Genomic DNA, 135,323 nt, shown 5'->3' on the forward strand with positions numbered 1-135,323 from the left:
TAATTCTCTACTATTATTCTGACATTTCACATTCTTGAAATAAAATTGTGATCCTAACTGACCTAAGACAGGGAATTTTTACTAGGATGTCAGGAATGTCAGGAATTGTGAAAAACTGAGTTTAAATGTATTTGGCTAAGGTGTATGTAAACTTCCGACTTCAACTGTATTAACTCCAGTCATACTTTATCAAATGCCTTTCAAAGTCAGCTATGAATACCAGGCCTGATTTACCAGATGTTTCATAGTGTTCAATTGTTTCCAGATTGAACTATTTGGCCTGAATGCCAAGCGTCACGTCTGGAGGAAACCTGGAACCATCCCTGCAGTGAAGCATAGTTGTGGCAGCATCATGCTGTAGGGATGTTCTTCAACGACAGAGACTGGAAGACTAGTCAGGATCGAGTGAAAGATGAACGGACCACAGTACAGAGAGATCATTGACGAACACCTGCTCCAAAGTGCTCTGGAGCTCAGACTGGGGCGAAGGTTCACCTTCCAACAAGCACACAGCCAAGACAACGCAGGAGTGGCTTTGGGACAAGTCTCTGAATGTCCTCGAGTGGCCCAGCTAGAGCCCAGACTTAAACCCGATTGAACATCTCTGGAGAGACCTGAAAATAGCTGCGCAGTGACGCTCCCCATTCAACCTGACAGAGCTTGAGAGCATCTGCAGAGAAGAATGGGGAAAACTCCCCAAATATAGGTGTGCCAAGCTTGTAGCATCATACCCAAGAAGACTCGAGGCTGTAACTGCTGCCAAGGGTGCTTCAACAAAGTACTGAGTAAAAGGTCTGAATACTTAGGTAAATGTGATATTAAATTTGTATTTTTTTGTATATATTTGCAAACATTTCTAAAAAACAATTTTTGCTTTGTCATTATGGGGTTTTGTGTGTAGATTGATAAGGGGAAACAACTATTTAATCCATTTAGAAGGCTGTAAAGTAATAACATTTGGAAAAAGTCAAGGGGTCTGAATACTTTCTGAATGCACTGTATATTGTCCCTAATATCATTACCCCATAGTAACACACACACACACACACACTCCCCACCCTTCCCCCACAAACAACCACAAGCTCAGATGTTCAACAATTGTTCCATTCCCGTTTTAGTGTGGTAGTGTGGCCCCAGGCCAGAATCTGAACCAGCTGGCTGAGGGACCACCAATAACCACCCCTATCTGTGTAGAATTTGTCTTCAGGTTAAACCTTTCACTAAAAAATGTTTTTACCAAGTGCTGAAGAGACCTCATAGCATCTGTCTATAATCCATACGCAACCTACATCCACTAACTACCGTATTTCTACTAAAGAAGCTTTAGCGGTGATCCCTAACAACCTTAATTAATTTCCTCTAAACCATAGAAAACCACCATGTTGTAGTAATCCATCAGTCTCCTCTTCATAGTCGTTGGAAGTACTGGGTGCATCACTTAAATGAGATGAGGGTGATTCATTTTTGTCTCTCTCCATCAAGTAAACAAGATGTATATGAGATCAAATGAATGATTAGTGCAAAAGTACCTAGAGGCTAATAAAATAAACGTTATGCTGGCAGCTACTCCAGTTCTCACAGTTAGATGGTTGAGGTAGACCTCGGGAGGTTCTTTCCTCTTTTCAACCTCTTTAAAGAGACCACTAAAATGCCACCAGGGGGAGACAGACTGAAATATAAACGGATTTATTTGTCTATCTATCTCTGTATATACAAATGCAGGCCTTGGTTTTTGGGAGCTCATCAAAGACAACATATTGAACATATTTGAATGAAGCAGGACTGTTGGAGCATGGATACAGCAACTAATATGTGTTTTCCAAAAATAACAAGAGGATTTTGCTAAAAATTATACCATAAAATTTGACCAAAAAAAACATTGCGATGAATCTGTGGTTTGGGTCTGGCACAACTTAAAACCCTGTGGCTCAACATGTAGGTAATGTAGACAGTGCCCTCACATGCCCTCAGCCATTCTCCAATGAAGCTCAATCAAAGGATTTGAAAGAAAACAAATACAAACACTAACACTAACGGCGCCTCTTCAACCTCAGGGGGCGGAAGAAAGACCCTCACAAACTTTTAAAGATGCACAATTGAGAACATCCTGTCAGGATGTATCACCACCTGGTACGGCAACTGCACCGTCCACAACCGCAGGGCTCTCCAGAGGGTGGTGCGATCTCCCCAAAAATGTACAGTATATATTTATTTACCATTCTTTTACTTTTAGATTTGTGTGTATTGTTGTGAATTGTTAGATACTACTGCAGTGTTGGAGCTAGGAACACAAGCATTTCGCTACAACCGCAATAATATCTGCTAAATATGTGTATGTGACCAATAAAATTTGATTTGATTTATTTTAACTTAGGTCTGGCTGCCAGTGCTCTTCAGGTATTCTGCTGTGTCACTCTGCCCATAATTACAATGGTCCAGTTTATGGGGAAATCAATTCAATCAAACTGGTTAGTAAAATGAATTAAAGTCCTAATGAGCCTGTCAGCCAGGCCATCCTACAGCTGTGACATAAAAGCTTGCAATGTGTCATGAGAAGTGGAACTAACAGTTTTATGTTTGGCTTTGGGATAGTTTAAAGGCCAGTGCCAGAGGACCTGAGGGACCTACTGGGTACATAACTTAAAAGCATGTCTGACATGTATTGGGCTGCACAATCATGGATTAATTTAAAAACCAATAGATGAAGCTTAAAAGTAATTATAAAACTCACCAGTGCAGAGACCTTTAAAACCGGTGTAATGTGTGCTCTCAGTCTGGTCTTGGTCAGTACCCATGCTGCAGCATTCTGTATGTTTTGCAGTTGACCAAAGGCTTTCTTGGGTAGACCAGACAGGAGAGCATTACAGGAGTCAAGCCTGCTTGCAATAAAAGCATGGATGAGTCTCTCTGTATCAGCCTGAGAGAGAAACGGCCGCACCATAGCAATGTTCCTCGTGGTAAAAAGCTATTTAGGTCACATTCCTAATGTGTGATTCGAAATTGTGTTCAGAATCTAAAATAACACCTAGGTTTTTTATCTTTATTGCCCATGAATTAAAATGTGCAGCCAGATTCTCTCTTTGTGCTTTGGCTCCAACAATCTCTGTGCTTTTGGCTTCAACAATAAAACATGTTTGATTATTTTTAGAGGTAAATATAAAGTGGGCCTCTTATTTCATGTGTACAACATCATGATACTGGTCGTTTCTTTCCAGTTTCCAGGATATTTCAAGAGCAGTAGGAACCTCTCAGCTGTGCTTAAATAGCGCTGTAGAAATGACACATGTTTATTGATATACAGTAGATATTTGCCTTTGTTTTTTCATATGTGTCCTGAGTGGGATATCTCAGTTTTTTCATCACCTTAATGGGGAATCCGAGGCCTCCTTGGGCAGATGGGGCCTGCTGGACCTCAGGTAATAATACATTGATAAAACTTGCAATTTATCATTTTAGACAATAATCAAGTAGAAGGCAAAGTAGTCGCCATCAATGACTTGGTTGGCTCATCCTCTGTGTCATCATGACCTTGCCTTGCCTGCTGAGATCCATTCTGTGAAAGAGTAACTTAAAACCTTAAAGTGTTTTGAGAACCATGTAAAATGCTATATTTTCTTCTCTCACCCTTTTCATGTTCAGTCTCATTAAAGTTAAATTGTTTATGTGCTGCTCCATAATGCCATATCTGACTTACGCAATGAGGCTTACGCCCAACTATACATAACCACTTTAGAAGAACTGACAGGCCAATGAGGAAATAGCTGCAACTGTATTGTCATGTGATTTCAAATTATTCTCACATTCTCACCATTTTATTCTCCAGTGTTTTCTGTTTATCTTTCAATTTGTCTTTCTCCCTATATCATTTTGTGTGATAAAAGAAGCCTTTTGCCTCAGCTTTTTGATCTATAATAAAGTGTAGTCCTCAGAATTTCACATGATGAAAATCACAGTATTTTCATGAGGTTAATTTTACAATGCCAGATGATTATGCCGTTGTTTAAATGTTTAATCATCATTCAGGGTCATGGTCCGATGGGTCCACCTGGAACTTATGGATGTGAAGGTTCAAAGGTAACCAGTGAGCTCTTGCTCTTACTATAATTCCCCTACCCTAAGTAAGTGTGTGTGTCTGAGCTGCATGTACTGTGTGTGGGCATGTAAGTATGTATTATCGTATGTACACTGAACAAAAATATAAACAGAACATGTAAAGTGTTGGTCCCATGTTTCATGAACTGAAATACAGTGCATTCGGAAAGTATTCAGACACCTTGACTTTTTCCACATTTTGTTACGTTACAGCCTTATTCTAAAATGGATTAAAAGAGTTTTTTCCCCTCATCAATCTACACACAATACCCCATAATGACAAAGCAAAAACATATTTTCGTCATTTCTGCAATTGTATTAAACCCCAAAAAACTGAAATATCACATTTACATAAGTATTCAGACCCTTTACTCTGTACTTTGTTGAAGCACCTTTGGCAGCAATTACAGCCTTGAGTCTTCTTGGGTATGACGCTACAAGCTTGGCACACCTTTATTTGGAGAGTTTCTCCCACTCTTCTCTGCAGATCCTCTCAAGCTCTGTCAGGTTGGATGGGGTGTCAATGCACATCTATTTTCAGGTCTCTGGCTGGGCCACTCAAGGACATTCAGAGACTTGTCCCGAAGCCACTCCTGCATTGTCTTGGCTGTGTGCTTAGGGTCATTGTCATGTTCAAAGGTGAACCTTGACCCCAGTCTGAGGTCCTGAGTGCTCTGGAGCAGGTTTTCATAAAGGATATCTCTGTACTTTGCTCCGTTCACTTTAGCCTCGATCCTGATTAGTCTGCCAGTCCCTGCTGCTGAAAAACATCTCCACAGCATGATGCTTCCACCACCATGCTTCACCGCAGGGATGGTGCCAGGTTTCCTCCAGACGTAACGCTTTCATTCAGGCCAAGCATTCAGGCCAGATAATCTTGTTTCTCATGGTCAGAGTCCTTTAGGTGCCTTTTGGCAAACTCCAAGCTGGCTGTCATGTGCCTTTTACTGAGGAGTGGCTTCCGTCTGGCAACTCTACCATAAAGGCCTGATTGGTGGAGTGCTGCAGAGATGGTTGTCCTTCTGGAAGGTTCTCCCATCTCCACAGAGGAACACTGGTGCTCTGTTAGAGTGACCATCAGATTCTTGTTCACCTTCCTGCCAAGGCCCTTCTCCCCCGATTGCTCAGTTTGACTTGGCAGCCAGCTCTAGGAAGAGTCTTGATGGTTGCAAACGTCTTCCATTTAAGAATGATGGAGGCCACTGTGTTCTTGGGGACCTTCAATGCTGCAGAAATGTTTTGGTACCCTTCCCCATATCTGTGCCTCAACACAATCCTGTCTCCGAGCTCTAGGACAATAATTTTAACCTCATGGCCTGGTTTTTGCTCTGACATGCATTGTCAATTGTGGGACCTTATACAGACATGTGTGTGCCCTTCCAAATCATGTCTACCCAATTGAATTTACCGCAGGTGGACTCCAATCAAGTTGTAGAAACATCTCAAGGATGATCAATGGAAACAGTATTAACCTGAGCTCAATTTTGAGTCTCATAGCAAAAGGTATGAATACTTATGTAAATAAGGTATTTAAGTTTTTTATTTGTAATACATTTGCAAAAATTGTTCAAAACCTGTTTTCGCTTTTTCATTATGGGGTATTCTGTGTAGATTGATGAGAAAAAATATATTTAATTAATTTTAGAAAAAGGCTGTAATGTAAGAAAATTTGGAAAAAGGGAGGGGACTCTGAATACTTTCCGAATGCACTGTAAAAGATCCCAGAAATATTACATACACACAAAAAGCTTATTTCTCTCAAATTTTGGGCACAAATGTGTTTACTTACGCAGTCAGTCAGGAAAGCAAAGGCTAGCTTTTTCAAGCAGAAATTTGCATCCTGTAGCTCTAACTCCAAAAAGTTTTGTGACACTGTAAAGTCCATGGAGAACAAGAGCACCTCCTCCCAGCTGCCCACTGCACTGAGGTTAGGTAACACGGTCACCACCGATAAATCCATGATAATTGAACATTTCAATAAGCCTTTCCCTATGACTGGCCATGCCCTCCTCCTGGCTACTCCAACCCCGGCCAACAGCCCCCCCCCCCCCCCCCCCCCCCCCCCCCCCCCCGCAGCTTCTCGCCTGAGCCTCCCCAGCTTCTCCTTCACCCAAATCCAGATAGCAGATGTTCTGAAAGAGCCGCAAAACCTGGACCCGTACAAATCAGCTGGTTTAGACAATCTGGACCCTCTCTTTCTAAAATTATCCGCCGCCATTGTTGCAACCCCTATTACCAGCCTGTTCAACCGTCTCTTTCGTATCGTCCGAGATCCCTAAAGATTGGAAAGCTGCCGCGGTCATCCCCCTCTTCAAAGGGGGTGACACTCTAGACCCAAACTGCTATAGACCTATATCTATCCTGCCCTGCCTCTCTAAAGTCTTCGAAAGCCAAGTTAACTTCTTATGGCTGCGGGGCAGTATTGAGTAGCTTGGATGAATAAGGTGCCCAGAGTAAACTGCCTGCTACTCAGGCCCGGAAGCGAAGATATGCATATTATTATTAGATTTGGATAGAAAACACTCTGAAGTTTCTAAAACTGTTTGAATGATGTCTGTGAGTATAACAGAACTCATATGGCAGGCAAAAACCTGAGAGAAAATCCAACAAGGAAGTATGTGAACAAGGAAATCGGAAATCCAACAAGGAAATCGGTGAACATACCGTTTTCAAGTAATTGCCTATCCAAGATACAGTGTAAATTTGGTCCGATTGCACTTCCTAAGGCTTCCACTAGATGTCAACAGTCTTTAGAACCTTGTTTCAGGCTTCTACTGTGAAGGGGGAGCGAATAAGAGCTGTTTGACTAAGGGGTCTGGCAGAATGCCATGAGCTAAGTCACGTGCGCAGCCGTGAGAGCGAGCTGCGTTCCCTTTCATTTCTAAAGACAGAAGGAATTGTCCGGTTGGAATATTATTGACGATTTATGATAAAAACATCCTAAAGATTGTTTCTATACATCATTTGACATGTTTCTACGAACTGTAATGGAACTGTTTTGACTTTTCGTCTGGACTAAGTGCCTGCGCCTTGTGAATTTGGATTTGTGAACTAAACACGTGAACAAAAAGGAGGTATTTGGACATAAATGATGGATTTTATCGAACAAAACAAACATTTATTGTGGAACTGGGATTCCTGGGAGTGCATTCCGATGAAGATCATCAAAGGTAAGTGCATATTTATAATGCTATTTCTGAATTCTGTTGACTCCACAACATGGCGGGTATCTGTATGGCTTGTTTTGATGGCTGAGCGCTGTACTCAGATTATTCCATGGTGTGCTTTCGCTGTAAAGCTTTTTTGAAATCTGACACAGCGGTTGCATTAAGGAGAAGTATATCTTTAATTCCATGCATAACACTTGTATTTTCATCAACATTTATGATGAGTATTTCTGTAAATTGTTGTGGCTCTGCAAAATCACCAGATGTTTTGGAAGCAAAACATTACTGAACATAACGCGCCAATATAAACTGAGATTTTTGGATATAAATATGAACTTTATCGAACAAAACATACATGTATTGTGTAACATGAAGTCCTATGAGTACCATGTCATGAAGATCATCAAAGGTTAGTGATTAATTTTATCTCTATTTCTGCTTTTTGTGACTCCTCTCTTTAGCTGGAAAAATGGCTGTGTTTTTTGTGACGAGGCACTGACCTAACATAATGGTATGCTTTCGTCGTAAAGCCTTTATTAAATCGGACACTGTTGTGGGATTAACAACAAGTTTATCTTTAAAATGGTGTATAATACTTGTATGTTTGAGGAATTTTAATTATGAGATTTCTGTTGTTTGAATTTGGCGCCCTGCACTTTCACTGGCTGTTGTCAAATCAATCCCGTTAACGGGATTTCAGCCGTAAGAAGTTAATAAACAGATCACTGACCATTTCGAATCCCACCGTACCTTCTCTGCTGTGCAATTCGGTTTCCGAGCCGGTCACGGGTGCACCTCAGCCACGCTTAAGGTACTAAACGATATCATAACCGACATCGATAAAAGACAGTACTGTGCAGCCGTCTTCATCGACCTGGCCAAGGCTTTCGACTCTGTCAATCACCGTATTCTTATCGGCAGACTCAATAGCCTTGGTTTCTCTAATGACTGCCTCGCCTGGTTCACCAACTACTTTGCAGACAGAGTTCAGTGTGTCAAATCGGAGGGCCTGTTGTCCGGACCTCTGGCAGTCTCTATGGGGGTACCTCAGGGTTCAATTCTCGGGCCGACTCTTTTCTCTGTATATATCAATGATGTTGCTCTTGCTGCGGGTGATTCCCTGATCCACCTCTACGCAGACGACACCATTCTGTATACTTCTGGCCCTTCCTTGGACACTGTGCTAACTAACCTCCAAACGAGCTTCAATGCCATACAACACTCCTTCCGTGGCCTCCAACTGCTCTTAAACGCTAGCAAAACTTTTTTACATGCTTTTCAACCGTTCGCTGCCCACACCCGCCCGCTCGACTAGCATCACCAACCTGGACGGTTCTGACCTAGAATATGTGGACAACTATAAATACCTAGGTGTCTGGCTAGATTGTAAACTCTCCTTCCAGACTCATATTAAACATCTCCAATCCAAAATCAAATCTAGAATCGGCTTTCTATTTCGCAACAAAGCCTCCTTCACTCATGCCGCAAAACTTACCCGAGTAAAACTGACTATCCTACCGATCCTCGACTTCGGCGATGTCATCTACAAAATAGCTTCCAATACTCTACTCAGCAAACTGGATGCAGTCTATCACAGTGCCATCCGTTTTGTTACCAAATCACCTTATACCACCCACCACTGCGACCTGTATGCTCTAGTCGGCTGGCCCTCGCTACATATTCGTCGCCAGACCCACTGGCTCCAAGTCATCTATAAGTCTATGCTGGGTCACTGGCTTACTGGTGCTCTTCCATGCCGTCCCTAGGAGGGGTGCGTCACTTGAGTGGGTTGAGTCACTGACGTGATCTTCCTGTCTGGGTTGGCGCCCCCCTTGGGTTGTGCCGTGGCGGAGATCTTCATGGGCTATACTCGGCCTTGTCTCAGGATGGTAAGTTGGTGGTTGAAGATATCCCTCTAGTGGTGTGGGGGCTGTGCTTTGGCAAAGTGGGTGGGGTTATATCCTGCCTGTTTGGCCCTGTCCGGGGGTATCATCGGATGGGTCCACAGTGTCTCCTGACCCCTCCTGTCTCAGCCTCCAGTATTTGTGCTGCAGTAGTTTATGTGTCGGGGGGCTAGGGTCAGTCTGTTATATCTGGAGTACTTCTCCTGTCTTATCCGGTGTCCTGTGTGAATTTAAGTATGCTCTCTCTAATTCTCTCTTTCTTTCTCTCTCTCGGAGGACCTGAGCCCTAGGACCATGCCTCAGGACTACCTGGCATGATGACTCCTTGCTGTCCCCAGTCCACCTGGCCGTGCTGCTGCTCCAGTTTCAATTGTTCTGCCTGCGGCTATGGAACACTGACCTGTTCACCGGACGTGCTACCTGTCCCAGACCTGCTGTTTTCAACTCTCTAGAGACAGCAGGAGCGGTAGAGATACTCTTAATGATCGGCTATGAAAAGCCAACTGACATTTACTCCTGAGGTGCTGACTTGTTGCACCCTCAACAACTACTGTGATTATTATTATTTGACCATGCTGGTCATTTATGAACATTTGAACATCTTGGCCATGTTCTGTTATAATCTCCACCCGGCACAGCCAGAAGAGAACTGGCCACCCCTCATAGCCTGGTTCCTCTCTAGGTTTCTTCCTAGGTTTTGGCCTTTCTAGGGAGTTTTTTCTAGCCACCGTGCTTCTACACCTGCATTGCTTGCTGTTTGGGGTTTTAGGCTGGGTTTCTGTACAGCACTTTGAGATATCAGCTGATGTAAGAAGGGCTATATAAATACATTTGATTTGATTTGATATGCTAGGTAAAGCTCCGCCTTATCTCAGTTCACTGGTCACGATAACAACACCCACCCGTAGTACACGTTCCAGCAGGTATATCTCACTGATCATCCCCAAAGCCAACACCTCATTTGGCCGCCTTTCCTTCCAGTTCTCTGCTGCCAGTGACTGGAACGAATTGCAAAAATCGCTGAAGCTGGAGACTTATATTTCCCTCACCAACTTTAAACATCAGCTATCTGAGCAGCTAACTGATCGCTGCAGATGTATATAGTCCATCTGTAAATAGCCCACCCAATCTACCTACCTCATCCCCATACTGTTTTTATTTACTTTTCTGCTCTTTTGCACACCAGTATCTCTACTTGCACATCATCATCTGCTCATTTATCACTCCAGTGTTAATCTGCTAAATTGTAATTCTTCGCTCCTATGGCCTGTTTATTGCCTACCAGTGCCTACCATGCATTTTGCACGCACTGTATATAGACTTTCTTTTTTTCTACTGTGTCATTGACTTGTTTATTGTGTTATTGGCTTGTTTATTGTTTATTCTATGTTATTCCATGTGTAACTCTGTGTGGTTGTCTGTGTCACACTGCTTTGCTTTATCTTGGCCAGGTCACAATTGTAAATGAGAACTTGTTCTCAACTAGCCTACCTGGTTAAATAAAGGTGAAATAAAAAATAAATTAAAAAACTTCCCTGTTCATGAGCATTTCTTCTTTGCCAAGATAATCCATCCACCTGACCGGTGTGGCATTTCAAGAAGCTGATTAAACAGCATGCATTACAGAGGTGCACCTTGTGCTGGGGACAATAAAAGGCCCCTCTTAAATGTGGAGTTTTGTCACACAACACAATGCCACAGATGTCTCATATTTTGAGGGAGCATGCAATTGGCATGCTGACTGCAAGAATTTCCACCAGAGCTGTTGCCAGAGAATTTAATGTACATTTCTCTACCATAAACCGCCTCCAATGTTATTTTAGAGAATTTGGCACCAACCAGCCTCACCATCGCAGACCACATGTATAGTGTCGTGTGGGCGAGCGGTTTGCTGATTTCAATGTTGTGAACAGAGTGCCCACTGCTTGCTGTGGGGTTTTGGTATGGGCAGGCATAAGCTACGGACAACGAATACAATTGCATTTTATTGATGGCAATTTGAATGTATTGATGGCAATTTGAATGACGAGATTCTGATGCCCATTTTTATGCAATTCATCTGCCGCCATGACCTCATGTTTCAACATGATAGGCTAATGCTATTACTTTTTAAGATATGACCCAGGTGCAAACAGTGTTGAAGAAACTAAAGTTTAATCTTTAAACAGGGGCATGCAACCGACAGGTCAAGGCAGGCAGGGGTCAATAATCCAGAGAGGGTCTAAGGCCCCGGATCAGCAGGCGGGCTCAGGGTCAGGTCAGGCAGAGGTCGGCAATCCAGAGTAGAGGAAAAGGTACAGGATGGCAGGCAGGCTCAGGGTCAGGGCAGGCAGGAAAGTCAAAACCGGGAAACTAGAAAACAGGGACTATAGGAAAGACAGGAGCAAGGGAAACCACTGGTAGGTATGAACGAACAAAACGATCTCGCACAGACAGACAGGGGATAATGGGGAAGATGGGTGACACCTGGAGGGGGGTGGAGACAAGCACAAGGACAGGTGAAACAGATCAGGGCGTGACAAATGCACTGCCCCATGTTGTAAGGATCTGTACACAATTCCTGGAAGCTGAAAATGTCCTAGTTATTCCATAGCCTGCATACAGTACTCACCAGACATGTCACCTATTGAGCAAGTTTGGGATGCTCTGGATCGATGTGTATGACAGCGCGTTCCAGTTCCCGCCAATGTCCAGCAACTTCGCACAGCCATTGAATAGTAGTGGGATAATATTACCAGGCCACAATCAATAGCCTGGTCAACTCTATGCAAAGGAGATGTGTCACGCTGCAAAAGGCAAATGGTGGTCACACCAGATACTGACTGGTTTTCTGTGACCAACAGATGCATATCTGTATTCCCAGTCATGTGAAATCCATAGATTAGGGCCTAATGCCTTTATGTCAATTGACTGATTTCCTTATATGATCTGTAACTCAGTAAAATCTTTGAAGTTGTTGCATGTTGGGTTTATATTTTTGTTCAGTATACATGTGCATTTCGTCATGTAGTTGGTGTGTGTTCTGGGAGTAATGAGTGTGTTAACATGGGGGGCCCAATGGGTGTGTGGATCAGATGAACATCCTGGGACACCTGGACTGAAAGTAGGTCTTTTTTCACTTGTTTCGGATAGGTAAAAGATGCTATGCGATGTTCTAGTGTTGGGGGTTGTAAGTGGGTCTTTTCCATACAGGATTCACCTCAGGCAGAAAACTTTGCCTTTGGATTTCTCAGCATCATCAACTCACAACACATATCATTATATTTTACTGCTGTAGGCCTATGATTCCTGTGCTTTTGGCCTTGTGCCATTCAATACTAACTGGTAGAAGTCCCCTGAGAATTAAATACAAATTGCAGGACACGGAAAGGAAATAGGTTAGTGTGGCTTCATTTTAATGTCACAAGGAAGGCAGAATCAACTTGCATGTGCATGTATTATTGTTATACAGTATACAGTACTGTAATTGTTAAAGTTTTTCCTGTTGTTTCTCTAGGGAGCAGAGGGATTCAAGGGTTACCTGGTGACCAAGGACTGCCGGGGGTTCAAAGGTAATGAATTGCAAAATGATGCTCTCTTATCAACTATATTACAAAAGTAAGTTAACTCTGTAGAGTATGGCTTTTTTGGTTTATTAATTGTTATTATCATAATATGTCATATTAATAGTCATATGACTGACTGTAGGTAACATGTCTTCCATTGTTTTCAGGGGGAAACTGGAGAGCCTGGTCCCAAAGGAAGCAAGTATAAAACAACACGTGTGTTTAGTCCTTGTGCTTTTTAGATGTGTTCATGACTTATATTTTAAGAAACAGCAGTTAATGGTGTTTTCATTTTTCATCATCAACCTCCCATTCTGTTTCTCTAGGGTGAGAGGGGGAATAATGATGTGACTGAGACCCCTGGGACAAGAGTATTTAACTTTTCCCCTCTCTCGACTCTACTTGAGGGGCATGCATTACTCGTAACTGATATAGATGTTCATACTGCCTTTTAGACTCTGATTTCATGTTTTTCCATGTCATTGCCGCTCTGTAGGGTGAAACTGGGCTCAGAGGAAGCAAAGAAGAGGTACGTTTCATTAGTTTGTAAATATCTCACTTCTCAAATGTAACTTCTTGTTTGTGCCCTGAGAAATTCAGAAATCTACCTATACAGACCTACAGGTCTATTTTGAAGACTGTAACCCATTTCCATCTACAGTTTTCATGCGAGTAAAGTCATACCATATCAACCAAATATCATGATAGGCTAATTTGTTCTTTCGACATCGTGGTATCTTTTTGTGTCAGTAAAATGAATTATGTGAGAAATAACCATCATAACGAAGTAAATTTGGAGTCACGCAATGAAATTGTGTGTCCCACTACAACTCGGGAAACCACGCAGTTTAAATCTGGCAACAAAAAAATGTTGATTAACTTCACAGGGTGGTGAAAGTGCATGGTATGAGCTTGATGCTCCTTTCCAATAAATGTCAAGGGTTTTATTCTGGTGACATGATGATCAATGCTGTTTTGACAAATAAAAACATTTTCGCTCTTATCCATAATCTCATCATGTAGACTAGCCTATCCACAGAGCCTATCTGTACTGTATCTGCGATCTGTTGGCTAGAGCGCATGTGCCAAGACCAGAGTAGGGTACATTTACTATTTAAGCAACAGTTTTTGTGCCGAAACTATCCGTAGAGTTGAAAATGCGATGGAAATACATTGAACATTAGATTTAAGCAAAAAAGTCAATTTTGTGTGCCCTACGTCCTCACCCACTGATTTTTATCTGCAAGTCAGTTTGGTGGAAACACTACTGGTGTGAAAAGCATATATTTTCTTCATGCAGATTTTTGAATATTCGCATGAAAATGTGTCGCCAATTGGATGGAAACCTACGTAGCTATACAACCACATTATTTCACCAACACTGACACAAAAGAACAGAATACAAGTATGATGAAGAGAAGGGAATCTATTTCAGTATATAGTGGTTAGTTCAGTTCCCCATAACCGCCTCCACTGTCTCATGCGAACTTCTTGGTCTGTGACAAGTAGTACATACAGGTAATGTGGTTTGGACATTACCAATTATGCGTCACATCTTGGACAATCTTGGACAATTCCCAAAAATGATGCATGACTTTAGAAGCTTCTGATAGGCTAATTGACATCATTTGAGTCAATTGGAGGTGTACATGTGGATGTATTTCAAGGCCTACCTTCAAACTCTGTGCCTCTTTGCTTGACATCATAGGAAAATCAAAATAAATCAGCCAAGACCTCAGAAAAACAATTGTAGACCTCCACAAGTCTGGTTCATCCTTCGGAGCAATTTCTAAACGCCTGAAGGTACCACGTTCATCTGTACAAACAATAGTACGCAAGTATAAACACCATGGGACCACGCAGCCATCATACCGCTCAGGAAGACGTACTTTGGTGCGATAAGTGCAAATCAATCCCAGGAAGTTAAAGGAAGTTAGAGCTTGGTTGCAAATGGGTCTTCCAAATGGACAATGACCCCAAGCATACTTCCAAAGTTGTGTCAAAATGGCTCCAGGACAACAAAGTCAAGGTATTGGAGTGGCCCTCACAAAGCCCTGACCTCAATCCCATAGAACATTTGTGGGCAGAACTGAAAAAGCCTGTGCGAGCAAGAAGGCCTACAAACCTGACTCTGTTACACCAGCTCTGTCAGGAGGAATGGGCCAAAATTCACCCAACTTATTGTGGGAAGCTTGTGGAAGGCTACCCGAAACGTTTGCCCCAAGTTAAACAATTTAAAGGCAATGCTACCAAATACTAATTGAGTGTATGTAAACTTCTGACCCACTGGGAATGTGATGAAAGAAATAAAATCTGAAATAAGTCATTCTCTCTACTATTATTTTGACATTTCACATTCTTGAAATAAAGTGGTGATCCTAACTGACCTAAGACAGGGAATTTTTACTAGGATTCAATTTTTAGGAATTGTGAAAAACTGAGTTTAAATGTATTTGGCTAAGGTGAAAATAAACTTCCGACTTCAACTGTATGTAAACATACATCAATGCAATCTATAACACCAATTGAATTTGCTGTGATGATGTCCCACACCAGAAAGGTGTATCAGGAGACACTGGAGCCAGAGGGCCAGAGGGAAGGAAGGGGGATGTGGGTCTGATGGGAGCTGCTGGGCCTTGTGCCTCTCCTGGACAAGATGGGTTACCAGGGAAATCAGGAGAGCTTGGATACCCAGGGAAACCTGTACGTGGACCACGAGTAGAAGCGATTTTCCCCAAAATGTCAATAGAGTCATTACCAGCTCATTATCTTCAAGCATACTGATGTGAATGTATTGTCTTTCAGGGGAAGCCACCAACTGATGACCACTTGATGAAGCTTTGCGCTAATGTACTTCTAAGTATGTTCCCTGCTATTTTTTTTATGCATGACTATTATCTGTTGTATGGATTATTGAAGATTTAGACTGTTTCAAATGATAGACTCCAGAATGCTTGCTAGGAATGAAGGCATTAGGCAATCATTGATTGTTTTTATTTTTTCACCAAGTGCACGTATCCAGGGCATTTCGAAATAGTGAGGATGTTCGTAATTGTAGATCTAAGAAAGCATACAGCAGCATCCTGTTGGTCTACACATCATAACAGCGTGTTCACTAAACTACCCCCTGGAAACATCTGGAGCACTAGTGCAGCTTTCATTTCTGCATTTTGGAGAAAAAAACCACAAAATAGCAACAATACAGCTCGTATGGTGTTGCCTGTCTATGCAAACTCTGTGCTCCAGCCAAACGCTACAATACGCCCACGAATGTTAGTTTCTTCTCCGCAATGGTTCTAGATCTGACTACCTTCCCAACGATTTCTAGAAGGCAAACACATTCTAACCGTTCTGATTGGTCCCATAAATCGATGGTTTGGTTTGTCGGCCACAAATAATCCTATCCTTGTTATCCTTTTTCTATAAATGGCACACAATTCTTAGTCTGACAACTAAAATTATTTTGCTGCTCTATGTTCTCTACATACTTCAATCTGAGATTGCCATCATTGAAATATTAAAAATATTATTCTAATAGTGCTGATCATGATGACAGATATTATTGGCAAAATCACAAAGTTACATTATGACACATACCAACTTGTCAACTGTTATATCTTTTTTTGTTTTGTTTATTTATGTAATTTGTATTATTTGTTAAAAAGAATTGGAGGGTAGATCAGCTTTAATAGTGCAGATATATTGTAGATTCTATCAATGTAATTGTCTGCATAATTTCCAATCCCCCATACATTTTGGGGGTGTTTATATACACTGCTCAAAAAAATAAAGGGAACACTTAAACAACACAATGTAACTCGGCTGGTCGGCTGGCCCTCGCTACATGTTCGTCGTCAGACCCACTGGCTCCAGGTCATCTACAAGGCTATGCTAGGTAAAGTGCCGCCTTATCTCAGTTCACTGGTCACGATGGCTACACCCACCCGCAGCACGCGCTCCAGCAGGTGTATCTCACTGATCATCCCTAAAGCTAAAACCTCATTTGGACGCCTTTCCTTCCAGTTCTCTGCTGCCTGCGACTGGAACGAATTGCAAAAATCTCTGAAGTTGGAGACTTTTATCTCCCTCAACAACTTTAAAAATCTGCTATCCGAGCAGCTAACCGATCACTGCAGCTGTACATAGTCCATCTGTAAACTACCCACCCAATTTACCTACCTCACCCCCCATACTGCTTTTATTTATTTACTTTTCTGCTCTTTTGCACACCAGTATCTCTTCTTGCACATGTTCATCTGATGATTTATCACTCCAGTGTTAATCTGCTAAATTGTAATTATTCGATTTTTTGCCTACCTCATGCCTTTTGCACACATTGTATATAGATTCTCTTTTTTCTACCATGTTATTGACTTGTTTATTGTTTACTCCATGTGTAACTCTGTGTTGTCTGTTCACACTGCTATGCTTTATCTTGGCCAGGTCGCAGTTGCAAATGAGAACTTGTTCTCAACTAGCCTACCTGGTTAAATAAAGGTGAAATAAAAATAAAAATAAAAACTCCAAGTCAATCACACTTCTGTGAAATCAAACTGTCCACTTAGGAAGCAACACTGATTGACAATCAATTTCACATGCTGTTGTGCAAATGGAATAAACAAAAGGTGGAAATTATAGGCAATTAGCAAGACACCCCCCAAAACAGGAGTGATTCTGCAGGTGGTGACCACAGACCACTTCTCAGTTCCTATGCTTCCTGGCTGATGTTTTGGTCACTTTTGAATGCTGGCGGTGCTCTCACTCTAGTGGTAGCATGAGACGGAGTCTACAACCCACACAAGTGGCTCAGGTAGTGCAGTTCATCCAGGATGGCACATCAATGCGAACTGTGGCAAAAAGGTTTGCTGTGTCTGTCAGCGTAGTGTCCAGAGCATGCAGGCGCTACCAGGAGACAGGCCAGTACATCGGGAGACGTGGAGGAGGCCGTAGGAGGGCAACAACCCAGCAGCAGGACAGCTACCTCCGCCTTTGTGCAAGGAGGTGCACTGCCAGAGCCCTGCAAAATGACCTCCAGCAGGCCACAAATGTGCATCATCAGCTGGTTGCTATATGGTTGAATCATCAGCATACATGGCACACATGCTTTGTTTAATGCCAGTGTCAGGTCATTGGTAAAAATAGAAAAGAGTAGAGGGCCTAGAGAGCTGCCCTGCGGTGCATCACACTTTACATGTTTGACATTAGAGAAGCTTACATTAAAGACAACCCTTTGAGTTCTATTAGATAGATAGCTCTGAATCCACAATATGGCAGAGGTTGAAAAGCCATAACACAGGTTATGGTCAATAATGTCAAAGGCTGCATGGAAAATCTAACAGTACAGCTCCCACAATCTTCTTTTTATCATTTTCTTTCAACCAATCATCAGTCATTTCTGTCAGTGCAGTACATGTTGAGTGCCTTCTCTATAAGCATGCTGAAAGTCTCTTGTTAATTTCTTTACAGAGAAATAGCATTGTATTTGGTCAAACACCATTTTTTCCAACAGTTTACTAAGAGTTGGCAGCAAGCTTATAGGTCTACTGTTAGAACCAGTAAAGGCCGCTTTACCGCTCTTGGGTAGTGGAATTACTTTGGCTTCCCTCCAGGCCTGAGGACAAAGACTTTCCTCTAGGCTCAGATTAAAGGTATGACAGAAAGGAGTGGCTATAGAGTCAGCTACCATCCTCAGTAGCTTTCCATCTAAGTTGTCAATGCCAGGATGTTTATTGATCGATAACAAGAATTTTTCCACCTCACCCACACTAACTTTACAAAATTCGAACTTGCAATGCTTTTCTTTCATTATTAGATTTTTATGCATGAGTACAATTGCTCACTGTTTGTTGTTGGCATTTCCTGCCTAAGTTTGCCCACTTTGCCAATGAAGTAATCATTAAAATGATTGACAACATCAAATGGTTTGGTGATGAATAAGCCATCTGATTTGATGAAAGATGGAGTTGAATTTGTCTTTCTGCCCATAATTTAATTTAAAGTACTCCAAAGTCTTTATATCATTGATCTTGGCTTCATAATACAATTTCTTCTTCTTTTGTTGAGTTTACTCACATCATTTCTCAATTTGCAGTAAGTAAGCCAGTCAGATGTGCAGCCAGATTTATTAGCCATTCCTATTGCCCCATCTCTTTCAACCATACAGTTTTTCAATTCCTCATCAATCCATGGAGCCTTAACAGTTCTAACAGTCAGTTTCTTAACAGGTGCATGTTTATCAATAATTGGAAGAAGCAATTTCATAAATTCATCAAGTGCAGTCTGGATGCTCCTCATAAATCACATCAGACCAACAAATATTTTTAGAGTCACAGCATGATGATCTCTTATACACTATTTTAGGCTTAGCTGTTGGAACTTTGGCTTTCATGGATATAGCCACTACATTGTGATCACTGCATCCAATGGGTATGGATACAGCTTTAGATCAAAGTTCAACAGCATTAGTAAAAATGTGATCGATACATGTGGATGATCTTGTTCCTGTAGTGTTTGTAAACACCCTGGTAGGTTGATTAATAACCTGAACAAGATTACAGGCACTGGTTACAGTGAGAAGCTTCCTCTTGAGCGGACAGCTTGATGAAAACCAGTCAATATTCAGGTCCCCAAGAAAGTAGACCTCTCTGTTTACATCACATACATTATCAAGCATTTCACACAGTATATTTAGATACTGACTGTTAGTACTTGGTGGCCTATAGCAACACCCCAAAAAGAAAAGGCTTTAGATGTGCCAAGTGAAGCTACAAACTCATAGGCTTGGCTCTCTCATCCCTTCCAGGCTTCTGGGAGGCAGGGTGGACAATGAGCCTGTCATGGCAGATGTAAGCAATGTCCCCACGCGCTCTGGCAGCTTTCATGGCTGGGATCAGTTCTTTCCTCTTCTGGCGCACAGCTTCAGGATAGACCTTGTTGAGGAATATATAAGTTCCTCTCAAGTTCTTGGCTCTTTCCAGAACAGCTACCTTGTCCTTGAACCTCAGGAACTTGACCACTATTGGCCTGGGCCTGTCACCTGGGCCGGTGGTGGGTTTTCACCTATTTCACCTTTATTTAACCAGGTAGGCCAGTTGAGAACAAGTTCTCATTTACAACTGCGACCTGGCCAAGATAAAGCAAAGCAGTGCGACAAAATCAAACAACACAGAGTTGCATAAACAGACATACAGTCAATAACATAATAGAAAATATCTATGTATAGTTTGTGCAAATGTAGAAGAGTAGGGAGGTAGGCAATAAATAGGCCATAGAGGCGAAATAACTACAATTCAGCATTAACACTGGAGTGATGTGATGTGCAGATGATGACGTTCAAGTAGAGATACCCTCTTTCTCTTTTGCACCAGGTAAGTAATAATATAGGGGTGAGGTAGTTGGGTGTGCAATTTACAGGTGGGCTATGTACAGGTACAGTGATCGGTAAGCTGCTCTGACAGATGATGCTTAAAGTTAGAGAGGGTGATATAAGACTCCAGTTTCAGTGATTTTTGCAATTCGTTCCAGTCATTGGCAGCATAGAACTGGAAGGAAAGGCGGCCTCCCACCGGCTTACTCCCACCGGCTTTCGTCTTTGTCATGGTAGCTAGCAACGTAGGTTACGCTGTTACTCCTCGCAGTTCCAGACAGGCTGGTCACATGGAAGATTGAAAATAACAAACAGCAGGGATCTAGACAGCCACAAACCTGGGACAATCCGCGGTCCCAGCCACAATGGCTAACCACGTTGCGGGCTGCGTTCATGAAAACCCTGCTGGCTTGATATGCAGCTAGCTGCGACGCCAAATAGCTCCTCAGACCTGTCCTTGGTCGGCAGGATCACTGGAAAGAGACAAGCAGTCCCAGCAACTGATGCCTACTGAGTCGCGGGATCCAAACTGAGAAGCTAGCTAGCAACCAAGAACTTTCCAATACATTTTCAAACAACAAACTTTCCAAACAAACAAAACCTAGCTCTTCCTCGTTCCGCATTCAACAGGAAGTGATGGGAAGTTAACTATGATGGGATGGATTATCGCTGCAGAATGCTGTGGTAGCCATGTGTGCCCTGATTTCAAAATAAATAACAGACAGTGTCATCAGCAAAGCATCCCCACACCATAACACCACTTCCTCCATGCTTTACGGTGGGAAATACACATGCAGAGATCATCTGTTCACCCACACTGCGTCTCACAAAGACACCGCGGTTGGAACCAAAAATCTTCAATTTGGACTCCAGACCAAAGGACAAATTTCCACCGGTCTAATGTCCATTGCTCGTGTTTCTTGGCCTAAGGAACTCTCTTCTTATTATTGATGTCCTTTAGTTGTGGTTTCTTTGAAGCAATATGACCATGAAGGCCTGATTCAAACAGTCTCCTCTGAACAGTTGATGTTGAGAGGTGTCTGTTACTTGAACTCTGTGAAACATTTATGGCCATGAGAGGTAAAAGTTTCCCTAGTGCAGGTTTAAATGAACACAACCTTAAGTAAGCAAATCAAATGGGCATGTAAAAGCAACACAAGTAAAGCAATGTGCATGTAAGAACAATAACAATATGTAAACAAATCCAATGTGCAGGTGTTGACATTAAAATAACAACACAAAATATGTAAACAAATCAAATGAACAGCACTGATTGTATGGCCTAACATCCTGTATGTATGCATCTTTGTTCACTTGAGATTGAAATGTAAAAATGTCAGCATATTTACTTTGTCCGGTTTAAGTAGTGATCTGAGAGGAGAGACAATGTGCCTGCTGGCACTGAACACTCTCTCTGATGGCACGCTGGTTGCTGGGATGCACAAAAGCTTCCTGGCAACCCAGGCAAGGTGAGGTAGCTCTGATGCATGGCCCCTCTACCACACCAGTGGATCCTTTTCTGTTGGAATGGGTGGCAGAGACGGGTAGACCTTGATCTCTTCTTTCACTCTGCCTTCTGGGGAGGTCGGAATCTGACCCTCTTCACCTCTCTGCTGCCTTGTTGAGGTAATATTTCTCAGCAACCCAGCCAGGCCTTTCCCCTCCGATACCGCTGTGGGGGTGTTGGTGGTGGAGGTGCTGCTAGTGCTTTGTGGTTCTTCCTTGACTTGTGCAGCTGCCAGCTTCAAGGCCTCCTGGACACAGCTGCCAGTGTAAACCTTTGCAGCCTCAGGCTCATCTAACAAGCTCCTTTTGAAGCGGTGGTCAATGAAACAAGCCATGTGCATGACTCTCTTTGCATCTGTTGTTAAGGTCTTCTCTCATTACCCTTTTCATCTCCTTGGTCAGGGATGGCTTCGTATCCTTTTCCACCAGAACATCATGGGTGATGTGGTCCAGGACAGGCTTGCTGGCTGACAGTGTCACTCGTGTCTCTGAGGCAAGTGCATCTGTAAACTTGCTGAGAGCTTCAAGGAGCTGTCACATTTGCTCCATGACACTTATGTTGGCATCCTTAGGCATCAGATGCCATGTTCCTCTTTCTCTAGCCAGTGTCACACAGACTGGCTGCTGTTGACTGAGGAAACGCTCAAGCATCTTGTGTGTAGATCCCCATCGGGTCACCACATCATGTATCAAAGCCTTCAGTGGCATATTGAGGGCAGCTTGCTTTTCTCTCAGTTCTCAGTCCTTCCAGCTCCGTGAGAAGCCTTGGGCCAGATGATGGCAGGCCTTGACTGAGATGGCCAAATTCAAATTATGGCCAAAGCACCCAAGCCACAGATCTGGGAACTCTTCAAAAGCCTTGATCATGTTTGTGGCGTTGTTTGTGGTTATGCAGACCAGGTCTTTCTTGTTGATCCCCCACTCTTCCAGCATATTCTCAAAAAACTCTCTGATGTTGTGTGCCGTGTGATCTCCTGGGAAGAACGGTTTCCAGCCAGTTTGATTCCAGTTGCCAGTCTGGGGTGAGGTAATCGATAGTAAAGCTAATGTAGGGTTGACCACCCCCGCTTTCACTGGTCTAGAGATCAGTAGTTGCAGGAAACCCTGTGGCTTGAGCCAAATTTTTTCCAACATCAGCTTTAACCTGGTTGTACAGGTTAGGGATTTCAGTCTTGGAAAATAATGTTTGTGGTGACACTTTGTAGTGAGACACGGAAACCTTCATTAGCCTCAGAAAGCCAGGCCTCTCAACAATTTGAAATGGCATCATGTCCTTTGCAATGTAATATGAAAGGGCTACAGTGAGGTCTTGAACATGTTTTGATGTGGTTGCATAAGCTGCCTGCCTTTTAAATGCTTGCTCGAGTGTCTGTGTCACAACTGTAGATGAGGAGGGACCAGTAGCATCACTGGGTTTTCCTGTTGCACGCCCACTATGTAAACAAGGGAATAGCAAATGTATTATTATTATTATTATTGGTGTTGTTACATTATAATTATTATTATTCACTCCTCTAGGTCACCAGGCTGCTCGTTATGGCGCACACCTGTCACCATTGTTACGCGCACCTGCACGTCATCAGACTCACTTGGACTCCATCACTTCCTTGATTACCTGCCATATATATGTCACTCCATTTTGTTCCTTTCCCAGATGTCACTGTTTCTGTTTCATGTCTGTGTGCTGTTCGAGGTTCTTGTTTTGTATTATGTTCTGTTTATTTTATTAAAACACTCACTCTCTGAACGTGCTTCCCAACTCTCAGCGCACATCGTTACAGAATGACGCCTCACCTAAGGGAAGCATCAGGGAGAGCTTCTTTTTTTTTTTGGTCAGGCTCTCATGCCTCAGCCGGATCGACAGGCTCCCCTGCCTCAGCCAGCTCGTCGGGCTTTCATGTCTTTGCAAGACTCCCCTGCTTCCACTGGCTCGTCAGGCTCCTCTGCTTCAGCCGGTCTGTCAGGTTCCCGCGTCCCAGCCGGCGACAGGTTTCCGCGCATCAGCGGGGGTGATCGGTCCGAACCCGATCTCCGGGATCGTCCCTTGGGTTGGCATCCTGCGGCTGGAGCCGAACGCGCCGGGGAGGGGGTACCGTCAGTTATGCTCTCTCTCCGGCGCTCTAGGTCACCATGCTCCTGCGTCTCAGCCAGATAGAGTTTCCTGTGCCTCTGCAGAGGTGACCGGTCCACTCCTGTTCTCCGGGATCGTCATTTTGGTCGGCGTTCTGCGGCAGGAGCCGCGCGTCGGGGAGGGGGTACTGTCACGTGTGCTCCCTCTCCGAACTCTAGGCCACCAGGCTGCTCGCTATGGCACACACCTTTCACACGTGCGTGCGCATCGTCAGACTCACCTGGACTCCATCACTTCGATGATTACCTGCCCTATATATGTCACTCCCTTTGGTTCTTTCTCCAGATGTCACTGTTTCTGTTTCGTGTTTGTGTGCTGTTCGAGGTTCTTGTTTTGTATTATGTTCTGTTTATTTTATTAAAACACTCACTCCCTGAACTTGCTTCCCAACTCTCAGCGCACATCGTTACTCACTCACTTACTCACACACACACAGTATCTTCTGTTTTGCATTTGAGTATATGCAATGACCCCATGCACAATTGACATAAATACAAATGAGTCTTAAGAAGACAGTGATAGTAATTGCGATGAGTCCAACAATTGACATAAATACATGAGTCTTGTATAGGAGAATATAGTGTTTCTCCTGTTGGAACACTTTTAAAACCAAGTCGATGACTGACGGATTTTAAATGAACAAAATTATGTTGGTTGGGTGACTAAACTACATAACGTGTTATCGTGTGCAATGGGAGAATAGAGTCTGCAGACACACGACGCATACAGCAGCAGAACAACGTGTAGTGTTTTTACAAGCTTCAGTTTACATTAATGAGAAGCTATTAGCAAGTTAGACAGACAAACCATGACATTTTTCCCCATTCCAAAGTCCCCACAGCTAAAAGTTAACTTACCTTGCATTCACTATAAAGTAGTGGGTGGTGGTCACGAAGATGACTCAAGAGATTTGAAGTGTTGCCCCCTTTCACAGCGATTTTTTTTGGGCATGTTATGCAGACAGGGTGACCATCTTCGATTAAGTTTCCCTCAGCACTCTTGTAAAACACAAAATACGATCACTCTGAAAAATCTCCAGAGCGCTGTCACTGCCTTCCGCCATGTTTTCACACAAAACAAAACAAAACCCACATTGCATGCTACGCCTGCGTCAGACTGTTGCTTATTTTGGTTGATGCTGGACAGTATTTTCCGTGAGTTTTTCAAACCGTGTTTTAATGAAACGGTAATACTAACCGTCGGAAATGTTACCATGGTTTAACGTGAAACCAGTAACCGTTTCATCCCTAGTCCAAACACACCAAGACAGTCGTGAAGAGGGAATGACAACGCCTATTCTCCCTCAGGAGACTGAAAAGATTTGTCATGGGTCCTCAGATCCTCAAAAAGTTCTACAGCTGCCCCATCGAGAGCATCCTGACTGGTTGCATCACCGCCTGGTATGGCAACTGCTACAGAGGGTAGTGTGTATGGCCCAGTACATCACTGGGGCCAAGCTTCCTGCCATCCAGTACCTCTAAACCAGGCGGTGTCAGAGAAAGGCCCTAAACATTGGCAAAGACTCCAGCCACACTAGTCATAGACTGTACTCTCTGCTACCGCACAGCAAGCGGTACCAGAGCGCCAAGTCTAGGTCCAAAAGGCTTCTTAACAGCTTCTACCCCCAAGCCATAAGACTCCCGAACAGTTAATTAAAATGGCCACCCAGACTATTTGCATTCTCCCCCCACCCACATTTTTACACTGCTGCTATTCTCTGTTTGTTATCCATGCATAGTCACTTTACCTCTACCTACATGTACATATTACCTCAATTACCTCGACTAACCTGTCACGCCCTAACCTTAGAGATCCTTTTTATGTCTCTATTTTGGTTTGGTCAGGGTGTGAGTTGGGGTGGGTATTCTATGTTCTATTATTTGTATTTCTATGTTTTGGCCGGGTAGGGTTCTCAATCAGGGACAGCTGTCTATCGTTGTCTCTGATTGAGAATCATACTTAGGTAGCCCTTTTTCCCACCTGTCTTTGTGGGAAGTTGACTTTGTTTATGGCACATAGCCTTTAGCTTCATGGTTTGTTTTGTACTGTTTATTGTTTTATCGGCGTATTCACTTAAATAAAGGAATATGTACGCTCACCACACTGCACTTTGGTCCTCTTCCTTCAACAGCCGTGACATAACCTGTGCCCCCACACGTCGACTCTGTACCGGTACCCCCTGTATATAGCCACACTACTGTTATTTTATTATTGCTCCTTAATTCTTTTTTTTTCTTTCTTTGTATTTTTTACTTTAGTTTATTTTGGTAAATACTTTGACACATATTTTTCATAAAACTGCATTGTTGGTTAAGGACTTGTAAGTAAGCACCAGCTGTCAGAGCAGCTTACCGATCACTGTACCTGTACACAGCCAATCTGTAAATAGCACAACCAATTACCTCATCCCCATAATGTTACTTATCCTCTTGCTCTGTTGCACCACAGTATCTCTACTTGCACATCATCATCTGCACATCTATCACTCCAGTGTTAATGCTAAATTGTAATTATTTGCCCTATTTATTTCCTTACCTCCTTACACTTCTACATTTTTACACACTGTACATAGATGTTTCTATTGTGTTATTGACTGTATGTCTGTATATGTGTAACTCTGTGTTGTTGTTTTTGTCGCACTGCTTTGCTTTATCTTGGCCAGGTCGCAGTTGTAAATGAGAGCTTGTTCTCAACTGGCCTACCTTGTTAAATAAAGGTGAAATATATATTTTTAAAGCATTTCACTGTAAGGTCTACCTACCCCTGTTTTGGTGCATGTGACAAATATAATTTGATTTGATTTGACAAAGCAAAAAAAGTATTTTGGAAATTTTTGTGACCAGCTCTGGGAAGAGTCTTGGTGGTTCCAAACTTCTTGTATTTAAGAATGATGGAGGCCACTGTGTTCTTGGGGACTTTCAAAGCTGCAGACATTTTTTGGTACCCTTCCTTAGATCTGTGATTCAACACAATCCTATCTTGGAGATCTATGTACAACTCCTTCAACCTCATGGCTTGGTTTTTGCTCTGACATACACTGTCAACCGTGGGACCTTATATAGACAGGTGTGCGCCTTTCCAAATCATGTCCAATTATTGAATTTACTACGTTTGGACTCCAGTCCAAAGAGACATCTGAAGGATGAGAGAGATGATCTATCTGATCATCCTTCAGATAGAGACCTCTGAAGGATGATCAATGGAAACATGATGCACCTGAGCTCAATTTTGAGTCTCATAGCAAAGGGTCTGAATACTGATGTAAATCAGTCCAGAGTATTCTTCCTCACTATGAGCTCTTTCCAATCAAAAAGCAGCCGGTGCTTTTAAATGCAAACATTTACACTACCATTCAAAAGTTTGCGGTCACTTAGCTTTTCTTTCAAAAACAAGGACATTTCTAATTTTTTGTCCATTAAAATAACATCAAATTGATCCGAAATACAGTGTAGACATTGTTAATGTTGTAAATGACTATTGTAGCTGGAAACGGCCATTTTTTTATGGAATATCTACATAGGCGTACAGAGGCCTATTATCAGCAACCATCACTCCTGTGTTCCAATGGCACGTTGTGTTAGCTAATCCAAGTTTACCATTTTAAAAGGCCAATTGATCATTAGAAAACCCTTTAGCAATTATGTTAGCACAGCTGAAAACTGTTGTTCTGATTAAAGAAACAATACAAGTGGCCTTCTTTAGACTAGTTGAGTATCTGGAGCATCAGCATTTTGTGGGTTCGATTACAGGCTCAAAATGGCCAGAAACAAAGAACTTTCTTCTGAAACTCGTCAGTCTATTCTTGTTCGGAGAAATGAAGGCTATTCTATGCGAGGAATTGCCAAGAAACTGAAGATCTCACACAACGCTGTGTACTACTCCCTTCACAGAACTGCACAAACTGTCTCTAACCAGAATAGAAAGAGTGGGAGGCCCCGGTGCACAATTGAGCAAGAGAACAAGTACATTAGTGTCTAGTTTGAGAAACAGATGCCTCACAAGTCCTCAACTGGCAGCTTCATTAAATAGTATCCGCTAAACACCAGTCTCAACATCAACATCAGTGAAGAAGCTGGGGCTGCGCTTTGGGTCATTGTCCTGTTGATTAGCCGTTGAAGGGGAGAATGGCTCAAAATAATTTCTGAAACGGAGCAAATGGACTGGCATAAAACCCAAGGAAACCATGTGTTTGATGTACAATGCCGTCAGAAAGTATTTATACCCCTTGACTTATTCCACATTTTGTTGTGTTACAGCCTGAATTCTAAAAAATATCTCACCAATCTAGATACAATACCCCATAATGATAAAGGGAAAACATGTTTTTAGAAATGTTTGCAAATTTACAGAAAATGTAAAACAGAAATATCTAATTTATATAGGTATTTTACTTTGTAGAAGCACCTTTGGCGATGATTACATCTGTGAGTATTTTTTGGTAAGTCTAAGAGCTTGCACACATGGATTGTACAATATTTGCCCAATATCCTTTTTTAAATTCTTCAAGCTCTGTCAAGTTGATTGTTGATCATTGCTAGACAGCCATTTTCAAGTCTTGTCATAGATTTTCAAGTCGATTTAAGTGAATTATGCCACTCAGGAACATTCAATGCCGTCTTGGTAAGCAACTCCAGTGTAGATTTGACCTTATATTTTAGGTTATTGTTTTTCTGAAAGGTGAATTTGTCTCCCAGTGTCTGTTGGAAAGCAGACTGAACCAGGTTTTGCTCTAGGATTTTGCCTGTGCTTATAGCTGTATTACGTTTCTTTTTATTAAACAAAAACTCCCTAGTCCTTTCCCGATGACAAGCACACCGATAACATGATGCAGCCACCACAATGCCTGAAAATATGAAGGGTGGTACTCAGTGATGTGTTGTGTTGGATTTGCCCCAAACATAATGCTTCGTGTTCAAGACAAAAAATGATTTCCGTTGCCAAATTCTTTGCAGCATTACTTATGTGCCTTGTTGCAAACAGAATGCATGTTTTGCAATATTTCTATTCTGTACAGGTTTCTTTCTTTACGCTCTGTCATTTAGCTTAGTATTGTGGAGTAACTACAATATTGTTGATCAATCCTCAGTTTTCTCATATCACAACCATTAAACTCTGTAACTGTTTTAAACTCCCCATTGCTCTTATGGTGAAATCCCTGAGCAGTTTCCTTCCTCTCCAGCAACTGAGTTAAGAAGAACTTCAGTACTCGATTGAGGGACCTTACAGATAATTGTATGTGTGGGGTACAGAGATGGGGTAGTCATGTTAACCACAATTATTGAACACGGAATGAGTCCATGCAATTTATTATGCGATTTCTTAAGCACATTTGTACTCCTGAACATATTTAGGCTTTCCATAACAAAGGGGTTGAATACTTATTGACTCAAGACATTCCATCTTAATTTTTTAAAATAAAATGTAAAAAGTTTTTACAAACAAAATTCCACTTTGACATTATGGGGTATTGTGTGTAGATCAGTGACACACAATCTCAATTTAATCAATTTTCAATTCAGGCTGTAACACAACAAAATGTGGAAAAAGTAAAGCAGTGTGAATGCTTTCTGAAGGCACTGTATTTGATACCATTCCACAAATTCAGCTCCAGCCATTACCACGAGCTCATCCTCCCCAATTAAGGTGCCACCAACATCCTGTGATTGCAGATGAGATTACATTAAAAGTACATAGTGCAAGTGATCAGTGCTGTTTGAGATTTTGCACAGATTATTATAGCAATTGTGAAGATCTCCACAAACCTGTGACCTTTCCATGCTGTCTTGAACATGCACTCTTTCTATGACAACATAAGCAGACATGTATAGTTACAGTAGGCTAACCTCAAAATGTGCTCATGAATGTGTTACTCATTTTAAGGTTGAATAAATACGGTTGCATTAGTTTGTAAGATAGCCTTAACTTTAGGCTACTTACTCTATTACAAAAGTAATATTGCATTGTGTTTGGTAAACAATGCAACCAAATATCAACATTTAAAGGATCTCTAATGATTGGATAGTTTCATCTGAGCCACTGGCTTAATCCTATTCTTTAATGTTTACAATATTGATTCAACCAGTTTGTGCCCAGTGGGTAGTGTTCAGTGACCCTCCTGCTGGATGGAAATGAACATGTTTTCTCTCAGTATGTATCCTCTGTCTGTTGTACCCATAAATAGTGTGACCTGGTTAACTTTCATCCATCTTATTTTGAAAAACATTTGATCAGATGAGCTATTTGGATGCAGTTTGTTGTATACTTAATGTATTTTGGACGAGTTCATACAATTGTCTTTCTCTTTTTGTTTTCTGCATTTCAAAACAATTGTATACATTTCTCCGTGTATTTTCTTGTCAGAGAAAGAGCACTGTTGACTGTAAAGTATTTTTTGAATAAACCTTCTGTTATAATTTTGTTGATAAATTGAATCCCATGTTACAACCCTTTATGGTTATAATGATGAATAATGTTCCAGAAATTCCTGTATTGAACAGTGTAAAGACAGCCCTTTGTAAGGGAGGCTATTAGGGAGGAGTTAATCACATATCACATATCTCAAGCAGTAGCAACAACTCTCACACACAAAGCTTCAACCTACTAGGGCTGACACATGAACAGAAAAACTACTTCCTTTCTGACAATCACATCAGCACACAGAAAGGTCACATTGGTAAGTTGTTAAAGTATCACTTCATTTTCCAGTCCACTTGCAGCTTGTAGGCTATTTACCTATACGTTATGTAGTAACAATGAGTACTTTCTAGTATTTACTTAAAATAATTTTAAGCAATTAAAGAAATGAAAGCATAATCCCTAGGCATTTTCTACATTTATACTGCATATACTTACCATTTAACTTGCAATTTGTAAATATATAGGAGGTAATAGCAGACCATAAAATCAAATGAAAACACTATATTTACACCCTCTTAACAGGTTACGAGACTGACAACCATGGGGGCTTATGAAGACTTCTTGGCTTTAGAGAATGAGGACAATTACACAGATTATAACAACTCTGTAGACCCCAGCTATGTTGTGGATGAAATAGTGAATCTGTGTGTCAAAACTGTGGTAAACAGATTTGGAGCCAAATTCATCCCAACATTCTACACTATCAATTTCCTGTTGAGTGTGGTTGGGAATGGGCTGGTTCTATGCATTATCTACAAATACGAGAAGCTTACTTCCGTCACCAACATCTTCCTACTCAACCTGGTCATCTCTGACCTGCTGTTTGCGTCCAGTTTGCCCTTCTGGGCGATTTACCACTCCTCTGAGTGGATCTTTGGTCCGTCCATGTGCAAGCTGGTGGGCAGCGTGTACTTAATCGGATTCAACAGCTCCATCCTCTTCCTCACTCTCATGACCTTTGACCGATACCTGGCTGTGGTCCATGCCATTAACGCTGCCAAACGGAGGAGGAAGTTCTATGCCTGCGTCTCCTCGGCAGTTGTGTGGTGTATCAGCCTTCTGGCCAGCGTCAAGGAGTTAGTTCTGTACAACGTCTGGAAGGATTCTCAGTCCGGACACCTTTGTGAGGAGACAGGCTTCTCCGATGAAATCATGGACAAATGGGTGCTGGTGGGTTACTATCAGCAGTTTGTTATCTTCTTTCTGCTTCCTTTGGCCATGGTCATGTACTGCTATGTTAGAATCACAGTCCGAATCATGTCAACCCGGATGAGAGAGAAGTGTAGGGCAGTCAAGCTGATTTTCGTGATTGTATTTTCATTTTTTGTGTGCTGGACCCCATACAATATTGTGATACTGCTGAGAGCCCTCCAGATCTCCACCGGTCATAGTTCTGAGCCGTGCTCTGATGTGCTTGACTACGCTCTGTATGTAACTAGGAATATAGCATACCTCTACTGTTGTGTAAGCCCTGTCTTCTACACGTTTGTTGGGAAAAAGTTTCAAAGACACTTTAGGAAACTACTTGCAAAGCGTATCCCATGTCTGAAGAGTCATAACCTCACTAGCCAAAGTAGCCAAAGTAGAACAACTTCTCAGAAAAGCCCACATACCATGTGTGAATACTAAAGAGGAACTGGTCTTTAAACCAGAGATTATTGATGTGAATTGGGAATAATGTATATACTTTTGAGCGTTTTATGTTTACTATCTCAAAGAATTTCTCAAATCATAGCAATACAATTTGAACATGCAATTTCTATTCTGTGTAATTTTGCTTCGGACATTGTGTACTCAACATTTTCTGCTAAACTGTAAATTACAAAATGATGTTTGAAAAATTTGAATCAATGTTTGCACGCAGGACTCGCTTTGGATAAAAGCGTCTGCTAAATGGCTTATATTATAATTATTTTTACAAGAAAGTGTACATTTTATTTGCTTCAGGAGCTTGAGCTGTTTCTTTTCTTGTTTTTTTAACAACAATTTTTATTGGATCACATTAAAGCAAAACAATCGATAAATACGAATAAAAAAAGTCCCCTTTTTGAACAACTCCCTCTACTATTACGCATCTTGAATCTTTGCATCTTTGCATAAAATAAATGAATAAAGAGTTGTGAAATAATGTATTTACTCATGGCATGTGGTTCTGAATGTCGACTGACTTAATTTAGGTCTACCTGTTTTGAGAGATGCATATTCTATGCTCTATCATACTATCTAGGCCTCTACCATTTTCTTGCTGTCATAACTATCTGAAAGAAAAAATATTTCTCCACTCTAGCTATTTTCAGAGCAGGCTGTTCTTGACATTACTCAGAACTCCCCTTCTCACACTTCCTTTAACATAAACACATTGGAGAACATCCTGTTAGTCATCCTTTTTTTCATATCTCACTTTGCTTAACATTTTGAGCAGGTTGCCTGGTGTTCTCCACAAGTGTCTTGGGACTTGTCTGAAGTCGGTACAGCCGATCTGCCAACTTCCGTCTGTAGCGTAAACTGTGTAACAGTTTGGGCTGCACACCTGAGTGCTAGAGTACTAGAGTAAAACAATGCCCAACAAGACTTGTCTGAATGTTTTTTTATTTAACTAGGAAAGTCAGTTAAGAACAAATTCCTATTTACAATGATGGTGTCACGCTCGTTGAAAAGAGTAGACCAAGGCGCAACGCGCTTAGAGTCCGACATAATTTTAATAAACTAAAACTCACTGAACAAAAACAACAAACAACCAACCAAACGAACAAACCGTGAAGCTATACAACTAGCGCTGACAAGCAACTAAACATAGACAAGATCCCACAAACACAAATGAGGAAATGGCTACCTAAATATGATCCCCAATCAGAGACAACGATAAACAGCTGCCTCTGATTGGGAACCATATCAGGCCACCATAGAAATACAAAAACACCTAGATGACCCACCCAAGTCACTATCATGCCCCAACCAACACAGAGAAAAGACAGCTTAATATGGTCAGGGCGTGACAGTACCCCCCCCCCCCCCCCAAAAAAAAATGCGGACCGCAAAACCTGACTTAATAGGGGAGGGTCCGGGTGGGCATCTATGGATGACGCAGGGCGTCGCCGGAGGCTCCGGACTCGGGCCCTGTCGCCGGAGGCTCCGGACTCGGGCCCTGTCGCCGGAGGCTCCGGACTCGGGCCCTGTCACCGGAGGCTCCGGACTCGGGCCCTGTCGCCGGAGGCTCCGGACTCGGGCCCTGTCGCCGGAGGCTCCGGACTCGGGCCCTGTCGCCGGAGGCTCCGGACTCGGGCCCTTCGCCGAAGGCTCCGGACTGGGGCCCGTCGCCGAAGGTTCCGGACTGTGGACCGTCTCAGGAGGTTCCGGACTATGGACCGTCTCAGGGGGTTCCGGACTGTAGACCGTCTCAGGGGGTTCCGGACTGTAGACCGTCTCAGGGGGTTCCGGACTGTGGCCCGTCGTTGGAGGTTCCGGGCTGTGGCCCGTCGTTGGAGGTTCCAGACTGGGAACTGTCGCCGGAAGCTCTGGACTGGGAACTGTCGCCGAACGCTCTGGACTGGGAACTGTCGCCGGAAGCTCTGGACTGGGAACTGTCGCCGGAAGCTCTGGACTGGGAACTGTCGCTGGAAGCTCTGGACTGTGGAGGCAGGTAGCACCAGGCTGATGACACGCACCTCAGGGCGAGTGCGGGAAAGAGGCACAGGACGTACTGGACTGTGGAGGCGCACTGGAGACCTGATGCGTGGGACCGGTACAGGTGGCACCGGGCTGATGACACACACCTCAGGGCGAGTGCGGAGAGGAGGCACAGGACGTACTGGACTGTGGAGGCGCACTGGAGACCTGATGCGTGGGACCGGTACAGGTGGCACCGGGCTGATGACACGCACCTCAGCACGCCCGCTCTGCAGCGCTCTCAACGCCAGCACCTCTCTCCGGAATCTTGCGTCAAGCTCCTCACTCGACTCCCTGACTAGCTCTGGTGCACTCCTCGGCTCCGCCGACTGCTCTATATGCCCCCCCAAAAAACATTCTTGGGGTTTCTGTGGCCTTCCTCCCTGACCTCGTTGCTGTCCTATCATGCTCCTAGGCGACTCCCGCCAAGGAAGGCGATCCTGTCCTGCCAGGATTTCCTCCCAAGTCTAGGATCCCTTCCCATCCAGGATCTCTTCCCAAGTCCAGGATACTTCCTCCTCCTGCGCACGCTGCTTGGTCCTTTGTTGGTGGGATCGTCTGTCACGCTCGTTTAAATGAGTAGACCAAGGCGCTGCGTGCTTAGAGTTCCACATAATTATAATAAACTGAAACTCACTGAACAAAAACAACAAACTAAACGTGAAGCTATACAACTAGCGCTGACAGGCAACTAAACATAGACAAGATCCCACAAACACAAATGAGGAAATGGCTACCTAAATATCATCCCCAATCAAAGATAACGATAAACAGCTGCCTCTGATTGGGAACCATATCAGGCCACTATAGAAATACAAAAACACCTAGATGACCCACCCAAGTCACTATCACGCCCAAACCAACACAGAGAAAAAACAGTTTAATATGGTCAGGGCGTGACAGACGGCCTACACCGGCCAAACCCGGACGACACTGGGCCAATTGTGAGCCGCCCTTTGGGACTCCCAATCACGGCCGGTTGTGATACAGCCTGGATCTAACCAGGGTGTGTGTAGTGACGCCTCAAGTACTGAGATGCAGTGCCTTAGACCACTGCGCCACTCGGGCTAATAGCAGTAAGGCTAAATAAACGTTTTCAGCAAATATATACAGTACCAGTCAAAAGTTTGGACACACCTACTCATTCAAGGGTTTTTCATAATTTTTTACAATTTTCTACATTGTAGAATAATAGTGAAGACATCAAAACTACGAAATAACACATTTGGAATCATGTAGTGACCAAAAAGAGTGTTAAACAAATCAAAACACATTTTATATTTGAGATTATTCAATGTAGCCACCCTTTGCCTCGATGACAGCTTTGCACACTCTTGGCATTCTCTCAACCTGGAATGCTTTTCCAACAGTCTTGAAGTAGTTTCCACATATGCTGAGCACTTGTTGGCTGCTTTTCCTTCACTCTGTGGTCCAACTCATCCCAAACCATCTTAATTGGGTTGAGGTCCGGTGATTGTGGAGGACAGGTCATCTGATGCAGCACTCCATCACTCTCATTATTGGTCAAATAGCCCTTACACAGCCTGGAGGTGTGTTGGGTCATTGTCCTGTTGAAAAACAAATGATATTCCCACTAAGAGCAAACCGGATGGGATGGCGTATCACTGAAGAATGCTATGGTAGCAATACTAGTTAAGTGTGCCTCGAATTCTAAATAAATCAGTGTCACCAGCAAAGCACCCCCACACCATCAAACCTCCTCCTCCATGCTTCACAGTGGGAACCACACATGCAGAGATCATCCATTCACCTACTCTGCGTCTCACAAAGACACGGCTGTTGGAAACAAAAATCAAAAATTTGGACTCATCAGACCTAAGGACAGATTTCCACCGTTCTAATGTCCATTGCTCATGTTTCTTGGCCCAGGCAAGTCTCTTCTTCTTATTGGTGTCCTTTAGTAGTGGTTTCTTTGCAGCAATTCAACTATGAAGGCCCGATTCACACAATTTCCTCAGAACAGTTGATGTTGAGATGTCTCGGTTACTTGAACTCTGTGAAGCATTTATTTGGGCTGCAATCTGAGGTGCAGTTAACTCTAATGAACGTATCCTCTGCACCAGAAGTAACTCTGGGTCTTCTTTTCCTGTGGCAGTCCTCATGAGAGCTGAAACTTTAAAAGTTCTTGAAATTTTCCGGATTGACTGACCTTCATGTCTTAAAGTAATGATGGACTGTCGTTTCTCTTTGCTTATTTGAGCTGTTCTTGCCATAATATGGACTTGGTATTTTACCAAATAGTGCTATCTTCTGTATACCACCCCTACCTTGTCAAAACACAACTGATTGGATCAAACGCATTAAGAAGGAAAGAAATTCTACAAATTAACTTTTAGGAAGGCACACCTGTTAATTGAAATGCATTCCAGGTGACTACCTCATGAAGCTGGCTGAGATAATTCCAAGAGTGTGCAAAGCTGTCAAAGGCAAAGGGTGGCTACTTTAAAGAATATAAAATATAAAATCTATTTAGATTTGTTTAACACTTTTTTGGTTTCTACACGTTTTATTTCAAAGCATTGATGTCTTCAATATTATGCTACAGTGAAGAAAATAGTAAAAATAAAGGAAAACCCTTGAATTAGTAAGTGTGTCCAAACTTTTGACTGGTACTGTATATACTGTCTATATTTTTTATACGTCAAGGGGTCTTAAAATTCAAAATCAAATAGCTAAATGATCCTTGGTATGACCTGGTTCTCTGGTAAGAGATTACGCCTAGCCCTGGAATAAAAAGCATGCTCATTGGAGGTTCTCCTAGGCTTAATATGTGTCCGAGAAGCCAGCCCGAAAAATCTTACAAACATCATTCTTCAGTGGAATTGTACATCAGTTGTTTACCAGATGGTTATGCTGACTTACAATAAGCGTTTCAATTTACAGAGGTGAGAAAGCCACATACAAACTTTACAAGAAGGACTTCCTTTGTTTTGGTGTGAATGTACGAGTCACACCACAAGTAAGATTCAAAGTACCATATTCAAAAGTACAAAGTTCAAAAGTACAAAGTAAGTCCTTTTTAGACAAATAAATAAATGATATGCCTTGATAGGAGTCAGGTAGCCAATCCTAGTTACCATAGAGGAAGAAAATGTTAGGGAAAACAGTATAAGACAGAAATTCTGCATGCAAATATCTTATGTAAATAGTCTGTTACGTTTAGAAGCAATTACTTTGTCTCAGGGAAGGTGATGCAACACGTAATGGGCACATGGTGGCACTATTCATCACATAATGCAGTGGTTCCCAAACTTTTTATAGTCCCGTACCCCTTCAAACATTCAACCTCCAGCTGCGTACAAAAAATTGTGAGCACAAAAATTGTGAATAACTCACCACAGGTTAATGAGAAGGGTGTGCTTGAAAGGATGCACATAACTCTGCAATGAAGGGTTGTATTGGAGAGAGTCTCCACTCTTTTACAAATAAAAAACTTTTTTTTTTAAATCACACGAATGTATTCCAGAACACACACACACATTCCTAATGAGAGGTGTGTGGCTGGTGGAAGTTTTCAACAAGCATGTCTATTCTGGGCTCTGTTTTTGACAGTGCAACACTAAGGTCATGCTCAGCATTGAGAATGTTTCTGTACTTGTTTTTAAGTAATCCAGAGTTGAGAACCCTGACTGACATAGGTATGTGGTGCCAAACTGGACCAGAACATCTACTGCTTTCTCAGTCAGGCAGGAGACAGCTTCCTGCTGCAGATGAGCATCCCAGAACAGTGTGTGTGCTTGCCCCAAAAAGTATCTTGCTTCAATCAGTTTATTCCAGTTCAGAATAAAAATGACTTGTATTTTAACAGCAACGGTTCCAACCTAGACTTGTTTTCAACAATAATTTCTACAGTAAGATGTACAGTAGGCCTGATCATTTTTCCTCATCTGTACTGTTATTTAGGATTGCACTATCAGTAGCTAGCTAGCTTTGGCTAACGTTAGCTATTAGCTTTGTACAAGGCCAGGGGATTGTTTGAAAGAGAAACTCACATATACTACTGCAATGAAACAGCTGGGAGCAGGTCTCGAACCCTCGACCTTCTAGCCCGAGGTCCGGCGCGCTATCGACTGTGCCGCAAAAGTATGTTCATGCGGCAGAGTCGATTTCCGCGCATATAAAGCCAGGGTCGTTACACTACTATGAGACAGTACTCCCTTATTTCTGCTTATCATCACCTTTTATAAAATGACAACAATGCCCTGCTAGCTGACTTACTTTTCAGCTGTCGAAGCACTGTTTCCTGAAGCACTCTGCCCTGTTCTGAAATAATTCCATGGGTAACGTTATACCGTAATGCTGTGGATGTTGGGTCAGGACGTGGCGTTATATGAATTTGTTCGTTTTGATTGACTCATTACTAAACACTTCCCCGCACAAAACACATTGAGGAAGCTCCTCGTTAATTCTCAAAGTTTATATGAAAGAGAGAAACTCACCGGTGTATTGGCTTTTCGTGACTATTGAGCTCAGTCAGAACTTGTTGCTAGCATGAGTCCATTAGGCGAGTGGGAATGACAAATCAGTGGCTGACAGCGCATCATCTGCTGTCGAAAGACAGCGCTGCAGCGTGTCGCGGAATGATTTTCAAGATAACGCCAGAAAAAAAATCTGGTAAACCGCGAAGCACACGGTAATCTCCCTCTCGCGCAGCTGCCAAACTAAACAGAGACCGCTGCAAAGCAGAGCGCACTGAACAGAGACCGCAGTTGCACTTGGCCAAATCAATTCCCTAAATAATTATACATTTACTCTGACACGTCGCAACCCACCATTAACAGGTCCGCGACTCATACTTTAAGAAAGGCTGCAATAGGGATATCCAAAGTGTAAGAAATTGAAATAGAGACTGGAAACTAGCAATAACTACACTTCAACATAAGCCATATATTATACAAAAACACACATACTCCTCATTTCTCTTGGACATATGCTGGACTTAAGACACCAACTATAGACACACATGATTCCCCTCCCCCATAATAACCACAGACACACCCAACCCATGGTTGGACCTCAGGACAAAGAACTCTCAGGAACCAATGGAACGTGGACACCAGGCCTGATCAGGACTACCCAAGACCCAGATCGACCAATCGGAAGGCCGGACTCGCAGATCTACCTACTTTGCTTGTTGTCTGTATAGTACTGAACAATTCTGAAAACTCTCTCTTTTCCTGACGACCCCATACGGATCAGATAGAAGGAGCCGTGCTGCACGCTTTGCATAATATTTTTACACTTGAATAAACCTGCCTTATTATAAAATTATCCACCTCGTCCTATGTCTCCACTTGGTCTCCTGTCTCAAGTAAAACGAATTATTAACAGACTTGGTAAGCAGAGGATGGTCAAAACATATTTTAATTCGGCCCAATAGAAAATTCATAGGACAGGTGTTAGAGCTGTCGCTTTCCTCATCCTCAGATGAGGTGAGGAGAGAAGGATCTTCAGACCAATATGCGGAGTCAGGGAAATATGCCATCTTTATTATTAATACGATGGTCACGAAACAAAACACTTTAACAAACTACAAAATAAGAAAACGACGTACAACGGAACCTGAACATAAACTTACATGGACAAACGTAAACTCATGAACAGGAACGGACATCAAAACGAACGAACAGCCACACAGCTCCAAAAGTGAATATATCGAACATAACGAAGACATCACAGGAGACAATCACCCACAAACAAACAGTGAGAATGCCCTACCTAAATATGACTCTTGATTAGAGGAAAATGCAAACCACCTGCCTCTAATCAAGAGCCATACCAGGCAAACCGAAACCAACATAGAAACAGATAACATAGACTGCCCACCCAAAACACATGCCCTGACCATAAACACATAAAAACTAACATAAATAGGTCAGGACTGTTACAGTACCCCCCCCCCAAGGTGCGAACGCCGGGCGCACCAGCACAAAGTCCAGGGGAGGGTCCGGGTGGGCAGTTGACCACGGTGGTGGTTCCGGTTCAGGACGCTGTCCCCGCACCACCATAGTCACTCCCCTCTTCTTTCTACCCCTTCCACTGACCACCCAAACATTACCTTCCCCTAAATAAACAGCTAGCACCGGAACAAGGGGCAGCACCGGGACAAGGGGTAGCACCGGGACAAGGGGCAGCACAAAAACAAGGGGCAGCACCAGGATAAGGACCATCACCGGAATAAGGGGCAGCACCGGGACAAAGGGCAGCACCGGGACAAGGGGCATCACCGGAATAAGGGGCAGCACCGGGACAAGGGGCAGCACCGGGACAAGGGGCAGCACCGGGACAAGGGGCAGCACCGGGACAAGGGGCAGCACCGGGACAAGGGGCAGCACCGGGACAAGGGGCAGCACCGGGACAAGGGGCAGCACCGGGACAAGGGGCAGCACCGGGACAAGGGGCAGCACCGGGACAAGGGGCAGATCCCGGCTGAAGGACTCTGGCAGGTCCTGTTTGGACGGCTCTGGCAGGTCCATGCAGGCTGACGGCTCTCGACGCTCATGGCAGACTGACGGCTCTCGACGCTCATGGCAGGCTGACGGCTCTCGACGCTCATGGCAGACTGACGGCTCTCGACGCTCATGGCAGGCTGACGGCTCTCGACGCTCATGGCAGGCTGACGGCTCTCGACGCTCATGGCAGGCTGACGGCTCTCGACGCTCATGGCTCTCTGACGGCTCTGGCTGCTCATGGCTCTCTGACGGCTCTGGCTGCTCATGGCTCTCTGACGGCTCTGGCTGCTCATGGCTCTCTGACGGCTCTGGCTGCTCATGGCTCTCTGGCGGCTCTGGCAGATCCTGTCTGGTTGGCGGCTCTGGCAGATCCTGTCTGGTTGGCGGCTCTGGCAGATCCTGTCTGGTTGGCGGCTCTGGCAGATCCTGTCTGGCGGGCGGCTCTAGCGGCTCCTGTCTGGCTGACGGCTCTAGCGGCTCCTGTCTGGCGGATGGCTCTGTAGGCTCATGGCAGACGGGCGGCTTTGCAGGCTCATGGCAGACGGGCGGCTTTGCAGGCTCCTGGCAGACGGATGGCTCAGATGGCGCTGGGGAGACGGATGGCTCAGATGGCGCTGGGGAGACGGATGGCTCAGATGGCGCTGGAAAGACGGATGGCTCAGATGGCGCTGGGGAGACGGATGGCTCTGGCCGTATACGGCGCACTGTAGACCTGGTGCGTGGTGCCGGAACTGGAGGCACCGGGCTAATGATAAGCACCTTCCTACTAGTGCGTGGAGCAGGGACAGGGCACACTGAACTCTCAAAGCGTACTCTATACCTGGTGCGTGGTACCGGCACTGGTGGCACCTGGCTGAGGGCACGCACCTCAGGACTAGTACGGGGAGAAGTGACAGTGTGTACAGGACTTAGGAGACGCACAGGTGGCTTAGTGCGTGGGGCCGGAACTGGAAGCACTGAACTGGATACACGCACTATAGGGAGAGTGCGTGGAGGAGGAACAGGGCTCTGGAAATGCACTGGTAGCCTAGTGCGTAGGGTAGGCACTGTAGGTACTAGGCTGGGGCGGGGAGGTGGCGCCGGAAATACCGGACCGTGCAGGCGTACTGGCTCTCTTGAGCATTGAGCCTGCCCAACCTTACCTGGTTGAATGCTCCCGGTCGCCCACCCAGTACGGGGAGGTGGAATAACCCGCACCGGGCTGTGTAGGCGAACCGGGGAAACCATGCGTAAGGCAGGTGCCATGTATGCCGGCCCGAGGAGACGCACTGGAGACCAGACGCGTTGAGCCGGCCTCATGACACCTGGCTCAATGCCCAATCTCGCCCTACCAGTGCGGGGAGGTGGAATAACCCGCACCGGCCTATGCACACGTACAGGAGACACCGTGCGCTCTACTGCGTAACACGGTGTCTGCCCGTACTCCCGCTCTCCACGGTTAGCCTGGGAAGTGGGCGCAGGTCTCCTACCTGCCCTTGGCCCACTACCCTTTAGCCCCCCCCCCAAGAAATTTTTGGGAGTTACTCACGGGCTTTTCGGGCTTCCGTGCAAGACGTGTCCCCTCATAATTCCGGTTCCTCTTTCCGGTAGCCTCCGCTCTCCTCAGTGCCTCCAGCTGTTCCCATGGGAGGCGATCTCTACCTGCTAGGATCTCCTCCCATGTGTAGACACCTTTTCCATTCAATACATCGTCCCATGTCCATTGCTCCTTCTTCTGTCCCTTACTCCGTTTAGCATTCCCATACCGCTTGGTCTCTGTATTTTGGTGGGTGATTCTGTTAGAGCTGTCGCTTTCCTCATCCTCAGATGAGGTGAGGAGAGAAGGATCTTCAGACCAATATGCGGAGTCAGGGAAATATGCCATCTTTATTATTAATACGATGGTCACGAAACAAAACACTTTAACAAACTACAAAATAAGAAAACGACGTACAACGGAACCTGAACATAAACTTACATGGACAAACGTAAACTCACGAACAGGAACGGACATCAAAACGAACGAACAGCCACACAGCTCCAAAAGTGAATATATCGAACATAACGAAGACATCACAGGAGACAATCACCCACAAACAAACAGTGAGAATGCCCTACCTAAATATGACTCTTGATTAGAGGAAAATGCAAACCACCTGCCTCTAATCAAGAGCCATACCAGGCAAACCGAAACCAACATAGAAACAGATAACATAGACTGCCCACCCAAAACACATGCCCTGACCATAAACACATAAAAACTAACATAAATAGGTCAGGACTGTTACAACAGGAGACGAGAGGGAGAAAGATTCAAGAAGGAGAGGTGACCCGCTCGAGGGAGACGTCGGCGATTCAACTCACCCAGGAAACTGATCAAAGAGCTCGAAAATATTAAGGTAAGCAGAGCCGGTTTAATCAAAATCTGCATATTGTATTATAGCCAATATCTAAATTCAATGATCAGAAGTACTGAGGTGAGTGAATTGTTGCTAAATTTATGTGGAATTGTTTAGAATCTAAGGCATTGTGTAAAGATATTTGCGAAGTATAAAATCAAGTCGCATTAGTAATCTGGGACTAGTTGAAACATTTTTCAACTAGGAGCATCAGTGATAAATCTAAGCTTGAAATAGGAGTAATGGTATTAAACTTGAAACTCAAATGTATTTGAAATGTAATGTGATCTGTTCAAGTCGTATTAGTAATCTGGGACTAGTTGAAACATTTTTCAACTAGGAGCATCAGTGATAAATCTAAGCTTGAAATAGGAGTAATGGTATTAAACTTGAAACTCAAATGTATTTGAAATGTAATGTGATCTGTTCAAGTCGTATTAGTAATCTGGGACTAGTGGAAATGGCACCCCTCTAGGAGCATCAGTGAGAAATCTAAGCTTGGCGTATTGGGATTCAAGTCGCATTAGTAATCTGGGACTAGTTGAAACATTTTTCAACTAGGAGCATCAGTGATAAATCTAAGCTTGAAATAGGAGCAAGGGTATTAAACCTGAAACTCTCCAAATTAATGCTGTTCAAGTCGCATTAGTAATCTGGGACTAGTTGAAACATTTTTCAACTAGGAGCATCAGTGATAAATCTAAGCTTGAAATAGGAGCAAGGGTATTAAACCTGAAACTCTCCAAATTAATGTGCGTGATTGAGCGTTCCACGAGATCTATTGCTACTAATTAGCTATAAGCTAAGTTCAGGCTCCGTTAGTGGTGACCGCCGAGTCGGAATCTGTGTGCCACGGTGAAGCAGCCATTTACGGTTGATGAGTTGACCTGGTTTTCCCCTCTTATACTGTTGGTAAATCCTTAAGGGATAGAATTCATTTGAAAATTATTATAGAAGCGCGTGAATTACTAGTATATTGTCCCCAAAGGAAAATTTCTGAAATATTTTGGCAAAGTATTTAATTAATCGGAAAAAGTTTAAATTAACCGGGAAAGTTAAAAGAAATAATATCTCTCGAGTTAAAGGTCTTATAATTGCCATTCCAATTATATCAGGAGCGCCTGAATTCATTAGTATATTGTCCCCAAAGGAAACTTCTGAAATATTTTGCCAAAGTATTTAATTAATTAATTTAGCGAAAAGCAATAATATTTTTTATTATAAATACCCAAAACTGTCATTCCAATTATAACAGGAGCGCATGAATACATTCGTATATTGTTTCAAAAAGATATAGCTGAAATATTGTTGGAAAACGAAAATAATTCATCGAATACACGGCAATAAAATCCTTTGTCCACGCGAGTCGGACACCAGACTGGGGGAGGTTAGAGGAAGAAAAATACATCGCTGGTTTCGATCAGTGACGGGCTAAAGTATACAAAGATAATAATAGACCCAGACATAGCTTAACGACAAAATGACCACGACTATCGTCCCCAAACACAAATTCAACGAATATTTAGATCAGAGAATGAAAGACAGAGCAGGCGGGAAATTACACTACAAACCCGTTAAAAAAATTTGGGAGGAAGTGAGGCTAAGATGGACTCAAACAGGTTTCCTTAGTGGAGTCGCCCCATCAAAAGGGCAACTCCTCATTATGGAGAAAGAATTGGAGGAAGCAGTGAAGCAAGGGATAGAATGTGAAGTTGATAAGAATAAGAGTCACTTATTTAAAAAAGAAGGGACAAAGCAGAGGGAGAAGGCAGAGGCTGAGATGAAAATAGGATTATGGGCAATTGAGGAAATTAGAAAAGCTCTCCCTTACCGGAAACCTGATACGATGGGAGTGGTCACTGGAGCACCAACTGACACCAAAGAGGGCAGGCCCAACAATAATGACGCCCCACCTACCACCACAGCAGCCCCATCGGCCCCAACCCATCTCAGGGGCACTGTGGGGTTAATGGCAATTCCCCAGGCTCAGTTCAACTCCCATGTGCATCACCACATTACCCAATACAATAAGGGTAAGGGAGGGGCTGAAACACAAATCCAGTCCCTACAGGTACAACTTTTGAAACTACAATTGAAAGAGGCCCAGAAAGGAGAGAAACCCAAGAAACAGATGGTGGCTGAAGACCAACAAGAAATCTCACAAATCATTGAAAAAACTGTTTCCCGAATGATACAGCAACAACAACTACCCATCTTCACCCAGCAGGGACCACCTATACACCCACCCCAGGAGCAGCCATTCCAACTGCCGTATGCCTACCCGTTTCAGCCATACCCTTCATCGGAACCACCACTACAACCCTACTACCCACTACCACAATCAAACTATTCACCCACATGGGGACAGCCCCAGAGGTACTCTGGATCTTATGGAAGCTGTCATAATTGTAAACAAGCTGGGCATATGGTGCGACAGTGTCCGCACCCAATAACCCCGGCCCAAAGCCAGTTTCTGGCCAAAAGGGGACGAGGATACGCCCCTAGACTAAGGGGGAGTCAGGCCAATGATGTATCAACCACGTGCGGCCCTTCAACCCGCATACAATCACCCCAATCCAGACCCGAATCAGCAATCACCTCCCCCTTTTCAGGGCATGGCTGACGAATATGCCCCATGGCCCTGAAGCTGCTCACCACTAACCTACACTCATCATTGACCTGAACTACTGAAGCATCAAAGGCTTTTGCACTCTTGAAAACAGATCTCTAAGTGGCAGTAGCCCTAACAGCACCTGACTAAAAAAAAAACAAGTTCCATCTGGATGTTTCTGAAAAAGAAGGATTTACATCATCCATCCTTTTCCAGAACCTAGAGGGGGAGAGAAGAGTGTTGAGGTATCACTCCTCCAAACTGGACCACATTGAAGCAGGACAAACCACATGCTCCAGGTATGTGGCTGCAGTGGCAAAAAGCTATTGGGAAAACAGCCCACATGATAATGTGCCATCCATTGGAAATCCACACCCACCATGGGGTTGCAGCATATCTGATGAGCAAAGAATTCACGTTCAGCGCTGAAAGGAAAACGAAAATCCAGAATAAATGCACACAATCACACATCACATTTGTCAACACTGACAAAAACACGGCAGACGCACTCAATGCTAAAGGTCTACCCCACTCCTGTGCAGAAAGAGCTGCACAGGAACTGAAACGGAGACCTGACCTGGGGAACGAACCACTCACCAACACACACAGATATGGGGAAAGACAATGTGACAAATGAAAAAAGGTACCTGTTAGTTATGGTAGACAGGTTCTCTAAATGGGTTGAGGCAATACCAACAGCAGGGGAGGATGCAAAATAGGTCATTAAGTGGCTGCAAACCGAACTCATGTGTGTTGTTTAATGACAAACGCTCCATGTACCAATAGGGTCGGATGTGTAAATGTCAACTGATTAATGGATGTGGTTTAATGATGGGGTTAGTGTACAGGCCACAATCTCATAAGTCTCGTGGAACGCGCCAATCAAATGTATGTGCAGGTTTGAAGTTGATTTGGGTTAAAGTCCTGCCCCTGGCGTTGCTGGCCATGATAGCCTCTCCAGGTGCAGGCACCCATCTCTCTCCTCATGAGACAATGGCTGGAGGAGTCATGCTGGGTTCACCAAGGAAGGGAGGTCATATGCCCGCCCTTGATGTACAACAAATTGTAATGTTTGATAATTGACGGAACTTTCTGCAGCTCTCTCCACACAGATTCACAAGGTCCAACGGGGAAGCAGAAGGGAGATCTGGCACACGGAAGGTAAAAATTGGTGACTGGGTGGGGTTAATGTCCACAAGAGAAAGTGGCTAGAACCCAGGTGGACTGGACAGTACGAAGTGAGGGAGGTTACTTCACACTCAGTCCAGGTCAAAGGTAAATCAGGCGCACCTTGGCACCACCTCACACATTGCACTCCAGCCCCAATCCCTTCTAGAACACGGACAGAAGTCAGAGCTGATTTAAACAGCTTAAATTCGATTCCAAATGAAGACATTCCTGACTCAGGTGATGCGGTATCAAACTCCGCCTCCCCTGATAAAGGAACCTCGCCCAGTTAGAGGGATATTTCTCCCTCCCTGGGCAAGGCTAGGGATATCTGGCCCCTTATTTGACATTTGGGGTGTCCCTGGGCACTTTCACATGGTTAATAGAATAACTATAACCGGATCCCCATGGATGTATGTCACGGACACTCTAGTCTAACTAGGTAATAATAGATTAAAAAATTAAAAAAATCAAAAATTTAGAAAACAATAGTTAAAATAAGAAACTAATATGGCTCAAATTGAGAAGGTTGAATGAGAGTGGGTGGAGAGCTATGCAGAGAATGGACAGAAGATGGCAGTATTGCAGCACCCAAATGGTCTCCCAGCCGACTGGTTGAATGCTGGTGACATAATTTTGTTTTTTGGAGTAAACATTAAGGTTAAGGGTTTCCGTGTACCCAGAGATAAGATATCTTAAAAGAATACACTCATATGGGAAAAGGAGTTTTACTTTCTGAGTTTTATTTAGGCAAGGGACTTTGAGAAGATAAAGGGTTCTTTTGGTATGTTTAGATATGGAACACGAATGTAGGTGTAACATTTTGACCTGTTTTCTGTTTCCATTGCATTTTCCGGCGACTTGATCACTCGCGGGGAAATGTGGTGAGAATAATGAGATTGTGTCATTTGGGATACTAGTTTTGAGGTAAATTGATTATAATAGAGTTTATAACTCTTGACCATAAGGTAAGCATTTGTATTGGCCATTAGAAGATAGAGATAGGTTAATTAAGGTTATGTTAGGACTTTAAAGGTTGACACTATAAGACCTGTGGTTATTTTTAAATCCATGCAGATAAAGTCAAAACAGTGAGACACTTAGTTAATATTGTAAAGGAACACACAGTTGTTATTGACTATTATTACAAAAAGGCAGACAGATGGGTCTACCCCGCACTGTTCAGACCTTGAAGGTTTGAGAGCAGAGTGGGGAGGGTGGACCAGGAAATGAGCAAGGTAGGCTGTGAAATAAGATAGGAGAGAAAGGGGTTAACATATTTAAGCAGCACAGATACATTTCAAAGTAGATAAGTCACTTGACAGAGAATTAGAAAAGAATAGATATGAATGTACGCCGAAGGGAGAATTGGATATGCGGGGAATAAAAGGGACGTTCCTAGAATATGATGTACTAAGTTATTATTTAGAGTAGGTAAGGTTGATACCTGGCCAGAGCCAGGTATCAAACGAAGGAGGGTACATTGTGGACTAGGAAAGGATGGGGCCTATTGGATAATAAACTTATTTAAAATTAAACATTTATAGCTAAAAAAAAATAATAATAATAATTAGGCATAGAAGTTAAATATATAATCAGAAAGAACAAATGAGGAACTGTTTGCTAACCAAACCTGTATGTCTAAGAGTTTATACATTGCAGGTGAATTAAGGGAGAAGGTGAATCACTCGACCTGGGGGCATATCGCACTTGGAGGGTGAGACACACTGACACTGCCGAATGATCACAGAGTTAAGGAGAAGAACTGCTGCTAATAGAGCTCGGGGATCAACTCCTTAATGAAGAATTCCCTGCCCCTGACCTTTCCTCACTGTGTTCGTTCATAGAAGTGAAAGTGTTGCTTGATTTCTGGCTGATGATGTGTTCTCTGGGAGAGGGTGGGGTTTTACAGGACTGCCTGTAGTCCTGAGCTGTCTGATAAGGATATGATGGGGAGGTTACCATCGCAGTGCTGCCAGAACCACCACCAGTTCCAACGGACCAGGGTTCAGCCGGCCTCCTCCACCACTTCAAGACCAAGTCCCACGCCATCACCTAAGCTCTCCAATCTGGTACAGATAATAAATATAAAAGACATCTCAGATAGTGAACATTTGGGGACTGAAACTGTTTATGAGGAAAGGGAGAATATGTGTTTGGCCTACAAAACACTTAATAGAAAGGACTGTGTCGTATGTGGACATGCCAGACCTATTCTGGCTGCTCACCCATTTGTCCTAAGTAATGGGGAAGGTTGGATGTGCATCCAAATTTAACCCTGTGCAAAACTCTGAGTCTTGTGTTCCCAGAAGTCCCTCCCCAGAAGGACCGTGGGGAGTTAAGGCATATGGGGGACATAACAGCTGTAACACTGGTACAGGTAGAGGTATAGACTATGGAAGGCTCCCTGCTACTACCTGCATCACTAATACCACTATTAACTAGAGGTGTTGCTGATGTATGGTGGATGTGTGGACCTGCCAGGCGGTTGACCCCATTTTTGAAAGGAAATTGTCGTTGCTCATGTGTTTTGGCCAGTCTGATACCACCGTTGCCTATTATGATAGCTAATCAACTTCTGGGAAGCTACACAGGACACAGAGGCTTGGGACCAACCCAGGAGACGGCAGAAACGTGACGCTCCTTGGTCCGAGGGTACAGATAACATGCACACCAACCTGTTGGGGGTCCCAATAGGGGTCCCCCACGAATTCCAGACATTAACCAGGAATGATGGCCTGTGGCATCTGATGCCCATCCTTGGCCCAGCTATTGTTGATGTTAAAACAAAAGGTCTGGATCAATTATAAACACACCCACACAGGACTTACAGGGATGGCTGAACAATTGGATGCTGCCTCACAAACCAGTAGACACAATAGACTAACACTGGACATAAGTCTGGCCAACAAGGGAGGTGTAACAGTGTTGCACGTTTGTTCCTAACAATACTAGTCCGGATGGGAGCATTTCAAAAGCTCTGAGTGGGTTGGCAAGGTTATCAGTGGAGATGAAGGGTCTTGCAGGTGTGGAGGAGAGTGGACTGTTCCCCTGGCTGGGTGGTTGTTTTGGTAAGTACACTGCAAGGACGATTACTGGATTTCTGACACTAGTTGTGGTTTTTCATTTCTGTGTTGCCTGTATCATACCTTGTTTGAAGAAGTTTGTTACAGATGTGCAAGGGGCCTCTGGTTGATGCTCCAGTTGGAGAGGCTGATACGAAAACGAGCTTCCGCAGGAGGATGGGCTGACAGAGGAGGACCCTTGGTTTGCTGTAGATGATGTTGTTGAATGAATAAAAAGTGATGTTTGTCCTCCCTGTTGTGAAGGTTTGAAGTTCCCGGGTGGCGACGAGCCCACCTGGTACAGGTTGTATAGAGGGATGGACCGGAGGGTTTAACATATTCTCGTTTTTTGGTTTACTAATGTGTGGTTGGCCACTCCAGGGGTAGTTATTGGAGTGGTCTCCTTTTTGGTCCTTGCTCATTTACGACTCAACTTACATTGATGCTATTGGTGTCCCTAGGGGGTGCCAGATGAATATAAACTGGCGGACCAAGTGACAGCTGGGTTTGAATCATCATTTTGTTGGTGGTGTACAGTTAATAAAAATGTGGACAGAATTAACTACATTCATTTTAATGTCCAGAAACTGGGCAATTGGACTCAACAAGGCTTTGAGGCGGTCCATGGACAATTGGCAGCTACGTCCCTGATGGCATTTCAAAATAGAATCGCGGTTGATATGTTATTGGCTGAACGGGGGGGGGTCTGTGCAAATGTTTGGTGAACAGTGTTGTACTTTTATTCCCAATAACACAGCTACGGATGGGAGTCTGACTGTAGCATTGGAGGGACTTCGTACCCTTAATGGTAAGATGAAACAGCATTCTGGAGTGGACACTACTATGTGGGACTCATGGATGGATGCTTTTGGTAAATATAAGACGCTGGTTTCCTCCATCCTAGTATCAATTTCTGTTTTTGCGGCCATTCTTGTACTTTGTGGATGCTGTTGCATTCCATGTGCGCGCACGCTTGCTAGCCGTGTTATAACTGCAGCCATAGACCCTAACCAGGAAAGGGCCCAAATGTTCCCATTGCTTGAGGATGGGGAAGCTGGACCTGTCTATCTATTTGAGGACTAAGATACTTTTATGTCACGTCTCTTCTGAGACGTGAAGAGAGGGAATCAAAAATTTGTCTTCTGACAAATTTTATCCCTTAGCTTTGTCTTTTTATATACTTTTATGTCACGTCTCTTGTGAGACGTGAAGAGAGGGAATCAAAAATTTGTCTTCTGACAAATTTTATCCCTTAGCTTTGTCTTTTTATATACTTTTATGTCACGTCTCTTGTGAGACGTGAAGAGAGGGAATCAAAAATTTGTCTTCTGACAAATTTTATCCCTTAGCTTTGTCTTTTTATATACTTTTATGTCACGTCTCTTGTGAGACGTGAAGAGAGGGAACCAAAAATTTGTCTTCTGACAAATTTTATCCTTTAGTTTTGTCTTTTTATATACCTTATGTCACGTCTCTTGTGAGACGTGAAGAGAGGGATTTGTAAGAAATTGAAATAGAGACTGGAAACTAGCAATAACTACACTTCAACATAAGCCATATATTATACAAAAACACACATACTCCTCATTTCTCTTGGACATATGCTGGACTTAAGACACCAACTATAGACACACATGATTCCCCTCCCCCATAATAACCACAGACACACCCAACCCATGGTTGGACCTCAGGACAAAGAACTCTCAGGAACCAATGGAACGTGGACACCAGGCCTGATCAGGACTACCCAAGACCCAGATCGACCAATCGGAAGGCCGGACTCGCAGATCTACCTACTTTGCTTGTTGTCTGTATAGTACTGAACAATTCTGAAAACTCTCTCTTTTCCTGACGACCCCATACGGATCAGATAGAAGGAGCCGTGCTGCACGCTTTGCATAATATTTTTACACTTGAATAAACCTGCCTTATTATAAAATTATCCACCTCGTCCTATGTCTCCACTTGGTCTCCTGTCTCAAGTAAAACGAATTATTAACAAAAGTCAACCTAAATTTACCACAGGCGATCGAGTCACGTGCAGCTGCACTCCGAATGTATGATTATTTGTGTGCTGCCAGCTGTGGGCAGGATTAAAACAAACCCAACCTTAATTTACATTGTGATGGTCACAGCCACAAATCTCGCCAAACTCCGTTTTGGACAAAACTGACTTCATGACCAAAATTATCCTACTTACACTTTGTAGTCAATTTTGATAGTAGAATAAATGTTTCTAACACATATGATGCCACATAGGCTGTTTTATAAATGAGAAGTTGTCTTTAGGGGTAGTTGTTGTTAAAAGTTACTGTATACTGAAACAACAAGGGCAACTCAACATGAAAGAAAAGTGTCCACATAATAGCGCAACACAATTCCAAACATGACAGATAAGAAGATACATAGCCCCTAGGCTATATGAATATAAAGATTTGATTTGTTATATTATTTTACCTTTATTTAACTAGGCAAGTCAGTTTTAAGAACAAATTCTTATTTACAATGACAGCCTACCAAAAGGCCTCCTGTGGGGATGGGGGCTGGGATTAAAAATTTAAAATATATAAATATAGGACAAAACACACATCATGACAGAGACAACACAAAACCACATGAAGATAGACCTAAGACAACAACATAGCAAGGCAGCAACACATGACAACACAGCCTGGTAGCTACACAACATGACAACAACAAGGTAGCAACACAACATGGTAGGAGAACAAAACATGGCACAAACATTATTGGGCAGACAACAGCACAAAGGGCAAGAAGGTAGAGACAACAATACATCACGAAGAGCAGCCACAACTGTCAGTAAGAGTGTCCATGATGGAGTCTCTGAATGAAGAGATTGAGATAAAACTGTTCACTGAGTGTTTGTTGAAGCTCGTTTCAGTCGCTAGCTGCAGCAAACTGAAAAGACGAGCGACCCAGGGACATGTGTGCTTTGGGGACCTTTAACAGAACGTGACTGGCAGAACAGGTGTTGTATGTGGAGGATGAGGGCTGCAGTAGATATCTCAGATATGGGGGAGTGAGGCCTAAGAGGGTTTGTAAATAAGCATAAATTAGTGGGTCTTTTGACGGGTATACAGAGATGACCAGTTTAGAGACGAGTATAGAGTGCAGTGATGTGTCCTATAAGGAGCATTAGTGGCAAATCTTATGGCCGAATGATAAAGAACATCTAGCCGCTCGAGAGCACCCTTACCTGCCAATCTATAAATTATGCCTCCATAATCTAGCATGGGTAGGATGGTCATCTGAATCAGGGTTAGTTTGGCAGGTAGGGTGAAAGAGCAATTACGATAGAGGAAACCAAGTCTAGATTTAACTTTAGCCTGCAGCTTTGATAGGTGCTGATAGAAGGACAGTGTACCATCTATCCATAATCCAAAGTACTTGTATGAGGTGACTACCTCAAGCTAGAGGTAGTAATCACACCAGTTGGGAGAGGGGCATTCTTCTTACCAAACCACAAGACATTTGTTTTGGAGGTGTTCAGAACAAGGTTAAGGATAGAGAAAGCTTGTTGGACACTAAGAAAGCTTTGTTGTAGAGCATTTAACTCAAAATCCAGGGAGGGGCCAGCTGAGTATAAGACTGTATCATCTGCATATACATGGATGAGAGAGCTTCTCCTACTGCCTGAGCTATGTTGTTGATGTAAATTGAAAAGAACGTGGACCCTAGGATTGAGCCTTGGGGTACTCCGTTGGTGAAAGGCAGTGGCTGACACAGCAGATGTTCTGACTTTATACACTGCACTCTTTGAGAGGTAGTTAGCAAACCAGGCCAAAGACCCCTCAGAGACACCAATACTCCTTAGCCGGCCCACAAGAATGGAATGGTGTACCATATCAAAAGCTTTCTCCAAGTCAATAAAAATAGCAGCACAACATTGCTTAGAATCAAGGGCAATGGTGACATCATTGAGGACCTTTAAGGTTGCAGTGACACATCCATAACCTGAGTGGAAACCAGATTGCATACCTGAGAGAATACTATAGACCAGGGGCTTAACCTGTTTTTAATTCTCATTTTCTTTATGGGGGCGTGTTTGTTTACAATATCACTGAAGACGCTGGAGATGAGAAGCAGGTACAGGGAGTACACATTTAATGAACGGACAAGTGACAGAACAGGAACAGCGACAGAGCAGGGAGAACAAAACGACATGACGACAACAATGCTGAAGCGGGAAACAACCTCGGGAACAGACAGATATACGGGAGGTAATGAAAGCAGGTGATTGAGTCCAGGTGAGTCCAATGAATCGCTGATGCGCGTGACGAGGGAAACAGGTGTGCATAATGATGGTGGCAGGTGTGCGTAGTGCTGGGCAGCCTGGGAGAGCGGGAGCAGGCGTGACAGTACCCCCCCCCCCCCTAGGGGCGCCACTCGGCGTCCCACCTGAGCGAGGGTGATGGGCCGGCTGAGGCATGGGCGTAGAAGCCCGACGAATCGGCTGCAGCGTGGGAGCCTGGCAAACCGGCTGCGGCGTGGGAGCCTGATGATCCGGCTTAGGTGTAAAACCCTGACGATCCGGCTGAGGCATGACATGGGATGGGAGTCTGCCGAGCCAACCGGGGCAAGGAAACCTCTCGAGCCAGCTAGGACGTGGAAGCATGACGAGCCAGCCAAGGCACCCCCCTGGTTCCAAAGGTGGCGGCCACCATGACCAAAAAGCCAGCACTCCCTGATGCTTCAAATGGTGGCTTCAGCATTCTGTAAGAACCGACGCTAAAGAAGCAGGTACAGAGAGTACACATTTAATGAACGGACAAGTGACATTACAACGTTAGAGCAGGGAGAACAAAATGACATGACGACAATAATGCTGAAGCGGGGAACAACCTCGGGAACAGACCGATATAAGGGAGGTAATGAAAGCAGGTGATTGAGTAAGCGCCAGGGAGGGAGAGAGCAGGACAAGGCATGACACAAAATAAAATAAAAGCTCAATTAAATTATTTCACCAATTTAATAATGGGCAGTTTTTCACAAATACAGTGACTATACAAAACATTAGGAACACCTTTCCATTACATAGACTGACCAGATGAATTAATGTAGAAGCTATGATTCCTTATTTATGTCACTTGTTAAATCCACTTCAATCAGTATAGATTAATGGGAAGAGTCAGGTTAAAAAAGGATATTTAAGCCTTGAGAGCCTTTTAACAGGGTATGGTTGTAGGTGCCAGGCGCACCGGTTTGAGTGTCAAGAACTTCAACGCTGCTGGGTTTTCACACTCAACATTTTCCCATGTGTATCAAGAATGGTCCACCACCAAAAGGACATCCAGCCAACTAGACACAACTGTGGGAAGCAGTGGAGTTAACATGGGCCAGCATCCCTTTGGAATGCTTGACACCTTGTAGAGTCCATGCCCCGACGAATTGAGGCTGTTCTGAAGGCAAAAGTGGGTGCAACTCAATATTAGGAAGGTGTTCCCAGTACACACAGTGTAGTTACATAGCCTATATGGAAATAAAAAACATGAGCCAAGCATTTTTACCTGTAGAGGTTATAAGACCTCTATGATTAATTTCCTTTGGTCAGTTCTACCACCTCAACTTTGCTAATTTTAAACAGAGTTAAATATGTTGTCGAAAAGTTCAGCTTCAGTCCACAGGGGGGCACAGTGTCACTGTCAGAAGATAAGTGCTTCAGTCAGAAAAAATGTATCTCATCCCTTTGGTCTCAGCTAGTTAGCCAGCCAGTAGCTACCAAAGTGGCTAACCAGCCAAGCTAGCTAAAGAAACAAAACCTATCAAATACACTCGCTGGAAATAAACACTTTTCCTAATATCATGACTCATATCAACATCCTTAGCTTGCCCATTCACTAAATATACTGTTAAATAACCCTGATTGACACCTAATAGCTTAAGGATGCTGAGCACTAATCCTAGTTTATTAGCATTAGCAAACCCTCATGCTGAAGGAGACTAGCTAAACAGCTACCACCAACCCTGCACAAACCTGTGTGGCTAACTCTGCCACTGCTGCACTTTGACTTTCTGCCTGATCTACCCTCTCTACCTTATTCAACACTGCCTGAACCTGCTCACTTTTTTTGCCACTCTTTCAGAAGAAGAACCGAATATCCAGACTCTGTCCCAGACTCTGACTGAGTGACAGGAGTTTTGCTAAGCGATGACATTGACATCTAACTGGTGCTGTACAGGTGGGAAAAGGTCAAGGGACATGAGCGGTCCACTGCGTTGTGAAATCTCGACCAATCACAGCAGACACCGCTTCACTCCAGGGGCTTCTTGCATTTCCCACTGAATAGCGCAGTATATTGCATTGTTTATTTTTGTCATTCAGTAAAACATTTATTTTTGTTCTGCATAGCGCAATTCATGGAAACTTATATCAGACTGAAATGTACAAAATATAGATATTGTTATTATTAATATTTATTTATTGACCATCAAATGTTTTGGGGCTGGAAAATGCATAATGATGCCATTGCAATCAATCCAAGTTGTGCAGCAGCCATTTGATCAGTGGTGGAATAATTACCCAATTGTCATACTTGAGTCAAAGTAAAGATACCTTAATAAAAAATGTCACACAGTAAAATACTACTTGAGTAAAAGTTTGAATGTATTTCGTTTTAAATATACTTAAGTATCAAAAGTTAATGTAGAAATCATTTCACATTCCTTATATTAGGCAAAAAAAGATAACACAATTTTCTTGCTATTTTAATTTACGGATAATCAGGGGCACTCTCCAACACTTAATTTACAAATAAAACATTTGTGTTTAGTGAGTCCACAAGATCAGAGGCAGTAGGGATGACCAGGGATGTTCTTTTGATAAGTGCGGGAATTGGAACGTTTTCCTGTCCTGCTAAGCATTTGAAATGTAGTACTTTTAGGTGTCAGGGAAAATGTATGAAGTAAAAAGTACATTATTTTCTTTAGGAATGTCGTGGAATAAAAGTAAACATGTTCAAAATATAAATAGTAAAGTACAGATACCCCAAAAAACGACTTAATTAGTACTTTAAAGTAATTGACTTAAGTGCTTTACACCTGACTTTGATTAATGGAAAGAGACATCTGTTACAAAACACAAAAAAGTTTAATTACGTGCAGAGATTACCAAGCCTTGGTGGGTAGGCCTGCACGGTAGGGAGGGATATATTTTCTCTTTGTCGAGATTTATGTATTCTATTTATTGTAAACACAAATCATTAAGTGCCCGAAGTCAGTATGCTTTGTTTATTGGTTGTGTGGTGCAATGGAACAGAAACCTGTTGGTGGAAAATGTATTCAATAATTTTATATAATTATAAATATGGCATTCAAATGTTGAAAATCTGATTTCCCCCTAGCTGATCATTGTCTGCAGCCGGCTCTGATCTTAGTGCAATGAAACAGGCAGGGAGAGTGAGGCCCCCCCACAGTAAACTGTCCATAATAATTAAGCAGCTCCATTAAAAACATTACACATAGCCTAGGCCTACTTAAGAATTATTCGATTTTTTCAGTATCCTAGACTTCACAATCTCTTGTAAACCATGGTCTTTAATTGATACTGAAGGGACATACATTTGTGAAATAATAATAATTTAGATATGCCTTTATGAGCATGTCCTCAGGTAGTGTAACTTTTCTAATTTAGACCATTTCTGCATCATTATTTAAAAAAATACTTATGTGTAGGACACTGACACTATGGAGCATCAACAAAGGCACGTCAGTGATCTTTAGGTCTGAGTCGGAGGTCTAGAAAGAGGTTTCGTCTTGATGGTAAATATGTTTTACTTTTGTTTTATGATAAGGACTAGGATCAGACAAAGTATATAGAGATTTTTTTTTCCCCGGATTCCTAGTTGAACGCACTTAATTCGGAAGTCGGAGATGTCCGAGTTCACAGTTTTTCTGAAAGCCGCAAGAGAGAGATTGCGTGCCTTGCGTAGAGTAGAAACCTATAATTTGTGCGTGGTGCGTGCATGGGCGGGGGCAGCAAAACGGAGACTGAATTGATGCAAAATGGTCTGCAATTGGTCGAAGCTTTGTGGTACCCAGGAGAAAGACTGTATCGCACAGCAGCATCATTGTAAGAATGCTCCGAAAACCGACTGACAAACCTGGAACATGGCCCAGCGGAGGATATAGAATATCATATTTTTAGAACATCAGAACATGACAAATGCCATAAGCATTTAGACGGTTCATCTATAATAGGCTATGATTCAAAGGCAGGTGACACTGACCCAGGTACGTTTGAATTAATGTAGGCATATTTGTCCAGCTGTCAATAAGATAGGCATGGCTAAATTGATACGTGCCAGTGTCCGAATCGATCTCTAGTTTAGATTGATGTATGTAATCACGATATCTATGCACTAGAACATAATATAGTTGACGCCTCATATGTGTTCTCAAACAAAGACATTTCTAGCATTTTTCGTGTGTTGTGATTGTTCCACTGATGCTGCATGCTATGTCATTGGATGCAGTAGAGTACGGCCTCTATATTGATGACCAGGCCAAAAAATTCGCCCCTGTAGCCAGGTTGGCTATGTAATGTCTCGTAGTGTTTGATATTGTTATTATTAGGAAATTAGTATCGATTTCGCCATTCGGAGAGTGTTTTGATCGAGTCCGTATATCCTAGTCAGAGTAGGTAAATCCTTTTGGGATGCGCCACCATAGTCGGGGAAGGGACCTCTGCCAATCTTGTCATCATAGCACGCAAATTGGCCTACTCTTTTTGGTTGTTAGAGAGAGGGAGCGGAAGGGATGAACAGTGTGTGTGTGTGTGTGTGTGAATTTAAAATGCAACACTACATAGGATGGAGCAGAGAGAGGTGAGAATAGGAGGAAGGCAACATTTGTAGTTTACTAGTACTACTATACTATATTAATACTACTACTGTTCCGGATGTTGATTAAGGCAGCCCACCACACCTCTGATTCTGAGAGGTTGGGTTAAATGCGGAAGACACATTTCAGTTCAATATATTCAGTTGTACAACTGACTAGGTATCCCCTTTTCCTTTACCGTTGTACTACTATACCATAGTAGGCCACCTAGAATACACAAGCTGTTCCAGACAATTCAACACTGCACATGGAGATAGAGACTCTTTCCATCAAAAGATGCAGTCAGTGCTCACAAGTAGCCAATCTCTCTGCTAATGGTCAGATTACTATTGATTCACCAGTGACCCTCAACGACTCAAACTACCATGTAGAAGGAGAACATGCTGTCTATTGATCCATGTTAAAATCACCACTGTGGAGGAGATAGCTTGTTCAAACTGAAAGCTATCTGAATATAGGAAATCTCCCTGCCTCATAAAAGTTGGAGAAGGATTCTATTTACCTGCCTGCCAACTGTCTGCAGCCATTATTCTCATTTTAAAAAATGTGGAATGGATTTAATGGCCTGAGAGATCATCGCTGACACTTCTTAGTGGTTGGAAAATATTAGACCTACTTTGATTTTTGAGGGAGATTTGAGAGAGAATTTATGTATTTAATACACCTTACTGAGCACATCTAAATGTATATATTTTCTTCCTAAAAATCGTTGGGCATGCTAAGTGTGGCATAGTTAGGTAACAATAGAGCTCCTCAGTGGATAAGATACAGAGGAGAGCACTTTTATAAAATCCTGAGAAAATTCCTCCCTGCTGGAGCCCTGCTTGGTTTAGTCTGGTGGGAGCTAAATGAGCAGGAAGGAGAATGTTGAGCCACCACTCAGTAGATAGTAAAAAAAAATGCATTGAGTGAGTCATCAGCCAAGAACCCCAGTGCAGAGGTGCATGAGGAGGACTGAACACTGCTCCTTTGACTGGGAGGATATCTATGATGTTGCTGCTAATCCAGTGCAGCGAAGAAGAAACTCAGTATCTGGATGCAACAGAATGCGATCTGTTGTCCTAGCTGCTTTCCCATGGTTGAAAACTGCATGCTATGATCAGCTACGTGGTTTGTTTAGCGCCACGCTGCTGATTCGCTGTAGTGTAATTTGTGATGCCGTGATGATAATTTGTGATGCCGTGATGATAAGAAGATCCTCTTCTTCAGATTAGTCTCAGTGAGTAAATCCAATGAGATTAAAATCATGAGCTTTATGTGGAGGTAGGTAGCCTACAGTATGGGATTAACTACAGTGTGGCATATTCATGCATCATGCTGGCAACCATCCAACCTTTCAAGAAAAGAGGTTTCTTTTCTTTTTGCATCTTTTCTCCACAAAACGTTTCGTATTTCACTATACCTTTTTACTGTACCTTAATCACAAGGGATTTACAACTGTCCTTCATTTTACTAATGTTGTTGTAATGAAATGGCAGCCTTTAAAATATGATAAGGATTGTATTATTTAACACTTTTGGCCTACTCAATTATACTGTCTGCATCCCTGCTTTTATTAATCGGTTGGGAGCTCCTGTGAGAGAAGAAATATGCAGACCTACTGTGTTATGTAAGTGCACTGAGATGTCCTCAGTAGCTGCACAGTCAATATAGTACTGGGATGGTGATTAGCAATGAGCCAAGTTATCTCATATGGTTAAGTAATAGTCCCATTCAGAGAGAAACATAAACGACTGCACTGTCGACTGGCGTTTTAATGTGAAGCCTTTAAACTCACTTACAGTAACTTTTCCTCTAACTCCTCTTTTGATTTAGCTTAGTGACCATTTCAGTATTTTATCTACTCAATTATTATACTTTGCACACAGCAGAGAATACCAAGTGAAATTTTCACATTCTTCCCTGCTCTTCTCATTCTCTTACACAGTGTGTGTTGTATATGGTGGCATTCCATCCATACTGTACACAGGTTGTATGGAGGCAGGCAGAAGACAAGTGACCTTGTTGTTGAAGAACAGTGGCAGAGTTGTTGAAGATGATGCTTGGCATCTGGATGCACTTCCACACTGGAGGGCCAGAGTGGCTCTAATAAGACACGTCACTGAGGGGTCTGTGCTGGTGGATTGTTCTCAGAGGGGAGTAGGTGACTTGTCTATTGTGTTGGTCTGCTGCCCAGGCAGACTGACTGACAGAGAGAGAGACATTTATCCTCTATCACTGAGCCAGCAGTGTTTGTATGCGTGCGTCTGCGTGTGTGTGTTTAAGAGAGAGAGCGAGAGAGAGATTTAATTGAACAGAGAGCGAGAGAGAGAGAGAGGCAGCACACTCAATCACTTTTGAACAGTCCATTTCACACCCTGAGCAGGACAGGGCCCTGGAGTGTTCCTTACTGTTAGCACTGTGCTGTATTGTTGTCTCTCCTCCCACTGAGAAGCTACTACAAGATAGTGGAGAAACCTCCCAAAGCTCATGGGATTTCCTGTTGGTAATCTTCCCAATGGAGCTCCACTTACTCTGCAGGACTGTAGAAATCGCTACCTCTAAAGTCTGCTCAGAGATAACCAACAGAATAACACATCTGCAGTGTTCTTAAAGATGGAGATAAAGGTTTTGATTGGACTTTATCTACTGTATCTCAAAAACAGGGATAGGAATGCTAAATGTGGGGCCTCCTTAACCTCTCTCCAGTAAAAGCTCTTCATCCTCCCCATTCACAGTTTCTCTTCTCTGCTTTTCTTCCCTCTCCTCCAGAACTTGTACCAGAACAGGTTTCTCGGACTCAGACTTGCAGCCATGGCCTCCCCGTGTCGTTCATCCCAGAACCGTCGGCGCTGTAAGCACCCCATCCGCCACAGCTACAACCCCGAGCAATTCTGCAACGTTAATTTCCAGAATGGGGTGCCGGAGGATGTGGCGGCCATGTACCGCTCCACAAGCGACACGGACCTGGTGACATCGCACAGCCGCTCCACGCTTACCGTCAGCACCTCGCTCTACGCCATTGGACAGACCCAGGACATCCTCATCTGCTGGGACATAAAGGAGGAGGTGGACGCTGGGGACTGGATCGGCATGTACCTCATTGGTGAGCACTAACATAACTTTTAGGAGAATATTTTTACTATTTAATTTTACCATTGATTTTCATAGAAGGGACCAAATGAATAATTAGTAGATGATAGAACCAGATAGAGATGGTGAGATGAAGAACAGTTTATTTCCAATCTTGTGAAGTTGTTACACATCGGGTAGATTAAGGACAGGAACAAGAATGTGTTATTTCAAGTCTATTTGAAAGGTACTGTATGTAAGGTACATGGAGCGCTATGTGATGACTCAGGTCAGGTCTGCTTTCCCATATCTTTGAAGGTAATCTTAAGGTGTTCTGGTTTTCTGATAAGGTTCTCAGACTCATATCCACAAGTAACTGACAATGCTTGTGTGATAATGTAGTGCAACTTTTGGTTGGATTCAATCCATATCTCCAAAGTTCAGTACTCTAGTGCGCTTGAAATGTAAAGGTGATTTCCGATTGAGCCGACATATGCAGCGTTTACTATGAATGCAGTCTCTGCGAATGCGGGAACATTGCCTTTAAACTTAAATTGCACTGTAGTGCTGAACTTCCGCGATACAGATAGAATCGAGCCTTAAGTCTCACACCTTTCCTCTCTGTCTTACCTCTCTCTCAGAAGAGGTGTCGTCTGAGAACTTTCTAGACTACAAGAGCCGCGGAGTGAATGGTTCCCACAAGGGCCAGATAGTGTGGAAGATTGAGGGCAACTCCTATTTTGTGGAGCGTAAGTGCATTTCTGGAAATACATCCAAAACCACCTACATTATAATATGCTACTTCTCCCACACACTAAGAGAGCTGTTTCATAACGGATGTAGCATCTAGCTCTCAGAACAGGACACTGCTTCGTCAGTGCATATTGTAGATCTTTACGTAACACTGAAACAATCTCATATCCATTTTGTTTCTCATAACAGTTGTGCCCATACATTTGTGTCAATACATATGTTTCTTGACAATGCATATCTTTAGACTTCCATACTGTAACTATCAGGATTTCCCAGTACAAATCCGTCTTACCCTGCACTGATTAAAGCAAGTCTTTTAGGCAAGATTCACAGAAATAAAATAATTTACACAGCCAAAGGATCCCATTAGATCCACTAGACTAGAGAACCCACACTGACTGTACAGTACAGTAGGCCCCGGTGTGGACAGCTCTGCATACACACAAGGGAAGTGGAACTAATAATAACTAACTACCATTGCCATCTTCCTCTCATATGGTCCTGCTAATGTAATGATTTGTCAGCTGTGAGTGATTTTGTTATTTAGCTAGCTCTGCTTATTTTTTATTTACCTACAGTAAGACTCATCCTTCAAAGAGCTCATCCCACCTCATTAGTACAGACAGGACATTCGCTAAAATCAGTGCCTCTCTATAGGCCAGGCCAGTCCATGGTGTTTACTCCAAAGCATCTCTTTTTAGCTACCACTGTAGATTAGCAGGATGGATAGAAGCCACTGAGATTGAGACTGAGACTCTGTGTAATGAAAGTGATAGTATTATCTGTCTGTCTGACTCTCAGGTCCTAATAACCCTGTAGCTGAGGACAGCCCCCCCCCCCCCCCCAGTTTATTGGCATGCTGCTCAGAACATCTTTCTAAAGGCGTCAGCATGCTTCAGTTCGGCTGGAGGCTAGCCAAAGTTGACTAGGTGAACTGAACAAGTGTGCTCGCATAGTCCCTTAAAATACCTTCTCTTGGAAAACGCGACAATAGCAGTTTGTCCATTTTGAGACACCATAGCCAGTATAAACTTCTTCAAAATAGTCAGAATTAACCTAAGATAACAAGAAATCTGTCATTAATTTAGACATTTTTGCAGAGGAGATCTTAGTTGCGCATATTTCTATCTAACTAAGATGTTTGATGCAGTATTTCTCAATGAAAAAATTTGCACGAAAACAAGTTGTCTCTTTATTGAAGGATCCCTACTGCTGATCAATCACCGATGAAGGGGCATAGATTTCGGCTACCGACTTCGGCTTGCCTCCAGAAAAAATGTTGTGTGCCCAAACAGCCCAAGTCCAAAACGAACAAAAACGTTACAAAATGTCTTCATAATATATGCACAAACTCTTCCGAACTGTTTAGGCTGGGAAGCATGCGGACGCCTTTAGGCCATACTGTTGTGGCTCTGGCCTGTTTTTGAAAGCTATCCAACTGTGAAATGTGGTAAAGGTGCCAATAAACTGAGAAATCATGTATAAAACAAACAGTAGCTCATGCTAAAAAGATAGGACAACATGTTCTTAAACTCATTTCTGTTCTCTCTCCTCTGTCCTCTTTCTTCTGTCCTCTTCTTTCTTCTCAGCGGAGACCAAGATCTGCTTTAAATACTACCATGGTGTGAGCGGGGCCTTGCGAGCCACTTCCCCCAGTTTGACTGTGAAGAACCCCTCAGTTCCGGTGAGTGTGTGGGACGACTACTTTGTCCAAACCTGATAGTGCTACACAGGCTCTATGTGTTCATTAGTGCTCCTCTAGGGACACTGATGATAAGAGGTAGCGTGTGAATTATGGATCTACTGTATGTCTTTCAATCTGAAGGATATATCTTTGCATTGTCTGGGTTTGAGCTTATTACTAGAGGCCAAAAAAACTCCTGACAGTTCCAGAAAGGGATCAGCAATCCCTCTGGTATCTCATCTATTGTCCAGCTCCGTCCATTATAACTGCCTGGATTACTTGGGGTTATCAAACGCCATTTAAAGTGCCTATATGTTAGGTTTAGAAATCCATATATTAGATTGGTTACCCTTCCTTTCTCATTGACTGGAGAAGCAAACAATGGCATTTATTACAAGCTTATTGGCAGGATAAAATGTGTCTGTCAGAGGAAAAGATAACATCTGCAAATCTGTGTATGCAACCAATACATTTTGATTTGATTTGATTTAAGACCCACTGGAGGGACAGACAGAGTGCTGAGAGAGAGAGAGATCACGCACAGACAGACAGACAGCACGTACAGTCAGAGATAAACAGACAGATAAGCCACAGCCAGAGATGAACAGAGAGTGGAAGGGAATTACAGAATTTCCTTCTGTTGTCCTTGTGCTGGCCCTGTTGTGGAGTAAACTGTAGCACAGGTCTTGTGGGCACTTAAGGTTACTACAAGCTCCATGCGTACATGTGGGTGGAGTGGGATCTTTGGAGTAGCGGACACCTTTTGTTAACATGATATCCTCGCAGGTTCCATTCACAATGGGGCGATGGCAAAGTTTTTTATTTTTGTGTTTTCATTGCTAGTAGTAGCCAGCCAGTAGATAGCTGGCTTTAGCCTGGCTAAAAAGAAAGCTAGCTAGCCTTTTTAGCTTCCCACATCTCAATGTGAAACAATCAGATTTATAATGAAATAATATGCCCTGGCAAATATTCTTATCCTTCCAGTGTACCTCAAATATTATACCAGTTTGATATGCTGCTTGTGTATTCATTCCCCTATCAGCTAAAAAGAGAACATAAAGTTTTGGTGTGGAGAAAAAGTCACATAGCTAGCTAGTTGGCTTCAGTAGGTTATAGCATTTCACAATAGCCTGTAATCACTAGTTATTACTTTTAAACAAAATACCTTTTTAGTGGATTCTTGAGTTTTCTTGTTATCTTCTCATATGTGGTGAAAGCAAAATAAGAATATCTTGTCTTGTCGTACCTTGCTAACAAGTTGGCTAGCCTTTTAGCTTCCCTCATCTCCATTTGAAATAATCTGATTTATAATTAAATAATATGCCCTGGTAAATATTATTATACTTGCCAGTGTAACATTATCCTAATTTGATATGATGCTTCAATGTATTCGCTTCCAGAATAACGTTATCACTTCTAAACAAAATACATTTGGGGGGGATTCTATAAGGCTACAATGTTGTCTGGTTTACTGTTTAAACAGTCGCTGAGATTATATTTAGTTATCAATGCAAAATAGGCTACTTTAATGAATAGTCTATATAGCCCAGCACTGCAGTGGAAACAACTCAATTCGTTGAGTCTCAATCTCCAGGTAGAAGAAAACTGCGTCAAATGCCGGAGTGTACGGTATTACAAGGAGCCGCCTCTTTTGTGACGAATGTAATTGCAACACTACGCTACACTCTGTCACCCCCTCTACGTATTCTCTGTAGGTGCCTTTAAGTTCCAGCTGTCTGCTGTCGGCCCCCACAGCCGACACACCACCACACTGCTATGATCACTGGTCCACCTAGAGAGGCTCACACGATACTCCTACAGGAATGTGCACACGCGTGTGTGTATTTGCATCTGACCCTTACCCCTCACCCCCCATCTCTCAGTGGCTGTTTTCCCTTAACTGAATCTTTCCCTGGGTAGTAATGGGAAGAGAAAGCTAACCCGCCTGCCTGCTGTAAAGACCCCTAGATAGGCTTACACCTGTGGAGGCGGAGCAAGGAGGGGAGATGCTGTAAAGGCTGGCACTGATGTCCCTCTCTCATTCTCTTTATTCTTTGTCTCTATCACTCCCTTTAACCCTTTCTCTTTTTCACTCAATCTCTTTTTTCTTCACTCCCTCCCTCCCTCCCTCCCTTCCCTATTTCTCCCTCCCTCCCTCCCTCCCTCCCTTCCCTATTTCTCCCTCATGCAGGTATTTAAGCCCGTCACCAATGAAGAAGTCCCCCAGAGCACAGGCAGTAGAAGACTCATCAGCTTCTCCCTCTCAGGTGAACAGTCTATTGTGCCAAGTGTTTCTGACAGGCCTGAGTTGAGTTAGATTCCTAACAGTGAGGGATGTAGCAGCAGCAGCAGTAGAGGTGGTATGATCCAGTTCCATCTGATTCACAGTGAGGTAACACACACTGATGTGATGTTAGATGAAAGGTGGGTGTGACAGCTCGGGAAGTTGTGTATCTAAATAGTTCTCTCCCCCCACCACTGCATGGGAGATGACAGGAGGCAAATGTGATTTTTAGGCAGCAGCTCTTCCCCCTTCATATTTAGCTTTGATCAACACAGGCTGAACAAACAGGCGGACTGTAGCAGTCCCTGTCTAGTCCCAGATCACTGGAAGGTTATGCTACTGTATGACATGGCTGTCACAATTGTTAGAGAGCAGAGTTGGAGAAAGTTAAATGCCCCACTATTCAAAATAATAATTCTGTCTAGACATATTTTTCAGGATGAGTTATTTTCTCTCTGCTCTCCTGTAGCAGAATTTATTACTACTACTATTGTAGAAGTACAATATACTGTTGTATTTGGCGAGATATTGAACTGAATTATTTTGCAGAGCTTCAAGGATATTTTTGCTGCCTGCACTCTACTCCACTTTGTCAGAAGAATGTGATGTCCTTAACCCCGTAGAGGTGACATTTCAAAGCCTTTCCTTCTCTCTATACTCTTATCATTTCTGGCAGATTTCCATGCCACAGGGCTGAAGAAGGGGATGTTCTTCAACCCTGACCCCTACCTTAAGATCGCCATCCACCCCGGCAGGAACAGCATCTTCCCGGCACTGCCACACCACGGCCAGGAGAAACGCTCAGGCATCGTCTGTAACACCATCAACCCCCACTGGCAGAGAGAGGTGAGTGGAGAGCTGTGTTAGTGATTCATATAGTGTAAACGTTCTGTGCAATACTGGTAATGATTATTTCAATGTTCTGACTGGTTTTATACAGGTAGGCCCTCTACATGTACACACACCCAACATTATAATGGGTTATATTTACTCAAGAGAAAAAATGCTGAACATGTGTTGCAAAAACTTGTATTTGGATGTAATGATTTGGTACCAGAATATCATCTCCCACAACATCTATTGAAGATATTGATCTCTGCATAATACAGGCAAGCAGAGCATATTGACATTTGACTTGGTTAGGCAGGGATATTCCCCTCCCCTGCCTGTATCTCCTCCTGAACACAGCAGTACTCCCGCCCTGCCTGTGTCTCCTCCTCCTCCTGAGCACATATAGTTTAGAGGAGGTTTGAGACCTGCGGTGATGATTCCTGCATGCTTCATGTTGGATCTGACTGTATAGTCAAGAGCTTAGCGCTGGAGGTACAGTATGATGATAGCTAAAAAGCTAGGTGCCTCCCTCCATCTTTGTGTCTCCCTCTTGTACCTTGAATTGATTGAGGGCTTCTGTGAGAGAGGCGATGTACAGGCAGAAGAAAAGTGCAGCCTACTCCCTCCCACGTTTTGATATTCAGATCAGGTGCAGCATTCCTTCACTCCCTCGTGACTCCCTGGTTATACAGTACAGTAGGCCACAGCCATAGGGGTCAGTTTATGTAGAGATAAAGCTATATCTGAAGGAATGCCAATGCTTAACTCATCTGTCATAGAGATCGCAGGGTCAATAAGAAACAGTTTTCGATTTCCTAAATATTCTTACAGGGGTTTCGTTTTTTCTTTACCTCTACATTTTCTAATGGCCTCCAATTGCTCTTAAATACAAGTAAAACTAAATGCATGCTCTTCAACCGATCGCTGCCTGCACCTGCCCGCCTGTCCAGCATCACTACTCTGGACGGCTCTGACTTAGAATATGTGGACAACTACAAATACCTAGGTGTCTGGTTAGACTGTAAACTCTCCTTCCAGACTCACATCAAGCATCTCCAATCCAAAGTTAAATCTAGAATCGGCTTCCTATTCCGCAACAAAGCATCCTTCACTCATGCTGCCAAACATACCCTTGTAAAACTGACCATCCTACCAATCCTCGACTTCGGTGATGTCATTTACAAAATAGCCTCCAAAACCCTACTCAATAAATTGGATGCAGTATATCACAGTGCCATCCGTTTTGTCACCAAAGCCCCATATACTACCCACCACTGCGACCTGTACGCTCTCGTTGGCTGGCCCTCGCTTCACACTCGTCGCCAAACCCACTGGCTCCAGGTCATCTACAAGACCCTGCTAGGTAAAGTCCCCCCTTATCTCAGCTCGCTGGTCACCATAGCAACGCCCACCCGTAGCACGTGCTCCAGCAGGTATATCTCTCTGGTCACCCCCAAAACCAATTCTTCCTTTGGCCGCCTCTCCTTCCAGTTCTCTGCTGCCAATGACTGGAACGAACTACAAAAATCTCTGAAACTGGAAACACTTATCTCCCTCACTAGCTTTAAGCACCAGCTGTCAGAGCAGCTCATAGATTACTGCACCTGTACATAGCCCATCTATAATTTAGCCCAAACAACTACCTCTTTACCTACTGTATTTATTTATTTTGCTCCTTTGCACCCCATTATTTCTATCTCTACTTTGCACCTTCTTCCACTGCAAACCAACCATTCCAGTGTTATTTTTTTTACTTGCTATATTGTATTTACTTCGCCACCATGGCCTTTTTATATATTTATTTATTTATTTATATATATATTTTGTTTGCCTTCACCTCCCTTATCTCACCTCACTTGCTCATATTGTATATATACTTATTTTCACTGTATTATTGACTGTATGTTTGTTTTACACCATGTGTAACTATGTGTTGTTGTATGTGTCGAACTGCTTTGCTTTATCTTGGCCAGGTCGCAATTGTAAATGAGAACGTGTTCTCAATTTGCCTACCTGGTTAAATAAAGGTGAAAAAAAAAAAAAAATTGGCATCACTGTCATTGAAGATCACACAAGGTTAGGTAATGCATTGTTTCAAATGTATTGTTCCCTCCATTCCAAAGTCTTACTTTGAGTGCAAAGGAACTGAGCACCATTGACAGCTCCCTCTGTTTCCTACAGCTGCAAGTATTTTCAGCACTATTAACAGCTACACACAGGGATATGCAGCTGTATAAGGCTATACACACACACTTACACACGGCACCTTTACAGGCATTTTAAATAGATACTATGTCTTTCTCTCCCTCCTCAGCGCTTCAACTTTGTGTCTCTGCCCACGGATGTTCTGGAGATCGAGGTAAAAGACAAGTTTGCCAAGAGCCGTCCTATCATCAAACGTTTCCTGGGCAAGCAGTCCATGCCAGTGCAGAGGCTACTGGAGAAGCATGCTATTGGGTACGGCTCAGGAATACACAGAATGCTCATACATTTATCAGGATAATCAAATTATTATTAATAGATATTTGGGGAGCTCTTGACAAGAGTCCTCTAAAGAATGTTTAAATCATAAAGTAACGTGTCTCTCTCTTTTGAACTCCAACCCCCACTCCCTCTCCTTCCACCCTTTCCCCCCTCTTCTCTCCCTCTGGCCACCTCCCCATCTTTCTCTCAATTTGTCCCACTCTCCTGCACTTTTTTCCCTCTCCCCCACTTTTCTCTCTCCCTCCCTCCCCTCTCTACCCCCCTACACAGTGACCGTGTGGTCAGCTACACGCTGGGCCGAAGGGTGCCGACAGAACATGTCAGTGGACAGCTGCAGTTCAGATTTGAGATCACTTCCTCTATTCATCCAGGTTCCTCTTCCTCTCACACATCATCTCACAATAATCCAGATCTGCCTTCAAATAGTTTTGCTGCACTTGATCAAACTGTCCAGATGTAATGGAACTAATGAAATAGTTCCAAAAGTACAAAACCCACCCAGCTGGGTCGCTTAACAGGCTCAATCAAACGCTCAAAGTATTTGAACAAAAACTCATGCTAATTGAACCCAGGTTTGTATAGGAAAGGCACTTAGTGTTTTTCAATACAGAGGTGGGAAGATAAGAATATATAATATGTACTGTAAGTCTTTCTGTAAATATCAACTTTCAAATCTAGGTTTAGACTGGCAGATATTAAACATTGCTTTTGCTGTTGAGTTGACACTTTTTTTTTTACAATAGGTTACGTTATTATAATTTGCCATATTGTCATACTCGATGTATACAGGATTTTCCATTAATTGACATACCAAAGCAGAAACAGAGTGGTCTATTAACTAATGAATGAGTTCATGTTGATATGACCCACTTTGTGTCAGGCAGCCTGGGAGGTAATGAGCTCTGTTCTCCTCCTGCAGATGATGAAGACATGTCTCTCAGCACAGTGCCTGAGTGTGCCGCTGTGCAGGAGACCAGTAACCAGGGGGAGGGCCAGTCTTCCCAGGCCCAGGGCCAGGACGAGGACACCATGAGCCTGGGTCCGGGGGCTCCCGAACTCCCCATGGACGAGGAGGAAGACGCTGGAGTTCCAGAACTTCCAATTGGAGGAGATACAGTTACAGACACGCCCATGGAGGGGCATCCATCAGGGCCTTTGGGTTCAGAGCAGTCCATGGATGGAGATGGAGACTCAGGGCCTTGCTGTTCCAGAGCCAAGGCCCTAAAAACAGAACCAAGCCAACCAGAGGTCAATGGGGCTCAGGAGGAGGTGGATGTGGCTGTAGCTGTGGCTGCAGAGAAGCTGCCCAAGGTAGAGGATAACAGTGAGGAAGGGGGGCAGCAAACCCCCTCCAGTCCTCAGCTTGCTGACCCAGAGCAGGGGGTGGACAGTACCCCATCAGAGGGTCAGGTCATACCTGCTGTATTGGAAGACATGGAGAGTGGAGCGCCTGGGGAACCAGCAGAACAGGTGGTGGGTCAGGAGGAAGGAGACGAGGAATGCTGCTCCCTGCGCATCAGGACCACCCCTAGGCGTAAGAACCGGCCCTGCTCCCTGCCCGTGTCGGAGCTGGAGACAGTCATTGCCTCGGCCTGTGGGGAGCCTGAGACCCCTCGCTCCCACTACATCCGCATCCACCACCTCCTCCACGGTCTGCCCTCCTCCCAGCCAAGCACCCAGGAGGACGGGGAGGGAGAGGGGTCTGAGGCTGAAACAGAGCCCGATCCAGACCCAGGCCCTGACCAGCTCAGCCCCAGGGTCCAGGATGGCTCAAAAGAGGATGAAAAGGCAGAACCCCTGACCCCAGGGCCCAGGAGGACCCTGCCTCGCAGCTTGTCCATCGAGCGTCTGTCCGACCTGGCCCTGCTACTGGACAGCGAGGGCCGCCACCCCCAGGGCCAGGTCAGGGGTCACCAGAGAGTGTCTAATGACGACATGGAGCCCTGCTGCAGTGATTCCTGCTATGAGGGCCGAGGAGGCAGTCATAACCAGGCCCCTCTAGTGGCTGCAGCCAGGATGTCTGTGGAGAGCAGTGATTTTCCCTCCCAGGAGGATGATGACATGGAGGTGAATGGAGCGGAGAGCAGGGAGCCAGGAGATGGGATGCCCCAGTGGCAGGTGGATCCGTCCACGCAGGTCCAGAGCCCCCAGAGCTTCATAGAAAACGGAGAGTCACCCGTGGCCGGGCCCAGTGGAAAGATAGGACGTGAGTTGGGTTCCTCACTGAATACTAACTAGCAAAATATAGATGTGAGTTGGGTAAGTTAGGATATACTGACCTGTTTTTGTCGTCCCATAGGAGATTGTCCCTTACCGTCCAGTCATCCTCCAATCAGCCAGCTTCCTGCTCTGCGTCATGATCCTCATCATTACCCCACTATAGATGAACCACTACCCCCAAGTGAGCGTTGTATATAACTTTGTCTGAGACTCTGAGTCATATCATTCATATTCCTTGTTGATGAACAATACATACCAGGACAAACCTAATGATACTAAGAAATAATTGTCTCCACTGTGTGTTTGTGTATAGAATGGGAGGCGCGTGTGGACAGCCACGGTCGTGTGTTCTACGTGGACCACATCAATAGGACCACCACGTGGCAGAGACCCACCTCAGCAGCCACGCCCGATTGCATGAGGAGGTCCGGATCCGTTCAGCAGATGGAACAGCTCAATAGAAGGTGAGTGAATGGGAGAGACGGGAAGAAAGAAGAGAGGTAGATCATACTTTTGTAGCCACTTTTCATTGTATGTTAAAAGAAAACAAGTGAAAACGTACACTATACAGGGCCATCTGGTGGTTGTAAGAAGAACCTAAAGCTTATTTGTTTCTTGGATGATTTTCTTAGAATTGGTTCAGTTCTTTCCGAGAATGGGGGAGTTTTGTATTAAATCCCCTAAAGTTGATGTCGGTGCTCCGCGGAAATGAATTTGCATAATACAAAAATCCCCATCAAAATATGTCACTTTAAGATAGAGATTTTTTTGCATTCGATGCATCTCAATCTACCACATCTGTCTAATGTATGTAGCACTTCCTCATCTGCGGTGAAAGGTAGCAGAGCTAGAGTGGTGTTTGTCAGATTTAGACATCCTGAAAATCGGTCTTCTCACAAAATCGTATGTAGCGTTTGGAACGGTTTGGCCTACAAACTAATACGCCTCTGTGGAAAGATGAGTCTAACGGACACGATGGTGTTCTCCGTTTTGCTCTACGGACCCCACAAGCGTATTGGTACTTGTTTGAATGCGGTACAGCCGATCTGCCCACTTCTGTCTGTAGCGCCCGAACAGTTTGGGCTACCCACTAATATGACACCGTGGAAAGGTGACTCTCACAAACATGTCATGTCGGTTATTTTGCTCTAGGACGCCCACAGATCTCACAAGACTCATCTGAAGGTCTTCCAGTACCAGTTGAAAAAAACATTGGAAGTACAGTATATATGGAGACTGTTAAGTGCCAAAAATAAGGGGTTAAATACATGTTTAAAAAATCCTGATCATTCTTGTACATTATCTCTCACACATAGGGCAGACACTTCAGAACCCCGCACCCCATTGATACCTATTGCTTGGATTTTGTTTCAAAAGCATTTGCTGCCGTGTGTTGAACATTTGGTTAGGGCTGTGTAGCTCCCTCCAGTAACCACGAGAACAACCGTTCCTTGATTTTAACTGCCGGCTTTATTCTGTAGATTTAGTCAGAATTATCACCTTCCGTGAGAACTATAAAGTAAATGAAAAATACAGTTAAGCACACTCTTACAACCTTATCTTACGAGTGACTTATTAGCCTGGTATAACTCTGAAGTGCTTACATAAATAAACAGTTTTAGCCGGCGCTATAACAGTATCAGATTAAACACATGAATAAAGGAAAAATACCTCATTGGCTGCTTATTACTGAAGGGAAGAAATCAAACTTCACACTTATTATTCCTGGCATGAATTCACGCTTCATCCTTAATTATTATAATGTTACCATCCTAACATACACGCTTCAACCTTTATGAACTACACCCAATGACATGAAAACTTAGCTAACACAGCGCGGGATTGCCTTCCCTCAAAGTGTGTTGCTACAATAAGGATCCCCGTTACAACAGCATTAGCTACGTAGTTCCGCTTGTCTTATCATTTCCCCCGCACAGAGGACACGTAAACAATTCAAACACAAAACAACGACATAAGACTTACAGGTTAACTGTCAGTTACACTCCCACCAATCACCGGTGATTTCTGAGAAAGGGGTCTGCAGGTTTCTTGATCGGCTTCCAGGAGGGTGACTGTCTTATGGATGGGCCTCTCCAGATAGGTGGGTTTGGTGATGCGTTTCCTCTCTCATCCAGGGTTGAGTCGCTGATCAGTAACTTGAATCTTCTCACCCGGCCATCCTGTCCCGGGTACACTTCTGTAACCTTTGCCAATTTCCACTGGTTGCGTGGTGCAGTATCATCTTGCAAGATGACAATGTCATTAATCCTTGCGTTTCTTCTGTCTTTATTCCATTTCTGTCTGTGTTGGAGGTTTAGGAGGTACTCTTTCTTCCACCTTGTCCAGAATTCATTGGCTAAGAATTGTACTCTGCGCCATCTCTTGCGGAGATAAATATCTTCCTTGATGAACTGTCCAGGTGGCGGTAAGATAACTGTGGGATTCATTATCAAGATGTGATTTGGCGTGAGAGGTTCTGGACCTAATCGATCATTCAGATATTCCGTAGTTAGGGGCCTACTATTTAAAATCGCCATGACTTCATAGAGAAAGGTACGCAGAGAAGCGCTGTCGAGTCTTCCGTCTGACTGATCAAGAATGGATGAACTTCTTCTTAATAGGGGGCGATATTTTCACTTTGGGAAAAAATAGTGCCCAAATTAAACGGCCTCGTACTCTGTTCTAGATCATATGATATGCATATTATTATTACTATTGGATAGAAAACACTCTGAAGTTTCTAAAACTGTTTGAATTATATCTGTGAGTAAAACAGAACTCATTTGGCAGGCAAACTTCCAAATAAGAAGTGAAAATTCTGAAATGGGTCGCTGTGAAAGGCATCGCCTATTCAATTGCCTTATATTTATGGATCTGTATGCACTTCATACGCCTTCCACTAGATGTCAACAGGCATTACAACGTGGAATGAAACGTCTAGCCTGATGTGGGACCGAATGAAAGCCTTTGGAGTGACTGGTCAGGCATATTGCCAGTTCTTGGCCACGCACACTACGCATGTGATGTCCTTGTCTGCAATGCGTTAGATAGACATGAAGAAATGTTCCGTCTGGGACGTTATTGGATATACAGTTCCACAATAAATCGTTTTTTTGTTTTATAATGTCCATTACTTCTGTCGAATTAGCAACTTTGGCTAGCATGTGTCATTCACGTGTACATAGAACTTTACGCTAATGAACGAAAACTTCAAAAGGTGATATTACAAATCGAATAAATTGGTCAAACTCAGTTGAGAATCAATCTTCAGGATGTTTTTCTCATATACAGTGGGGCAAAAAAGTATTTAGTCAGCCACCAAATGTGCAAGTTCTCCCACTTAAAAAGATGAGAAAGGCCTGTAATTTTCATCATAGGTACACTTCAACTATGGTAAGGGAATATTTATGATGTAATTTCGTATTTCTGTTGACTCCAACATGGCGGAGAATGGCTGAGCGCTGTCTCAGATTATTGCATGCTGTGCTTTTTACTAAAGTTATTTTTTAAATCTAACACAGCGGTTGCATTAAGAACCAGTGTATCTTTAATTATATGTTAAGCATGTATCTTTCATCAAAGTTTATGATGAGTATTTCTGTATTTCACGTGACTATCTGTAATTACTTTGGCTATTTTGGAGCCATATCTGAACATGGCGCCAATGTAAAACCATGATTTGTGGCTATAAATATGCACATAATCGAACAAAACATAAATGTATTGTATAGCACCATGTCATATGACTGTCATCTGATGAAGTTGTTCAAAGGTTAGTGATTAATTTTATCTCTATTTGTGGTTTTTGTGAAAGCTATCTTTTCTGTGAAAAAATGGCGGTGTGTTTTTGCATATTGTGGTGAGCTAACATAAATATATGTTGTGTTTTCGCTGTAAAACATTTTAAAAATCGGACATGTTGGCTGGATTCACAATATGTTTATCTTTCATTTGCTGTATTGGACTTGTGATTTCATGAAATTATATTATATTATATCCCTGTGGCGCTAGGCCAGGCTATGCTAGTCAGCGTTTCTGGTGACAAGGATCCCAGATCCGGGATGGGTAGTCCAGAAAGGCCTGAGATATTCTGAATGGAGGAAAAGTCACTAAGTCTTGACAGTAATAATCAGATGAGAAATGTGCACAACAGTATGTCAAGAATCGCATAAGTGTTATTATACATCTGCAGTGCATGAAATCTCTTAAAGGAATTGGAGACCTAGAGAGCGAGGGAGGAAAATTAATTGAAATGCTTATTGAAGGCGAGGACAGGGCTTGCCCTCACTGGGCTGGTGGAATTCCCTTTGTGTGTCTGGAATGAGAAGTGTGTCCAACTGGAGACATGAGCAGTGGGCTGTGTCAGGGCTGTGTCATAGATCCTTCTCTCTGTCAGGATAACCCCTGCACAGACCTCACATGTATTGAAGGCTATTATAGTAGTGGAATCCATTGATCAATGGTCGCAAATTCAATTTCTTTCTCTCGGGGGATTAACTCTAAGCAAGCCTACATTTCTTGTACAGTATTGAGTGATAATTCAATTAAAATGTGTTGTTGAATTACATTTTTTCTTACCAAGATAAATTATCTAACATCATTAGCAGATAATTTTTTGCTTATTTAAAAAAAGGCTTAATACAAACAAGTAATGTATATTGCAGCATTACCACAAAAATGGAAGAGGCAAGTAGAAGGGGGAAAAGTAAGGAACTTCTATGTCGGCCCTGTATTAAAGAACATAAATGGTTAAAGAAAAGTGTGATAAATAAAAACATATGCCAATTTCATTTAAGGACCAAAAAACTGACAGCTGTGCCATATAAATTGCAAAATAGTTGGGAAGAGATTTGATGTACACATTCCATGGCACATGGGTTATGAATTGATATGCAAAATAACGCCGGATTCAAAACTTCACATTTTTCAATTTAAATTATTATACAAAATTCTTGCAACAAATATAATGTTATATATTTGGAGGATACCATCTTCCCAGCTCTGCAGATTTTGCTGTGCGGAGGCAGAGTCATTAGATAATTTATTTTGGTATTGTCCATATGTAGCTTGTTTTTGGTCACAGGTCCAGGAATGGTTGAAGAATTGCAACATTTGCCTAGAACTAACGCTGCAGATAGCAATACTGTGTGATTTTAAAAAGCTATAGTCAATCAATCAATAATATCATTTTTTGCTAAAATAATTATTATATTTTTAATTTACAATCTGTAGAAGCTATGAGAATAGAAATGTTCAGTACTTTTGTGAAGCATCACAGCAGTTGAAAAATATATAGCAAATAGAAATCCAAAATGGATGGTGTTGAGAGATAGATGGGAGGGGTTGAATGGAGCTGAAGGGTGGGACTAATAACAAGATAACCAATGTAAAATATACGGTGTCTGTAAAATGTATATAGGTTCAGAAATCTTGTGAAATAGCACAGTTACAAATAGAAATCAAACTGGATGGACATCAGAAATAGAGGAAGGACTAAAAACAAACTAAATATAACTATTGTAAAATAGATTGTATCTGTAAAATGGGTATAAGATGTATAAACTGAAGGTAGAAGCCTAAGTGTTTATTTGTTTACTCCAATTGGGGGAAGGATGGTAGGGTTTGTGGGGAATAATAAAGGTATATTCTTTAAAAAGTATGTACTGTATATCTATATAGGTATGTGTATGTATATGGATATATATATTTACCCCAAAAATATATGGGGGATTGGAAATGATGCAGACAATTACATTGATGGAAGCAACAATCTTTCCGCAATATTAAGCTGATTCACCTCTTAAAAAATAAAAGTAATGTATAATATTTCAAAATATTTGTACGATATTTTACCTTAATCATCTTATAAACAAGCCGTTTCTTGCACATTTAAAGGAATGGTCTAGATTGAGACACCGTTGCGCTGACTTAAGGATGTTTAGTAAATGTGTGCTGATGTGTTTGTCAGGTACCAGAGCATCCAGAGGACCATGGCCACAGACAGGAGTGAGAATGAAGGAAGCAGAAGCAGGAGTGAGAGAACAAGCCTCAACAATAACAGCAGTGAGACAGACTCTCCTTCGATGGCTAATGGTAAGTGGGACCACACCACAATGTCACAATTACAGAATGCAATAAACTAAAGTGTAATCTTCCTTTGTAAAAAGTCATGTCATTGGTATACAAAAGAGTTTTCAAAGTTTTACACACAATCTAGTACTCGACTGTTACCATTCAGTTAATGTTCCTTTGTTCTCTCCTGGTGTCTGTGTGTAGAGCTGAGAAGAGACAGCTCCTCTTCCTCCGCCTCCTCGTCATCATCTCCAGTCAACAGTCAGAAGATCACAGCTCTGTTACAGAGCCCAGCGGTGAAGTTCATCACACACCCAGAGTTTTTCACTGTCCTCCATGCCAACTATGTGAGTACCTATCTCCCTAGTGGACAATTCTAACTATACACAGTGGACAATTATAACAAACAATTTCCTTTTGAACACCAATACCAATGCTCAGTAACATATTCTAGTCTTCAGTAACAGATGCTGAATATTCTTCCATTGTGGTTCAGATTGGTTGCGTATGGTGTTTCCAGGGTCATGCTGTTATGTTTTTCTCTTCTCAGGGTGCCTACCGCATGTTCACCAGCAGCACGTGCCTGAAGCACATGATCCTGAAGATTCGTAGAGACGCTCGTAACCTTGAGAGGTACCAGCACAACAGAGACCTGGTCACCTTCCTCAACCGCTTCTCTGACGCCCAGCTGGAACTGCCCCGGGGCTGGGAGATCAAGACTGACCCTCAGGGCAAGGTGCAGAGACATCAACCCTTAGTTCAACCACAGCTAACTCCCCCACTTATTCACATAAGAGTTTATTTTACCTTGGTTGAGAAGATGGAAAATATGTGAAAAAATGAATAAGTTTACCAATGATTCTGATTTGGTCTTTGCCTTCAGATCTAGCAGTGTTTAGATTTGTGTTTCTAACTTTGGTACGCTTTTTCCTGTAACATCTTTTCTTTGGTCCAGAACTTCTTTGTGGACCACAACAGCCGAGCGACCACATTCATCGACCCGAGAATCCCTCTTCAGAACGGTTGTCTGCCCAACCACCTGACCCACAGGCAGCACCTGCAGCGATTACGCAGCTACAGTGCTGGAGAGGTCAGAAGTCAAACAGTACTATAGAGAATACATGTCCTTGTTATTAAGTGTTGTAACTGTATGATTGATGAACATAATGTATTCGAATTATGGAAATATGGAATTTAATTTATGTATTTGCTTGTTTATAGCTGTACCTTTTGTCATATGTATTCTGTCAGGCCTCGGAGGTGTCCCGTAGTCGAGGTGCGGCCTTGTTGTCACGGCCTGGGAACAGTGTGGTGGCCGCGATGCGGAGCCAGCATCATCCTGATCCAGTGCCACAAGGTGTGTTCTGTACATACAATACACAAAGCACACAAACCACGTGTTATAGTTTCTGCTGTGTGATACAGTTTCTGTACTTAGTCTGTGTGAGTCAATTTCTGCTGTGTGAGTCAGTCTAACTGTCTTCTGAATTCAATGTCTTTGTTCCATTCACAGCTTATAATGAGAAGATAGTGGCCTTCCTCCGTCAGCCTGGAATACTAGAAGTTCTAACAGAGCGCCAGCCAGCCCTGTCCAGGAACCATTCCCTGAGGTAGATATACACACTGGAGGATGAATTTGATTTATTTTTTATATGAGGGCTTTGTAGATTCAGGGAATGTGAATATCTCAATCACTGCTGTATTGGTTCCATACTTCCATAACTGAAGTTCCCACTCTGAAAAATAAAGGCTAACACTTTACATTACAGTGCCCTTAATGTGTAACTACTTATGAAATTACAGTGTAACAAGTATTGTAATTATGCATTATTACACTGTACTTAGCAGTAACCATAACCATCCTGGTTCAACCCTAACCTCAACCCTAGCTTCATGTCCACATCTTGGTTCAACCCTAACCCTAACCTCAACCACAACCCTAACCCTAGCTTCATGTCCACATGCCAGTTCAACCCTTGCCTCAACCACAACTCTAGCCCTAGCTTAATGTCCAAATCCTGGTTAAACCCTAACCCTCAACTACAACCCCTCACATTGGGAACCTAAGTTGGAGTCAGTGTCAGAACCTATACACATACAAAGGGATGTGGATTCCTTTTCAGAATTCAGACCCAGACCTGTACATAAGTTTAACCTTACAAAGCAACAGAATCAAGCTCTAAAAACATTGAGCAGCAATCAGAATATTGTGATTACACCAGCAAATAACGGGTCTCAGATTGTTATAATGGATAAAATGCAATATCTTCTTGAAGCTAATAGACAATTAGATAATGTCAAACTATGTCCCATTGCTCCACTCAACACAACTGGAAACACAAAGACTAATCCGGGAGATAATAAGTATATTACAGATAAACAGATGGTCTACCTTTTTGGGCCAGATTCTCCAAAACCTATGCAGTTTTACTTACTACCTAAAATATATAGATCTCTTTAGACGTGGACGGTTCTCCCCCAAGTTCCCTGCGGTAGACCAATAGCAAGTGATTGTGGCTCAGAGTCTTATTGTACAGTGGCTTGCGAAAGTATTCACCCCCCTTGGCATTTTTCCTATTTTGTTGCCTTACAACCTGGAATTCAAATGGATTTTGGGGGATTTGTATCATTTGATTCACACAACATGCCTACCACTTTGAAGATGCAAAATATTTTTTTGTGAAACAAGAAATAAGACCAAAAAATTTAAAACTTGAGCGTGCATAACCATTCACCCCCCAAAGTCAATACTTTGTAGAGCCACCTTTTGCAGCAATTACAGCTGAAAGTCTCTTGGTGTATGTCTCTATAAGCTTGGCACATCTAGCCACTGGGATTTTTGCCCATTCTTCAAGGCAAAACTGCTCCAGCTCCTTCAAGTTGGATGTGTTCCGCTGGTGTACAGCAATCTAAGTCATACCACAGATTCTCAATTGGATTGAGGTCTGGGCTTTGACTAGGCCATTCCAAGACATTTAAATGTTTCCCCTTAACGCACTCGAGTGTTGCTTTAGCAGTATGCTTAGGGTCATTGTCCTGCTGAACCTCTGTCCCAGTCTCAAATCTCTGGAAGACAAACAGGTTTCCCTCAAGAATTTAGCGCCATCCATCATTCCTTCAATTCTGACCAGTTTCCCAGTCCATGCTCATGAAAAACATCCCCACAGCATGATGCTGACACCACCATGCTTCACTGTGGGAATGGCGTTCTCAGGGTGATGAGAAGTGTTGGGTTTGCAACCAGACATAGTGTTTTCCTTGATGGCCAAAAAGCAACATTTTTGTCTCATCTGACTAGAGTATCTTCTTCCATATGTTTGGGGAGTCTCCCACATGCCTTTTGGCAAACATCAAACATGTTTGCTTATTTTTTTCTGGCCACTCTTCAGATAAAGCCCAGTTCTGTGGAGTGTACAGCTTAAAGTGGTCCTATGGACAGATACTCCAATCTCCGCTGTGGAGCTTTGCAGCTCCTTCAGGGTTATCTTTGGTCTCTTTGTTGCCTCTCTGATTAATGCCCTCCTTGCCTGGTCCCTGAAATTTGGTGGGCAGCCCTCTCTTGGCAGGTTTGTTGTGGTGCCATATTCTTTCAATTTTTTTTTTAAATAATGGATTTAATGGTGCTCTGTGGGATGTTCAAAGTCTCGAATATTTTTTTATAACCCTTTTTTTTACAACCCTGACCTGTTCTTTTTCACAACTTTGTCTCGGACCGGTTTCGAGAGCGCCTTGGTCTTCATAGTGCCGCTTGCTTGGTGGTGCCCCTTGCTTGGTGGTGTTGCAGACTCTGGGGCCTTTCAGAACAGGTGTATATATACTGAGATCATGTGACAGATCATGTGACACTTAGATTGCACACAGGTGGACTTTATTTAACTAATTGTGTGACTTCTGAAGGTATTTGGTTGCACCACATCTTATTTACTGGCTTCATAGCAAAGGGGGTGAATACATATGCACGCACCACTTTTCCATTTTTTATTTTATTTTTTTAAACAAGTAATTTTTTTATTTTCACCTCACCAATTTGGACTATTTTGTGTATGTCCATTACATGAAATCCAAATAAACTGTATTGCCTTGGGCAGCAGGTAGCCTAGTGGTCAGAGCGCTGGGCTAGTAACCGAAAGTTTGCAAGATTGAATCCCCGAGCCGACAAGGTAAAACTCTGTCAGTCTGCCCCTGAACAAGGCAGTTAACCCACTGTTCCTAGACCGTAATTTAAAATAACAATTTGTTCTTAACTGACTTGCCTAGTTAAATTAAGGTAAAATAAATAAAATAATAGCTATGTTAAGGATACTTGTGAATTTGTCAACAGGCAAAGATACCAATAAATGTTTTTTATTCTCCATTGATATTAATTCTCTTTACACAAACATTGATACCAAATTAGATCTACAGGCAGTTGCAAATGCCTTGCAGAGGTATCCTGACCCCAGTAGACCGGATAGGGTTATCTTGGATTTGTTGGAGATGGGCCTCACCAGAAATGACTTTCAATGGGAAGTACTACCTCCAGATACATGGTACAGACATGGGAAAGACATTCTCCCCAAGTTTTGCAAATTCGTTTTTGGGAAGAAACTGCTTTCCTTAAATGTAAGACCTTACCATTGCTGCACCTTAGGTATCTGGATGGTATTTTTGGACTGTGAGGAGGCTCCATCTCTGAATTCATGGAATTCTTAAACCTTTTGAATTCACATCACTTAGCAATCACCATTACACATAATTTGCAATACAATTTTTTTTGAATTTCTAGATCCACAGGTATTTTTCATTCAAAAGGGGGGAGAAACCAAACAATTGTCAACTAAAGTTTTCTTTAAGGAAACAAATAGACATGCCCTCCTTCACAAATGTAGTTTCCATGCAAAACACACAAAGTGGGTTTATCAAATCACAACTTATACCTTTCCACAGAATTTGTAGTTTCCCTGGGGAAATAGAGGAGGCCACAAGAATACTCTTCTCAGCCTTAAGGCCCATGGGCTACTCTAGGCAGTTCATAAGAGAGGTTAAGACTGAGGTAAATCAGATCTTCCAGACCCATGGAGCATATAAGGTAGAGAAGGATAACCTCCCCGTGGTTCCATTTGTGGGGACTTATTCTCAGGCTCTGGAGGGGTTCCACTTTGAACTTAAATCTAATTTTCAACAGGACCAGAATGATTGTGAGGCCTTGAAATATTTCAGGGTAATCTCAGCCTATAGGAGGAATAAGAACTCGAAGGACATCTAGTCCATTCAAGCCTGTCTAAGAAGAAACTGGTACAGAATAAGCATTTTACCCCAAAAAAGTTGCTGTCCAATAGGCCTTCGGGTTTGGGGGCCCCAATCAGGCATGTACATTTACATTACATTTAAGTCATTTAGCAGACGCTCTTATCCAGAGCGACTTACAAATTGGTGCATTCACCTTATGACATCCAGTGGAACAGCCACTTTACAATAGTGCATCTAAATCTTTTAGGGGGGGGGGGGGGGCAGAAGGATTGCTTTATCCTATCCTAGGTATTCCTTGAAGAGGTGGGGTTTCAGGTGTCTCCGGAAGGTGGTGATTGACTCCGCTGTCCTGGCGTCGTGAGGGAGTTTGTTCCACCATTGGGGTGCCAGAGCAGCGAACAGTTTTGACTGGGCTGAGCGGGAACTGTACTTCCTCAGTGGTAGGGAGGCGAGCAGGCCAGAGGTGGATGAACGCAGTGCCCTTGTTTGGGTGTAGGGCCTGATCAGAGCCTGAAGGTACTGAGGTGCCGTTCCCCTCACAGCTCCGTAGGCAAGCACCATGGTCTTGTAGCGGATGCGAGCTTCAACTGGAAGCCAGTGGAGAAAGCGGAGGAGCGGGGTGACGTGAGAGAACTTGGGAAGGTTGAACACCAGACGGGCTGCGGCGTTCTGGATGAGTTGTAGGGGTTTAATGGCACAGGCAGGGAGCCCAGCCAACAGCGAGTTGCAGTAATCCAGACGGGAGATGACAAGTGCCTGGATTAGGACCTGCGCCGCTTCCTGTGTGAGGCAGGGTCGTACTCTGCGGATGTTGTAGAGCATGAACCTACAGGAACGGGCCACCGCCTTGATGTTAGTTGAGAACGACAGGGTGTTGTCCAGGATCACGCCAAGGTTCTTAGCGCTCTGGGAGGAGGACACAATGGAGTTGTCAACCGTGATGGCGAGATCATGGAACGGGCAGTCCTTCCCCGGGAGGAAGAGCAGCTCCGTCTTGCCGAGGTTCAGCTTGAGGTGGTGATCCGTCATCCACACTGATATGTCTGCCAGACATGCAGAGATGCGATTCGCCACCTGGTCATCAGAAGGGGGAAAGGAGAAGATTAATTGTGTGTCGTCTGCATAGCAATGATAGGAGAGACCATGTGAGGTTATGACAGAGCCAAGTGACTTGGTGTATAGCGAGAATAGGAGAGGGCCTAGAACAGAGCCCTGGGGGACACCAGTGGTGAGAGCGCGTGGTGAGGAGACAGATTCTCGCCACGCCACCTGGTAGGAGCGACCTGTCAGGTAGGACGCAATCCAAGCGTGGGCCGCGCCGGAGATGCCCAACTCGGAGAGGGTGGAGAGGAGGATCTGATGGTTCACAGTATCGAAGGCAGCCGATAGGTCTAGAAGGATGAGAGCAGAGGAGAGAGAGTTAGCTTTAGCAGTGCGGAGCGCCTCCGTGATACAGAGAAGAGCAGTCTCAGTTGAGTGACTAGTCTTGAAACCTGACTGATTTGGATCAAGAAGGTCATTCTGAGAGAGATAGCAGGAGAGCTGGCCAAGGACGGCACGTTCAAGAGTTTTGGAGAGAAAAGAAAGAAGGGATACTGGTCTGTAGTTGTTGACATCAGAGGGATCGAGTGTAGGTTTTTTCAGAAGGGGTGCAACTCTCGCTCTCTTGAAGACGGAAGGGACGTAGCCAGCGGTCAAGGATGAGTTGATGAGCGAGGTGAGGTAAGGGAGAAGGTCTCCGGAAATGGTCTGGAGAAGAGAGGAGGGGATAGGGTCAAGCGGGCAGGTTGTTGGGCGGCCGGCCGTCACAAGACGCGAGATTTCATCTGGAGAGAGAGGGGAGAAAGAGGTCAGAGCACAGGGTAGGGCAGTGTGAGCAGAACCAGCGGTGGTGTTTGACTTAGCAAACGAGGATCGGATGTCGTCGACCTTCTTTTCGAAATGGTTGACGAAGTCGTCTGCAGAGAGGGAGGAGGGGGGGGGGGGGGGGGAGGAGGATTCAGGAGGGAAGAGAAGGTGGCAAAGAGCTTCCTAGGGTTAGAGGCAGATGCTTGGAATTTAGAGTGGTAGAAAGTGGCTTTAGCAGCAGAGACAGAAGAGGAAAATGTAGAGAGGAGGGAGTGAAAGGATGCCAGGTCCGCAGGGAGGCGAGTTTTCCTCCATTTCCGCTCGGCTGCCCGGAGCCCTGTTCTGTGAGCTCGCAATGAGTCGTCGAGCCACGGAGCGGGAGGGGAGGACCGAGCCGGCCTGGAGGATAGGGGACATAGAGAGTCAAAGGATGCAGAAAGGGAGGAGAGGAGGGTTGAGGAGGCAGAATCAGGAGATAGGTTGGAGAAGGTTTGGGCAGAGGGAAGAGATGATAGGATGGAAGAGGAGAGAGTAGCGGGGGAGAGAGAGCGAAGGTTGGGACGGCGCGATACCATCCGAGTAGGGGCAGTGTGGGAAGTGTTGGATGAGAGCGAGAGGGAAAAGGATACAAGGTAGTGGTCGGAGACTTGGAGGGGAGTTGCAATGAGGTTAGTGGAAGAACAGCATCTAGTAAAGATGAGGTCAAGCGTATTGCCTGCCTTGTGAGTAGGGGGAGAAGGTGAGAGGGTGAGGTCAAAAGAGGAGAGGAGTGGAAAGAAGGAGGCAGAGAGGAATGAGAAAGGTAGACGTGGGGAGGTTAAAGTCACCCAGAACTGTGAGAGGTGAGCCGTCCTCAGGAAAGGAGCTTATCAAGGCATCAAGCTCATTGATGAACTCTCCGAGGGAACCTGGAGGGCGATAAATGATAAGGATGTTAAGCTTGAAAGGGCTGGTAACTGTGACAGCATGGAATTCAAAGGAGGCGATAGACAGATGGGTAAGGGGAGAAAGAGAGAATGACCACTTGGGAGAGAAGAGGATCCCGGTGCCACCACCCCGCTGACCAGAAGCTCTCGGGGTGTGCGAGAACACGTGGGCAGACGAAGAGAGAGCAGTAGGAGTAGCAGTGTTATCTGTGGTGAGCCATGTTTCCGTCAGTGCCAAGAAGTCGAGGGACTGGAGGGACGCATAGGCTGAGATGAGCTCTGCCTTGTTGGCCGCAGATCGGCAGTTCCAGAGGCTACCGGAGACCTGGAACTCCACGTGGGTCGTGCGGGCTGGGACCACCAGGTTAGGGTGGCCGCGGCCACGGGGTGTGAAGCGTTTGTATGGTCTGTGCAGAGAGGAGAGAACAGGGATAGACAGACACATAGTTGACAGGCTACAGAAGAGGCTACGCTAATGCAAAGGAGATTAGAATGACAAGTGGACTACACGTCTCGAATGTTCAGAAAGTTAAGCTTACGTTGCAAAAAAATAAAATAAAAGATCTTATTGACTAAAAATGATATAGTACTGCTGGCTGGTGAAGTAGGCTGGCTAGCAGTGGCTGTGTTGTTGAAAGTGAAGCTGGCTAGTTAACCTCGACAATTTCTCTAAATTTCTCTAAACTACACAATTATCTTGGATACAAGGACAGCAAAGACAACTAGCTAACACTACGCTAATCAAGTCGTTCCGTTGTAATGTAAGTTTCTACAGTGCTGCTATTCGGTAGAAGTTGGCTAGCTAGCAGTGTTAGCTAGCAGTGTTGGCTAGGTAGGAGGACGGCAGCGCGGCAGGCGAAAATAGCTGGCTAGCTAACCGATAATTACTCAAAGCTACACAATTATCTTAGATACAAAGATAGCAAAGACAACTATGTAGCTAGCTAACACTACACTAATCAAGTCGTTCCGTTGTAATGTAATCGTTTCTACAGTGCTGCTAATCGGTGGCTAGTTGGCTAGCTAGCAGGGTTGACTACGTTACGTTACGTTACATTACGTTAGGACGAGAATACCTGGCTAGCGAACCTCAGCGAACCTCAATAACTACACAATTATCTTTGATACAAAGACGGCTATGTAGCCAGCTAAGTAGCTAGCTAAGATCAAACAATCAAAGATAGCAAAGACAACTATGTAGCCAGCCAACACTACACTAATCAAGTCGTTCCGTTGTAATGCACTCGTTTCTACAATGCTGCTATTCGGTGGCTAGCTGGCTAGCTAGCAATGTTGGCTACGTTGCGTTACGTTAGGACGAAAATAGCTGGCTAGCGAACCTCAATAACTACACAATTATGTTTGATACAAAGACGGCTATGTAGCTAGCTAAGATCAAACAAATCAAACCGTTGTACTGTAATGAAAATGAAAATGAAAATGAAATGGTAATACTACCTGTGGAGCGAAGCGGAATGCGACTACTCCCTCCAACCCGGAAGTCACTTGTACAGTCTTGGCCAAAAGTTGAGAATGACACAAATATTAATTTTCAAAGTCTGCTGCCTCAGTTTGTATGATGGCAATTTGCATATACTCCAGAATGTTATGAAGAGTGATCAGATGAATTGCAATTAATTGCAAAGTCCCTATTTGCCATGCAAATGATCTGAATACCCAACAAAACATTTTCACTGCATTTCTGCCCTGCCACAAAAGGACCAGCTGACATCATGTCAGTGATTCTCTCGTTAACACAGGTGTGAGTGTTGACAAGGACAAGACTGGAGATCAATCTGTCATGCTGATTGAGTTCGAATAACAGACTGGAAGCTTCAAAAGGAGGGTGGTGCTTGGAATCATTGTTCCTCCTCTGTCAATCATGCAAGGAAACACGTGCCGTCATCATTGCTTTGCACAAAAAGGGCTTCACAGGCAAGGATATTGCTGCCAGTAAGATTGCACCTAAATCAACCATTTATCGGATCATCAAGAATTTCAAGGAGAGCGGTTCAATTGTTGTGAAGAAGGCTTCACGACGCCCTAGAAAGTTCAGCAAGCGCCAGGACCGTCTACTAAAGTTGATTCAGCTGCGAGATTGGGGCACCACCAGTACAGAGCTTGCTCAGGAATGACAGCAGGCAGGTGTGAGTGCATCTGCACGCACACTGAGTCAACGACTTTGAGGATGGCCTGGTGTAAAAAACGGCCTGGTGTGTCAATCCTCAAGAGGCGGGTGGATAAACAAAAACCCACAAATTCTGACAAACTCCAAGCATTGATTATGCAAGAATGGGCTGTCATCAGTCAGGATGTGGCCCAGAAGTTAATTGACAGCATGCCAGGGCAGATTGCAGAGGTCTTGAAAAAGAATGGTCAACACTGCAAATATTGACTCTTTGCATCAACTTCATGTAATTGTCAATAAAAGCCTTTGACACTTATGAAATGCTTGTAATTATACTTCATTATTCCATAGTAACATCTGACAAAATATCTAAAGACACTGAAGCAGCAAACTTTGTGGAAATGACTATGTGTCATTCTCAAAACTTTTGGCCACGACTGTAGTCCCATTAGATACTGGGTTTTGAGTCCAACCCTAATTTAACACACCTGATTCTACTAATTAGCTGCTCAACAAGACCATAACTAGCTGAATCAGATACTCTAAATTAGGGTTGGACTGAAAACCTACTGGACAGTAGATCTTCAGGAAGAGGGTTAGGAAGCCCGGCTCTAGGCCTCAATGAGAAGTAAAAAGCCACACAGTAATTTGTCTCCATCCTGTGGCTGCTTTAGACTTGAAGTCTCCACTGGGATATCTGAATTGGTTTAGGATAAAGCTACAGATCTATTGTACTTGTCATAATCATTATTATTTATTGTCTGGATTCCTGTAGAATTCTCTTTACTTTTGTGTGGGTTTGTTAGAAATTGTGTGATGGAAATAATTCCTCATAGGCTTACTTTAGTTTCAATTTGAATGAATATTTATAGGAATTTATTTGTTTCTCCCTATTTTGGGAATTTTACTTATGATTTGCACTTATTCCCCATCTCACATATTCCCTCAATTTGAGAGCCCTTCGGATTCATTATTCTTATTTCATATATGTTGGTGTGTTTCTAAATATACAGTTGAAGTTGGAAGTTTACATACATCTTAGCCAAATACATTTATACTCAGTTTTTCACAATTCCTGACATTTAATCCAAGTAAAAATGCCCTGTTTTAGGTCAGTTAGGATCACCACTTTATTTTAAGAATGTGAAATGTCGGAATAATAGTAGAGAGAATTATTTCAGCTTTTATTTCTTTCATTACATTCCCAGTGGGTCAGAAGTTTACATACACTCAATTAGTATTTGGTAGCATTGCCTTTAAAATTGTTTAACTTGGGTCAAACGTCTTGGGTAGCCTTCCACAAGCTTCCCACAATAAGTTGGGTGAATTTTGGCCCATTCCTCCTGACAGAGCTGGTGTAACTGAGTCAAGTTTGTAGGCCTCCTTGCTCGCTTTTTCAGTTCTGCCCACAAATGTTCTATGGGATTGAGGTCAGGGCTTTGTGATGGCCACTCCAACACCTTGACTTTGTTGTCCTTAAGCCATTTTGTCACAACTTTGGAAGTATGCTTGGGGTCATTATCCATTTGGAAGACCCATTTGCGACCAAGCTTTAACTTCCTGACTGATGCCTTGATGTTGTTTCAATATATCTACATAATTTTCCTTCCTCATGATGCCATCTATTTTGTGAAGTGCACCAGTCCCTCCTGCAGCAAAGCACAACATGATGCTGCCACTTCCGTGTTTCACAGTTGGGATGGTGTTCTTCGGCTTGCAAGCATCCCCCTTTTTCCTCCAAACATAGCGATGGCCATTATGGCTAAACAGTTCTATTTTTGTTTCATCCGACCAGAGGACATTACTCCAAAAAGTACGATCTTTGTCCCCATGTGCAGTTGCAAACTGTAGTCTGGCTTTTTTATGGCGGTTTTGGAGCAATGGCTTCTTCCTTGCTGAGCGGCCTTTCGGGTTATGACGATATAGGACTCGTTTTACTGTGGATATAGATACTTTTGTACCCGTTTCCTCCAGTATCTTCACAAGGTCTTCTGCTGTTGTTCTGGAATTGATTTGCACTTTTCGCACTAAAGAACGTTCATCTCTAGGAGACAGAACGAGTCTCCTACCTGAGCGGTATGACAGCTGCGTGGTCCCATGGTGTTTATACTTGCGTACTATCGTTTGTACAGATGAATGTGGTAAATTCAGGCGTTTGGAAATTGCTCCCAAGGATGAACCAGACTTGTGGAGGTCTACAAATTTGTTTCTGAGGTGTTGGCTGATTTCTTTTGATTTTCCCCATGATGTCAAGCAAAGAGGCACTGAGTTTGAAGGTAGGCCTTGAAATACATCCACAGGTACACCTTCAATTGACTCAAATGATGTCAATTAGCCTATCAGAAGCTTCTAAAGCCATGACACCATTTTCTGGAATTTTCCAAGCTGTTTAAAGGCACAGTCAACTCAGTGTATGTAAGCTTCTAACTCACTGGAATTGTGATAGAGTGAAATAATCTGTCTGTAAACAATTGTTGGAAAAATGACTTGTGTCTTGCACAAAGTAGATGTCCTAACCGACTTGCCAAAGCCATAGTTTGTTCACAAGATTTTTGTGGAGTGGTTGAAAAAGGAGACTCCAACCTAAGTTTATGTAAACTTCCGACTTCAACTATACATGTAGGTCTTGTAGCTATCATCATTTTTTACTCCATGTGTAACTATGTGTTGTTGTATGTGTCGAACTGCTTTGCTTTATCTTGGCCAGGTCGCAATTGTAAATGAGAACGTGTTCTCAATTTGCCTACCTGGTTAAATAAAGGTTAAAAAAAAAAAAAAAAAAAAAAAAAAAAAAAAGCCAGTCTTTCCTTTTGAAAGGAAAGTTGTCTGGAACTATTCTAACCCGAACCACTCCAGAGACCTTAATCCTAACCTTAACCTCTCTGGCACCCTAACCTTAACCATTCCTGAGGCCTGAGTCCTACCCTAAACCAAGGAGTCCTACCCCTTGGTTCCCATGCCGAACCCCTTGAGAGATCCAGATGCTTTTACCTACAACTATAACCAAAATGTGTCTACAAATTATTTTGAATATACTCCCCTATTTTCCTATGGTTAAATACCCCCCATCAAACAAAACCGTACCTCTAGCGTCAACCAAAACCCTAACACTAACCCTAGCGTCAACCAAAACCCTAACACTAACCCTAGCCTCAACCAAAACCATAACACTAACCCTAGCTTCTACCGAAACCCTAACCATACCCTGAAGTAACCGTAAGTACAGTGTAAATAGTGTAATAGGGAGTCATTTGTTACACTATAATTACACAGTAGTAAAGGCACTAATGTAAAGTGTAACCAAATAAAGTTATTTTATTCTGTCAGGTTTGATAGAACACACCCAGTCTAGTCCAGATTATAGTGTATGTTTAGAATGTCATGTGTCATGTGTGCTTGCAGGGAAAAGATCCACTACATCAGAACAGAGGGCACCCAAAGACTGGAGAAACTAGCATGCGATGCAGACCTGGTGATACTGTTGAGGTAGGTGGCAACTGTTAATATTACCCCCTGAATGTTTCATTGTAGTATTGTCATTATTTCCATGTTTGTCACTTGTTGGATGTCCCTACAGCTTGTTTGAAGAGGAGATCATGTCCTATATTCCGCCCTCCTTCCATCCTGGCTTCAGCTTCTCTCCACGTTGTTCACCAGGGTCTTCACCGCAGAACTCTCCAGGTGGGTTGGCACTAATGGCAAACGGAGCCGTAGTGTGTTGAAAATGTATTCACAAGAATTGGTCAGAAACCATGTCACATATGGTTATACCTGTGTTATATCAATGTCTCATGTCATTGGAGGACTGCTTGTCACGGTGTTGAATGTGCTTGTCAACAGGAATGTCGAGAGCGAGAGCACCTGCCCCGTACCGGAGAGACTTTGAGGCCAAACTACGCAACTTCTACAGGAAACTGGAGGCTAAAGGCTATGGCCAGGGCCCAGGAAAGATCAAGTAAGGAAAGCAGTCTAAAATGTCCATTAACATGAGTACGCACACCTTTTTCAAATACAGTTACAGAATAGAACCCTACTGTTTAAGAAACGGTAGTGTTGTGTATGCAAATTAGCACTATACTGGATATCCATATCTGTGTTGCTGAGCATCCTATGATGTTGTTGTGTTCCAGGCTTATCGTCCGGAGAGACCACCTGTTGGAGGGTACCTTTAACCAGGTCATGGCCTACTCACGCAAGGAACTACAGAGGAATAAGCTCTACATCACCTTCATAGGAGAGGAGGGGTACACCAAAGCTTCTTCTGTTGACCTGAACACATGAAATAACATGTTTTTAGGATTACTGAATGCAATTCAGTTACTTTGAAAAAGTAATGAACGTGTCAAGACAGAACCCCCTCTCGTCTTTTAAAGAACAAACTGCTCATTTTTGGGCGATAGAGAGGTTAACAAATGTTTGTTTTATTTGTCTGCTACTGTCATAACTCAGGTCTCTTCTTTTCCCACACCATCAGGCTGGACTACAGTGGGCCATCCAGAGAGTTCTTCTTCCTGCTGTCTCAGGAGCTGTTCAATCCCTACTATGGCCTGTTTGAGTACTCAGCCAACGACACATACACCGTCCAGATCAGCCCCATGTCCGCCTTCGTAGAGAACCATCTGGAATGGTGAGGAGGGCATCTGCTTGTCCTGTGTTTAAGCTTCCTTCAAACTCATAAAACCTGGGGTGTGTTCATTAGGCCCCAAAGGGAAGAAAACTGACTGAAACCAGTCACTACCTTGACTTGTCTAATAAGAAACACAATTAATTGTTTTCGGTTGCAGAACATTTTCAAATGTTTTCCATGTCCTAATGATCATGACCCTGGGCTTGTTCTTGTTTGGAGGAAAAAAGTAATGGGTTTCATGAAATCTCATGTCAAGAGACCTAAACACTTTAATTGGATTTGTATTTTATATTAACCCATCTACCAACCCCCCTCTTCGGAGGACACATATCTTGTTTATTTTTTACAGCTTTTCTGCTACATATACATACATGGTACTTTTATATTAAGCAGTCACATAACAATACATTACTAAACATAAGCTCTTTAATCCCACCCCTCAGCCACTCTCAGACCATCGCACCTATCACCATAGACCACCTTTGTTTGGTTTCCATGTGTCATATATTTTTCAATTGAGCTGTGATGTTTTACATGCATTTTTAACCTTTCTAAATTGTATATTATCCACAGATTGTGAGCTAAAGATGAAAACCTTTCCTACGAGTATTATTATTTGGCTTTCCAAATCACCCAACACTGTTATTTGTAAGGTTCATTTTAAGTCAATGTTGTGATTTTTTAACTATTCCTGAACCTATGACCAGAAACATGCTATAGAATAAATTATATAGTGATTCTGTCTCTTCGCAGCAAAATCTACAGAGCTGAGATTGTTTGTTGTATGCCCCATATATATAACATTGTGTTAGTGGCAATAATTTTGTATAATAATTTACATTGAAAAACTTGAAGTGTTGAATTAAGTGTAGTTTTTTGTACCAGTTCATAAACCATGTGCCATGGAATCGATACATCGAAAATCTCTTCCCATTTATTTTGCAACATGTATGGCGCAGCGGTCAACTTTTTGGTCCTCAAATGAAACGGGTAATTTTTATTTATTTATACCAATTCCTTTCAGACAATTTGTATCTTTAATATATTGCAGGCAAACAAGTTAAATAGGCACGTTTGTCTGGCTTAGCATTCCAAAGAAAATTTTATATTTTTGCTCATGATTTAAAAAACGAGTCGTCTGGAGTAGGCAGCGCCATTAGTAAGTAAGTAAACTGTGATGGGACCAAAGAGTTAATCAATGTGATTTTTAAATACTTGTCTATTTACCTCTCCATGGTTACAGAATCGTATCTATTTTTGCTAACTTTCTATTGAAAATGATGTCAGTTCTTTTATCTTTTTTGAGATGTGAATAGCAAGTATGTCTACTTCACCATCTGCCCATTTTATTGGTAACATACAAGGTAGCGTAAACACTGTTTTTTAATGATCCAATACGTAATATGGACACTTGTCATAATTAGGTTTTAATCCAGAGAGACTAGAAAAGTGATCAAGATCTTCAATGAGACCGTGCAGAGATCCACAATGCAGACTTAAGAAAAAAACTTGAGTCATCGGCATACATTGACACTTGGTTTTATGCCCTGGATTTCTAACCCCTGGATGTTCTTGTTGGATCTACTTTCAATGGCCACAATAAATAGATATGGAAACAACGGACAGCCTTGTTTTACTCCTCTTAAATGCTCAATACTTTCTGAGAAACTATTTTACATCTGGGGTGCTGTACATAACTTTAACCCATTATATAAGAGATTCACCGAAAATGTATATATAAATTCTAGTCATACTTTATCAAACGCCTTTTCAAAATCTGCTCTGAAGACCAGGCCTGGTATCTTTGATGTTTCATAATGTTCAATTGGTTCAAGTAATTGTTGGACAATATATTGGAGATAATATACATGTAGAAAACCTGTCTGATCAGGATGAACAATATCTGGTAAAACCTTTTTTATTCATTGTGCTATGCATTTTGCCAGGATTTTCACATCACAACATTGAAGTGTAAGAGGCCTCCAGTTTTATTAAATGGACTAGATCTTTATACTTACCACCTGGGTCCTGTTTTAGTAGTAATGAAATCAGTCATTGTTGAGTACCTGAAAGTCTACAATTTTTATAGAAGTAATTTAAACACGCTAATAATGTATATTTGAGTATGTCAAAAAAGGTCTGATATACCTCTACTGGTATACCATCAAGCCCTGGTGTTTTTTCAGACTGAAAAGTTTTAATTGCCTCTTCTGTAAGTTGGCCTTCACACAGGTCTTTCTGTAAATTTGTTAATTTTACATTACTATTAGAAATCCTGACCGTTAACATCATTCAGTGTAAATGGAGGAGAATGAAAAGAAAACATATGCTTAAAAAATGTTGCTTCTTTCAAAAATGTAATTTGGTGAATCATGGATGACTTTATTTGTAACGAGTTTCTGTAAATTATTTTTGGTAGCATTTCTATATTGAAGATTTTGAACTTGTGTGCGAGACCTGTCTGTGTGTGTTTGTGTGCAGGTTCCGGTTTAGTGGGCGTATTTTGGGACTGGTGTTGATCCACCAGTATCTCCTGGATGCCTTCTTCACACGGCCCTTCTACAAGGCTCTCCTCAGACTGTGAGTGTCTCTGTCTCTCGACATTGGCCTTTACAATTCTTCTGTACAGAAAAATGTCTCTGCCACGTTAACAACAAAGAAAAATTATCCATATTGGATTAGTGTGCAGTCTGGCATAAATGTCCAAAGAAGTTTGAGGCTTAACACAGTCTAACCCAGATTGAGTGACTTTCTAGCGTGAGCACTAATGACAAGTCTCCTCAGATATGATGATAATGGGCTACAACAACTGACACAATCAGCATTCTTTATAATTAAACACAAAGAAAATGCACCTCAGGCTAGTGAGTGAGTTACTCCCCTTGATTGACTTTAAGGCAGTGGGTTGCTTTGTGCAGTAATACATAGTGAACCCCAAAGCAGTTAATGTGTGAGATAAATATGTTTACCTGTGCAGAGCCACTGACCTGAGTGATCTGGAATACCTAGATGAGGAGTTCCATCAGAGTCTACAGTGGATGAAAGACAATGACATCACAGACATGCTGGACCTTACCTTCACTGTGAATGAGGAAGTCTTCGGACAGGTATGTGTGTGTCCTCCACAGGAGGTTGATGGCACCTTCATTGGGGGGGACGGGCTTGTCGTAATGGCTGGAGCGGAATGAGTGGAATGGTATCAAATACATCAAACATGGTTTCCATGCGTTTGATGCCATTCCATTCGCTCCATTCAAGCTATTATTATGAGCCGTCCTCCCCTCAGCAACCTCCGGTGGTGTCCTCAATGATAAGAAATGCGTAGTATCTAAACATAAACCCAAAGCAAGCTAAGGTATAAGATGTTATTTTACTACGAAATGATCTTCATGATCAGTGTATATCTTCAGTATATACACTATATATAAAGTATGTGGACACTACTTCAAATGAGTTGATTCAGCTATTTCCGCCACACCCGTTGCTGACAGGTGTATAAAATCGAGCACAGTCATGCAATCTCCATAGACAAACATTGACAGTAGAATGGCCATCCTGAAGAGCTCAGTGAATTTCAACATGGCCACATTTTCAATAAGTCAGTTCGTCAAATTTCTGCCCTGCTAGAGCTGCCCCGGTCAACTGTAAGGGCTGTTATTGTGAAGTGGAAAGGTCTAGGAGCAACAACGGATCAGCCGCTATGTGGTAGGCCACACAAGCTCACAGAACGGGACAGCCCAGTCACGCTTTTTCAGTTCTGCCCACAAGTTTTCTATAGGATTGAGGTCAGGGCTTTGTGATTGCCACTCCAATACCTCGACTTTGTTGTCCTTAAGCCATTTTGCTATAACTTTGGAAGTATACTTGGGGTCATTGTCCATTTGGAAGACCCATTTGCGACCAAGCTTTAACTTCCTGACTGATGTCTTGAGATATTGCTTCAATATATCCACATACTTTTCCTTCCTCATGTGCCATCTATTTCGTGAAGTGCACCAGTCCCTCCTTCAGCAAAGCACCCCCACAACATGATGCTGCCACCCCCGTGCTTCACAGTTGGGATGGTGTTCTTCAGCTTGCAAGCCTCCCCCTTTTTCCTCCAAACATAATGATGGTCATTATGGCCAAACAGTTCTATTTTTGTTTCATCAGACCAAAGGACATTTCTTCAAAAAGTACAATCTTTGTCCCTATGTGCAGTTGCAAACTGTAGTCTGGGTTTTTTATAGCGGTTTTGGAGCAGTGGCTTCTTCTTTGCTGAGCGGCCTTTAGGTTATGTCAATATAGGACTCATTTTACTGTGTACGTTGATACTTTTGTACCTGTTTCCGCCAGAATCTTCACAAGGTCCTTTGCTGTTGTTCTGGGATTGATTTGCACGTTTCGCACCAAAGTACATTCATCTCTAGGAGACAGAACCCGTCTCCTTCCTGAGCGGTATGACAGCTGCGTGGTCCCATGGTGTTTATACTTGCGTACTATTGTTTGTACAAATGAACATGGTAACTTCAGGCGTTTGGAAATTGCTCCCAAGGATGAACCAGACTTGTGGAGGTCTACAAATTTGTTTCTGAGGTGTTGGCTGATTTCTTTTGATTTTCCCCATGATGTCAAGCAAAGAGGCACTGAGTTTGAAGGTAGGCCTTGAAATACATCCACAGGTACACCTTCAATTGACTCAAATGATGTCAATTAGCCTATCAGAAGCTTCTAAAGACATGACATCATTTTCTGGAATTTTCTAAGCTGTTTAAAGGCACAGTCAACTTAGTATGTAAACTTCTGACCCACTGGAATTCTGATAGAGTGAAATAATCTGTCTGTAAACAATTGTTGGAAAAATGACTTGTGTCATGCACAAAGTAGATGTCCTAACTGACTTCCCAAAACTATAGTTTGTTCACAAGAAATGTGTGGAGTGGTTGAAAAACGAGTTTTAATGACTCCAACCGAAGTGTATGTAAACTTCCGACTTCAACTGTATATCCCTGCCGAAAAATCCAAGTTTATTTAACTCTAAATCTATATATTTTTTAAAAACATGCTGAAAAATGGAGGAGCTCATCTGCTCATGACCTCTCCCTATCTCTCTAATGCCTGAATGGAAGTCCCCGCAGCAATGTTCCCACATCTAGTGGAAAGCCTTCCCAGAAGAGTGGAGGCAGTTATAGCAGCAAAGGGGGACCAACTCCATAGTAATGCCCATGATTTTGGAATGAGATGATCAACAAGTAGGTGTCCACATACATTTGGTTATGTAGTGTGCTTTCATTGGGACTTTTGCATTGTAAGGTATGTCTGTATTGTAACATTGATATTGCTCTATTTGCGGGCAGGTAACAGAGAGAGAGCTGAAGTCTGGAGGGGCTAACATTAATGTGACAGAGAAGAATAAGAAGGAGTACATTGACCGCATGGTGAAATGGAGGGTGGAGAGAGGAGTGGTCAAGCAGACAGAGGCACTGGTCAGGGGCTTCTATGAGGTACAGTAAACGCTCTCAGGGCAACAGTCAATGGCCATGGCATGATTTCCCCCAATATGTCTAATTAGTTTTTTCCCAGCCTGTCTATGCTTTCAGAGGGCTTTCACTTTGCACTTCAAATATGATTTCTTCAAGTTTCTTAGAATGCAATAGAACCTGACTATCAAATGAAGTCACCAAGTGATTGACAGGAGCAATGTGTCTAAATATGTACACTCCTACATCGTTTTTAATGTTCTATGTTTCGGATATGTTTCTCCAGGTGGTGGATTCCCGGCTGGTGTCAGTGTTCGATGCCAGAGAGTTGGAGCTGGTCATCGCTGGGACAGCTGAGATAGACCTCAACGACTGGAGGAACAACACAGAGTATAGAGGAGGTGAGCAGAATTCAAGGGAGCATATTACCTAATGGAAAATCTACAAACTTGCATTTTAGTCTAGGACTACGGTTAATGTGTGTCCCAACATGTTTTTAAAAGGCAATGTATCCACTACCATGGCACCCATGTGCAGGGGTGGACTGAAACAATAATTCAGGCCGGAAATTTGACTCCATCCCAGGCCACCCTGTTCACGCAAACCACCAGACCGCTAATTTTGTAGGCTAACCCTATTAGTTGATGTAACGGTACCAAACTAGTTATACATTTGGTCACTATATTCATCTGGGAAGAAGTTATCCACATTACAAAATACAAACATTTGGGACTGACCAACAATTAGCCTATCTGAACACTGAGTTTAAGGTATGCTATAGCTATGGGTGCACCCTCAAAAACTCACTAGGAATACACCAATCATACTGTAGCACATACAAATGTACAAGGCTGGACACACAAAACAATTAGCCTACACTTTTAAATGGAGGATGAGATATACAGAGCTAGCTCAAATGATTATCTTTATATTCAAGCATCAAGCGTATCAAAACTTCACACACATTCACTGAACTTGAACATAAGCTACAAAAATGTAAGTAAGTATAATACAAAAGTCAAAAAAACACTCCTCTACAAAAACATGTAGATTACAATGTTCACTCACTGGTGTCCATAAAACAAACAGCACAAAAATAAACATCTATACACTGAGTCAATGAAATTGAACATTGGCTACAGAACTGCAAGTATAATACGAAAGTCCAAAAAACATGCCTCTGTACAAAAGCTTTAACTCACCGGAAAATGTTCTTTCACCCTTGTCAGCCTGTTAAGGAAGAGTCATAGCATAGCTACTTCAGAGAAACCAGTGAGTAATTACCACTAGTAAACCAGAAGGAGGCGCAGTAACTCACTGCTCTCTGCCATCTTGTCAATGATGTCATCTTTGTCAAGTCCCATAAGAATCTCTTTCTCTGTTGCCATCAAAACGAACGCTTCAAGGTTCTCTTGAGTGAGGGAGGTTCTTAGGCAGTTCTTCATGAATTTCAGGGTGGAGAAGGTCCTCTCACTAGCCACCTGAGTGATGGATAGGGTGAGGAGGGACTTGTAGCCCAAATCAATGATATGATACGCATCCGTGAGCAGATTGTAGAGACAGGGGAAGATAGCAGTGTACCGGGCAGTTTTTACATGTGGAACAAATTCTGCTCACCAACTTCACACTTTCATCAGGATCCTCAAAGCCTTCCCCTGATTCATCACTGGCAGCGGCAGCCCTGGTGTTGTACTCCTCCAATGCTGACTGTTTCAGTCTTTCCCACTGTTGTGCAAGGCTGATCAGTTCAGCTTGCAATTTTTTTTGTTCTCTTCTCTGGGAGAGCAGTCTGAGCTTCGGAATCACAGTCCTGCTGCTCCTCCAGAATGGCTCTCCCCCCCCAGGTTGCTCTGCAGAATGAGATTAACTTCTAGTTCCTCCCAAACCCGGATCCGGGAGCACCCCCATCAGTAAAAAAGCTGACTAGCATAGCCTAGCATAGCGTCACAAGTAAATACTAGCATCTAAATATCATTAAATCACAAGTCCAAGACACCAGATGAAAGATACACATCTTGTGAATCCAGCCATCATTTCTGATTTTTAAAATGTTTTACAGGGAAGACACAATATGTAAATCTATTAGCTAACCACGTTAGCAAAAGACACCACTTTTTTTACTCCACCATTTTTTACTGCATCAGTAGCTATCACAAATTCGACCAAATAAAGATATAAATAGCCACTAACCAAGAAACAACTTCATCAGATGACAGTCTGATAACATATTTATTGTATAGCATATGTTTTGTTAGAAAAATGTGCATATTTCAGGTATAAATCATAGTTTACCATTGCAGCCACCATCACAACTCTCACCAAAGCAACTAGAATAACTACAGAGACCATCGTGTATTACCTAATTACTCATCATAAAACATTTCTTAAATACACAGTGTACAGCAAATGAAAGACACAGATCTTGTGAATCCAGCCAATATTTCAGATTTTCTAAGTGTTTTACAGCGAAAACACAATATAGCATTATACACTGCTCAAAAAAATAAAGGGAACACTTAAAAAACACAATGTAACTCCAAGTCAATCACACTTCTGTGAAATCAAACTGTCCACTTAGGAAGCAACACTGATTGACAATAAATTTCACATGCTATTGTGCAAATGGAATAGACAAAAGGTGGAAATTATAGGCAATTAGCAAGACACCCCCCAAAACAGGAGTGATTCTGCAGGTGGTGACCACAGACCACTTCTCAGTTCCTATGCTTCCTGGCTGATGTTTTGGTCACTTTTGAATGCTGGCGGTGCTCTCACTCTAGTGGTAGCATGAGACGGAGTCTACAACCCACACAAGTGGCTCAGGTAGTGCAGTTCATCCAGGATGGCACATCAATGCGAACTGTGGCAAAAAGGTTTGCTGTGTCTGTCAGCGTAGTGTCCAGAGCATGCAGGCGCTACCAGGAGACAGGCCAGTACATCAGGAGACGTGGAGGAGGCCGTAGGAGGGCAACAACCCAGCAGCAGGACCGCTACCTCCGCCTTAGTGCAAGGAGGTGCACTGCCAGAGCCCTGCAAAATGACCTCCAGCAGGCCACAAATGTGCATGTGTCAGCATATGGTCTCACAAGGGGTCTGAGGATCTCATCTCGGTACCTAATGGCAGTCAGGCTACCTCTGGCGAGCACATGGAGGGCTGTGCGGCCCCACAAAGAAATGCCACCCCACACCATGACTGACCCATCGCCAAACCGGTCATGCTGGGGGATGTTGCAGGCAGCAGAACGTTCTCCACGGCATCTCCAGACTCTGTCACGTCTGTCACATGTGCTCATGTGCTCAGTGTGAACCTGCTTTCATCTGTGAAGTGCACAGGGCGCCAGTGGCGAAATTGCCAATCTTGGTGTTCTCTGGCAAATGCCAAACGTCCTGCACGGTGTTGGGCTGTAAGCACAACCACCACCTGTGGACGTCGGGCCCTCATACCACCCTCATGGAGTCTGTTTCTGACCGTTTGAGCAGACACATGCACATTTGTGGCCTGCTGGAGGTCATTTTGCAGGGCGCTGGCAGTGCACCTCCTTGCACAAAGGCAGAGGTAGCGGTCCTGCTGCTGGGTTGTTGCCCTCCTACGGCCTCCTCCACGTCTCCTGATGTACTGGCCTGTCTCCTGGTAGCGCCTGCATGCTCTGGACACTACGCTGACAGACACAGCAAACCTTTTTGCCACAGTTCGCATTGATGTGCCATCCTGGATGGACTGCACTACCTGAGCCACTTGTGTGGGTTGTAGACTCCGTCTCATGCTACCACTAGAGTGAGAGCACCGCCAGCATTCAAAAGTGACCAAAACATCAGCCAGGAAGCATAGGAACTGAGAAGTGGTCTGTGGTCACCACCTGCAGAATCACTCCTGTTTTGGGGGGTGTCTTGCTAATTGCCTATAATTTCCACCTTTTGTCTATTCCATTTGCACAACAGCATGTGAAATTTATTGTCAATCAGTGTTGCTTCCTAAGTGGATTTCACAGAAGTGTGATTGACTTGGAGTTACATTGTGTTGTTTAAGTGTTCCCTTTATTTTTTTGAGCAGTGTATTAGCTTACCACAATAGCCAGAAACACAACACCATTTACCAGCAGCAAAGGTTAGCGATCGTAACAAACAGGCAAAAGATATATACTTTTTTACTAACCTTGATATTCTTCATCAGATGACAGTCCTGTAACATCATATTACACAATGCATATAGGCTTTGTTCGAAAATGTGCATATTTAGCGGCACAAATCGTGGTTATACAATGTGATTAGTGGCCAAAACTTCAAGCAATCTGTCCGGCGCCATCTTGGAGAGGCACCTATTCTAATCGATAAGTAATCATAAACTTGACTAAAAAAATACAGGTTGGACAGCAAATTAAAGATACATTAGTTCTTAATGCAACCGCTGTGTTAGATTTTTAAAATTAACGTTACTGCGCAATACAGCGTGCGCTAAAGCGAGACCGCACCGAAATTCATGGCAGAATTATTATTTGACATTTGTCAACATAAATACGAATTAACAGCATAAAGACTGCTTACTATTTGCTGAGCTTCCATCAGAATCTTGGGCAAGGTGTCCTTTCTCCAGAACAATCGTCTTTTGGTTGAAAGATGTCCTCTTCTCCTGTAGAAATAGCAGCTAACGCTAGCCATCCACTGGAGAGGTGTCCAACTCGTGATAGCGCGTCACAAAGAAATCCCAGAAAATCGCAATAAACTGATATAAACTGCTATAAGTCGGTTTAAATTAACTACCTTATGAAGTTAAGACAAAAATCTAATTAAATCAGAGCCGGAGATATAGAACTGCTAAAACGAAAGCTTTTCAGGACGCCATTGTGATGTCCCTCTTGCGCCAGGCGCCCCGTTGAAAAGAACGGTACTTCCGTTCCATGAGCTTTTATAGTGCACTAGGTGGTGCAATCCACTCCATTCAAATTCTCACCGCTTACTGACATATAGAGGAAGGCGTATGCAGTGCACGTAGCCCCATAGCTTACATGGGGACTTATAAACTGACCCTAGAACAGGGACCTCGATTTCAGAAATCTCACTTCCTGACAGGAAATGTGCTGCAGAATGAGTTCTATTTCACTCAGAGAAATAATTCAAACGGTTTTAGAAACTAGAGTGTTTTCTATCCAATGGTAATAATAATATGCATATTGTACGAGCAAGAATTGAGTAAGAGGCAGTTTAATTTGGGAACGAATTTTTACAAAGTTGAAATGGCGCCCCCCTATTGACAAAAATCGTAAATAACTTGTATTGTATTACTTGTGCAGTCATCGATTGTATTCCCCCCGCAATTACAGTCCTACTGATAATCTCATAAATAAAGCACATATTAATCTAAAATCATAGCCTACATGTTTAGGTTTGTGCTCTTAAGTTGTACCTGAAGGTTCCTGCTCTGAATTTGACTCTGAACTGACCACTATCTCCAGTTCTGCAGTTGCACCTGAAGCTCTAGTGCTGCTGCTTCCTTCTCCACCTCTGCAAAGAAAATACTCTTAGCATACTCACTATCATTAGTGTATCAGTAGGCTACATTAATACAGAGCTGGGAATTTGGGAAGGAAAGAGGGAGGTGTTTTATTTAAACGTGTTATCGTTAAAAATTAAAATAAAACAATTTTTTGGCATCCATTTACAAATCATTTGCGCTCGCATTTTAAAGTTAATTCCTTGTTAACATGTGAACTGTAAATTGAATACATGTGAAAATATGATTTCATGTGATGAAAACAACAATTTCACATTGTGAAACTGCAATTTGTTTACATTACTTGATGGGGGGGGTCCATACAGCTACATATCAGAATATTATTTTTGGACGATATTATATCGATACTTTGACTCAAGTATCGATCAAAAATAAAGAAAATGGTATCATGTTTTTTTCGCTAGGTAGCGTCAGCGCTGTGAGCCATGTTTTCAGAACTGTTTTATTTCCATGACTGATAAAAGCAATGTTCTCATGGTCGCTCTTCTCTCTGCAGCAGAGATAGTGAGCAATATGTAAAATTGCAATAAAATCAAAGTATCGAATCGCAATACAAATAGTATCGTGATAATCATGCGAATCACAAAAAATATTGTTTCAGCACCTAAGTATCATGCTAAGATTGTATTATGAGGTCCCTGGCAATTCCCAGACATATTTGACATGTTGTTTTTGTAAGGGACACCACAGTCCCTTGTTGAACCATCATCCCTGTTGCCTGATTTCTATACTGTATATGCTGTAGCCAACTCTTCTATGGCATGTCAACAATAAAGGAGTTGGCTACCGCACATCACATCTGATATGGGACCAAGCTACCAACCTCTGTACCCAGTCTTTGACATGCCCTATTGTCCTTCTGCATCGCAGGCTACCATGACAGCCACATAGTGATCCGGTGGTTCTGGGGGGCCGTGGAGCGCTTCAACAATGAGCAGAGGCTGCGTCTGCTGCAGTTTGTGACTGGCACCTCCAGTGTTCCCTACGAGGGCTTCACTGCGCTACGGGGCAGTAACGGCCTGCGACGCTTCTGTATCGAGAAGTGGGGCAAAATCACCGCTCTTCCAAGGTAATATAAGCGCTCTACCCAAAGTAGAGTGGACCTAGACAATCATTTCTACCATTACCTCCTGCTATTACAGGTATAGATTCAGACTGTCCTATGCTGTTATCCTCCAAACCACTGCATAACAATGTATAGTATTTGTAAGAACTCTATTCTGTTGAATTGGTTGTCTGCTCTGATGCATGGTCTATATCTTCCAGGGCACACACATGCTTCAACCGGCTGGATCTCCCTCCATACCCCTCCTACACCATGCTCTATGAGAAACTGCTGATTGCTGTGGAGGAGACCAGCACTTTTGGCCTTGAGTGAAGGAGAGAGAAGGCGTGCATCCCAAATGGCACCTTATTTCCTATATAGTGCACTACTTTTGACCAGGGACCATAGAACTCTGGTCAAATGTACTGCATTATGTAGGGAATAGGGTGCCATTTGCGAAGCAATCGAGAACTTAAATAGGATCCTGTGCCTCAGGACTGTGGACTCTACTGTACACAACACTCCCTTTATACTGTACATTTCAATACAACAGCCAGAGGACTGTACATTTCTCTTTTTTAACAATCTTATGTACAGTATACAAGCAAAAGGAAAAGCCAAGCACCACCACATGCATTAGTCACATGTTACAATGTACCTTTGTTTGCATAAAGGCACATAGCTCTTATTTGCTCAGCCTATAACAGTACTCAGGGCCTTGACTCAACACATCACACATGCCAATGAATAGTCTAGTCCCTCTCTCACAGTGCACCAACAGCCTCAGCAAGCATCATCACATCACCAACCACAACCAACATTATCACTAGAAGAAATGCCTCAACTCGCATTATCAGAGGGAGAGAAATGCCTCAAATACTGTCACGTGAACCACTAAAACCAACATTATCTCATGACGTTGTGTTCCAACTTTGGCAATTCCACTTCAAATACTGCTGCCACTGGTCATATCCTGGGATAATCCATCAGCAAAGGACTGGGTCTTCAACATCTCTCAAGTTCTTAATTGCTCTAAGTTTTTACCAAGATTTTGTGAACATTGTGATGTATCAGGAGAGATTCAATAGTGTCGCAAGATCCTACCGCAATTGCAAAACGACTGTTCGAGGATTCTAATGATATTGAAGTTGTTATATTTTAATTGAAGTCAAAACTATGTTTTATCACTAAAAGCATGTGTGGAATTGACGTAAACCTTGAAGCTGATTGGGAAACGAACACAAACCAGTTTTACTGTAGGTAATTAGAGTGAAGTGATGTGAAGAAACCCCCTTAAACAACGTCAGATCACAATTTCTTTTCCGATGTGCTCCATGGGAAAACAACACTTCTTTTCCCCCTCTTGACCTTGAAAAGCATTTGATGTTTACATGAGGTGTGTCATCTCTTGTTTTAACACACTTGAGTCAGGATATTATGAACGTTTCATTGTCACAAGATTGTTGTGTTTCATTTGTACATGGTAGACAGATTATTTTGGAAGGAAGTGTTTAAATATTTTGCCAGGTTTTTATATAATTTTTTCAAGCATGGAACACAGAACTGGACATATTGCATTGTTTAAATATATATTCAAACACTGAGGCAAACCAAGAGAGAACAATTAAAGTAAATTTGCGGGTATTGTGTTTAGATAGTACTGGATCTTATTCTTCCTGAATATTTGTTGCACTTCTGAGGAGTTGACACTAAGTTCACCTTAAATATATGTATACAACTATTTGAACAGAAATCTATTATATTTTTTAATGTTTTTAAATGTAACACTACTTGCAATTATTATACACTATAGTTCTGGCTGAACAAATCAAAAAAACAGTAGATTACAATGCTGTTGACTTGTTACCGCACTTCTGTTATAGCAGCAGGTTAACATGTTTGATTTTGTTTCAGTGTATGCCTGTATGTCTACTCTTGGCCACAGTCATACGTGCTGTGACATGAACATGTAATGGACTTAAAATTAACGTCACGTTGGTGGGTCTTTTGTCAGTTCTAGGTTACCATGCTAAATCCATTTAGGACAGACCCCACAGGGTTGCTTTATTAATTTCCCCTCATGTTGTCATTTAATGCACATATCCTATAGCGACTTTATCATTATAGGATAGGACAGCTGTTGTGGTCTGCAAATGCCATGCCTTAACATGAAAACACTGTATATGACAAAATGCCACTGTCAGGCATACGTAGGCCTATAACTAAGTTGATTGCAGACCAATTGAATAATTGTGTATGTGCTATCATGTTCATTGTTATATTAGTTTGATATTAGAAGAGAGACACCAGAAACTGATATTGAACACTACTACTGTACTTACATGACCTATGTTTTTGTTAAAATCTTTTCACTTTCTCTCGTGTTCCATTCCTTGAACAATTAAGATTTTGAAATGTACAGTGAGTGCATTTATAGTTGCTATTATGAAATTGGAAGGCTGTAAGATCAAGTTTATACAGGAAATGTATTTTCAAAGCATTTTGAAATGATAAAATGTCATATGCAGTACAAGATTGGTGTTATTCATGTATTTTCTATGTATTGTCTATGTTGTTGTTCAGTATGTACAGTATAAGAATCATAATGTTTTAAGTTACTGTTGAAAATGTGTCTAATGCTATGCACATTTCCTATGGCGAAGAACAAGCAATGTAATTTTCAAACAATAATCTGTTGCTCATTTTAAAAATCTTACATTATATTTTTCCTTAAAGAGATTGTTTGCAGCTAGTGAACGTTTTATGACCATTCTTTAGGTCTCAGAACCCCTCTCACAGGTCTACATGTTTCACTGTCCGTCCCCACTATTTCCTGTCTGATGAGCTCACATGCAGTAATTCTCAGGCTGCGCTTTCAATTCGAGCATAGTACTGTTAACGAATGTCAATAAACAATCACTTCATAAAGCACCTTTCTTCTACTAGTTTTATGAGTGGGAAGGTGGTAATTTCCAGTTGTGAAGTAGTAAATACGAGTTGGATGCATTCACATGTTTTGAACTCATTTGAGAAACACTGGATTGGCTAATGGCAAACAAGATTCATCAACCATAAACTAAAAGTACAGCTATCATGTTTGCAAACAATTTATAGTCTTAAAAAAAACAGTAATTAGATTGCTTTTTATAAATAATATTTGGTGAACCAAAAATGCTGTTTACCCTGGCCTGACGTTTTGATAACCATGTAACTCTCTCTCGGACAAGGTGACTTATCAATATATTTGGCTCTATTTACTCTCTGATTCAAAAATGCTAATTAGCATCAATGTAGACATGCAAGACTACAAATCCCTGCACTTCATATCTAGCTGACACCTTTGCTAACAGGTATTGTGTCAATTTAAAACTTGCACAAGCCAGTTAACAGAATTGCCAATTTATTAATTACTAAATTTAGCTAACATTAGATTGTTAATCCAGAGATTCTTACCTTTGCTTCAATTCAGCAGTCTCGTCCAGATCAAGGCATTTGTAGTTCTTTATGAACTACTCATTAGTAGCTAATTAGCATTTCTTTTTTGGGGGGTAAATGGAGGAAAATATATTGATAAAAGTCACCTTGTCCTAGAGAGATTTACACAGTTATCAAAACGTCACACCAGGGTAAGTTTACATGAAACACAGCCCTTACTTTAAGTGTTTCTAAAATCCCCTATGGGAAAAATGAACTGTGGAAAACAATTGGAACCATATCCTTGTTTGACCGCTAGGTTTTATGGGTATTATAACTCATACTGTGGTACTCTGTTGCTACATACATTGTTGGACTTATAAATGAATACCTATTGATTCTTGAAGAATATATATCTTAAAAAATTACCAAAACAGTATTAAGCTTTTAAAAGGATTGCCCCTTTAACTCTTCAACATTACCGAAGTGCGGTCTGGTGAAATCATAGCGATAGATAGAGAACTCTAGTGCCCAAAACCTTGATTTACCACAGGAAGCACCATTGAGCACTTTCACCATTTTCAAGTAGTCAATTGGGTGGAACTTCCTATGGTTTGAGGAAGGATCACATGATTCCATCCGGGTCATCAGGAGGGATCAGCCAATTAATTATACTTGTGAGCAAACATTCCAACTGCAGGTGGCAGTAAATTGCCATCCGTGGCTTTATACCTGTTTAAACAGCACCCTGCAGGTGGCAGTATGGACCCTTTCAGTTTGTTTGCCAACTCATAGAAGTAGAAGAAGAAAAAAATTGACTACTTCAAAATGGAGAGCGCTGCTCTCACAGACGCCTTAATAGAATAGATACAATGATGCGGTGTCTATCTAAGTTGATGGGTGCGATATATCAGTCACTGAGTTAAATTGACTTTTGCGAAGAGCGTTATCAGAGCAGCCAGTCAAACAAGTGTCTATGCCTGACTGCATCACAACTGCGGCTAACGTTCAAGAATCTCATTAGACACATAGTGGTTGACAAGAATAAAACATTCTAGTCCCCGTACTTGGAAGCTTCTCCAATACGCAAAAGAAAGGTAATTTTGTGTTATTCTCAACAACGCGTGTTTTCCTGAAAGAATATTCAACAAGTGAACCAATAATGATTCCACCACCCAGTCCACGGGTCACCGACACAAGAAGCTGCACAAGATGCCAGACCGAGACGAACCGAGGAGCCACTGCGCTTCTTCTGGACAACATCAAAACCCCAATCAGGACCGAGTCATTTAAGGAACTATACAACGTTATACCTGGCAAAGAGCTAGGCAGGTGAGTTGAACATTGTAGGTAGTAGGTTAACCGGTTGGACCTTAAAAACATAGTAGGCCAACAAAAATAAGCTATTCTCTACCTGGGTGTATAAATGCTCATGTTCCAACGTGGGATACTTTGTAGATCATAGTGCTTGGTTGTCCTTTTCAATCAATTTTCAATGTGGTAACCTCAGGCACCATCCATTGGATGTATGAATATGTTTTCATTTATTTATCAAGGATGTGCATGTTGTTTTTAACATGCATTTGACATTGCACCAGATGGCAAACCAAATTTTCATCTGTAATCCCTGGTTTCAAAAGAAGACCATCTGGATGGTAAATATATTTGTATTAAAGATACAGTAGATACCCAATGACCAGTCCCTTTCCCCAGCTGTGAGTGCAAGACTGGCAAGTGAGTCTAGCCTTTCACATACAAAACATTAAGTGAACTGAAGCAAGTTATAGTAAGTAGTGACACAGGAGATTTGTCTATGCAAAAGTATGGACAAAAGCCTTTCATCTAACCTATTCCAAAACCATGGGCACTCATAGATAGGTGTACTGTTATGTATTTATCATTTGTTCATTGTTTTATCTGGATATCTGAGACAAGATATAGTAGCACAATATTTGCCCATGTGTAGGGTTGCACGTTTTGGGGAATATTCAGAGGTGGAAACTTTCCATGGTAATTAATATTAATACCACTTTAAATATAGATGTTTTTTGCATTGGATATATTTACCATATCATATGGAGACAGATATATAAACATTTTACATTGTCATAAGTATACATAATTGCAAATGATTAAATCCTTACAATAGAAATAAAAAAACTAGTTACGAATTGAACTTTTAATTAAATGAGTTTACTCTTCACATGGGATGATTTCACTGAACAACAAAAGAAAGGGAATATTGAATGATCCCAAATGATCCATCGCATCTCCCAAAAATGTTTTCAACATACATCTGTAAAATGATAGTCTAGAAACTAAAGCTTTGGTTGTCTTCCTCTCAGGCTTCCATGTCTTGTCCCTGTACCTCCTCAATGTCCACATCTTGAACATCAGACTTTGAGGCCTCATCTTCGCTGTCACTTTCCAACCTTGTTGAGGATGGCTCATTTTGAGGCTTTTTGAGCCTGACATTTGCCCGGATGGCCACCCATTTTTCAACCACTGTATTGGTCGGCCTGTTGCGTGCTTTGGTGTGTGTGTTCCCAGACAAGGACCAGTTGCGCTCTGAGGCGGCTGATGTTGGTGGGATTTGGAGGATGATGGAGGCAACATTGGAAAGAGTCTCACATCCACAAAGTCCCTTCCACCAGGTGGCCGATGAGATATGTTGGCACAACTGCCAATTTGCATCTCCATCCCAAAGCCCTTGCTTGGAAGTGTACTTTGCCAGACTGCCAAGAACCTTGCCCTCATCCAGGCCAAGGTGGTGAGACACAGTAGTGATGACACCATAGGCCTTGTTGATCTCTGCATCAGACAGGATGCTCTTGCCAGCATAGTTGGGGTCCCACATGTACGCTGTGGCGTGTATGGGCTTCAGGCAGAAGTCTTCACACTTTTTGATTTCAGAACTGCAGTTTCCTCTGCTTGGAGCAACATTGAAGTGGGCAGGGCAGTACGGATTTCTTCTCTTACATCTGCAAGAAGAGTCTGAACATCAGACATGATGGCATTGTCACCCTCAACCCGTGTAATGGCTACTGCGATAGGTTTCAGGAGTTTTAGGCTGCTTACCACTCTCCCAAAATACATCACCCAGGAGGATCCTCTTAATGGGGCTTTCCATATCGGCAGACTGTGATATGGCCATTTCTTGGAGAGACTCCTTCCCCTCCAGGAGACTGTCAAACATGATGACAACACCACCCCAATGGGTGTTGCTGGGCAGCTTCAACGTGGTGTTCTTATTCTTCTCACTTTGCTTGGTGAGGTAGATTGCTGCTATAACTTGATGAGCCTTCACATACCTAACCATTTCCTTGGCTCTTGTAGAGTGTATCCATTGTTTTCAGTGAAATTATGTCCTTGAGGAGCAAGTTCAATGCATGAGCAGCACAGCCAATGTGAGGGTAGGACTTCTTCCCTTTAGACCAAGCAGCCATCATGTTTGCAGCATTGTCTGTCACCAGTGCAAATACCTAATGTGGTCCAAGGTCATTGATGACTGCCTTTAGCACATTTGCAATGTAGAGACCAGTGTGTCTATTGTCCCTTGTGTCTGTGCTCTTGTAGAATACTGGTTGAGGGGGGAAGATGTAGTTAATTATTCCTTGCCCACGAACATTCAACCACTCATCAGAGATGATTGCAATACAGTCTGCTTTCTCAATGATTTGCTTGACATTCACTAGAAACTCTGTAGAACTCTGCATCCAGCAAATGAGTAGATAAAGCATGTCTGGTTGGAGGGGTGTATGCTGGGCGAAGAACATTCAGTAATCTCTTCCAATACACATTGCCTGTGAGCATCAGAGGTGAACCAGTTGCATACACAGCTCGAGCAAGACATTCATCAGCATTTCTCTGACTACGTTCCTCTATTGAGTAAAAAGAAATGTCTGATTCCAGGAGGACCATGAGCTGTTGCTATTGATAAGATGTCTTTTCATCATAATTTTCACCTCTAATAGAAGTAGAGGGACTTATGTCAGAGGTTGTTTGTTTGTTGTGCGCGCTGAGGGAACTTTATGCACTTGGCCAGATGACTCTGCATCTTTGTTGCATTCTTCACATATGATTTTGCACATGTTCACAGCTTTTCCTTCTACATTAGTTGCAGTGAAATGTCTCCATACATCAGATAGTGTCCGTGGCATTTTCCTGTAAAGATTAGAAGAAAATAAATGGGAAAAAAATTACACATACAATTCCATGTACAGATAAATAGTTAAGCAGTTTGATTAAACAACTACTTTGTAAGATACATTTTTTTTTATGAAACATGTATGGAAACGTGAATTAACACTCAGTTAGCAGGCTCAAGCAAGCTAAACCCCACATCGTAGCAAAAACTAACTAGAAGAAATTAACAAGTTAAATGATTTAAACACACTTTGCTGTAGGCTATATGTACTAGTTAACAAAAAATCTTACATGTTCTATATTCACCCCACCCAGTATTGTAATCAAAACTTACCAGAAAGCATGTAGTTCTTGGCTCAGACAGTGTAGTAGTGTGGGCTTAATAGCATCTCATTAGTGTGAGATCTTGAGAATCGGCTGTGATGGAAGAATGCACTGTGCATGCAGAGTGTTGCAATTCCATTGAATTGGGGATAGTTTAACCAAAATATGCCACAAAACCTAGAATTGCCTTGCGTATCCCACCAAAAAAAGGTTAACTGTTAAAAGCTAACATTTTTGATGAATTTAAGCAACATTCCCCAAATTCCCAGGCTTAACTTCCCATGGATAATTTCCAGAAAATGTCTGACCCTTTGCAAACCTACCCATGTGTAACTTGTTCAGTTGTAAACTAGTTGGCCAAGTCCAATACTACTGTAAGTGAATTCCCTTATGTGCACTATGCAGAAAATTGGTCTGCCAATTCGTGGTTGCTAAAATTCTAATAGTATGCCTAATTTCAGTTTGTGACAAAACAAGTAAGTGTAGTGTGGAGAATCATTATATCATCTAAACCTTTGTGACATCTTTTCCATAACCAAAAATATATTATTTTCAGCTACACACGAGCCAAAGTATGTGGACACCCCTTCAAATTAGTGGATTTGGCTATTTCAGCCACACCCATTGCTGACAGGTGTATACAATTGAGCACACAGCCATGCAATCTCCATAGCCAAACATTGGCAGTAGAATGGCCTTACTGAGTGACTTTAACGTGGCACCATCATAGGATGCCACCTTTCCAACAAATGTCTGCCCTGCTAAAGCTGCCCTGGTCAACTGTTAGTGATGTTATTGTGAAGTGGAAAGGTCTAGGAGTAACAACCGGCTCAGCCGCGAAGTGGTAGGCCAAACAAGCTCACAGAACGGGACCACCGAGTGCTGAAGCGTGTAAAAAATCGTCTGTCCTCGGTTGCAACACTCACTACAGAGTTCCAAACTACCTCTGGAAGCAATGTCAGCACAATAACTGTTTGCCGGGAGCTTCATGAAATGGGTTTCCATGGCCAAGCAAGCAGCCACACACAAGCCAAAGATCACCATGCGCAATACTAAGCATTACAATGACATTCTAGACGATTCTGTGCTTCCAACTTTGTGGCAACAGATCACATACTTTTGGTCATGTAGTGTATTTGAAGGTGTACAAAAGTAAAAGACACAAACAAAACTTAAAAATGTGAAGCATAGAAATAGCACACATAAATAGATCTACCACCACTTTGACTAATCTCTCTCATTGAACACAAGTCTATCTCACATTTCCCTGCTAAACTGTCTGAGATATAGGTAATGTAGTTGGAGCCAGACCTCCTGAGGCTGCATGGTCATTCCTTTTTTACTTGGAGATGTTGGGCAAACACACGGGTGACTTTTATAATTAGAGCTCTTCTGTGATCATTTTGATCAAAGTTGTCTATTAGGTAATAGCTAGCAGCAATTTAATATTCATAAATTACAAGTCAAACAGACATTATGACTAGGGCCAGGAGTTTGGGGTCACTCTTTGAGGCACTGCTTTTACTGGTATTTCCAGCTTGATCTGCTAGGTTTGCTGCAGGTAGAAAATCCTAGGAAATTTTATTAATTGACACAAGTAGTCTCAAATGAACAGTGGTGGAAAAAGTACCCAATTGTCCTACTTGAGTAAAAGTAAATATATCTTAATAGAAAATGACTCAAGTGAAAGTCACCCAGTAAAATTCTACTTGAGTAAAAGTATTTGGTTTTGAATATACTTAAGTATCAAAAGTAAAAATGTGAATCCATTTCAAATTCCTTATATTAAGCAAACCAGACAGCACAATTTTCTTGTTTTTTAAATATACAGATAGCCAGGGGCACACCAATACTCAGACATATTTTACAAACAAAGCATTTGTGTTTAGTGAGTCTCCCAGATCAGAGGTAGTGTCCAGAGCATGGAGGCCCTACCGGGAGACAGGCCAGTACATCAGGAGACGTGGAGGAGGCCGTAGGAGGGCAACAACCCAGCAGCAGGACCGGTACCTCCGCCTTAGTGCAAGGAGGTGCACTGCCAGAGCCCTGCAAAATGACCTCCAGCAGGCCACAAATTTGCATCTCCTGGTAGCGCCTGCATGCTCTGGACACTACGCTGACAGACACAGCAAACCTTTTTGCCACAGTTCGCATTGATGTGCCATCCTGGATGAACTGCACTACCTGAGCCACTTGTGTGGGTTGTAGACTCCGTCTCATGCTACCACTAGAGTGAGAGCACCGCCAGCATTCAAAAGTGACCAAAACATCAGCCAGGAAGCATAGGAACTGAGAAGTGGTCTGTGGTCACCACCTGCAGAATCACTCCTGTTTTGGGGGGTGTCTTGCTAATTGCCTATAATTTCCACCTTTTGTCTATTCCATTTGCACAACAGCATGTGAAATTTATTGTCAATCAGTGTTGCTTCCTAAGTGGACAGTTTGATTTCACAGAAGTGTGATTGACTTGGAGTTACATTGTCTTGTTTAAATGTTCCCTTTATTTTTTTGAGCAGTGTATATTCACTTCACCAAATAATAAATTAAAACACATTTTTGCAATGGTCTACAGTAGCCTCAACAGCACTCTCTGGGATAACACCATGGTGTAGCCGGAGGACAACTAGTTTCTGTCCTCCTCTGGGTACATTGACTGACTTCAATACAAAACCTACGAGGCTCGTGGTTCTCACCCCCTTCCATAGACTTACACAATAATTATGACAACTTCCGGAGGACATCCTCCAACCTATCAGAGCTCTTGCAGCATGAACTGACGTTGTCCACTCAATCAAATGATTAGAGAATGAAGCTAGTACTGAAGCATATGCTATAGCTAGCTAACACTGCAGTGCATACAATGTGGTGAGTAGTTGATCAGATACATTTCTTCAAAAATGGAGATGAGAGAGCTGTGTGTGTGTGTGCCAAGTCAAGGTAAGCTTTTATTAATTTATTGCCACTGGGTTTCCTAACGCATTAGTTCTAGTAGCTATGTTGACTATGATGTAGGCTGTGAGTAGCGGTTACCAGTTATGATAAGAAAGTTTTGCTTTAGACCGCTGATGTGTTGTGCACTGTAGCGAAGAGGAGAGCGATCAAAGGCTGCTATGAACTGTGTTTGAATGTGATCAGGTGTGTATTCATTCCGCAGATTCTGTTACAACATTTCTGAAATGGAATGACACTGAGATAAACATACCTGAATTTGACCAATAGAAACTCTTGTTTGCAACTGTTGGACTAATGATTACACCCTAGATCATCTAGATCAGGCAAGACTGTGCAAGGTGATATTGAATGTGTCAATGTCTGTCAACTTGATTACTCAAATGTTCTCTACCTGTGCTCCTTCGTTGTAATCTTTCATTCATAGGCTAGGCTGTACCAACCTCATGATGGGTATAGGAAAAATGTGTGTATCACGTAGTAGCCTAAACCTATCAATGTTACATTGAGCTGGGTGAATGTAATATGAATGACAGACATCCAATATGCTGTCATATAAATAAGGCCTTGCTCATATTAAACACAGCTGGGTTTGTTTCCTCACAGGAAAATCAAGTTTTTGACTGCACTGGAACTTTTGAGATTCACAAAGCTATGCCTCCCCTGACTTTGGCAATCCCCCTCGCCAAACACACACGCACAACCAGATTAAATGGAGACACCTGTTCCCTACTAAAGACATGAATGGGTTTATCAGCAGCAGCCAGGGTTAACAACGTCAGCCTGGGTTAAAGACTAAAGACACTCCGCTTTGAATAACTGGATTGAGGCATGCATGGCACTACTCTGAACCTGCTACCATATTATTATGTATTGAGGTTATAGTATTGGGCATGGTTGATAGCGACTTCCTTGTCTGATACAGTCCTTGACGTGTTATATTTAACTAGGCAAGTCGGTTAAGAACAAATTATTATTTACAATGACTGCCTACCTCAGCTAAACCTGGACAACGCTGGTTCAATTGTGCACTGTGATGTTGGACTTCCAATCATGGCCGGTATAATACAGCCTTGAATCGAACCAGGGTCTGTTGTGATGCTTCTAGCACTTAGAACAGTGCGTTAGACCGCTGCGCCACTCGGGAGCCCTAAAGTGTAGGTCTATGTTTGAAGGCATAGTTTGCTGAATCTCACTGCATGTGAGGGTAGAGGTATGCAATGGAGCATCAAGCCCAGAGCCAAAACATGACCGCTAGCCAGCCAATAATACTGTATGAGGTCATTGATTAACACAGCATGGCTCTCTGTCTGGGCACTGAAGTGGGTCATTTAAAATCAATGGTTGGTAAGCTTGAAGGTCATCTTTGTTTACTAATGATTTAAAAAAAGATAGAAATGCAGTGACCAAGACAACAATTGATGGCTGTTTCACCCTATTGCCCATTTCCCAATCATTTATTTTCACTCTACGGCTACCTGCATTCAGGTGTAAGGATTCTAGTAAAGGGAGGACAAAGCAGTGTGATGTAAATTACTATCTTGATTATCCACCAAGATGCGTAATCACCATCAACAATCACTATCGTATCACTGTAGTTGGCGTTCTCAAACGTATTCATTACTATTTAGTCACACTGCAGTCCTGTTTTTTAATCCTTATATCGTAGGGGGAAGTTTGATCATCATTAAGGCCTGTACTTCAATATTTTTAACGTGAAGTTCCCCATCTGTCTCCAGGGGAAAGTTTGCCATAGTGAAGAGGTGCATGGAGAAGAGCACAGGGACAGAGTATGCAGCCAAGTTCCTGAAGAAGCGAAGGAAGGGTCAGGACTGCAGAGTGGAGGTGCTCCATGAGATCGCTGTGCTGGAGCTCACCAACACTAGCCACAGAATGATCAACCTGCACCAAGTCTACGAGACCCTGACAGAGATGGTCCTGGTGCTCGAGTAGTAAGTATTACTACAAACAGCTGTTGTTAATGTGTGTACATCTACATGAACACCTATTCACTGTTAACGTTGTCTGTGTGCGCACCTGCCGGCATGACATCTTCAAGCTCACTAGCAACGTCAAGCTCTAGGTCCGATCTCCTCCAGCTTTACTCTGCTAAGAAGAGCAGCTTGCAGAAAGTCGTCACTCGCATTTCTAACGATGAATACCACAATCCCCACTGCAGGGAATCGGCGAGTCAGTTGGAAAAACTGTGCAGTGAGTTGGAAAGACCACCAGTCTCCCTCTGCCTGAGTAGGAGGGTAATCCAGCTAACACTAACCCCTGCTGTAGCGTCTGTCACGCTCCGCTGACTAGAGTAGAGCAGGCTAGAGGGATGTCAGAACCCTGCTGCTCCTTACTACCATTGGGACCAGCTGCTCATCTAACTTTGCACTAGAGTGACTCGTTTTTTCTATTAGACTTATGACAACATTGTGTTGAAGGCATTCCAGACATTGAATAGTTTGATGGGTTATTGTTTTGTAACTTAAAAAAAAAAATCTCCAAATTAACAGGGAACTTTGCCTTGAACTTCCCTATCGAATAGAAAGTGCATGTTCAATGATGCCGTATCTGTTCACTGGCCCATGGTGGCACTCCAATGACTAATTCATGACCAGTCAAATCAATGAATGCACAAATCTAAAGGGAGATATTTGAAATACTCATGAGAATTGAATACCATCAGACATGGAATTGTGGCTAAATAGGATAAATATCAGGGTGAGTGTACTGTGAGTTGTTTTGGGGCTGCTGCATGTGTTTTCTGTGCTTCAGATTCAACTGAGTAGGTCAAATATCTCACTCTGAGATATTTATAGTTCTGACCAGATTACATTTTGTTTGTTGTATTCATGTTTTAATCTTCTCTTTTGAAGGTGCCCAGTGAGTGAAAGCTTGGCTCTCTGCCCTATTGAGTGGTCTGCCAGTATGAGAAAAACAGAAATGCTCTGAGAAAGGGTAATTGTGAGTTGAGATCTCATACTATTTGGCTTGGTCAGAGACTTCTACATTACAATAAATAATGGGGCATTTTCCACTGGTAGGAAATGGAGCGGAACTGCTGTTTTTGTTTGGTTTTGATGATTATCTATGATCTGAATGGGGCTAGAGGTGTCATTTGCAAATGACACTTGGTTGTTTTTGTAGATATTCTGGGGTCATATCAGTCAGATAAATGAGGAAGTGGGCAGGTTGGGATAGCGGAGCTCTATTCAGGCACCAAGGGGCTGCAGAGGGAGGGAGCGACCCAGAGCGGAGTGGGATCTCTTTAGTTCTGTCAGATGACACATGAGGAGCTGGAGGGTGGCTGCTGTGCAATAGGGAGTTAATCACCTTGGCTGCCTGGACCAGAGGAAAAACACACACCTCTCTGCGAACACGCATCAACCGCAGTACACACAATCACGCTTGTGTGCATGCACTGACCTCTATACGCCTACATACGCGTGTGCACACACACACACACACACACACACACCTACCTCACTACTCATACGCCACCCTCAATTTTAATTCCGTTGAGGCTCTTTTTCTGTCCTTGGAACTAGTAAACAAATGAGAAATTCAACCGCTTTGAACTGGGATACCAGAGTGAAAATCAGGTCACTGGCTGAGCTCTGTTCGTCTCACTGGAGTTGGAGACCAAATACTGGTCATCCTGTCACATGGCATATTGTCTATAAACCGGGGCAAAGAGGACAACTAAGGACACTGTTTTGTCTAAATTTGCAATTTGTTCCTCATTAATTTCGGAAACACTGTTTTGAGTGTTTTATTTTACTTAGACCATATTGTTGAATGAACTCTATTCTTCAGTTTGAATTATGGATCGTCGAATAGGTGTTGATTATGTAGAGAGACTGTTAGTATCCTGTTCGTCCTTTCCACTAGTGTCCTCAGGGACATTTTCCATCATTCCAATAAACCACTCTCACTCGGCTGTGTGTCTGTGTCCATAGTGTGGCGGGAGGGGAGATCTTTAACCATTGTGTTGCCGAGAGAGACGAGGCCTTCACCCAGGAAGAGGTAAAATGGTTAATGAGACAGATCCTGGAGGGTGTGGCCTTCCTACACAGGAACAACATTGTTCACCTGGACCTCAAGGTGCATAGTATGAGGCTGTATTTGTGACATCTGACTGAGTTTTGTTCTCCATTTAGCATTATGTTTAAACATTTTGGAAAGAAAGGTCAGATTAAACGGTTTTCCATAACATCATGACAGAATGAACAGAGGAAACGCTGAACGATTCAATGGTCCTCATCCACTGTACCATTGAATGGTCTTGTCCCTCTCAGCCTCAGAATATCCTGCTGACCAGTGCCTGTCCTCTGGGGGATATAAAGATAGTGGACTTTGGCCTTTCCAGAAGGCTGTGTCAGAACCAGGAGTTCAGGGAGATCATGGGCACACCAGAGTATGTCGGTGAGTGAAAACCCTTTTGATTGTATTTTTATTGAACTTACAAATACATTGACTCAAAAACAACTTGGTTGATCACATGTCTTACTTAAGCAAAAATATTCACTGTTTCTCTTGTTTGCAGCCCCAGAGATTCTAAATTATGAACCAATCAGCACAGCAACTGACATGTGGTAAGATGAGTAAAATCTCAACCTATATGTGTGTGACTTAGCGATGACGGAGGTTCCATTTCTTTCAGTGGCAACAGATAATTCAGTATGCTATGTCTTGCGAACCAAGGAGCATAGGGGTGTTGGCCTACATGATGTTGACGGGGACTTCACCATTTCTTGGAGAAGACAAGCAGGAGACTTTCCTCAACATCTCCCAGATCAACATTGACTACACAGAGAATGAACTCCAGGACCTCTCAGCCATCCACTTCATCCAGTCACTCCTCATCAAAGAGCCCAAGTGAGATTTCATCCCAAACCAATATTGTTATTATTCACAAATTATTTGTTTTAGCGATTTTGGTAGTTCCTAGGTAGATGTTCCACCTCAATTGAAGACCTTGTTAAAAGCATAACAGTGAATTTCATACTCTTGATTTTATTGAAAATGTAACAGAAAACAACGTGGGATACTGATCCATCCCTCTCTATCCTGTATAAAGGTCTCGTGCCACTGCTGAAGAGTGCCTGAGGCATCATTGGCTCCAGGAGCAAGCCCAGAAGAAGACGGAAGAGAATATCACCAGTGAGATCTGCCAACGGGAACACGCCAAGCCTGCCCCCCCTTCCTCATATTGCTCATCATCCTCAGAGGAGGAAGGTCCTGTGGTAGAGGAGCTGATGGTAGTAGCAGCCTACACCATAGGTCCGTGCCGGCCAACTGTGCCAAACCCAGAGACTCTGTTTCCGGATGCGAAGGCCGTCTCCAAGCGGTTCACGTTCGAGGAGCCACTCTGCTCCCTACAGAAGACTATCTTCTGATAGAAGGGTAGGCCTATAAGCACTAACCAACTGTTAATGGGATCTTTACTGATTGATTGTAAATTGTTTACCACACACCACACTGTCTCCACTCACAAGCCAAACTTTGTCTCTGTCTGCATCACATTTTTATTAATTTTAATACAATTTTAATGAACGACTGATGTTTTGTATGGTGCCATTCGGTCAATGTCGTTCATGTTCTGCTTGTTTACCATTCTTTTCCTAATATTCATGCAGTATGTTCAGCTTTCATGAGTACAATTGTTCATCATAACTTCAATTAATCTATATCACTGATTATTTCCATGTCTTACATATTTCATTTTCACTGTGAATAAATAGTAATGTCCTAATTAATCAATCATACATCATAGTGCAATAGAACACTATCGGAGACATTTTCTGGTCACACAGATTCTGTATAGTACAACTGGAACCATTGACTAAATTATTATTATTTTTTCAAAGTGCCGGCTATAAAGATATGATGGCTTTGTACTAAGCAATTACATTGTTAATTTGCTCTTTACAGTACCTTCATTCTCCTAAGGCATGTACATTTTGCTCAGGACAGCACTGTTTATAATGAATATGCATGACATGTAATGCATAAATGGCACTTATTTCCTTGTACAATGTATGTAAATGTCTTAAGGATGTACAAAGCATCAATAAACATTGGTCAAAGCAATTATATTTCTGTGGTGATTTTAAACCAGGAGGCATCTTGTGTATGCTCTTTGTCAAAACAAGGTCCTGAAAGAATGCATGTCAAAGTGCTTTGAAAAAATATATGTTTAACTATGGCTACAAGTCTGCGACTGACATGAGACGGACGAGTGCAGCAGTTATACCTTCATCACACTAGTTCTGGTGAGCAGATCAGGAAGACCAGTTTGGCTGTGTCAAGTCCTGTCTTATCTGACAGTGGTGTGGTCTGCGCTGACCCTCTACAGCACTGCCTGTTAAATTCCGCCTAGCGCTGCCAGGGAGAAGACAAAGGTACTGTATGTATTAAATTGTATTGGGTCAAACGACCTTCATGTACTTTGAAGGTCAGTGTGGACTTTCTTTCTATGTATCAATCAATTTCCTCAGTGTCTTTCTATAGAATAATATTGAAGTATACCTGCCTAAGTGTTTGGGGTCTAACAGAGGATGTGTAGAGGTAGCCACTAGAATTTTGATCTGCAGCATGAATATCTATAGCAAACAGTGATGGATAACGGCGATGCCGCTAGTTGGTTCCCATGTAGGATGAATGACCCCCAGTGAGCAGTAAAGTTCCACATAGTTATGCCGGTCAGACAGGTGGATGTTGTGGACCATCTGGGGTGGTGCTCCCAGAATGTCCATGGCTGTCTGGTTGGCTTCCAGCTGCTCCAGGATTAAACGGTGGTAGTCCGACCTGGAGAAGATCTCTAGAAAATAAAACGAGTGCAGGCAGAAATACAATGTATGAGAATTAGGTAATTCCTTTGAAGTCTAAGGTGAGGACGTCTTGATTTAACACATTTATTATGATCCATGTTGTTGCCTCTTTCTAAGGTCATGATATGAAGATAAACATGACAAGACCTAAGTGATACTTAACTTGTGTAACGGATGTGAAATGGCTAGCTAGTTAGCGGGGTACGCGCTACTAGCATTTCAATCAGTTACGTCACTTGCTCTGAAACCTAGAAGTAGGGTTGCCCCTTGCTCTGCAAGGGCCGCGGCCTTTGTGGCGCGATGGGTAACGATGCTGCGTGGGCGACCGTTGTTGATGTGTGCAGAAGGTCCCTGGTTCGCGCCTGTGTCGGGGCGAGGGGACGGTTTAAAAGTTATACTGTTACATTGATGCTGTTGACCCGGATCACTGGTTGCTGCGGAAAAGGAGGAGGTTGAAAGGGGGGTGAGTGTAACGGATGTGAAATGGCTAGCTAGTTAGCGGGTACGCGCTACTAGCATTTCAATCACTTATGTCACTTGCTCTGAAACCTAGAAGTAGGGTTGCCCCTTGCTCTGCAAGGGCCGCGGCTTTTGTGGAGCGATGGGTAACGACGCTTCGTGGGTGTCAGTTGTGTGCAGAGGGTCCCTGGTTCGCGCCCGTGTCGGGGCGAGGGGACGGTACTGAAGTTATACTGTTACACTTGCAGAAGGTAATGCATCGTCCAGCAGCCAACACCAAGGTGGTGTAGATGGCCATCTGCTGGAGTTTGCTTGGTGAGACCCTAATGATTGTTGCTCAGAGTAGCAAGAAGACCCTGGAGAGTAGACTGTTCAATGACAGATAAACAATGTTAGAAAGATGTTCTAATCTATTTGAAATCTCAAATTGACAAATTTTCTTGGATTAGTTGCTTTCCATAAAAACTTTGTATTTTTGCCAAAAAAGGTCAGACCCCAATTCTTTGAACTGAATCATCCCACATTTCATCAGGACCTGTGCATCAAAAGGAGACCACATTCAGATAATTTGAATCAAGTCATGAAATAATTATATTTATTTTGCTTCTGTTAATGTTTGTCATCTTTATCATATACTTTGTTAAAGGGATAGTTCACACAAATTACATGTTGGTTTCCTGTAAGATGTTTATTGACAGCAATCTGTGCTTTGGTTTTGTTGACCTATACACTGTTTTAAAACACAAACTTTTTTGTTTGGCACAAATCCAATGCAAGTCAATGGTGCCTATTAGCATTTCATGTCCAAATCATTTATAGTTTCAAAATATTTTTTTAGATACTTTAGGATGATTTGGACATGAAGCCCAGATGGAATCCAAAGCATGGATTGCTGTCATACCTTGTCCATAGACTGCTTAGAAAACCAACATGTCACTTTAATTTGGATGAACTAGTTTCACTTTCTAGTTTTATTAGTCATATGTACAGGATACACATGGTATACATCGTCCAACTAAAGGCTTACCTGCAGATTCCTTTTCAACAATAAGAAATAGTACAAAAATAATAATACGAACGTAAAGTCAATGGAAATAAAATAATACAGTATTTATTTTGCATAAGTATAATACAGGAAGGCACAATTTATAGTACAATATTTACATGTGTATTGGGGATGGGGGGCAAGTGTTTATATTGAGCAGTATAATAAGTCTGGTAGCAGCAGTTATGATGTGTGCTAAGGTGCGGAGGAGGTGGTCAGTCCAGTTCAAGTGTTCAGCAGTTGGATGGCTGTAGATCAGGGATGGAGTCTCAATTTACTGTTGCGAGTTAGAATAGTAGAATACACAAGGTGAAATTTGGTTGTGCATCAGCAGTTTCTCTTATGTACAGTGGCAAGAAAAAGTATGTGAACCCTTTGGAATTACCTGGATTTCTTCATAAATTGGTCCTCAAATGTTATCTGATCTTCATCTAAGTCACAACAATAGACAAACTGTGTGCTTCAACTAATAACACACAAATTGTCTATATTGAATACATAATTTAAACATTCACAGTGTAGGTTGGAAAAAGTATGTGAACCCCTAGCTAATGACTTCTCCAAAAGCTAATTGGAGTCAGCTTACCTAGAGTTCAATCAATGAGACGAAATTGGAGATGTTGGTTAGAGCTGCCTTGCCTCACAAAATTTTTGTTTGCTATTCACAAGAAGCATTGCCTGAGATGAACCATGCCTCGAACAAAAGAGATCTCAGAAGACCTAAGATTAAGAATTGTTGACTGAAAACGGTTACAAAAGTTTCTCTAAAAGCCTTGTTCATCAGTCAAAATTGTCTATAAATGAAGGAAAAGTTCAGCTCTCTAGCTAATCTCCCTAGAAGTGGCCATCCTGCAAAGATGACTGCAAGAGCACAGCGCAGAATGCTCAAAGAGGTTAAGAAGAATCCTAGAGTGTCAGCTGAAGACTTACAGAAATCTCTGGAACATGCTAACATCTCTGTTGACGAGCCTACAATACGTAAAACACTAAACAAGAATGGTGTTCATGGGAGGATACCACGGAAGAAGAAGCCACTGCTGTCCAAAAAAAACATTGCTGCACGTCTGAAGTTTGCAAAAGTGCACCTGGATGTTCCACAGCGCTACTGGCAAAATATTCTGTGGACAGATGAAACTACAGTTGTTTGGAAGGAACACACATCACTGTGTGGAGAAAAAAAAGGCATAGCACACCAACATCAAAACCTCATCCCAACTGTAAAGTATGGTGGAGGGAGCATCATGGTTTGGGGCTGCTTTGCTGCCTCAGGGCCTGGACAGCTTGCTACTGTATCATCGACAGAAAAATGAATTCCCATGATTATCAAGACATTTTGCAGGAGAATGTAAGGCTATCTGTCTGCCAATTGAAGCTCAACAGAAGTTGGGTGATGCAACAGGACAACAACCCTTCTCCTATCATTGCTATGCAGACGACACAAAATTAATCTTCTCCTTTCCCCCTTCTGATAACCAGGTGGCGAATCGCATCTCTGCATGTCTGGCAGACATATCAGTGTGGATGACGGATCACCACCTCAAGCTGAACCTCGGCAAGACGGAGCTGCTCTTCCTCCCGGGGAAGGACTGCCTGTTCCATGATCTCGCCATCACGGTTGACAACTCCATTGTGTCCTCCTCCCAGAGCGCTAAGAACCTTGGCGTGATCCTGGACAACACCCTGCCGTTCTCAACTAACATCAAGGCGATGGCCCGTTCCTGTAGGTTCATGCTCTACAACATTCGCAGAGTACGACACTGCCTCACACAGGAAGCGGCGCAGGTCCTAATCCAGGCACTTGTCATCTCCCGTCTGGATTACTGCAACTCGCTGTTGGCTGGGCTCCCTGCCTGTGCCATTAAACCCCTACAACTCATCCAGAACGCCGCAGCCCGTCTGGTGTTCAACCTTCCCAAGTTCTCTCACGTCACCCCGCTCCTCCGCTCTCTCCACTGGCTTCCAGTTGAAGCTCGCATCCGCTACAAGACCATGGTGCTTGCCTACGGAGCTGTGAGGGGAACGGCACCTCCGTACCTTCAGGCTCTGATCAGGCCCTACACCCAAACAAGGGCACTGCGTTCATCCACCTCTGGCCTGCTCGCCTCCCTACCTCTGAGGAAGTACAGTTCCCGCTCAGCCCAGTCAGAACTGTTTGCTGCTCTGGCACCCCAATGGTGGAACAAACTCCCTCACGACGCCAGGTCAGCGGAGTCAATCACCACCTTCCGGAGACACCTGAAACCCCACCTCTTTAAGGAATACCTAGGATAGGATAAAGTAATCCTTCTAACCCCCCCCCCCCCCCCTCCTTAAAAGATTTAGATGCACTATTGTAAAGTGGTTGTTCCACTGGATATCATAAGGTGAATGCACCAATTTGTAAGTCGCTCTGGATAAGAGCGTCTGCTAAATGACTTAAATGTAAATGTAAATGTAACCCAAAACACAGAAGTAAATCAACAACAGAATGGCTTCAACAGAAGAAAATACGCCTTCTGGAATGGCCCAGATAGTCCTGATCTCAACCCGATTGAGATGCTGTGGCATGACCTCAATAGAGCAGTTCACACCAGACATCCCAAAAATATTGCTGAACTGAAACAGTTTTGTAAAGAGGAATGGTTCAAAATTCCACCTGACTGTCAGAAAAAGTTTGGTTGAGGTTATTGCTGCCAAAGGAGGGTCAACCAGTTATTAAATCCAAGGGTTCACATATTTTTCCACCTTGCACTGTGAATGTTTACACAGTGTGTTCAATAAATACATGAAAATGTATAATTGTTTGTGTTATTCGTTTAAGCAGATTGTTTGTCTATTGTTGTGACCTAGATGAATATCAGATCAAATTTATGCAGAAATCCAGGTATTTACAAAGGGTTCACATACTTTTTCTTGTGTGTAGAATGTGTAGAATTGCACGAAATTAGGGGGGCTGTGGGTACCAAGACTCGCAAGCAACTACGGCCCCTCATGATGAGCTGAGATTTTTTTTGGCCCCACCCCCATCAAAGTTGCCCATCCCTGCTGTAGATAGAAACTGTCTCTGAGCCTGTTGGACCTCATGCTCTGATCTGCCCGAAGGTTAGTGAGAGAACAGCTCGTGGCTGGAGTGTGTGGGGTCCTTGATGCATGCCTTCCAGGCTCTGTCGCAGCCGGCCATGACCGGGAGACACATGGGGCGGCGCACAATTGGCCCAGCGTTGTCCGGGTTAGGAGAGGGTTTGGCCGGCAGGCCAAAGAGTTCTTCGATACAAATACAGGTGTATCGAAGAGCCCTCACTGCTGCTCCATCATCCTATTTTTCCAACTTAATTGAGGAAAATATGAACAATCCTAAATGTATTTTTGATACGGTCGCAAAGCTAACTAAAAAGCAGCATTCCCCAAGAGAGGATGGCTTTCACTTCAGCGGTGATAAACTCATGAACTTCTTTGACGATAAGATCATGATCATTACAAAGAAAATTACAGACTCCTCTTTAAATCTGCGTATTTCTCCAAAGCTCAGTTGTCCTGAGTCTGCACAACACTGCCAGGACCTAGGATCAAGGGAGACACTCAGGTTTTTTAATACTATATCTCTTGACACATTGATGAAAATAGTCATGGCCTCTAAACCTTCAAGCTGCATACTGGACCCTAATCCAACTAAACTACTGAAAGAGCTGCTTCCTATGCTTGGCCCTCCTATGTTGAACATAATAAACGGCCCACTATCCACTGAATGTGGCAGTAATAAAGCCTCTCTTGAAAAAGCCAAACCTTGACCCAGAAAATATAAAAAACTATCGGCCTATATCGAATCTCCCATTCCTCTCAAAAAAAATGAAAAAGCTGTTGCGCATCAACTCACTGCCTTCCTGAAGACAAACAATGTATACGAAATGCTTCAGTCTGGTTTTAGACCCCATCATAGCACTGAGACTGCACTTGTGAAGGTGGTAAATTACCTTTTAATGGCGTCAGACCGAGGCTCTGCATCTGTCCTCGTGCTCCTACACCTTAGTGCTGCTTTTGATACCATCGATCACCACATTCTTTTGGAGAGATTGGAAACCCAAATTGATCTACACAGACAAGTGCTGGCCTGGTTTAGATCTTATCTGTCCGAAAGATATCAGTTTGTCTGATAAATGTCGGTGTTCCTCAAGGCTTCATTTTAGGACCGCTATTGTTTTCACTATATATTTTACCTCTTGGTGAATTCGGAAACATAATGTTAACTTTCACTGCTATGCGGACGACACACAGTTGTACATTTCGATGAAACATGGTGAAGCCCCAAAATTGTCCTCCCTGGAAGCCTGTGTTTCAGACAGAAGGAAGTGGATGGCGGCAAATGTTCTACTTTTAAACTCGGACAAAACAGAGATGCTAGTTGTAGGTCCCAAGAAACAAAGAGATCTTCTGTTGAATCTGACAATTAATCTTGATGGTTGTACAGTCGTCTCAAATAAAACTGTGAAGGACCTTGGCGTTACTCTGGACACTGATCTCTCTTTTGACGAACATATCAAGACTGTTTCAAGGACAGCTTTTTTTCCATCTACGTAACTTTGCAAAAATCAGAAACTTTCTGTACAAAAAATTATGCAGAAAAATGTATCCATGCTTTTGTCACTTCTAGATTAGACTACTGCAATGCTCTACTCTCCGGCTACCCGGATAAAGCACTAAATAAACTTCAGTTAGTGCTAAACACGGCTGCTAGAATCTTGACTAGAACCAAAAAATGTGATCATATTACTCCAGTGCTAGCCTCTCTACACTGGCCTCCTGTTAAGGCTAGGGCTGATTTCATGGTTTTACTGCTAACCTACAAAGCATTACATGGGCTTGCTCCTACCTATCTTTCCGATTTGGTGCTGCCGTACATACCTACACATACGCTACGGTCACAAGACACAGGCCTCATTATTGTCCCTAGAATTTCTAAGCAAACAGCTGGAGGCAGGGCTTTCTCCTATAGAGCTCCATTTTTATGGAACCTTCTGCCTATCCATGTGAGAGACGCAGATTCGGTCTTGACCTTTAAGTCTTTATTGAAGACATATCTCTTCAGTTGGTCCTATGATTGAGTATAGTCTGGCCTAGGAGTATGAAGGCGAACGGAAAGGCACTGGAACGACGAACCGCCCTTACTGTCTCTGGTTCCCCTCTCTCCACTGCGATTCTCTGCCTCAAATCCTATTACAGGGGCTCAGTCACTGGCTTACAGGTGCTCTTCCATGCCGTCCCTAGGAGGGGTGTGTGCGTTGAGTCACTGACGTGATCTTCCTGTCCAGGTTGGCGCCCCTCCCTCGGGTTTGTGCAGTGGGGGAGATCTTCATGGGCTATACTCGGCCTTGTCTCAGGATAGTTAATTGGTTGGTTGAAGATATCCCTCTTGTGGTGTGGGGGCTGTGCTTTGGCAAAGTGGGTGGGTTTATATCCTGCCTGTTTGGCCCTATCTGAGGGAATCATCGGACAGGGCCACAGTGTCTCCTGACCCCTCCTGTCTCAGCCTCCAGTATTTATGCTGCAATAATTTGTGTCGGGTGGCTAGGGTCAGTCTGTTCAATCTGGAGTATTTCTCCTGTCTTATCCGCTGTCCTGTGTGAATTTAAGTATGCTCTCTTTAACTCTCTCTTTCTTTTTCTCTCTCTCTTTCTTTCTCTCTAGGACCATGCCTCAGGACTACCTGGGCTGATGAATCCTTGCTGTCCCCAGTCCACCTGGTCGTGCTGCTGCTCCAGTTTCAACTGTTCTAACTGCGGCTATGGAACCCTGACCTGTTCACCGGACGTGCTACCTTGTTCCAGACCTGCTGTTTTCAACTCTCTGAAGACAGCAGGTGCAGAAGAGATACTCTGAATGATCGGCTATGAAAAGGCAGCTGACATTTACTCCGGAGGTGCTGACCTGTTCACACTTGTTGCACCCTTTATAATCACTGTGATTATTATTATCTGACCCTGCTGGTCATCTATGAATATTTGAACATCTTGGCCATGTTCTGTTTTAATCTCCACCCTGCACAGCCAGAAGAGGACTGGCAACCCCTCATAGCCTGGTTCCTCTCTAGGTTTCTTCCTAGGTTCCAACCTCTCTCTGGAGTTTTTCCTAGCCACCGTGCTTCTATACCTGCATTGCTTGCTGTTTGGGGTTTTAGCCTGGGTTTCTGTACAGCACTTTGTGACATCAGCTGATGTAAGAAGGTCTTTATAAATTGATTGACTGGTGTTTTTTTTTTACCAGTCTCAACGTCAACAGTGAAGAGGCGACTCCGGGATGCTGGCCTTCTCGGCAGAGTTGCAAAGACAAAGCCATATCTCACACTGGCCAATAAAAATAATAAAAAGATGAAAAAAGAACACAGACACTGGACAGAGGAACACTGCCTAGAAGGCCAGCATCCCGAAGTCGCCTCTTCACTGTTGATGTTGAGACTGGTGTTTTGCAGGTGCTATTTAATGAAGCTGCCAGTTGAGGACTTGTGAGGCGTCTGTTTCTCAAACTAGACACTCTAAAGTACTTGTCCTCTTGCTCAGTTGTGCACCCGGGCCTCCCACTCCTCTTTCTTTTCTGGTTAGAGCCAGTTTGTGCTGTTCTGTGAAGGGAGTAATACACAGCATTCTACTGTATGATATCTTCAGTTTCTTGGCAATTTCTTGCATGGAACAGCCTTCATTTCTCAGAACAAGAATAGACTGATGAGTTTCAGAAGAAAGTTCTTTGTTTCTGGCCATTATGAGCCTGTAATCGAAACCACAAATGTTGCTCCAGATACTCAACTAGTCTAAAGAAGGCCAGTTTTATTGCTTCTTTAATCAGAAATACAGTTTTCAGCTGTGCTAACATAAGGGTTTTCTAATTATCAATTAGCCTTTTAAAATTATAAACTTGGATTAGCTAACACAACATGCCATTGGAACACATGGTTGATGATAATGGGCCTCTGTACACCTATGTAGATTATCCATTAAAAGTCAGCCATTTCCAGCTACAGTAGTCATTTAATACATTAACAATGTCTACACTGTATTTCTGATCAATTTCATGTTATTTTAATGGACAAAGAATGTGCTTTTCTTTCAAAAACAGGGACATTTCTAAGTGACCCCAAACTTTTGAATGGTAGTGTACATTTGCTTCCATCCTAGTATTTTTGTCAGCCATCTTTGCTGAAAAAAGTCTCCAGTCTTGGGTCGCATAGCGTCAAATTCATCATGGGAACCACTCGATATGATTGGTCATCGCCCAGCAGTCGCCACTGGTGATTTGCATAAAGTTGGTAAATGTTGTACTTTTTCACCGCCTCCCACGCCACGTTCGCGCCGCCCAACAGTCCCCATCCTCTAAGCTTCTCATCACTTTCCTTCCAATGAAAATGAATAGGAAGCGGTGTTTAACAGCGCCGCACCGCGTGCTAGTGTACACGGGGCATTAGGCTCACGCGAGTCCTTTGTGACTCACTGCCAATGACACTGGACATAGCTAGCTAGATAATGTTAGCTAGCTATGTTAACTGGGTGCTTTCTTGCCTAGTCATAGCTAGACTACCGATGTTTTACAAACAAAAACACTAGCTAGCTCAATTTGCTAACTAATATCACATAGGCTAGACCCTAACCGTATTGACTTAGCTAGCCACCTGTGCTCTAACAGTTAGCTAAGATAGCTAGCTAACATTAACATTAATGACGTTAATAATGGACAAACTTTGACAACAACCATGATCAGTCCAGAAATGAAGCTAGGTGCAATGTCACAAAGTAATTAGCGACTGCGACGAACTACACTACTACAAATACAATAGCTACAATTACCAATTTTGAACATTTTGGTATTTTCTCCAGCTGGCCTTGACTGTTAACCAACTGACTGATTTTCACAACGACCGCTGGAAAGACAGGCACCGAGTTCGGCTCGAGCAGCAGCCACTGCTGCTAGATCGTGTATTTCTTGTTCCTTTAGAGCAGTGGTTCCTAAACTTTTTATAGTCCCGTACCCCTTCAAACATTCAACCTCCAGCTACGTACCCGCTCTAGCAACAGGGTCAGTGCACTTTCAATCATTGTAAGCCTGCCACACACACTATACGATACATTTATTAAACATAAGAATGAATGTGAGTTTTTGTCACAACCCGGCTCGTGGGAAGTGACAAAGAGCTCTTATAGGACCAGGGCACAAATAATAACATAATACTAACCAATACTTTTGCTCTTTACTTAGCCATCTTACATATAAAAACTTTTTTGTTCATCAAAAATGGTGAATACAGTGGGGCAAAAAAGTATTTAGTCAGCCACCAATTGTGCAAGTTCTCCCACTTAAAAAGATGAGAGAGGCCTGTAATTTTCATCGTAGGTACACTTCAACTATGACAGACAAAATGAGGGAAAAAAATCCAGAAAATCACATTGTAGGATTTTTAATGAATTTATTTGCAAATTATGGTGGAAAATAAGTACTGTAACTCACCACAGGTTAATGAGAAGGGTGTGCTTGAAAGGATGCTCATAAGTCTGCAATGTTGGGTTTTATTGGAGAGAGTCTCAGTCTTAAATAATTTTCTACACACAGTCTGTGCCGGTATTTAGTTTTCATGCTAGTGAGGGCCGAGAATCCACTCTCACATAGGTACGTGGTTGCAAAGGGCATCAGTGTCTTAAGTAGTGATGTACTGATATTACATTTTTGGCCAATACCAATATCCGATATTTTCCTTGCCAAAAAACCCGATATTGATAACCAATATTTAAAATGTTTGCATCCTTTTAAGCATTCTAGTTAAATAGTTAACACACATGGACACAGCGGTCTAAGGCACTGCATCTCAGTTCGAAACCAGGCTGTGTCATATCCGGACGTGATTGGAGTCCCATAGGGCACTATCCGGGTTTGGCCGGGGTAGGCTGACATTGTAAATAAGAATTTGTTCTTAACTGACTTGCCTAGTTAAATAAAGGTTGCAAACACACACACACTCTGACCAAAAAGTAATTTTGTTGGCATTTACATATGTCCCCATTACCAGTAAAACATAATCAAAACATATTTCCTTCACTTACTTGCTGTGCTGTTTTGTTGTTCATTTCATTCTCAACCAGGATTTCTATGGAACGCCATTTGGGTCTTTGCATGTCAAAAAAAGATATATTTCAAATAACACTATTTGATGTGTCAAATAAGCTTGTTGACCAATCAGGACCTGAATATGACTGCACGTCGCATAATAATTCAACGCCTTATTTCTTTTTTTACGTAGTTATTAAACATTGATTACACGATCACCCGTATTTCATATGTCACAACGATTCGTCCATACGTATGCTATGACGCTGGTAAAAGTTGTCTCGCGCACACAGTACTGGTCATTAAAAAAAAGCTAGCTAGCTAGCTAGCTCATGGATGCAAACAATGTTCTTCCCCAAAAACATAGCACAACGACATAATCTGTTTCAGTAGCTATCGTTAGCTAGCTAACTATATAGCTAGGTGTCATCATCTAAAATAACCCTTATTTATAAGACAGTTCTTTTAAGTGTGGCCGGACCCATCTATGTGAAGCTAGCCACAATTAGGATTAGCCACAAGTGGACTTTGCGGTTAGCCTTCAAAATAGAGGTATGTCAGAAACAGTGATGCAAATGATTACAAATAGTATATTTGAATAGATCATGCTAAACGAGGTTGGAATGTTATATAAATTCAACAAAAGACAATTTGTTAATTTGACAAAAATCTGTTGAAATCACACTGGATGTATTAAACACTGCTCAAAAAAATAAAGGGAACACTTAAACAACACAATGTAACTCCAAGTCAATCACACTTCTGTGAAATCAAACTGTCCACTTAGGAAGCAACACTGATTGACAATAAATTTCACATGCTGTTGTGCAAATGGAATAGACAAAAGGCGGAAATTATAGGCAATTAGCAAGACACCCCCAATAAAGGAGTGATTCTGCAGGTGGTGACCACAGACCACTTCTCAGTTCCTATGCTTCCTGGCTGATGTTTTGGTCACTTTTGAATGCTGGCGGTGCTCTCACTCTTGTGGTAGCATGAGACGGAGTCTACAACCCACACATGTGGCTCAGGTAGTGCAGCTCATCCAGGATGGCACATCAATGTGTTACGCACGCCTCTGAGAAGAGGGAACGCAACTCCCTGCTATAACTCAACTCTCTGAAGTGCAAGAGGTATGGACTGTAGGTGCGAGCAAGGATGACACAAAAGCAGATTTTACAGTTTACTTGGATTTATTTTCTTACACGGTAATATGGGGAAAAGGGGCTGGACGGAACCAAAGCAAAGAAAGTAAATATCAAAGTTCCCCCTCTCCTATCTAACCTGCCTACCCACTTAATTTACCTAACTTAGCACCGTCTGGTGCCCTAACCAAAATACAGGGGGTGGTCCGCCCAGGTCTTACCTAGTGTGCCTAGACAGTAAATATACTACGGGTATATGTATGCCCTCGGGCCTCTTGCCTAAGCACTCCCAAAGTGCCTTCTCCTTCCCCCCTGGGAACAAATAAAACAGAGTAATTATTAACGATTTCACAAACACAGGACATAGAAAAAACTGCTACCAACAACAGCAGTACATACCACACTTTCTGATATACAACCCACACTATATCACAATCTAATTTTTCTCTCAATCTCCAAATCTCTAGTCCTTATCTCATCTCTCTCCTCTCTCAATCTTTTCTCTCTTGGGCAGAACACTGGCTTTTATCTTCAGGTGGCAATGGTGATTAGAGTCAGCTGCTTCTTGACGAGGGGGCGGGGTCAGCTCCAATCACCAATTAGCCTGGGGTTGACCAATCAGCTGGTTGGGGAGTACTTCAGGAAGCCATCTCCTGAAACACACACTCAAATACAAAACAGAACACAGAAACTGGGGAGCGTAACAAATGCGAGCTGTGGCAAGAAGGTTTGCTGTGTCTGTCAGCGTAGTGTCCAGAGCATGGAGGCGCTACCAGGAGACAGGCCAGTACATCAGGAGACGTGGAGGAGGCCGTAGGAGGGCAACAACCCAGCAGCAGGACCGTTACCTCCGCCTTTGTGCAAGGAGGAGCACTGCCAGAGCCCTGCAAATGACCTCCAGCAGGCCACTGGAATGCTTCATTCCAAGGTTGGAATGCTTCACATTCCAACCTTGTTTAACATTATCTAGTCTAAATATGGCATGATTCCATCAAAGATGTACTTTTATTTTGAAGGCAAACCGCAAATTCCACTATTGTGCTTAATCCTTCTTGTGGCTAGCTTCACGACACATAACCCAGTCAGGTCGAGTCTCACTAGCCAGATGAAGCTAGCTGGCTGCTTATAACGTTAGCTTTGGGCACAGGGTGAAGTAGCTGGCTAGCTATCTATTTTCATGAACTGAAGTTTAATTTCAATAGGCGAACAACAAGATCCTAACTAGCTAATACTTACAAGGATTCCTAAATCATTGCTAAGAATAGTGAAAATGACTGCAGTTTCTACTGGTCATTGTTTTCAGGCTGGTTGTAATGGTCCTAGCTAGGTACCCCAGAAGTTTTTGCAGAATTTTTTGTACAGCTTTGACAGTGCTACTGATAGTAGTGGTGCCACTTGGCTTGCACATGCAAATTCAGAACACACAACATTCTATAATAGAACTGTGTTATTTG

General features: G+C 42.8%; 3 protein-coding genes and 1 long non-coding RNA gene across 6 annotated transcripts; all 4 read left to right on the plus strand.

The window, feature by feature from the left end:
- Positions 1-12,583: 12,583 nt before the first annotated feature.
- On the plus strand, positions 12,584-15,403 carry LOC129824539 (uncharacterized). The gene is made up of 3 exons (XR_008754763.1): positions 12,584-12,714; positions 12,876-13,237; positions 15,265-15,403. It is a non-coding gene; the product is annotated as an uncharacterized LOC129824539 (long non-coding RNA).
- Positions 15,404-30,286: 14,883 nt separating this feature from the next.
- On the plus strand, positions 30,287-32,496 carry LOC129824540 (C-C chemokine receptor type 3-like). The gene is made up of 2 exons (XM_055884227.1): positions 30,287-30,384; positions 30,651-32,496. Exons 1-2 carry the CDS (start codon positions 30,325-30,327, stop codon positions 31,755-31,757), a joined length of 1,167 nt encoding a protein of 388 aa, XP_055740202.1. The 5' UTR covers positions 30,287-30,324; the 3' UTR covers positions 31,758-32,496.
- Positions 32,497-57,471: 24,975 nt separating this feature from the next.
- Positions 57,472-107,425, plus strand: LOC129824083 (E3 ubiquitin-protein ligase HECW1-like). Of its 2 annotated transcripts, none has more exons than XM_055883395.1 (28): positions 57,472-57,738; positions 61,099-61,432; positions 62,040-62,147; positions 63,741-63,835; positions 66,027-66,102; positions 66,796-66,965; positions 69,265-69,407; positions 69,705-69,805; positions 70,354-71,640; positions 71,734-71,835; positions 71,968-72,118; positions 77,623-77,747; positions 77,931-78,073; positions 78,277-78,462; positions 78,682-78,816; positions 78,978-79,083; positions 79,240-79,336; positions 91,260-91,343; positions 91,435-91,538; positions 91,698-91,812; positions 91,988-92,101; positions 92,332-92,484; positions 94,966-95,064; positions 95,462-95,591; positions 97,821-97,967; positions 98,230-98,344; positions 104,323-104,521; positions 104,719-107,425. In XM_055883395.1, the coding sequence occupies exons 1-28, from the start codon at positions 57,709-57,711 to the stop codon at positions 104,828-104,830; spliced, it is 4,761 nt and encodes a 1,586-aa protein (XP_055739370.1). In that variant the 5' UTR covers positions 57,472-57,708; the 3' UTR covers positions 104,831-107,425. The 2 variants fall into 2 exon arrangements, with proteins under 2 accessions (XP_055739370.1, XP_055739371.1); XM_055883396.1 differs by having other exon boundaries at positions 62,043-62,147.
- Positions 107,426-108,707: 1,282 nt separating this feature from the next.
- LOC129824084 (serine/threonine-protein kinase 17A-like) lies at positions 108,708-121,435 on the plus strand. 2 transcript variants are annotated; one of them, XM_055883397.1, is made up of 7 exons: positions 108,708-109,243; positions 117,070-117,282; positions 119,287-119,431; positions 119,626-119,752; positions 119,874-119,922; positions 120,032-120,205; positions 120,408-121,435. In XM_055883397.1, the coding sequence occupies exons 1-7, from the start codon at positions 109,074-109,076 to the stop codon at positions 120,724-120,726; spliced, it is 1,197 nt and encodes a 398-aa protein (XP_055739372.1). In that variant the 5' UTR covers positions 108,708-109,073; the 3' UTR covers positions 120,727-121,435. The 2 variants fall into 2 exon arrangements, with proteins under 2 accessions (XP_055739372.1, XP_055739373.1); XM_055883398.1 differs by having other exon boundaries at positions 119,287-119,353.
- The last annotated feature ends 13,888 nt before the right edge of the window (positions 121,436-135,323 follow it).

Source organism: Salvelinus fontinalis, chromosome 26, assembly GCF_029448725.1.
Source record: "Salvelinus fontinalis isolate EN_2023a chromosome 26, ASM2944872v1, whole genome shotgun sequence".
NCBI lineage: Eukaryota > Metazoa > Chordata > Actinopteri > Salmoniformes > Salmonidae > Salvelinus > Salvelinus fontinalis.

Coding starts and splice junctions, on each gene's coding strand:
- LOC129824540 (XM_055884227.1), top strand. CDS start 30,325: ATGAACAGAAAAACTACTTCCTTTCTGACAATCACATCAGCACACAGA. Junction 30,385..30,650: donor CACACAGAAAGGTCACATTG/GTAAGTTGTTAA, acceptor CCCTCTTAACAG/GTTACGAGACTGACAACCAT.
- LOC129824083 (XM_055883395.1), top strand. CDS start 57,709: ATGATTCAAAGGCAGGTGACACTGACCCAG. Junction 91,539..91,697: donor TTCACCGCAGAACTCTCCAG/GTGGGTTGGCAC, acceptor GCTTGTCAACAG/GAATGTCGAGAGCGAGAGCA. Junction 97,968..98,229: donor TGGTCAGGGGCTTCTATGAG/GTACAGTAAACG, acceptor ATGTTTCTCCAG/GTGGTGGATTCCCGGCTGGT.
- LOC129824084 (XM_055883397.1), top strand. CDS start 109,074: ATGATTCCACCACCCAGTCCACGGGTCACCGACACAAGAAGCTGCACA. Junction 109,244..117,069: donor CCTGGCAAAGAGCTAGGCAG/GTGAGTTGAACA, acceptor ATCTGTCTCCAG/GGGAAAGTTTGCCATAGTGA. Junction 120,206..120,407: donor CTCCTCATCAAAGAGCCCAA/GTGAGATTTCAT, acceptor TCCTGTATAAAG/GTCTCGTGCCACTGCTGAAG.